Raw genomic sequence first — 129,833 nt, 5'->3', positions numbered from 1 at the left:
TAGAAACATGGCCTGTGAAGAAGGACTGAAGTAAGTGGGGTTGTTCGATCTGGAAAAGGCCAAAAAGATGCAAGTTAATAGACTTCAAATGTATGGAAGACTTCTGAAGAGATAAACGGAATAATCTGTTCTGCATTCTTTAGGGAAGTAAGTAACATAGTGCAACAAGGGAGCTATAAGTGAGACACTAAAGGACATTATTATAAGAGTAAAGATTGATGTTCAGTTGAGTAGACCCAGTAAGACCATGGGCTTTTTATCACTGGAAGGTAAAAATTATTTGCTCCAGGTCTGACAAAGATACCACTGACTCCGTATTGGATCAGAGGATGGGCTATATTTTAGCCTGTTTTCCTAAAATACAAACGTAAGAAACGGATCAATTTTAAAGCTTTACAACCTAGTAGGAACTCCTGATAAAACATTTCAGAATGTATTTCTAGACACATGGGAGAGGAGAATTTCCAGATAGTTGTAAGTAGGGGGAAGAAAACAGGTGATATCTCACAAGCTGAAATGTTTGTCCTTTATAACTTATTCATCTTTTTAATCTTTGTTATGCTACCTACTTAATATAATGAGGTTTATCTAGACCCACCTTAACATGCTAAACCTGAGTTAGATCCACATAAGATTAAATACTAGGTTTTTCAGACAATTGATTAACAGTTGTTTTTTTTTTTTTTTCTGAAAACACTTTAGTATTTTTGTAAAGCTTCCATTGACAAAATGGTCTAATTTACTATTCCTGGAGGTAGGCAGAAAAGGTCAAACAAGAGTTGAAGCGAGAAACATCCAGAAGTGGCTAAGTTTAAGAAAAAATATTGCAAAAGATTGCGAAGAAAAAGGAAAAAGGAAAAGTACAATAGTCCTTGGAATAAATAGTGCAGATACTATGCTTGGCTGAACTTTAAATGGAAAATTTTTGTAGGCACTAATCGATTTTGTACACAGTAAAGTATATATTCCCAACAGATGGATAAAATGTAACTCGTGTTATTTTTCTAGGGAAAAAACTTGAACCTTTGCCCTCAAGTTTACAGTGGGAAGTAATTCTGCACATCACTACTTGCAGCAAACAAACTGACTGACTCAAAAGATTTTTTTGAACCCAGAGAGATAATGTTTTAGAAAAAGCACTTTAAAGCTCCTTTCTCTTATGTATCTGTTTCCAGCTTCAACGGCCAGTGGATTTGGTTATTTTTGCCCCACTGGTGTTCTGAGGTCCTGACTGTCATTGAGAAACATTGCCTGGAAAGAACAAAGTGTGCTTCATATAGCTGGAAATTAGGGAGGGGTTTCATCTTCCTGATTATCGTGAATCTAGTTTCTAGGGAATAACTTCAAAACTGGAGGTTGTGCTTTGATGTTTCTGGGGATCATATGCTATGAACAAGTATCAGCTTTTGTGTTGATATGCTCAGTCTACATGCTTGTTCTTTGGATGGGTGATTTTCCAGCTGGCTCTGTTGGCATGTTTGTTTGTTTATTCTTAGTAGCAGACTGCAGTCACATGGTTGCCACAGACTATGATGTGATTTTTCACATATTCAGGTGTCCATTAGCAGTCCTTTGCTGGATGTTGTCTCTCCCTCCAGAGCTGGCGGAATCTGTGATGAAGAGGTCCTCAGCTCTTAGAGTGCTGTATCACCTACCTCAGCTTCATTTATCAAATGCCAGTGGGTTTTAAAGCATTTCAAGTTGACCTGGTTGATTTTGTATCAAAATGGGCGAGAAATGCTTACCTGAGCTCTTCTGCCAGCTTTGCTCTGAAAGCAGCAACCTCAGGCAGAGGAGCTGTGATAAATGGTGGGAAACTGTAACACACACAGCCTCTAGAGATCTCTCTGCAGATAATTTTTTACTAGAGCTGTAGCCTTGGTTGATTTCCAGAAATGCTAAGCTTCAAAACATGTGTTGAAACAGAAATAAGAAAACTTGTAATGAGACTGGAAACAATTAACGAAGAATCAGTCACGAATTAAACTCATTTAAGAAATGTCAGAAATACTGACACAGCAGAGAAGTATTTAAGGTCAGAAAAATGGTTGTGAACAGAAAGGATATTTCACACTCTTCAAAGAAAAAAACATGTTTTCCTGTTTTGCTGATTCCTCCTTGAACAGATTTTTACATTTTCAAGAAGAGTACTATCTTATCAAGTAGACAGCATATTTTGATATTTCAGATGCTTTATTTTATTGTCAAAATTGTATGATAGCTGCCTCTGTCTCCTGCAGTTGAACTCTGCCCTTATTAGAGTACTGTTATAACATTATAGAACCACACAGAATGGTTTGAACTGGAAATGAAATTCATATTTTACATAATGACAGTTAATAGTTTTCTGCATTGTAAATTTGCTTTCATATCTCTTTCAGTTCAGATTAAATGGATATTTCCAATTTACAAGTTCCATTATAAATTGGCAGATTAAATTCACGACTCTGTGTGAAATTCTGTGGTTTATATGCAAGAGTGTAATATAATTAACTGGTTGATATGAATTAATAATTTGCTACTTTCTCCTCTTCTTTTATGTGTATTCTTTCCTTCTAAAGAAGCTACAGAATTCCAGGACCTATAAGTAAGTATTTCTTAATTATATCATTCACAAGACTGCATGCATCTAAAAAATAAATGACCTGCAAACCTCCAAAGCCTGATCTCTTGAGTGCAGAGCTGCTGTACAGCATGACTTGTTTCTCTGATGTTGCGTGCTGTCAGTATATACAGAGCTAGGCAGATTTAGTAGAATTTAAAACTAACATTTTTGTGAAGGCTGTAGACCTTTTTTGCTACTGTACAGTTTATCAGTTATTAAATTTTTCTAATCTTAAAAATGTAGAAAAGTAAAATTTTGCAGTTTATTTTTAAGTCACTGTCATGACATATTTAGACACTGCATTTACAAAACCATCAGGAAATTTGAAAACAATCTCAGGCTGCATTCAGTTGGACTGTCTTCCTGTATTGTTTCTTATCTTTATATTTTCTTTAGAAATGTTGCCCTTTTTTTTTTTTTTTTTTTAATATTGGATATCAGGCACCCTCCTCCCCATCACTGCACACAAGGAGAATGACAGATATCCCTCCTGTTACTCAGTAGCTTAATCATTAAAGTGTTTGCCCAGGAAGGAGGAAAAATTAAATCAAAGGGCTTCCCAACCTCCTGCTTGCCAGGGAGCAAGGCTGTACTCCTTTCTTCTCTTCTCTCTTCTCCCTTTGAATTGGGGTTGCTGTGCAAAAATACAGTGCAAGCCTTCTGAAAGGGAAGATAAAGACAGGCATGGCATGGCTTCCTGCAGCCTGTGGAGCACCACTGCTGGTGCAGGGTGAAGAGGCAGTGGACACTGTTTGTCCTCTAAGGACTCTGCTTCCCTCTTGGTGTCTAACTGGTCAGAGCATGCAGGCCTGGCCACTGGATGGCCATAAGAAGTTCCAGGTGATGCTGGGTGGGTGTGCTGCATGTCTCGGGTCAGGAAAGACATACTCCTCCTCAGCTATGGTCAACACAGGAAGGTTTGGAGATGGATATGGAGTAAGCAGTGGGAAGAGCACCAGAGTTGAGTCAATTCATGGTTGGAGAGGTGTGAAGGTCACTGGAGGTGGTGGGGATGCAGCAAGAAGAAACCCATCAAAATGAGCTCAGGCTATAATCAGTAAGAACAAGAGAAGGAGAGGCTATACTTCAATCAGTCTGTTCAGGCAGTTTTATCAACAGGAACTCTATGAGAACTGATCACACAAACAAGCAGCTGATTAATTTGACCAGCTGTTGCTTTTAAATCTGATGGGCAGATGTTTTTAGAGGAAAACAGGGATAACATACCTATACAGCATAACCTTTTTTTTTTTTTTTTTCTCTGAGGAAAATCTTGCAGGGAATTTAAATGTTTGCAGCCTGCATGCATACAGTTGTACAGTAGCACATCACATTAGCAGTACCCCAGTTATAGCTGTACCATGTCCACATCTGGTGGTCATGGTGACCTCACCCTTCATTCAAGTTACAAATACAGCAACTTTTGGGATTAAGCCAACTGGGACAATTTCAGGAGTCCAATCTTTTGCTAAACAATTTGAAGTGTTTTCTTCCTAAATTATGTAAAAACTGCTAATGGTGGGACTGCTAAGAACAACTGGGATATATGAGGCTCTAATTGCAGAGTATGACTCAACAGGAGAGCATGGGGAGTCGGGGTGATAGCTGGAGGATAGACTGGATAGCAACAGGACACAAAGTTTATGCGTACAAGAGAACAAACATGAGGCTTTGGGGAGTTTCCAGTTATGGTCCAGGTTGAAATTCAGAAGACCTGTTTGAGTCATGCAACTCAGAGCCAGATTTTGACTCTCGGTGAAATAACCTTGGTGGCCTATATGGAAATATAGATGGATTCGTTATAGGTGCCCCCAGGGATGTGGGAGGTGTGTATGGTTCTGACATGTGCAGCCATGGAGCAGAAAGGGTGATGGTGCTGAGCTGTCTATGTCTGGGGAGTGCAGCTCAGGGTGGGGTGCCCAGAGAGCCTTTTGATCAGTGCATGGCACTTGGCAAACCTGAGGCTCACTCTTGCCAAGGGCTGGATTTGTGAAGAGATTCTGTAACGTGCAATCATTCCCTTAGGGTGTATGATTGAAGTTCATTGTAGTTACCTGTAAAGTTTGCTACATCCAAACACTGCCTCCTCCTCCATCCCACACACATGCACACACTACATTACAGATACATTAATATGCCTGCTTAAAACTTTGCTGTGTATCGGTGATTCTATTTGAAATGCAGTGAGTAACCAATTACAGCACATAACAGCAACGTTCATTTGCACAACTCTTTGATCCAAAGGTTAAAGCATTTAAAATCAAGAAAACTCAGTGCTCACTGACTGAGGCAATTGGATTCCTCTGGAACAGTACAAAACAAGGTTTAACAACAAACTGCTGAGCAGTACCACCATGTCAATGGGATACTTTCTTCTCAACTTCTGGCAAAGGAATAATCACCCCAAAGAAGTCATTGCATTATTCTTGGGGATGTGATTCCAAAGATTTAGATGCTATGTCTCTGCATTCACTGATGCTATTAATTGGCTTTGAGACACATCCCCTTTTTGTCATTTCTAAAGGTGAAGGCTGTTCTTTGTTTTGTTAATGATGACAGCATTGCCAAGAAAAAGCAAGGTCTAAAATATTTAACTTTAAGAACATGACAGATTAAATAACCTGTGGGGTCCTAATAATCATCAATCACAATGTAGGAGATGACAAGGTGAAATTTCTATAATGACATTTTGTCACTTGGAGTAGTCACTTAAACTGACAAAAGCTATACATTCTGCTCTGCAGCTTCTTTATTCTAATTGGGCCAATTTTACTATCATGCTATTATCCTGCACAGCAGAATTGGTGACAAACAAAGAAGCTTTTGTGATCTCACTTGAATATTTTTCCATGAGCTCAAGAAAATATCTTCTTTGCCAAAAAAGAATGAAAATTTTCACTGTATTTTGTGGCTGGCCAGAAGCCCAAGGCTCACGTCTGTCTGGAAAAAGTATAATATGTATTTTTAGTTCCTGCTTGCTTATCGTGGGATCTCACAGAAAGGGCCACAAGTCAGGGGAACTATAATCGCATTTGGTATTTTCCCTGTTATATGTTTAAATAGCTTTCCTTGGGATATGGTAGAGGAAAAAGAGGGCTAAACTTCTATTCCCTCACTCTTCCCAATTTTTCCAGTCTGCTTTAATTTAGCCTTATTTTTTACTACGCATCAGCACACAATAATTTGCTTTAAGCATATAACATGAAACTTGCTTGTGTTGGCACAGTCTTCAGTGTAGTTATTGGGAAACTTAATCAATTTTAGAAATGTTGGAACTTTGGAAGAAAATTTATCATTAATAGCTACATGTAAGGAAGTGGTTTTATAAGTTGTTAATGTAACATGACATCCTAAACCAACCCATTTCATTAAAACTAAAAGCATCTTATGTATTGCCATTCAGAAACTTTGGGCAAAAATATGTTTAGTAACACGTTTGTTAACATGGAATAAAATTACACCACAATTGTAAGTCAGACTACTGAAAACATTATGGTGGTGTCTCTTTGGCTGAAGAGTTACATCTATTTTCCCAGACTTTCACTCTTACCCTTTACCCCATCTAAGTATATTGCAATTCACAGAATCATAGAATCATAAAATAGTTTGAGATGGAAGGCAATTTTTAAGGTCATCTAGTCCAACCCTCCTGCAAGGAGTAGGGACATCTTCAACTAGATCAGGTTGCTTAGAGTGCCAACCAACCTAACCTTAAATGTTTCCAGGGATGGAGTATCTCCCACCTCTCTGGGTAACCTGTTCCAGTGTTTCACCACCCTCATTGTAAAAAATTTCTTCCTTATATCTAGTCTGAATCTACCTTCTTTTATTTTAAAACCATTACCTCTTGTCTTATTGCAACAGGCCCTACTGAAAAGTTTGGCCCCATCTTTCTTGTAAGCCCCATTTAAGTACTGAAAGTCCACAGTAAGGTCTCCCTGGAGCCTTCTCTTTTCCACGCTGAACAACCCCAACTCTCTCAGCCTTTCCTCATAGGAGAAGTGTTCCATCCCTCTGGTAATTTTTGTGGCCTTCCTCTGGATCTGCTCCAACAGGTCCATGTCTTTCCTGTGCTGATGACTCCAGAGCTGGATGCAGTATTCCAGGTGGGGTCTCATCAGAGCGGAGTTGAGGGGGACAATCACCTTCCTTGACCTGCTGGCCATTCTCCTTTTGATGCAGCCCCAGATACCATTGGCTTTATGGGCTGTGAGCACACATTGCCAGGTCATGTTGCGCTTCTCATCAACTAACACTCCCAAGTTCTTCTCCACAGGGCTGCTCTCAATCCACTCTTCACCCAGCCTGTATTTGTACTTGGAATTGCCTCAACCCATGTACAGGACCTTGATGAACCTCATGAGGTTCACATGGCCCACTTCTTGAGCTTGCCCGGGTCCCTCTGAACAGCATCTTGTCCCTCAGGTGTGTCAACTGCACCACTCAGCAGAGTGTTGTCCTCAAACTTGCTGAAGGTGCTCCTGACCCCACTGTCATTGATGAAGATATTAGTCAGTACTGGTCCCAGTACAGACCCCTGAGGGGCACCACTCATTACCGATCTCCATCTGGACATTGAACCAGATTACCAATTACCAGCTCCTGACTTCAGCAACAGTTGTTTTGTTACCTAAGAGCTGTTACATAACATTTCCAGGTACCCTGCTGTTAATGCTGCCTTTTTGAACTTCCAGGTCAAGGCTGCTTCCTTTTTGTTACATTAATGCCGCTTTCTACAGGAAGTATGTTAATTTCCAACCTCTGGCGCTCACCTAGCCCTAGCTGAACCGAGTGACCATCATACCTCCACCCCACCTGAGCCACCAAGGCTGCTCCTCAGGTTATGACTTCTACTGCACCATCAGTGCAGAGTTCCACTGCCCCATGGCCTTCTTCAAGCCCATCAGCTCTGCATTTCTTTCTGTGTCCAGACCAACAGCCACAGCTTTCATTCCTGTCCATGCCGTAAATTCTGTCAGCCCCAAATCCTGTTCCCGTCTTCCAGCCCATAACCCTGCTCTCTATTCTTTCTCATCAACCCTGTCTGTACCTCACTCCTATTTGTAACCCCCCTATATCTGCCTACTGTAGCCTTGCCTTTCTTCCAAGGCTACTTACCTCTCTCTGAGGTAGGTTGAAAGCCTCAGCAGGTTTAACTCTGCCTCTTAGGTTGGCATCCTTTCATTCTCTCTCAGGAGCAGAGAGGTGCCAGAGTTTCCTGAGCAGCTGTTTTTCCTCCCAACCTCATGCCTTGTCCTGGGCTTGTTACTGTAAAGCCACAATAAACTGCTGAAACTTGAAAGGAAGGATTCCATCCTTATGGGATAAGCTCTGGTCTCAGCTGAAAAAGCTTGTTATTTGTAATAAATTTTTGAGTTGGTAAATGCCACTTACTGCAAAAGAAGTGCATCAACAACATTGAGACTTTTAAATGGTAAATTAAAATCCCAATACATAGCTAAAAGTAGGGCACAAACAAATTTAAGCTCATTAGGGAGCTACAAGAAACTTTTATTTCTGAAGCTGGAATAATTTTCATAATCATAGATACACTATGGATCAGCAACGAAGGCTGATAATGAGGACATATACTTTGGTGGCACAAGGCTTCAAAATGCATGAATAAGAAACGAAATGTAATATGAAGGAGTCTGCATCTAGTAGCATACATCCCGGCAGAAAATTCTTCCAGGAGATGACATGACTTTAAAAAGGGTCTTAAACGGGTCTGACACAATGCAATATACTAATTATTTGGCAGTGCATAATATCTTTATTTAGAACAATAAAGTATATGTATATAATGTAAATTCCAAATTTGAACTAGTATAAAAAAGGATCTGGGAAAACATCTATCTTTAAGAGGACACATATATACATACACATCACATTTTATAAACTTTGTTGATTACCTTCAGTCAGAATGTAACTATGCAAGACTGTGCTGATATTTACATTGAAATAAATGAATTTGCCCATGATACAACCAGCAAACATCTGTGTCTCTATCACTAAAGAGTCTGAAGTTTCTGCGTTCCATCAATTTGATAACATAATAGCAACATGCCACCATTCCTGTAAATCTGTATTTAATAGACAGTTGAATTAGATTCCTGAATTGAAGAATGTTGGATAATTCTTAAATGTAAATCTAACTCAAAATACCTGTATTTTACATAGACAGATTTGCAATTGAATAGTTGTATTGTGTGTACTGAACAGTTTTAGCGTATTACAAAGAGAGAGCAACAGAGAAAACAGAGCTGGTGACGATCAGAATCTAAAAAAATGTGCAGGTTGTACACATACACCATAGTATAGCACATTTTATGAGCTTACATATAAAATGACCTTGTCAGGAAGTAAGTACCATTAATATATTCAAGTAAACACACACCTAAAGTAACACATCGAGTTACTCAGTATATCACAATCTGCTTTTTATTGTCACAAGGCCGCTACAATTGCATGCAAAGTTCAACTACTCCAAAGGAAACCTAAAAATGTTAGTTTCTCACAAAGCCACCGATATCTGGAAAACAAATTTTGTTGACTTTTGCATAAAAATTACAACACTCACTTTTCCCCAACTTTATTTTAAGAGAAAGGGTGTTTATTTTCTGTGTTAATGGACAAGGTCTGTCTACCCCAAAAGAAGACTGAAAAAGTGATCACTCTTCAGAAGTTGAATAGCTTACAACTGGATAAAGAAGCAATTAAAGGACTATTTTTGCTATTCCTACTTCCACTGAACAGTAACTTATTCTATTTCCATTGATTTAAAAAACATCTCCCAAGTCAGTAGTCTTTCAAAATTTCACCAAAGTAAGGGCCTCCTCAGCGGGTAGACAAATCGGACACAGAAATTTTCAAATAATTTCATGATCACATTTCCAAGTGCCACACCATCCACTGTATCCACAAATGTCTAGAAGTGTCCTGCTTTGCCAAATGATTGTGAACACCCAATGTTTTGTTCATATCTCTCAAAAGGGGGTGCAGAGATCGGGAAAACCATGAGCTCCAACAACAGTTCTGCTACTCCATGTGTCGTATGACTTTGATGCCTATGCAAAGAACTATGTTTGTGATGTGAAGTTGGAAGGCTTATACATGAATTTTCTTTCTGTTCCCATGTAGCCTTAAATTTGCCTTGCTGTATGGAAGAGATCAAAGTATCTGACATCCTTTGAAAGTGACTTAGCTACTATTTTAAGATGTTATTCTTGGAAGGTGAACATTTTGTAGCAGTCCATCTGGGTTTAAATTTACAACTGGTATTTTATATAGTATTGAACAGTAGACTAAGGAGCCTAAAGCATCATGCATTTTGAATATCAACATGTAATTTGAGGCATGCCATTGTGCAACATCATTGTGTATTTGATTTTCTGGAAAAAATGCATTTAGGAAAACTAACATTCTTATGAACAAAGAAAATTAATAAATATAGGATTTTTCTTTAAATGATTCTAAGAAAAATGCTGTAGAACTTCAAGCATAAGCTTGCTTTGAGGACGTATTGAATAGCAACATAAAGTATTTAAGGTTTCTGTAAAATGTGTAAGGATAATTGCTTCCATTTACTGTGGATATTTTTCTGCTCTGTCAAAACCAATACTCAGTTATTCTCTGCATTACCCACAAAGTGCAAATTTCCCATCAATTAAGTCATGCTGGCATTTCTTTCAGGGTAACTCTTAAATGAGTTTGAAACACAAAATCTGAGGGCCTTGCAAGTAATGAACTACACCATGTCAAATGAGACTGAGTTGCAGACGGGGAATTTTTTTGTTTGATTTTTGCAGAGCTAAAATTTGGAAAGCCCTTCCTTTTTTAGAAGTGATGAGCAACGTTGATTATTTCTTATTAAGTGGTGAGTGCTTCAGCATCTTCTGAATAAAAATGAAAGCCTAATTCTCACAGTAAGCTTTTTTTGGTCTGGTTTAAGTTCCTCAGATGACGCAAACCCCAAATCTCTGTTAATGTTAATGGAACTATGCTAACTTATACTAGATGAATAGGGCTTGAGGACCCTTTTCTGACATCCAGGAAGTGCAAAAAGGTCTCAGTATAAATAAAGAAATAAAAAAATAGTTCCACATGATCAAATCAATTCACAAGAAGTTCTGATGTCGGTCTCAGAAGCATCAAAATTCCACACAGAGTGGCACACATAATCTCCGTCATCAAACACAGTAAGGTTTTTAGATTTTTTCTTTTGGGTAAGCATGAAGGACAAATTAATTTTACCAATAACACATGCACACACACACACACACACGCACGCGCACACATGTATATATTATATGTATCATAATTTTTTTATGCATGATTCTTAGAAGATTAATCAGATTATTAAAATTTCAACAAAAATGCTTTAAAATTTAAGAGACTAAGTCTTTACTTTAAAGAGAACTCCAACTTTATGCAAAACATTAAAAGGGTGGTGTTGTTTTTTTTTTAAACTAGAACTCCTGCTGACCTGGTCAGTTAATGACAGATGACAGCGTGTTACCTGAAGTAAGCCACCTTTACCTTCTGAAATACATGCCCCTAATATAGATAAATAATTCATATCCATTATCTGGAAAAAGCCAAGATGAAAAGATGCACAACTACACTTGTAACTTTTATCATGGTATTTTTAGGATTTACTTGAAAACGCGTGTCTGTACATCAGTCCTGTACAGATTCCATAGATGCTACAACAGTAATAGATGCAGATGACAAGTGGGAAACAAAGCCTTTCTCTTTCGTTTCAAGAGAATTAACTTTAAGAGTGGAGAATTCCAGGATATTACTAATCACATAAAACACGATGCAAACATTAATTACAGCTGATGTAATAAAGGCTAAATACACTCAGGTTTTTTCAGATTTTCCACGCTATACATTTAAAGACAAGGTATCAATGGCATGCATCCATCTTCAGCATTTAAAATGCATTTCATGGGTTTGTCTTTATTCTGATGTTTGAACGCAATTCAGACTCTTTACTTTCCCTTTCCTTGGCATGGCTGGAAATTTCACCATATTCACATACCCAGCAGTTACTCTTAACGCTTTGAAAGTCCATGAGGTACAGTCACCTCCTGTTTACTTTGTCTCCATCCAGTATCTGCTTCTCCTGAACAGAGATCACCAATGCTGATGAATTCTTGATGCTTTCTGGGGTGGGCAACCAGCCACCTTGCACCTGACAGAGACCACATGTTGCTGTACACGTGACCTTTGCCAGGCATAAACACAGCTCCTTATAAGTAAAAGGCTAGAACACAGGTCCATAGCATGACTTTGCTTTCAAGTTTTATATACAATATTGAGGAGTATATTATCTGTATCCATTTCTGCGTTTTTTGTCAGTTCAGAGAACTCCATCTGAAGACACCAGGGTAGAGGACACAGAATTTAAATTAAGGATGCAAAGGTATTTATGACTTTCAATGATTATATATGGTTGGAGGCATTTGAAAGATGCTTTTTTTGAGGACATGTACTTTGTTTGCCAGAGTCAGTTGCAAGTAAAAATGCAATTAAAAATCCCCAAATGCCACACAAGGTAGATATTCATATAAGATACAGTCCTGCTAAGTGCACACTCTTCTTGTCGTTCAATTCAGTGTTGGTTTCACAGTAACAAACACAAATTGTCCTCATTTCTGTATTATGTCTATGGAGTCACGGGCAGCAACAACAGATGCAGACTCAGTCTGTCACTCCAGAAGGAATACGAATGTGCTTAAAACTGCTTCATTTATGAAGCGAACATGGAACTGTTACCTGCCTGAAGAGAAAAACAGAAATTATAATTTTGCTGATTCATTTTCCTCTCTGTAATTAGTAATTAAGAAGTAGAGCTTTTCCAAACATCTAACATAGACATTTTTTCTTATAATTTTGGAAATAGATATATTCCATGACACTTGCATAGACATTCCTTTATTCTGAAAGAAAAATTATTGTTATTATATGTACTTTCCTGGTCTAAGAACACACTTGCCTGCAAAAGCTCACTGATGTCATCTAAGGTGATGAAACAACTCTCATGGTCTTAAAGAACTGTTATGTTTGTGCATTTTGCTACGTGGCAATCTCTGGCAGCAAAATTTCCGTTGAAGTCATCAGATAAGCCAATACCAAACTGAGTTTACATCTTTGGAAAAATCAAATTACTTGTCGAATGCAATGATGATTTCCCTTCTCGGTGAGCAGATGTTAGAACAAAGCAGTTGAGGAGATGGGAAATCTCTCAAGTTGTAGCTAACTTGATCACAACAAACACTCTGGAATACACCTTAGAGTGACCACTACAAGATGAACTGCAAAACCTGGATTGCCTGTTATACTCTTTATGCTGTTCTTTCCACTCATGATATAAAATGAACCATTCAGCACTGCCTGAATCTTCCAGACCCTTGCCAGAGATGCTGTGGGTTAAGTACATGAAATGCTGGGGTTTCAACCCCAAGCCCCAAATTAAGGTTGACATATGGGTGATTCCCACAGATCTTCACAAAGGGAGGGTGAGTTTGCCTTTAGGCTTCCCTCCAGGGTGGTGCCGGCCTTGCAGGGAGAGCCATTGGGTAAATGAGCCCCAGGTGTCTGCACTGAGTAAACAAAGGCCAGGTGTCCCACTTGGGGATAAAAGCTGGGACCACTTGCAGGCAGGGGCAGTGTCTGTCTGTGAGGTGGATGCCCTTTGCAGAGTTTTGTGTTGGGGAAGGACGTCCTGTCTCCCTGGGACTGGGCTCCAGCCAGGTCTGGCTTTTGTAAATGTGGGCTGTGTAGAGATTCAGTATGTGGCTTCCTTGGTCTTATATATTTGGTTTGTTGACTCAGTTGTCTCCTGTCCCTTCTATAGGAGACTGCATTTCACCATTTATTCCACCCATTGTTGGTTGTGTAGTGTCATTGGGGTCAGTGGGATTGATGTTGATTATGTATAATCTGACTGACTTGTTTGTACCCCCAGTGCTCACCCGTGTACTGACCCTTTTGTATCAAGTACAACTTGGTTATTGGTTTATCTTTATGCTGGCTGTGTCCTTTATGCTAGGCTTAATCTAACAATTGGCAAAACAGTACGGCAGAACTCCTCCTGTAAGAAGCCCCTTGCCAGAGACATGCTCTGTTCTGCAGAGGACAGCAGAGACCAAAAAAGCTCACTCACCTTTGCTTCTCACTCTTACATACTAAAGCAAGAATGATGTTTCTGATAATGCAGCAGACATTGCAAAGTGTGCTGAGTAAGCAACAATTAATAGAAGTTCAGTTCTACTTGGCCTGTTCTCCTACACTCACCTGCTAGCTTAAGGATTGTGTTTTTTAGGTCATGCTGCTTTGAAATAGCTGTAGGACATCAGCTGAAAACTTCACTGTATCGGCTCTCACACCAAAAAGAAGTAGCAGTAGCTGTCCATTTTGGAACGCTGGTATATTTAACTTTGTAACATTCAGGTTAAAAGTCAAATGCCTAAATTAACGGTACAGGATTAATTACATAAGTTGCTATAGATCTCAGGTGCATATGAAGCCTACTAATAACAAGTGGGGTTTCTTTTCCCAAATTGGACACTGAATCAGTTTATAGTTCAGCAGACAAGTTATTAAGCCTATGGTAAGACTCTCAACTTACCAGTACATGAAACAGTAACAGTGTTGAGGGAGAAAAAGCAACAGCTACACTTGTAGATGTTCCTTTTCTTTTTGCTGCAACATACTGAAAAAAAAGGTACTTTATTACTACAATGCTGGTGTTTTAAGGACATAGAATGGAAGAGTTTATCAGTTAGTTACAATAAAAGGGAATCCAAATTATTAGATTTTATGTTTGCTATTAGGTCTTCCTAGTTATAGATGAATATTACAAATTTCTCAGGGAAGATGGATTAAAACCCATATGCCATATATTTAAGAATATGTCTGATGGAGAATGTGACTTGTTTAAATTTCCTGTTGAGGCCATTTCCTCATTTAACTGTTTCCTCTTTTCTCTCTTCTTGCTATAAAGCAATGTTTTATATTTCCTGTAGAGTTAAAAGGACGATGCATGTTCCATTTCACAAGTTTTAATATCTTTGAGGATGAAGTGCAGGATGAGTTATTTGTAGCAACTAATATACTTGGTGAATATATAATCTTCCATTCTATGTACTGTACATAAAGAACATTTGTTTTAAGAAGGTATTATTCTAGAAAGTTTAAACACTGAAAATTTCAGCTCCTGTGACAAAACTGCTAGATCAGAACCTCACCTGTTACTGCCAACAGTAAGCAGCACTAGGCATTTCACACAGTGTGTGAATCCTAGAGGATAAAATGTGACCTTCTGCCATCTGCGCCAGATCTTTCCCTTAATCCCTCATAGTTATAATTTGACCCAACACCCTGAAATATGAGGTTAAATAATACTCTCAAAATGCTTTAGCATGAACTATTGTAACTTAAAACTTCCCTACGTCCTTTTCTGAATTTCACAGACTTCTTTGCCCAAGTCATGTCCAAGCAACTTTGAATGTCTTCAACTGTTATTTCCAAGGTATATTTGATTGAGTTACACAGAATTTTTTATGCTTAAAAATCAGATAAAGCAGTGTTTACATATGAATAGGGCTGTGAATCATTTCAGGATGACCTTAGGAAGTTATTAGGGTTTGAATGAGTTCTTACTAACTTTCCATGAACATCAAAAAACCCCCAGAAAACATAGATGCTCATACCCTGGGGAATATAAAAAAAAGTGAAAGAACATTAGAAATGTTAATGTAAAAAATATTTAGAAGGATTTAGGAGCATAGTCAGGAAGACATTGTTTCTGATATATTTTGATATATTTATGTAATTATCAACCTAACTTTACACAATACAGCAAATACCAAAATTCACCTCTTTTTTGTTGCTTTCCCTACAGGTCTCTGCAATCCTTTCTCACAGTGTAAAGACAGATAAAGTAAAAGTAATGTCCCCTTAATAAAATTTTGTATGCAGAAATCTCTTTCATATCGGTTTTTATATTTAAACTAGAAGCTCCTTTAAAGGACACACTCTAAGCATATGTTTTGTTGCTACAGCAAGACCTTGTGTTTGGGGGTTTTTTGTGTTTGGCTTAGAGCTAGAGAGGAACCTTCAGGAAGTAGCTCTCAAAGATAAACTTACGTTTGTTATATATGTATATAAAGTGAAACAATATACCTTATCTCATTTTCTTCTTGACAGTCATGACACTGTGTAGTTTCATCACTTTCTGGTCTGGATTTAGGATGTGTTTTCTAGGAAAAAAATGCATTAAATAGAAATATCCTAAAGCTTTCTTTAACAATTCCTTAGACAATGGTTGTACGTTTCAGTTTGCTTCAGATTTTCAATATCAAAGTAATATTGCAAAATGTAGGCCGTATCTTGTCCTCTAACATACATCTGCTACTGGTATAATTTTACTATCAAAGCCTTTGTATTGTAGGCAGGGGCACAAGGGGCAAAAGCAAAAGAATCCTCTTCTCTAGATATAATAGAACTGAACAACTGGGGGATCTCATGTTTTAAACTTCCAATTAGACACCTATCATGCTTATAAAACAGGATTTGCAGTTTGGTGGTGGAATTAAAGAATTTGACAAGATAGATTTAAATTTGAATGTCACACAGTTCAGTAAGGATCAAGAGAGATATCTCTTGTTTTCAAATGTAGAATGATTCTGTTCTTCCTGGCTCCCATAGCTATGAAATGTAGTATCACTATGTAAACAATTAAATGTAATATTTCTTACCTTCCAGTATATGGCTCCCAAAATAAAGCCAATAAGAAGAGACAGCAGTGATGTCAGTGCTATGCTGATCCCTTGCAGGCTGGAACTGCTAATGAAGCCAAGTGCCTCTTCTGTAATTACAGATGTTCTCATTAGCGAAGACAGATTTATAGCAGAAAACTATCTTCAGGGCAACATTATTAGCATGAGCACTTTTATGCACCACCTACATAACAGCTTCTTAAATAGCAGAACAGATACTTCATGTACATGAGGTACACTACATACAAAATCTCACAGGAAATTTTTGACCACAAGGATGCTCCTCCCGTTTCTGAAACAGCTATGTTGAATAGTTCCAACACTAATTCTCTTGTTGTCATTTGTAGAGAATTTTCTCTTTCCCACACTTCAAAGTTTAGGGCTTATCAATTTTTAAAGGTCTTATTTTGTAAGACAAAGGAATTCTTTGGAAGAGAAATCATCTGTCACTTTGTGCACTTGTTTAAGTTCTGTAAGACACATCCCACTAACTTCAGATAGACACTTTGCCTTGTCAGTAGTGAATGACCAACATGAGACCTCTCGAGGGAGGTTAATTTAACAAAATAAGCCTGACTTCACTTCTAATGTCTGTCTGGAAGACTTCAGTAAGATCAAACCTTTGTACCTGGAAGTCTAGCTGTGTGATATTTTGTTGTAACCATTTTTTGATAACTTTTTACATTTTATATGGAAAAGCCCCAACCCTCGTCTTTTATGTACACAAGCAATTCCATTCCCTTCACAGGGAGCTGTATTCATGCTGAGACTGAAATGTGGCCTTCCAGTTATTTAATCAGAAGCAGGATGTGAAAATTCCTACTGAGTCACCCTGGGGTCCACCTCCTGAAATGCAAAGTGAGCCACAGGAGTCTGCTAGTTTAGACACCATTCACCCAGTTTTAGTTCCTTTCAAGATTTGGTGTCTGCAGCTCGGATGGTGGGTGTATTTTCAGATTACAGGAAAAAAAACAAATAACAAGCACTGGAAAAGTGTAGGTGATTAGATACAGAAATTAAAATGGACTGGTAGAAATTTGTGTGACTCATGCAAATAGCAAATGTATAAGTACGTATCATGTGATATACTGGGTCAAGCAATGTGCATTTAGTACATTATTAAACAGCCTCTGAGTAAACACTTTAGTTTGGAAAGGAGCATTCTCATAATTAACTATCAATTCATTTTCAACTCTGAGATTTTCTGGTTGACATTTTGCTAGTTTTTACACAAATGTTCTTTTTATCTCTGAAATTTAGCTGTGTTTTCTAGAGTCATGGTAGACAGAACTAAAAAATAAGAAAATAGAAAGTCTGTATCTGATAGATATATGTAGAATATGAGTATATCTCACACTATTTACAAACTGTAGGTTCTGACTATAGGGGCCTGAATTTTACTTTCATCCAGATTTGGCACAGTAAAAGGAAACATTGGTCAAGCAGAACTGATGCCTGTTTACTGTGAAAGAAATCTGTCTACAGAGGAGAAAGGAATGATAGGAGAGGTGAACATCAGCTGGAAAATAGAAGCTATTGATTAGTCTGCTTCTGTCTGCTCAGACATTAAAACTAAGAGCAGAAATTAACTGGAGGGCCATATCTCTTCTCAAGTCATTCATCCCAGGTTAGGCATAGAGGAGGTTTGCTTGCAGAACTGACCTTCAAGAAATCTGGACAAACTCAAGTGGGGTAGAGCAGCATGAAGATCTCTGTACTGGGTCTGGCTGAGCTGGAATTGGTTTTCCCCTACAGCAGCCCTCACGGTGCTGTGGTTTATGCTGGGAGCTGGCAGGGTGTTGGTAGCACCCTGGTGTTGTGGCTGCTGCTGAGCAGTGCTTACACAGCACCAAGGCTCTTGCCGACATTTCCCCCCCCCCAGTGGGACGGGGTGGGCAAGATCTTGGGAGGGGACACAGCCAGGACAGCTGACCCAAACTGACCAAAGGGATATTCCAGACCATATGACATCTGCTCAGTACAAAGCTGGGAGAAAGGAGGAAGGGGGTGAGGGGGTCACCCTTGGTCCTCCGAGGCAACCACTACGCGTATGGGAGCCCTGATCCTGAGAAGGCCCGACAGCGCCTCTTCATGGGAAGGAGAGAGTAAATCTGTTTTCTTTTTTGCTTCCACACACAGACCTTGCTTTGCTCACATTAAAACTGCTTTTGTTTTACCCGCAAGGGTTGGGTTTTTTTTCCTATCTTATTTTTTTTTCCCCTTTTTGCCCTGTTGAGAAAAAAAGGGGGTGAGGGGTGGGGTGGTGATAGAGTGACTTGGTGGGTACCTGGCATTTAGCCAAAGTCAAACCACCATAGTGTCAAAAACAATTCTTGTCATTACTTTATCTGAATTGTAGTCCTGGCACATTCTCAGAATAAAATTCCTATTGCTTCCATGCTCGAGTCAAGAAAAATGCAACACTGATTTGTCTAATACCATTAGCTATTCCTCCCAGTGAGAGACCACTGATTTATACAACTGAATTATGCAAAACCCACGGGTATGGCCCTATTTTCTCAATTCTGCCCTGCAGACTTTGGAAAAAATTGAAAAGTGAATTAAAAATCAAAGGAGAAGCTCTTCAGGTCATATAGAGCATAATTTATTTGATAACATGTTATGGTAGAGTGTATAACCTCAAAAATCCTCTGCCTACTCTTCAATGCTGGACAGCATGTCATGGGAAGCACATGGAGTTTTACATGATCTTCTAGAGAAATGCTCTGTATGCAGGGCAATCAGTGATAGTCTAGCACCATTATTTTTCAGAAACTTTAGAGAGTCTTAGACAACAGAAGAGCTCCCTTTACAATGAAGTATCTAAAAGTGGAAAAATCTGATTTCTGACAAGATATCTCCAATGCTGACATTTTCTTCAGTGTGTATGAAAAATTGAAAGGATTTCATAATTAGCTTTCCATGTGGGGACCTGCAGCCCAGGGACAGAGCCTAAATACAGTCAATTGTGACAGATTCCCCAGCCTACCTCTTAAAAATGACAACAGATTTTTTTTCATATCTTGATAGCGTATGAATTAATTTTAAAGTTAACTTAAAAATTACTTTAAAACTTAAAGTTTACTTAAACCATAACTACCTTAAAAAGCAAATAACAGATTATTTAATTTCACTTGCAAGTCCAGAAAAAGTCTCTCAAAAGATCTGGAGAGCATGAAATGCATCATGGCAGTTTTCTTCATGTGCCTTTTATTTATACTAACATCTAAAACTGAACAGGTTGTAGAATTTTCAGTCTGGAGAACCTCCTGGGGACTTGTGTTTTAATGAAGAAAAGGGAAATAAGGAAAGCAATCTGGTTGCCAATAGGTTTTTATTCCTTCCAGAGGGACCTTTTCCTATGTTAAAAACTTTAGAGTTCTACACAGAAAGTTAAAAAGCAATTGTAAAGGCAGAGTAGGAGAAGGAAGAGGAGGAACCAGGTGTATTGGTAACTTTGTGAACCCCTTGGGCAATGCCAGAGGAACTGCTAGCTTTGCAGTTAGTATATTATTCACTTAAAACAGACCCTATCAAGCAAGGTGCAAAAGGAAGCAGGCCAGCATCTCTCAGAGCTCTCACTCTGCACCTTGTGGACTATTCCGCAAGGGAATGAGCTCATGTGATATTGATTTATACATAGTCTTCATGGACTTTGAGATGTTAAGCTGTGAACAAAATATATTAACATGAAGAGCCACTCAGCTACACAATGAAGTTATTGAGCTGCTCTCCACCTTGAGCCATGTGTGTAGGTTTAGTAACCAGTTATGATTCAAAACACTGGCTTGATTTTTTTGCCGTATATGTCTCAAAGGAATTTTCAGTTTACTTCTGCTCAGCTCCAACACAATTACCACTAGATCTTATCTGTAAAAACGCAGAGCAGCTCTCACCTGTTCATTAGGGTTTTACATTAACTTTAAAGTTGGAACAAGGTAACAAAGGCACAGAGGCAACACCAATTGCATTAAGTCATCAGTGCACATTTTCAAATTGTTGTGCAATTACTGAATTAAACTACAGTATTCTTTTCTTAATTATAAAAGGACACCTTATTCCTAAAACCAGTTACAGAGATCTCTGTGTTTACATGTTCTATGAGCTGTTCAGTACTGAATAATAAAGCTAAATTACTGTTAGGAAATTATAGGCAAAACTGGAATAAAGCAACACTGAACTTTCCATGAAAATATAAATAATACCACGGCACTAAATTGAGTGAGAAGTGTTAGTAACAGCTAGTAAGTTCAAGCTTTAATCAGAGCAACATGAGATTCATCTGATGGGAAAAAAAAACATCACTATTTATTGTTTGGTTCAACCACTGAAAGAAAAGATCAGGACTCAAGACTTCTTATCCTGACACTTGTTCATTACATGGGGACCAGCTCATCTGAATTCTCTAGAGTATGCTTGGTATAACAATCCAGAGAAATATCAATGAGACTGGGACTTAAACAGTTATTTGGAATTTAAATTGGACTACAGTCGTGTAGCATAAAGAGAAGAAAACAAACCAACCTAAATAAATTGGCGGTGGTGGTGTTGTCTGAGATTTTTATGGGGGAAAAGTGGAGACGGAGCATGCCACAGATCTACATTCAATATTACAAGGATGAGAACGGGATAACTGTTACATTTTACACTTAGTTGGAGTTAAGACTTTTGGTGTAGATTTAGTCAAGATTCTACTCTATTAGTAGTTTAACATTATTGCTGCGTAATAACAATGAAGTCATGAAATATGACTCAACAAATGTAGCAACATTAAAAAATGTAATTTAGCTAATTTATATTACATACAATTTCTATGATAATTATTTCATAAATTATTTTATTAGATTATGAACTTCAGGTTTATATAATTAGAATTTGGACTTAAGAGCAGTTCATCTAACTACACAGACTTTACTAATAAATTCAAAATTTATTATTAATGTGGAGAGGTTCTTTTGCAAACAGTGAGTGCTTCTAAATGATCTAGAAAACATTAATTTTAAATAGCTCATCTTAAAACTGTTTAAAATTAGAGGGTCATTTAAAAAGAAACAAAACCCACATTACAGTGGTTTGTGTCTGGAGATGCTTTATTCAGGTTTCCTCTCTTCTCCAAATGTTTTGCTTTCTGAGGTTTAACTCTAGTGGTACTGTTCTGAGAACAGTACTGAAGCCAGCAGACAGGATCCCCTGTGCTGGGGCGTCTTCACATGGGAAGCAATAAGGTTTATTCATTGTTGTTCCTTCCAAGAACGTAGGGGTTAAGTAAAAAAGAAAGCTTACTCAGCAATAAAGCCAAGACAAAACTAAAATCAGTACTTAAGACCATTTTCAGGGAGTCAGAGAGAGATGCCAGTAAAGATGCCACAGATCTCTCCCTGCAAAAAACTCCAAACAAATAACTAAAGTGTAACCAGGCAGCATCCAATGTCCAAGTTAATGTAATTTAATCTGATTACGAGTTCAAACTGTCCCCAGCTCCAGACATGCAGTCCTCATGTCATTTCTACATCAGACTGTTAACTGATATCCAATTTTCCAATAAATTGCTTAAGAGAATGATAATCAGTTAAAACACACCTGTACAGCATATGGCCAGTCAAGCAATTTCTTTGACTTAGTGCATTATTTTAATTAGTCTTTTTTCCTACTTGATTATCAGTTCCAATTATAACAAAAGATTGATAAACCTGCTTCTGTACTCCCCTCCACAGTACAGACACAGGTGCCACACTCTGCTGCACTGCCTGGCATCCCTCATGTTACTATACTGGGTCAAGCTCCTTTCATCTGTACTGCTCCTGTAATATGTCTTTTGGCTCCTTGATCCACTCCCATTACTTGAGGCTACAGCTGAATATTCTTCCTCTAGCAGTGAAAGCAAAAATTATCACATGTTCAGACCTGAGAGACACAGGTATGTAGTTTTTAGCTCCCTCCTGGTGCCTCATAATTGGCCCTGGGCTCATCAGGTTATTTGCAGCCAGCTCTGTGACCTCTTGGAGAGGAATTTACAGCAGTGAGACTTCTCTGTTCCAGGGAAGCAGGCTGGCAGCCAGGAGTCAAAGATGGTTTTTGTTTCAACCTTATACTCAGAGGGTTTTGGGGAACAATGACTTAAGACCTTCTCTTAATTAGAAAGCAATCAGGAAGGGCTTCAAATATGACAGTAGCTGTGAGCCAGCTAAGGGGTAGCATGCATGGTGATAAAAACCCCGAGAATAACTAAGAGAAGCAGCATGAGAAGAAACTCAATCTTAGTATCTGTCCCACCATCAGGAACTACCATCATGCCCACCAGGCTACATCAGGCTGCCCCTTTGCCCATGTTTTCTTAAGCACAAGGAGTACCAGCCACACACTTCATCATTACACATTTAGATAGCACGGATGCTTGTGAAGTGAAAGGGGGAAATTATGAAAGAAATACACATTATCATTCTGTTGTGTTTGGGAAACAGGAAGAAGGGAAACAATAACATGGTTAAGCTTTAATCACCATTTCAGAAACCTCTAAGGAAAATCCCCTTCTTTTGTTCACATGGAAAGCTCCAAGGAGTATTCACCCTATTATACATGATGTCACATAAAAACCCCTGAAACTTCCCTGTTTCTCTTTACCTCAGATTCCTATACCCTTTCTGACCTCGTGATGGGCAATGTGGAGGCTCTTACAGCACCAGTTCCGGGATCTCTTATCTGTCAGTGACCAGTCATGTAATACACTAACCAAGACAGATGAGAAACACGGAGATGGCCATGTCAGAGAGACTAGAGCCTCCAGAAAGTGTAGTGACCTTTTCCTTGACCTGAACCAAAAGCACATTGCCTGTGGGAGCTGGTCCTACTGCTACTACAGCAAGGAAACATGAGAACTGCCTTCAGGTTTGGTGTCAAGCTTGGGATTGACAGTGCTCTCAAAATGCAATGTACAGGCAACCTCTGTCCACATGAGCACCCTAGGCCTGATTTAGGACAGCTATTCTGTTCACTGGGAGCAACTTCCTTTTCTGAGAGTTAAAATGAGGTGTCTGGGACAGCCAAGTTTTCTGAGGCCATATGACTAGCGAGACCTCACGACAGCCAAAACGAAGAGACCTGCCCTCTCCAAGTTGTAGAGGGCTGTCACATCATTTTAACTTGATAGCATTTCTAAATTTTGATTAGATAAGTTCATTGCATTACAGTATGACAGCTGAGAAACACATGGTACACCATCAGGCACAAGTAACTTCCCATTAATTTGCACAATTAATGACATTGTTTTCCTCTGAGCTCTCGTAACAACCAGCTACCAGAACAAAACTGAGACACATATATTAATTCAATCACTTGTACTTACTGTTACTGCTAGTGTTACTGCCAATGCTGTCATTCCTAAGGGAGCTGGCAGCAACAGGAGGAAACAAAAATGTTTTTGTGACAGCGACTCTGGAATCTAAATAGAAAACGAGTGTGTCAGCATTATGTAACTTAAAATACAGTTCCCTCTAGATAAGATAATGGGCTATAAGGCTACTCTGATGTGGCTCTAGGGCTGTTTTAAAAATCTGGCTACAGAGATGTCTATAAAGTGGATTAAGCCAAAAAAGGCAGTCTTATTAAGAGGCAGATGGGTCTACACACTGAGCTGCTGCTGAATAAATGTTTTGGAAAAGCAATTGCTTTAAACAAGTTCTTAGGTTATGGCACTGATCTACTTCTAGGTACTACTGGTATAACTGTACAACTGGATATGTTGCTCTAATTAAAAAACTAATAGCTGTCACTGGAAAGGGTAAACGAAAAGAGAATACAAAACCTCCATTTACTGAAAGGATGAGAATGAACTGCAGGAGCCTGACTTGAGCTGGTTAAAATTTTTAGATGAAGTAAACATGGCCCTTTTCAGGAGGGGTGGGATGAATATGGAAGCGACTTGATGCTGCTGTAATTTACAACTTGTCTTAGCTTCCTATCCTCTCAGTAGTGCAATCTTAGGCTCCTTTACTACCTTATAGAAATTAAATAGAACATTAATAGAAGATAAGAAGAACAACGTAAAAAGACAAACCAGGATATATTTGGGATGAGAAGAAACAGAGCAGAGTATTGTGAGGTTATTTGGATTATATTAAGGAATGACGTCACTAGGAATGATGGCACTAGTTTTACTGCCAGATAGAACTCAATTTAGAACAGAAATACAAGCTTTGGTGTTGGTAGTAATTTTAAACTGGCAGTAAAAAGGAGACATGGAGGTACAGCATCGGATCCTTAGCATCTCTGAAATCAAAGGAAAATCACCCATTTGTATCTACTTATATTCTGTTCCCTCAAACGACAGCAATCTTACCATTCTCTGGTGTTTCTACTGTTGAAGGCAGAATGCAGTCATTCTTGTCCAATGTATCTGCAAACTCCTTGTAGACTTCAATGGTACTATTAAAGTGCCTAAAAAAATCCTCAGGAATGAAGCGACCTTCTTCATAAAGGTGACCATTTTCTTTTACAAAATCCTAGGGTAAAAAATAGAATTCAGCTTGAAAGAAGGTCAAGAGAGATGCTCATTTCAGCACCTCAACAGATGATAAAATATTCAAAGACGACACAAAATAGTTTAAATTTTTAACCTGAAGAGGACTAAATTTGCTGTATGCAATCTTTATGAAACATACAAGCCCTCTGATCCAAGGATTTCAAATTAGCTTTGCAAATAGAAATAAATTATTAATCCAGTGTTGTAAAATTGCCAAGCAATGAAAGGCAGTCTCCATCCTACACCAAAAATGAAGACTTTTTTTTATTTTCCCATTTAAAAAATTACCTTGATTTCACATTACTTTACAATGTTCCACATGATCCTTTTAATCTGAACACAGGAACACAACACAATCATAGCTATTATCATAAGAGTACAGGGAAGAGAATACAATAGCTAGGATACAATACTGCACAGAAGCAGTCTGAGATCCCTGATAATGGACCTAAAAATAAGAGCAGGACTATAAACAAGGAAGCCAAATCAGTCTGAGGTCTAACAGACAAGTGTGTTATCAAGATTAAGGTCCATGTTAAGATCATTGACAGTTATCTTTTTTTTTTTTTTTTTCCTTTTTACCTGACTATGGCTTTCATAACAACTGTTTCTTATGCCAGCAGGTCAAATGTGACCTGGGGTTACTCTGTACTCCCAAGAAGGAGGACAGTGGTAAGAACATAGGTTAAATATGTACTAAGGAAAACTTCCTAGCTTTGACTCCAAGATGATTTTATGTTTAATGCTGAAAGGACTAGATTTAAGATCATTCTTCTCTGAGGAAATCAATATCAAGTTGTTTTTCTGAGTTACAGGATATTTACTTCTTCATTCTACAAAACAAAATTCCTCTTCCCTAACCACATCCCAGCTGAGTGCTTTGAATCATCAGGACAGGAACAGAAAAAAAAAACCACATTGAAGATTAGACAGAATTCAGTTTGAAATGGAAAGGTAGGAAATGTCTAAAGAATACTCTCAACAATATAATGCTGGTATATGAAAAGGTTACAAAGTTATGCCACTCTAAATAAGACTGAGTGTTTTAGTCCATTTGATTAATTCTGGATGTTAAAAAGGTGTAATTAGAACAGCTACAGACTTACTTGACAAAAATAAACGTATACGGAAGATTAAATCCTTGCTCTAAAGAACATGATGGATTTTGCCCATTTTGTTCAGTGGGACAAAAACCTTTGATTATAGAATTTATTTTTAATTACTGATAGACTGGTTGGAGCTGGGTAAGGGATTACAAAGTGGTTTTTTTTTTCCCCCCATCATTCTTGCACAACAGAATCAGACATCTCTTCTGTGAGATTCCTGAAATCCTTCCAGCTGCTGTTGGAATCCAGAAACACATGGAAATGGGCTGATATCCTGTAGTCTTTGCTATGTCTTTGTATATAAAAGTTCGTTAAACCATGGTGAAGTTTTCAAAGCATCACACACTGTGATATGTACTAAGAGTATATTAATAGCTTCAACCACATCATCTTTAAATTTACATTATGATCACTAGCAAAATGAATAAGCTGGATGCACAAGGAAGATTTCTGCCAGTTTCAAACAGACCAGAATTAATTATCTTTAAGATGATGGTTACATTTTTGACTACTTAAATAACTGTATACAAGTTGTTGTATATACTGTAATTCCTTGTAAGCCATTTTCCTTTGAAACAGGAGATAACAACTAGCCAACATTAGCACAGTGTACTCACTGCATTTCTAAACAAAGTAGGATTTCAGATGTACAGAAATAGAAATGAGAACAAATCTAATGAAGCTTTGGACATTTTTAAACTATTACTGAGTACTGTGCAACAGAAAGTTCAAATAAAAATATCTAGCATAAAAGTAGAAACTCTGTATAAGATTACCTTATTTTTATCAAAAGCTAGGCATGCCATAAGATCATTAATTATCCTTGTGAGATTATTGATGATTGAATAGTTGCTTAGAACATCAGACATATCTGAAATATCTGAAAATTTCTGGAGAAGATTATGTAGACTCCTTGAAAATTCAGGCACCATCAAATGCAACCAACAGTGATTAGGCTGTCAGGGGATAAAAAGAGAAACAGAGAGCTAGATTAAATATCAGACTTTTGCAAAAACGGGTTAAACAGTTCAATGCGCAAAAGTAGATTAGACTGTTTTTTCCAATTTAAATTATCCTGAAAGTCTAAATTAAAGTTTGTCTTCTTTAGTGTGGCCAACTTTCTCTGCAGTCCTTTTGGTAAAATTTCTATTCTCACTGACACTGACATATTTATGATTGTCTGTTAAATGCCATCCCTTCATTAAGTTCTCAATGAATGCTAAGCATCTGTCTGTTGAGAATTTGAGCCTTGGGACATACTACTATGAACACTAGTCTATGCTTTCATTAACGTATTTATTTTTTTTAAATAACTACTGCTTTATCATTTTTTTCCAGACTTTCTTTAAACAAATCTCAGTTTTCATTTTATTATTGTTACCCTACATGATCCAGTTAACCTCCAAAATTCTTGATTTAAATCTCTTCTGAGGGAGGTTTCCATAAACGTTTTGCATTAAATTCATGTGTGCTTTTATTCACCTTTAAACTAGTTAGCTTAGTTAACTCCTTCTCTTCAGCTTTTTCACTAAATGTCATTCCTCAGAACAGTATCTAGATCTAGAAGTCTTTCTTTTCCTGAGTTTTCACTGACAAAAGGGTGTACAGCCTGTCACGGTATCTGCTACATCTGTGTCACTGGAATACAGTTCAAATCCTTTCACTGACACCTATGCATTTAGTTTGCAGATAAGTTTGTATAACTGTTCATGTGACTGAAATCTGGCCATTCATCTTGCTGCCTTACAGGGAGTCATTAACTTCTTTTACTTAGATTTACATAGCAGTAGTTAAGCAAATAAAAAAGCCACCCAGCCCAGAAAATAACCTAACTCAATATGGTCAGCAAAAATCCATTAGTCACACTGCAGTGTGTACCTGGAAATCCCTTCCCAATAAATGCTGAACTTTTAATGGCAAATGTTATAGGAAACATTTGTTCCATAGTTCCATATGTGCAGCTAGTTTTTCAGTGGTTGAAAATGTCTCAGGATCATTAAAGTCTGCCAGATATGAAGATATTGGTCCAGCTCGGTCCAACCCCTCAGTACTTCAGTGTCACTAAACCAGTTACCAATTGATGCCCAGTGGATGGGCAGCATCCACTGAACCCATCCACTCTACCTTCTGTAATGCACAATAAGTGTTTGGTGATGTATCTGCTTCCAGACTTAATCTTCTTTTACTCTATTTCTGCAATAAACCTGCATACAGATTCTTTTATTAAAAAAAAAAGATTTATCCATTTATCAATATAATCACTTGGCAACAAATTACTTTCTTGGTGACACAGGTGTTCTGCCTTCATGTGTAAATGTTTTTGATGAGGAAAAACCAGAATGCATTCAAAGACTAACCAAACTATTAGGCTTCCAAGCTTAGAGAACCCAATGTAAATACATTGTTCAGCTCCACCTGACTTTTCACTTTTGTGTACCGTCTTCTCACACACTGACAACAAGTGCAAGTCAGTATTATCACTTTCTGTAATTACCTCAGCAATGATTTAAAAAAAAATGAAACAAAATGTGAAAGGGATGGTGTTTGGCTTGATTCTCTTTTTTCCTTCAAGCACAATAATGGGAGGGGAGAGGCAAAAGCAAATAAATCAGAGAAAGCTTAGTGAAATGTACTCCGATCAAGAAGCCTGTGTTGTGCCATGTCCCATTGCTCTCATGAGACAGACAATGCAATTTCCTCCGCTTTGGTGCAAGAACATGGACACAGAACTTCTGTGCTGCCCTGAACTGCAAAACTGGAAACCGTTTTCCTCCGAGGTTTTGCGGTTGTGCATTCTCCTTTGGCAGGGACTAGCAAAAGCTTGCTACTTCTCCTAGTGAGCATTTGGCGATTCCAGCAGGGAATCTATTTTGCTGCTCCCACGGTTTAGCATGTGCGTGGGAGTCTCCTCTGATTGAACCGTTCTGACCTACAAAGCTGTATTTCAGAAGAGCTTCAAGTTTTCTTTTCAGTAATAGCAAGCTGTGCTAGCACTTGCTATCTCAATACCTATCAAACACAGGGATGAAACTGCTGAAATTGAGAAATGTGACATTGTTTGCAAGGAGAAATGGAGGTTTAACTCCGCTTTTTGGTGTAAACTTTTAGGGCAATCTCAAACCTGACTTCCCTTGTACTTCCAGTTAGTCCTTATTTAGCTTTTTCTTTCTACATCTTTCTAAAAGTTAGAAGTTTGTCTCTTCTGAGTTCACCCCTGTTGCTGTCATTTTTGCCTTTTAAACTCCTGGTTAGACTACTCAGTTGAGTCTATGTGAGACTACATTTGAAGTCACTCAGATGCCTTGTTGCATAATGCAACAACCCTTCTGTTTAATGGATTGGGTCAGTCTGTTCCTGTTACATGCACTACACTGGCTTCCCATCTGCTTTGCATTCACCCTGACTTCTTACCTTTAGTCATCTGCATTTGAGACTTGCTACCTTGGGTACATTTCCCACTTTATGAACGCACTGAAGATTGAAATCTATTGAAAAAAATCGAAGAGCACCGTTTCAATCCTTTCAGTGCTGAACAAACGGCATTCAACTTACACAAAGCCATGGGTTTCCCAGCTTTCAGGGACCATGCAGAACCCAGAGCAAAACCTACTTATTCAGCCAGCCTTTGCAGTGGTATGCATAACACAATCTGAACCCCCCAGAGAGGAATCTGTCAAAGTGGGATGTGAATACTGCTGAATACATCCTCTTGCAAAGACATGTGACCAAGAGCTGAACCATCACCATGACTAAAAGTGGTGTATGAGCAAAGAGAATATGGAAATCCCAGCTCTGAACTTCTCTTCTTCCTATTTATTTCTTGGCTGCTTGTCATAAATGTAAACTGGGTCTAAGTTTCTGGATATGATGCAACAAGATGACATGGCATTTAAACTATAGAAAAGAAACTGTGTGCTGGCAGTCAAAATTGAACTATAGAGCAAGGTAAGAGTTAAGCAGTGAGAACAACCAGAACGTATGCCTCAAGCAGGCTCCCTGGCCTTCTTCATCCACAGTGCTAACCTTCCCAGGAGCATGACGAAGGGGACAACCCCGATCCAGCCCAGCTCTCACCCATCAGCTACCACACTCATCCAGAAAGCTGGGAGCCGTGCTTAGACTATGGCTGTCCTCCACAGACAAGAATCTCATCACATCAGGCACCAAAATAATCGAATTTCAAAAGCCACTGCAGCCAGGGAATGTTGGCAGCCAGTCTTACTTTCTTTTTTCTCTGGATATTGGCTATTTTCCGAAATGGAAATTTTTCCATTAGTTTAATTATATTATATTATATAGTACCTGACTCCCATAGCATTTGTTCTGCAGAGATTTTCTGTCTAAGGAATCAAGTTGAAACCAGGTTTTCTAAAGTACTCTAAGTTTTAGTAAACATGTTGAGCTTCCAACAAAACTCCTAAGAACACTGCCAGATCTGCCATAATACCTCATAACCTCACAGCTCAGGGCCCTTCTCTGTCCCACAGCCTCCTTTTCCTCCAGCCATCTTATCATTCAGGACTGAGAGAATGTTGCTTCTGGCATCGTTCCCAATAGGGAATCATTCTATCAATAGGCAATATTGCTAGATTTGTAATGATGTTGTAGGATAGAATGCATTTTTACATGTGTATCACACAAATTGGATTTTCATAATAAAAACTTTGTACAGACACAAACCCAACTTCTTACATCTACCAGATGATTTCCAACTACTGATGCAGGTGTACGGTTCTTAAGACAGGCACAATAGTGTTCAGTTTAAATGACAAACCAGTCCTTTTCTTACTTTTTGTCTTTCCTTAAAACAATACAGTATAGCATTCAGCATAATTTCTACTTCCACCTTGATTTCTTCTCTCCTTTTTCTTGCAGTGTATGCAACAACCATGCATCATTCTAATAATATTTTTTTTTAATTAAGGAAAAACATCAAAAATATTTAGTAGAATAAGCAATAAGATAGGATGAAAAAGTTTTTAATACATAATGTTACAGAATTTTAACAAAGGTAGATGATGCTTATTTGAAAGTCTCACTATGTATTAACTATAGGATTATATAGAAAGAATAATACAAAGAATGTTTGAATGAAATAATGTCCTCATTTTCTACCAGTTTGTTTAGTTAGTGACACTACCACTTGCTGAATTCAGGGTTCTCTTTACTGGCCACTCTGTATTTGTTGTGCTTTAATGGCATGTCCAGCGGCTGAAACAAGAAGGACATTCTACAGTGTATCTCAAAGTACAATTATAGAGAAACTATTTCTGTAAGCAAGCAACAATTTTCAGTTGACATGATGAAATAATACCATAGTCTGAATTTTTCCAGATAAAATGTTAAAAAATTTGATATGAAGAATCATTTTTCTAAGATTCTTGTAATTAAAAAGGGTTTAAGTGACTGCAGGAATCTCTCTACATTTCTTTTAAATGAATACTTGCAAAGTATATGAAAAGTGAAATAACCATTATTTAACTGTAATTTACTAAGCCATAGGACTAGGTACAAAATGCTACTGCCATTACTGGTTCCAGTGGCCTATTTTATTGGGATTAACTTGAAGTGGTTGTACATACCAGACTATCCATCTTCGGGACATATTTAAGCGTTATCATATAATCATTTGGGAGATTTCCAACCTACAATAAACAGATAATAAAAAAAGTTATTACTGACTAAACAAAGTAAGGCTTAATTTCCATCGCTGTACTCAACAAAATCTGTCAAATATTCAACACAAATTTTCAGCAACTTATCGGGTGCAGAATCTTACATACTTCAGTTTCCAGTGGAACTGCTACTGACTCTCGTTTGCTCACAAATGAAACATTCTTCCACGCCTCTGTAACATTCCCAGATCCAAAATGATCATGTTTAATGCTACCACTTCCCAGCAGAATTAAAATCAGTAATGTGGTAAGGAGACATGATATGAGGTTATTCATTACTACATAAACTCTACTGCATTTCATCTTTTAATGGCATGTCTTGAAGTGTTTATGTAATGATTTCTATCTAACCCCAACCACTGCAAACAGTAGAGGACCTAGTAGTCTCTAAGGCTCATTCCTTCAAATAATTTCCAACTTCAGCAAGCATCTGAATCTTCCTTGCCTTGCCCTTAGTTATGTACCAGGTCAGAAAAACACTTGAGCACATCTTTAATTTTGAAGCTGTGCCTCTTACTAACAATAAGCAATATAATTATATCACAGCAATGTCCTGGGGCAAAGAAGAGCTTCTGCACATGTAAGGTGAATGTGACTTTGCAGATGTGGGTGAGTATGGGGTGTGTTGAAGTAAGGACAAGAGGGGAAGAAGTGTTCTCACTGAATATACAATACAATCTGCCACAGATGGAATTCAACACTACTGTGAGATGTGGTTGATCATCTGGGGAATGTGCTGAGTGTAGAGATGAAGAGGGTGACACTGACTGGATCCACAATCTCTTGAAGTACTTTTTTCAAAAGGTTTACCAAAACTATGATACTTAGTGATACAGCAAACCTGTTTTCTTTTGTATCGGTGAAAGATTCAATTGATATTTCTCATCTTTGTTTGAAATCCATTCAGTCAAAAGACAATAAGCACATATATAATTTCTTTGGTGAACTAGAATCTGTACTTTATCTGTACTTTGTTCACCAAAGCATTTCTACTTCTTCGGGTGAAAGATCATTCTGTTATGGCTGCTTTTGATTCTGCTGCTATAGCAACCAGCACAGAGATTATTTTTTTTCCTGTGCAGTTTTTAGGTAGTATTTTGTTTGGCACAACAGAATGTTTGATTTGTTAATTAAAATTTAGTTCCAATTAAAAATTAAAGCAAAAATTTCAAAATATTGTGGTTCTAGAAATGATCAAGGACAATACTTACACACAGTCAATCACTAGTGAATTCCAAACAATTTTTTATTTACAACGTGGGCTGAGCCACAATCTTTCAGTTCAATGACACCTAGCTTTCTCCTACAGCTTTAAAAAACAAGTTTTATACAAATGATCCTGGTAAATTCCTTCTATAGATCAATTTTTTAAAATTTTTATACCTACACATTCCCAAAGTAGCAGTTGCAGAAGTCTCACTAAAATACTCTACATCAATTTCTACTTACCTGTCATTTTGGGGAGTTGATTCAAGATGCTATAAATACTGATAAATATGCAATACATTTGTTTTTTATTTAGATTATCTGATTTATTCTAAATCCTCATCCACAATTTTTTGTATATTTTTCCTTTCTCTAAAATCATTCTGACATCATGACACATTAATAGGTAATCCAGTTTCTTTTCCAGCTTCATCTGTGTGCCTAGAAGGTACGATTAGCAGCACTTCAAGCAGCAAACACAGTGAAGATGCTACTGTATGTGCAAAGTTTCCCATACTCACTCTAGAGGGATTCAATACTTAGCAATGTCAGCAAAAGCACCATTCTTTAAGAAAGGTCACTGGAAGATTAAATTTGTTCCAAATCAATGAACACTACAAGAATTGATATGCATTATGTATACAATCTACTTTACTGTCATCAGAGCCTGTCAAGCACTTTTCATGCACAGTTAAAAAAATCTAACTGCCCAAGAGCTCTTACAGCTTCTCAGACAAAGCCAGAGAATACAGCTCAGCCTCAGGTATTTTTCTCCTTGACAGACTGTGCATCAGAAAGGATATTTTTGAGTTTACTGCTAAAAATGAAGATCATTGGGGGGGAGGGTATCAAACACAAGCCTCAAGCCCTGCCTCAAGATGAAACAATTTCTTAAAGTTTGATTGATTAAACTCCACATGCCAGATGCTCTGCTGATGGTAAATGATGGAGCTCAGTCCAACTGAGGGAGTTATATTTGTGTCCCAGTTGGACCTCCCAACTCAGAGAAAATAGGGTAGAGCCCCTGATGTAAGAGTGAAGGATATGCTTATACTAAATCTGTGCATTTGGTACTCTTGGTTTCCTGAAATGAAACTTGAAATTTCACTGAAGACTAACCACCAAGACTATGATCCAAAACCAACCGCTTTATTTTCAACTGCTGAAATGATCCAGAAAGGAATGAAAGGACTCTGCATACCTACTCTGTGCAGGGTGCCTGACTGCTGTGGCTCCCAACAAGGGGCAGATGACAAGAGGGCTTTGACCTACCTGAGCAAAGAGGGACTGAAAGGGACTGTCCCTTGAAACTCCCTGCATCCTGGAGTGGCTTTTTTGGTTCCCACACTCAACTCCTTAAGTACAATGACAAATTTAGAGGCAACAAAACACCTGCTTCCATGACTTACCTTGGTTTAGACAAAAGTAACAGTTTTGATGATTATAGAGAATGTCACCTGATAATCTTGGAAAGTAGTTTATAGAACTAAAAGAACCCTGCATTAAATTAAAATGCCACAAAAAGTTTCTCTGATTTAATGGGTGTGTGGGGTTGTAGAAACCCTATCAGGGTGTGAGAAGAGATGAAGAACAGGGCATCTTGACTTACATATTTAAATCCATATAAACCCAACATTAAGTGCAATATTGCCATTTGTAACAAAATCCCAAACTAGGAAGTGTAAGATTCCTTTTAACATAGAGAGGTCTGAATATTCAATACATCACTGTTGAATTGCATAACCCAAATATACTTTTAAAATATGCTCATGGTCACATAGACAGGGAGATGAAAAAGGGATGTTGTAAAAGTGATTTGGGTTCCATAAGCTACTCTTTCATTGCAACAGCAGAACATGAGAGATGGCCTAACACAGTCAAGTGTTTTGAAATAAGGGCTACTGCTCCTGGAAATTCTCTTTATTGGGACTGTTTTAAAAAATTTAAGGCGACAAGTGTATATATATAGTTTTTTATATACACAGATCAAAGATAAAGTAAGTTAATAAAGTAAAAATTACCATTTACAGTTGTCAGTGATTTCTTTTATACTCTGGGGCATATGACGGGAAAATCATACTTTCCTTTTGGCTACCATTTCTACCTCCCATTTCTCTCTTCATCATTTCCCTTTTCCTACTCATTAATAACTCTGTATCTCCCTTCTTTGCATTTTGGGCTTTGATTTTCCTGCAGGAGCTTCCACTTTCTGTCCATCATCTCTGCAATATATCTCATCTGCTAATGAAGCAGTTAATAAAATCCTCATCATTTGGCTTAAGACAACATGCTAACAATTTCCCTTCACACTTCTTATAGTCATAGTGGCAGATTATTTGCAGGATAACAACACTGGATCATTTTTATAACCCCTTCACTCAGGAGAGTTAGAGCCATTTAAAAATAAATATCAAATGTTGCAGAGAGTGTAAAGTATACATTTACAGAAAAAATGCAATGTGGAGGCAAAGTGTTTGAAACAGCATGTCTTGAACAAGAAACCTGGTCAGTAATGCTGGCTATTGTTTGGGCTTCCAACACTGAAAAGAAAGAAATTGCATTAAAGAAGTAGATCACGGAGGAGGAGGTGAATATCAGATTTTGTTAATGGATGAAACCAAAATATATAGATTATACAAAGTACATTCTATAAAAACTTCATGGCCCAGTGAAAATTCTACCTATATGTCGGTTTGATGTTCATATCTAACAAACACATACAACATATTCCTATTCTAATGCAAAATCAGAGTCACAATTATAGCAACGCAGATTTCTGCTGACTTGCTGTGCTGAAAAGAACAATGGGGACAGGCTTTATTGACAGGTGCTGCAATTAAGAGTTTCATAATACAGAACATTTGTTCATGAAGTGTTTCCCTCCAGACATCTTCATTAAAAAAGAAGCAGAAGTTCAAGTAATGCAGAATAAGAACTCTGTAAATACTTTTGTTCTCTACAGGTATGAAATTATGTTCTTTTAAAGTTCTCACTACTAAAAGACAAACAAAAATTGATTGTTCAATTATGCTTTGCTTCTTAAAACCATTTTGCTTAGGACACATTCTTCATATGAGAAAATTATATTATAAAGAGTTGAATAAATTTAATCTTCCAGAAAATACAAGTCATTTTTGCATGAAGGGATACCCGTTTGGTTTGGTTTGGTTTTAGGTTGATTAATGCTCAGAAACCTTATTATTGAATCTGTTATTTCTTTCCAATTCCAGCTTGTGGTATGAGTCTAGTATGTTGCTAGTGAAAATCCAGATTAACACCACTCAAAACAAGTTACACCATACACCTGTCCTCAATTTATCACTCAACACAAAACTGATTAGGCAAATGACCCACATTTTCAGCCACCACTTAGTGTGCCTTATTTATTTTCCATTAGCTTAGGCTTAGTAGACATCCCTAGTCTATATTCATAGAAAGTATTGACTGAGGCATGCTCTTCTCATATTCCTAAAATACAATACAGTCGAACAGAATGCAGTCACAGGCATGCTCAGGGGGTTTCTACCAGTAATACAGGGGGTTTACAGAACTTGGAACAAAAAGCCCACAACCAAATAAATGAAGACTAGGTTGTATCAAGCTACAAGCAAAGGAGTTTGGCAGGCAATTGTGGCACTGTTTTGCAAGCTGTAGGTGAACTGCAGTAGAAGTCGGGAAGAACAGAGTAGGAAAAAGAAAGAACAGGGACATGGATTCATACTGCAAAGAATTTTAGCATGAGATAGGAAGAGTATGAGAATCTGCCAAGAGTTCATCAAGGAGCATTCTTCCGGCAGCCACGAAGAGCGTAACAGATACTATGGAAATAATGAGGAGAAGCTAGGACAAGAAGGCAAACTCAGCATGTGTTAAGACATCACAGGCAGCATTAACAGTTAGTGCCTTTGAAGGCAAAACCAAGAATCTTGCCATTGATATTGAAAAAAAGGAGGATCAGCTTGAAGGAAATAAGTAGAAGATACAGGGTCAGAGCAGCAAATTAACAGACAGAAGGGCAAAATTATAGAAATAGAAGCCAGAAGACTTTTCAGTAGACTGGATTTTTACCCACCAATAATCTGGAAGAAAAATGAATTTGTATGGACAGAGAGCTACAAAACCCATTTTTTTCTGTTATGACAGAAAAAACAATGGAGGTTTTAAAAGTCAACTTAAAAGGGTCTGTGAAGTGTCAAGAGCCAAAATGAACACCTTTGTTATAGACCTGAATGGCTGGTGAGAGATGGTCATATACCTTTACAGTGAGGAGAAAAGGCCCAGGAAAGACTAACATTTTGGGAGAGATGAAGACAATCTGCCTCAGTGGAGGATTCAGGCCATACTGAATCTAAGCTGATGTCTGAGCATTTATGATGTGATGGGAGGAAGCGAGGCCAATATCCTAAACTGGGACTTGTGTACTACTGCTGAAGAGGTAGTTTACTGCACACAGAGATGACTTTGGACAAAAGGGTTCAAAGAACATGACAGCCAAGAATAACGCCTTTAGAAACAACTATCATACCACTCTCAGCAAGTGTGATAGAGCTTGTGGATAATATCACAATAACTGTGGGCAATAACTGTATACATAACACTAGCTTCTGTCAAACTCTCGGTGCTACCATTTGTTCTCAGTATGAAAGGTGAGGACATTTATTAAAATCATATGTCCTACTGGAACAAAGTCTTTGGATCACTGGAGAAATAAGACTTTTAAAGGCCAATAGGATCGATAAAGAACCCAACCACCTATGGATGCTATGTCCAACTTTGAAGACGTAAGTAATCAGAATATAATTTCTTAATTCAATAAGGATATTTTGTTTCAAAAAGCAGAAGTGGTACAAAAACATTTACCGTAATTTACAAGAGTTGTAGGGTTTCCTGCACTATATTTTTAAGCAATATCATGTTGGAGTCCATATTATATGTACTAAGGATATATTTCACATAGCATTAAAAAATTGTAATCAGCATTCTCTGTGAATTTCTCCCTTCTTGTATTTACACTGTCAGATAATGTTATTTTGTTTTAAAAGTACGTTAACCTTTTTGTGTAGTTGTCATGATGTGGCATTTCAAAAGAGAATGACCAACTTGCAATATAGTCAGTTTAATTGAAGCCAAGAGTTCTTATACTAAATTTAAGATAGTAAACTTTCCATGTTATCCTTTGAATTCTCAAGTGGCTTTAGAGAAATTATTTCCACATGAAAATTCTATGCAAATATTAACACAGACAAAACAGGGATACAGACTTTCCTCAAAACATTCTTAGAGGCACAACTCAGAGAGAATACAGGTGTCTGGGCTTTGTATTTTCTGCATCTCTGTTATCTCTCCAACCCCAAATATCTTTGAGCTTGCTAGTTAACTTCACCCAAATTTTGCATTTGGTAGAGTCTGAAAGGTTATGGGTGTAAGTCAGGAAAAGGACTGTACAGCATCCTTACTGAGGCCGTAGGAGCTCAGCCCTACCCGACTCTGCTCAGGCTTGGCAGCAGCAGAAGCACAGTGCAACCTCAACAGCTGGCAGAGGTTTTCTTCCAGGACAAGCAGCACATTCACCAGAACTGCTGCCACACAAAGTCCTTCCTGCTCAGCCAGCAGCCCAAGCAAAAGGGTATATAAATCTGGCAAGCACTCGAAACATTGCTCAGGTAGACATCATGCCTAGGGGGCATGGGAGGGAGTAAGCAACCATGCTGCATGTGGAGAACTAAGAAGGGATGCAGAGAAGGGTGGCGGTATGGAAACAGTGATTGCAGGGATATGTGCAAGAACTGCAGTTGCTGGACTAGGCTGGAGGAAGATGTAGGAACACAATATGTAAAGTCACAGTCAAATTAAAAACGAGCCTAATTTTTATGATATTAGGTTTCTTTCATGGTATATCTCAAAAGCAAAATGTGATTGCTCAAGCTGCATGCAAATTTTTGTAACCTGTATTTATACATTCTTGAAGTTTAAATTGCACTAAAGGGCAAGTTAAAGCATTTGTTCTGAATATACTTAATTGACAAAATGTTATTGCTAGCCCTGTGCTAGACAATATCACCAACTCTCACAGGAGTTCTGTTATTATGTCATGCTTTCAACAGGTTTAAATCAAAGCTTAATACTCTTTCAAAAGATGAAATATTATCTTGAATAAACATGCCAATACTTCAGAATTCTGCCTAGAGGGACTGATGTGAAAAACTAAGCATTTGAGTAGGACTATAGAGCACCCCCAGAGATTTACACTATGTGCCAATGTATATAACAATGCCCAAAGAAAACAAGTTAAGAACACTGCACTGGCAGCAAACGTAAGGGACTCCAAATTAAGTGTTTGATAATATTAATGCTGGTATTGCAACCGTTTTTCCATAACAAAGCCATAATTTTCAGCTAAAGTCAGTATGTAGATGAATGTATGGCTGTTAAGTGTTCAGTATATATTATTTTTTAAAATCTTTGGTGTTAGATCCTATACTACTGTAAGTTAGCATAATCCCTGACTTCAGTGGAGTTAAATACCAATTGACTTCACACAAGGATATGCAGTTTTTCAGGTTAATGCAGTGTTCAATTAAGTAGCAGTTAAAATGTACTTAAATGGATTCAGTTCTTATATGAAGCCATGAGCCCTTCAGACTTGAACTTCGAGGTACAGCAAGTAGAGAAACACGTAATGAGTGTAGCCCACTCACATCTAAAGACTCTAAAGAGCTGTTCAATCATTATTGCCTTGATTGTTACAATGATGTCTAATACGATACTATTGTTATATATGGCACAAGTTTGCCATGTACCTAAGGTAAAGTCTTCTGGTTCAGTTGTGTTTGCCGCCAGTCTGCTCCATGCAGATCAGTAACAAAAAAGACAATAATCTTTCATCTGCATGAGAGACAATCTAATTCCAGACAATGTTTGAGGAAATCAAGACTTTTGACAATTTTTATAGAAGTTTGGAAGGAGGAAAACACATATGTACATACATTCCAGCTTGGTCAAGAATGTAATATCTTCAATGAACTCTGAAACTATTCTCCAGTCTCTGCAACAATGGTTTTGGTTTTGATCAAGTGACAGATGTTGATGGAATTATTTATTTATTTTTTTAATATTACCCTGATTCTAATATAGATTTGCTAACTTTGCTTAAAAATGTGACATTAGACACTGATTATTTTTTAACATAAAGAATAATATAAAACAAAAGCTACTTACCAATTTTGCAATGTCATTCACATCATCTGTCACTGGATTCCCGCAGGAGCTTTGGGCTTTGACAAAAGGATTAAGTAGGAGTAGTTGAAGACAAAAGCAAGTGATAATCCAAGTCTATTTAGTAAAAAAAAAGAAATAAGAAACCCCAAGTAAGCAATCTCCAATCATGAAGTAACAAGAGACTGTAGTAAAGTTTTTCATATATGGTCTAGATGCACCAATACTCTTCATCTTTCATGAGGACATATTCGTACCACTATAGTATAATCTTCATGGCAGGGATCCACAGAAATGCATTTAATTGATCTTTTCTGGAAGCAAGTATCTTTAGAGTAATAATAGAAAACCTGGTATTGAGCCATCAGGTTACTTGCACAGGATCCTGCTTAGGTGGGTTTCTGCCCTACCAAAGAAGAGAAAGAGACAAACTTTGCAATATTCTTCATCATCAACATAAAGCTAATTAAATACTTGTCATTTACCTGATTTGGTATTTGATAACCCTGTGCCTCTAATGTGATAATGGTTGATAAGGAACAAAATGATACCAGATCACAGCAAGATAAAAGGAAAGTTCATGATCACAGCCATTACATTTGGGTACTTAAACTGCAAGCTAAACCACAGCTGGACTCTGCCCAAATACATTTTCTCTAACTGACATGCCCTGGGCTCTCAGGAGCAGCAGCTTGGCTTTGGTACTACATTTTCCTCCTAAATCCTATAAGGAACAGCAATGCAATGTACTCACACAGGCTTGTGAGACTCAGCCAGAAAACCACCAGATAACTAGCTGCGATGCACCTGGGTGTCTCCTTGGCTACACTGCCTGAACTTCCTCGCCTTCTGTTGCTCCTTGTGCTTTGCTGGTTTCCCACAGAGCCCCGTGCCAAGTTTAAGCTGCAGATCTTTATCTCCAGAATGTTAAAGCATTTAAGTTATGGATAATCGAAAGTTGCCTCGGGTTGTGAAGCTTCTTGTGCCAGCTGACTAAAGCTGTCAGCAAGAGCCCATGATGGTGTACATTTACTGTGAGCATGGAATTTGCCTGTGCAGGCTCCTGAGCCTTCAAGAGGGCAGGACTGAAACCAGAATTTGCTTTTGCACAAACCAAGATACATCTCAGCCCTGTCTGTTCCCTGTGACAGGTAGAGAGCTCTTGTCTCCAGCCTTGCCTTCAAACACTATCCAACCTTTCAATTTATGACCAAAGCATATCAAACAACATAGACGAAACTCTCTAGGAGAGCAAAGAGACAAAATCACAGATTTAAAAGAGTGAGTGTCATTATAGTAACCTAGAGGGGCTAAGAAAGCATGATGATAAATGTTGCTTGGAAGCTACATAAACATGATGGAGCATTGCCAGGCACTTTACATAAAGCTGTTAAATCACAAGTAAATGTCTCTCTTATATACCTTAAATCTTGTATGCATCTTACTTCTCAAGTAAAACTGGTCATTTGCTTTCTTAGAATATGGCTTCCTGACTCATTTAGGTAAAACCAGTGTGGGCTGCTTCTGGAAAAGACAATCCAGCCTCCTCCCTCTATGTCTTGCACCGGCACCAGTGAGATGGTTTAGCCAGCTGTACCAGGCAGACAACTTCCATTTTTGTTTGCCTGTGTTATTTTTCAGGCAGACCAGCTTTCCGATCCAGGGAACTGAGACAGTAGAAATGCTCTGTTATAGATGGGACAAGCCAGGATTGACCTTTTGGTGAAGCCTGCATTTGGCGTTCCCTAAACTGTATCTTCAGACACCACAGGATCCTGATGACAGGTTGACTTACACACAAAGAAATCAAAAATATCCTACACAAAGTACATATTCAATATGCAGCATGTCTTTTGAAAATGCCTCTTGCTTCAACATAACTAGCATTTAGAAATAATCTTAGTTTAATATTTGTACAAATAATTATTGAGAATAATTACTTATGTGAAGAATTAAGAATAAGTACCTAATTTGAAGTTAGGTACTTAACTTTCTTACAAAACCTCTGTATATTATGCTATGCAAAGCTTTCTAGTTATACATATATGAACAACTGAATCTCTGGAAAGATGCAACAAAGATGCTGCTAGTCTCTGAAAGGACCTTTGAGAGCTCCTTGCAATGTTTAAGAGCTCAACGTTAAAAGCTAGCTTTAAGTGGTCAGAGAAACATCTCTTCTCACATAAGCTCCAAAATCACAGAGGAAACCGAAGTGGACCTCAGGTTAGCAAACCTCAGGTTAACTTCCCTGCTATGATTTTTGGAACTGTTATAAAAAAGACAAGAGATTAATGACAACCAGCTCCAAAATGGACTAACTATACTGCTTTTAAGAATTAAGAAAAAGTAGTTCTACCTTTAAACAGTACACTAGCAGTGACACTTGCTAGAGTTCAGGAGTGTATCCCTTATGTGTGCTTTGGAGATGAAGTTCATGCCAGAAATCGTCCATTTCTTTGTTGGGTTCCTCAATACTGAGTAGTATGTAAAAGGAAAATGAGATTTGTTCACTAACTTGTGTCACTGTCATAGGACAATGTTTAACCTAACAGTCTTAATAATCAAAAAAATAAAAAACTCTTCAATTGGAAATACTTTTTTGCCAGAGTGATTGAGTAATATTAATAAAAGCGGCATCACACTCCAGATAAAACCAGAAATCTGATGTATCTTGTCAATTTTCACACTTCTAGATCTAGAGACAACCCATACATGACCCTTACAATAACTACACATTTTATAATTATGCAAATAAATAAGACTACACTTTTTTTCTATGTAAATAATGTGATTTAAAAGCATAGTAATTATTATAGCTGCTATTAAAAACAAATGTTTTGTAAATTTTGAGATGATTTGAGGTTTTTCTTTTCTTTTTGTTCCCTGTGCCATCTAACAGGAACTGAAAATCTGCAAAATACTGCTAGTTTCAACATGCCTACTATCCAAAATCTTTTAATTATTTGCACTTACAAATATTTATATTACACATGCCTACAGGCACATTGTATGTAAGGACTGTATAGATCAAAGAGCTAAGCTATTTTTGTGTTATTTACTAATGACCAAACCTGCTGTTTGAGCAAAACTTGAATAGACTGAATTAAATCAAGGACAGAACAAAAGGGAAGCTTAAACAACAGCTTTACAAATAGATTCCAGTTTTACACTTTACTGAGCATAAATGAAAGTTACCTCTACAGTACTTATAACAGATTTCCATATATAATTAATTCTAAGCAAAAATGGGATTTTCAAAGCTGGCCACAGGATTTAGTCACACATCATCTACCAGAATTAAATTGAAGATATATGGTGGACAGGAGGCAGACCTGTATACCAAAGTGCCTCTTCCTATATTTGGCTCAAGAACTATTCAATTGTTTTTATTTTCTGAAATCTCTTAAATACTGAATATTTAAGTTGCTTTTGTGAAAGGGAAAAAAATTACTAGAAAGGATAATTCAAATTAAAGATTTCAAGTATACACTTTTGATCATTCTGCAAATGATTTTTATTTTTTATTATTGCATATAAGCCACAATCTAATTTCAGTTAATAGCATTTTAGAGACTTAGCTAGCCACCCAATGAGTTGAAAGCCATCCTTTGAGATCTAGAGTGTTGACAAAGGCTGCTGAATGAGTGCTTTAGCATCTTTTTCACAGTACGCTATCTAAGATACTCAATCATGCTTGTTAATGTTAAGCTAATTGCTTAAGTGGAAAGCAGCAAGGGGAATACCGCATTGCTAAATAAGCCAAACATTGGAAAGTCTGGACATTTCCAAATATCTAGTTTGTACTGAAAACAACCTGAATCATAATTAAAGAAAAATAATCCAATAAATAAATAAATAAATAAAGGCAAATAATAAAATGCAAGAAACCATTAAGCACAGGGAGAAGTAGTAACTACACAGATAAATGGGTTCTTCATCATAAAATTTCTTCCATTTAAATCATGTTAGCCATGGATTTTTTCAGCCCAGTTTCTGGAGCAAATCATCCAATTAAACACAACCAAACCATGGCTACAGTAGGGTTAGCTGACAATATGGAGAAATATTCACCCTGGGCCAGTCTTCCCAAATTTTTCACTTCTGTTAACGCTGGGGTAGAAGCACTTTTCAATACTGGCTCCTCAGGCAGTGTTGGCATGCTGCTTTACAGAGGCACAGCTTGTGAACTTCTGCCATAGACAACATCAGTTGGTCAGTCACAGATAGCTAACTTAATGTTCATACTTGTGTCTTAAAAAGCCTTTTGTAAGAAGATTCAGAGAAAATTAAAATAGAAAGATCTCTCTTGCCTATTTTTTTTAAACACAAAGCATCCAGAAGCTTAAAAGCATAACAATTATTTCATACATCTACTAATCTATTTAGTTATTTAGCTGTGACAGAGATAATTAAAGTCACAGAAGAATTGTCTTTAACCAATTAAGAAATTTACTGTCAGCATGGAAAAATCTTAAAGAAAAACACTTACACAGAATGTAATCCATTTTACCTTCACCCATGCAAATGGCAGCACTAACTTTAATACTCTAAATGGCTGTGTCTAAATACTGCTTAAATGCTAAATATTGCTCGAGCCCCAGAGGTGTGAGTTAGGTGTGGAAAAAAAAGTCACCTACCCATCACCCATGGCTACCTAGTTCTGTAAGCAGTGGAGTATTCTGGCAAGCACATTTGGAACTGGAAAGGTCCCTACAGCTCTCAGGTATTGAGATTACTTCAGTGTAGTTGGAAGAAACACTGTGTGATTCCTGAATAACACATAATTGAAGCATTAAGTTCAGTGTACACCTATCATTGTCCCTCAAAAGACTGGCGCTAGTCTAACCAAATATAATAGCCTATCAACTAGGGTGCTCACTAATGAGTGACAGACCTGGGTTAAATTTCCTCTAACCAAGGTAATTCCAACTCATAAATATCCGTATTCCTCTTATCTACCTCGTAATTACCACCAGAGGCACTTTCCCACCTATGATCGCTTCCTAGTCAGAAGGGGCAAAATGGGGGTACACTGGCATTCCTGACCTTTATTTTTCAGAACATTTATGCATTTTACACTGGCAAGCCATTACATAGAAAAAAAAGACATGTTCGCTGCACAGGCATCAGAACGTTTATGTGTATCCTCGTCTCACACATGCTCCTCCATCTGGGCACCCTAACTTCTGGGAAGCTCCCCAGTCAACATGTGAGTTTTCTTGAACAACCTTTTGGCAGTCTATTGAACAAAATGGAGGCTAACTACAGCTCAGTGCATCACCCTTCCGGGGTGAGACACCTGAAAGTCTCTGGATCACACCCTACATGCTTTGTTATGATTACAAAAAGCAGATGCATACTTTTCTAGTGACTGATACCATTCTTCATTTTTTTTTAACAATGATGCATAGTAGGGAGAATGATTATAAAAGTAAACAAAATTCATCAGGGAGTATTAGAGTGATTTATTTGGATTCTGATTTAAACACAGACTACAGAAGTGCTGGTCACTTCTTCAGAGTAAGTTTTGGAGTGCTTCAGACATGAAATGTTTGAACACATATTCAGTTATCTACAAAATGCAGAATAGTCTTCTACCCAGTTCTTCATATAATAGCTAAAATACATAATACAAGGGTACTTCATGGTGAAAAGGGGGAGGAAATTAATGAGTTACTGCTACAAACATAAGCAGGGAAAGGTGACATTGCCCTCTACACTGAGTTCAAAGGGCAACCCGCTTTCCCAGCTGTTTGATCTTTTTGTTACAGTTCTGTATTTGCCTTTCCATGATGTTTTCAGCCATAAATCCTCTTCCCCCTAACCTCTGCACACTCACTTGCTTTTTCAGACTTCTGAAATGTCAGACAACGGACAAGAACAGGATTTTTCAGCTAATTGTCCATTTGGTGGCAGAATACTAAAGTGGCTCTTGCTAGACTCCACGAGCCACATGTGCAAAGGAAAAGCCAATTGCTGTATCCAGATGCTTAGAGACCTTGTTCCCTTCTAAGGTATGCTGTTAATGAAATAACTGTATCCTGGTCAATGGATAAAAATAGTACCTAACCTGTTAAATGCTAAAATGCAGATCTACTTTTTCTTCACTACTTTTTCTTCAGCTGGAAGGAAAAACCATTCTCTAGTTCTGCCAAGTTATGCACATCTTTTTCCTGAGACGGACAAATTTAAGATACATGGTCTTACTGTGCTGAGAAAATGACTCACACTATTCTTTCCCACCATCCAGATCTTCGGAAAACTAGGAAGCTACATGGACTATATGCCAACTTCATTTCATGCAAACTCAGGCAATTGCTATCATCCTGTATCCCTTCCAGTTCTCCTTGACAGATGCAGAAGCAGCAGGCTGCTCTAGCCAATGTGCTACCATTGCACTTGGTAAGGTGCAAACAAACTCCTGCTGCATTTGGTTTATGTGTTTCAGCTGGAACCAAGACGAACATGATAAGCAAGAAGTGTAAATTGAGATAAAGTTTGCCTTGCAAATCAATGTAATCCAGGTATTTTGTAATTACATTCAGTAAACTACAAAACAGTGTTTTTAATATGTAAACTAGTGTGTTTATTTTCCATCCCTGTAAGGATACCAATGTAAAGTATTTGGCTGTTCTAAAAATGTTGGCTTTGCCTCTTTAAAAATGTTATGTGTTTCATAATAAATTTTGTCCACTTTTTATTCTCACTTGACAATCAGGTATTCAGGCAGTTTCCATGCATCCTAAATCTGTCCTGGATGACAGCAAGTTTGTTTAGTTCCCAAACACTGGGAACTGAAGTTACTAAGAGACAGGTAATTATATCCGGATGTTGCCTCTGGAGAGTGTTTAATGGCATCCAAATAAATATTTACTGATAATCATCCATCAGGTGGCATTCTAGTTCTGCAAAGAACCGGGAGTTTTGTGGACAAAAACTTTTCAATTGGAAGGTTAAAAAAAACCCAAAAAAAACATTCTTTGAAAGAAATCTTCTTGTTAAATCATAATCTAAGACTATGAGGACCTTCAGAGGTCCTGAATTTAGCACAGTCTATTTAGGACGTATGTACTGGCAAGAGATATTTCTTTCCCTCCTTGTAAAGTTCCATTACAATCATCCAGGATTGGTACTGAAATTTTACATTTTTCTATATCACTTTAGAGTGATAGAGACCAATATTTACTTGTTCTGTTAACAGAGACATTGAGATCCAAAATACCTACACAATCAAGAGTAGAAATAAGCAGAAGTTGACTCCACAAAACCTCCCACAGACTCTGAAGGGGAAGTTTTTTGTTTGGGGGGTGTGTGTGTGTGGGGGGGGGGGGTGTGTGTCCCTGGGAACTTGTGAAAGAGTTTTCCAGCATAAATCCAAAGGCATTTTTAAGTAATTGAAAGGGGAAGGCAAAGTAAGATACAAGATTATTTTGGCAGGGAGGACAATATTCTCACACTGTATGGAGGTAGATGATGTAACCTCCTCAGGGAATGACAAGACATTCTCTTAAGTGAAATACTTAATTAAAGATTGGTTTTAAAGATCTATTTCAGATGTCTTGTTTGCCAAGTTTGTGCAAAAAAAAAAAAAGCACTATCTTGAATATTCTTTTGAATTATAATAAGAATGCACACAGAGTCATTCTTTTAAATCTTAGACCTTCAAGCACTAATAAAGGAAATGCAATATGAGTTGTTACAGAAATTCTATACTGGATCTTTAATTCTTACCATCTGCTACAAAGTACATGGAATTTGGGTTAGGAGAACTATTACACTGACAAAATTTAAAAAAAAAAATCAAGAACAGCAAAAACATAAGCTGTTTTAATACTTGGCATACGATGAAACTCACGTACATAATCAAAATGTCTCTGTCCTGCCTAATACTTAATTTGTAGTCTGAAGTAAAACAGGTTAAGTGTATTCTTATTCTTTCATGCACAAAAACTTTTCTATAAAGTAAACTGTATTATAAACGTGAAGAGTTTTCAGTTCATGCTTGAGCCTGTAGAGAGAGAACATCCTGAAGAAAATATTCTTATACCAAATTAAAAGGCTTTTAGGTGTTTTATTTTAAATTTCCTTTTTTCTTTTTTTTTTTTTCAATCCTTTTATATTTTCTTGTGTAAGTCAAAGATAATTTTTGAAATATAAATCTCAGACTAGTCAACTTGATCTTAAACTGAAGACATGTCCTCAGAAAGACACTGTTATGTTTCTGAACTCTGAATTTCTTTAATAGCATCCCTGATAGGCCCTGTATCTTTATAGGGATATAAATTCAGCACTAATTTCTCTGAGCTACTCGATATGAAAGACCTCATTACAAAAGGATTAGTGCTGAACACAGACTAAAGCTGGATGCCAGTGCAGCTGAGATTGTGTTTCATTCCCCTACCTTAGTTGTATTACATCCTTACAGTTATGAGCTTAGATGTGATTAAACAACACTGTTTGGATATGCCGACACCAGTATAAGATTTGACAGTGCTGAAGGATGACAGTGTTTTGCACCAGTATTGTATTATCTATCATGAGACTATTCACTCCTGACGTTTTACAACTGCTGTGTACATTGGTGGTCTACAAAAGCACTCAGGATAATGTGAGAAACAGAGGTTGCATAAATTATATGGTTTGCATCATGATAAAGATCATGGTATTGAGCTCCAATAGTTATCCTCAGTCCCTCTGCCATTGTGAAGTTTTCAGGACCAACATCAGGCAAATGCAGTACTCTACAGTCCATCCAAAAAAAGCTCTGGCATCATCTGCTACTAAGGCAAATAATATTAGTAACCTGAATTCCAACATACAGGGAAAGGTCTACACAGTCCTCCTCAACAGGCAATCAAAAACCTGGTATTCCTGGACTTTACTTGCCCTATTCCACAGCAGGTACCGGTTTTCAAAGTCACTGTGCGCTTCAGGTAACACCTGGCACAGGTAGGCTCCAGATAACAGTCCTGTTATATCCCACTCCTTCGATGCTGCAGGCAGGTTACATTTGTAAAAAGGCTAGATAAAACCAAATAGAAAGAGTGGACAAGTGAAGCGGGAGTGGAGGGAATAATCACAGAATCATAGAATTGTTTAGGTTGGAAAAGACTCTTAAGTTCACCACTAAACCCTGGACCTAAATGCCACATCTACACATCTTTTAAATACCCCCAGGGATGGTGACTCAACCACTTCCCTGAGCAGGGTGTTCCAGTGCTCAACAACCCTTTCATTGAAAAAATTTTTCCTAACATCCAATTTAAACCTCCCCTGGCACAACTTGAGGCCATTTCCTCTTGTTTGTCACTTGCTACTTGGGAGAAGAGACGGACACACACCTCACTACAAGAGTGATAAGGTCTCCCCTGAGCCTGAACACAGTATTTGAGGTGAATCTCAGGAAACTGTTCCAGATCTTTACTTTTCTGATAGTTAAAACTGTACAGTACAGGAAGGCTTTAAGTGTACTGATAGCAGTTTATATCAATGTGTTCTCATGGCAACACTGCTTCTTTGCTTATGTAGTTATACTCCCGTCTTTCTGGTTTGCTCTCTTGATGTATTTATGCAGATCAATCCTACTATCCAAGTCTTCGTTATGCCTAACTAAAAAGCCCATCTGAGTTCCAGTGCTCCAAGACACAGAAGCAACATAGAAAAACCACAAATGGAAAATAAACAAAGCACTGCCTTTCTCTTACTTCTTTTCAGATTACAAATTGTATTTATTTACTCTCTATAGTATACCTTAGTTTCACAGGCTCCCCTCTCCAGGAAATGTAAATAGAGAATTACCCTACCTCTTACCGAGCATTGTTGCAGCTATTACAATGGATGCAGTATCCAGCCAGGTGGTTTTGCTTCTGAAGTGGAGCAAACAAAATCAACACTTTAAGTCATGCAACTTCTAAATGGGATCACTCCTCATTAGTCAGAGCAGTTTCTCCCATTGATAAATAACAGTTGACATGAAAGGTATTCCCAATTTACTCACACAAAACCTGGCTTCTCTGGATATATTCCAGATAGTAGCACCTGCATCAATTTTAAAAGGCTTGGAACAGGAAATTTCAGTGCACCAGAACTGAGTTTTCACTTTGATAGTCCAAAACCTCAGTTGATAACTTTTCAAATATTGACGTAACATGTATTTTCTTTTGTAAAACGTGGGGGAGGAAAGTGATTTTGACGGGATTAAAAAATCCCAAACAACCAAATATTCAGCCAAGCCTTTGGTCAAAGTTTTCAACATCAACTACAACATTGAAGAAGGTCATTCTGCTTTTCAGCTCCTTTACATCTTTTTGGGAAATACTTAAGGGATATTTTAGGTTTCCTTCCATCATCCATAGTGACACCTAAAATTTTTAACATAAGTAATAAAGGCTGTCACTCATTCTTTTGGAATTCAAAAGATACTTTTATAAGCACTATTGTAAATCTATGTGATTACCTTGGAGCATGTAAAAAGGATGTAAAGTAGTCTTCACACACTGCTCTACTGTAGGATGAAACAGTCTCTATTAATGATGTGCCTGTATACCATTCATGATTTAGAAATGTGGCCTTACAGATTTAACATAGTTTTACAAGCATCTTGCACACAAAACCCTATGCTAAGTCAAAAGAAGACCTTGTATGCACTGCAAATATTCAGAGAAAAATTTGACATAACAGTGACTAGTTTGTTAGAAACAGTTTGAGTTTTAAAACACATAACCCTTTCCACACCATATTCTGTTTTCAACAAAACACATGTTGTTAAGCAATGAAGTCGGCCTCTGGCCCCATAAATGGCCGCTGCAGATATTTTAACAATAATCTATAGTCAACTTTTACAAAAACTGCAGGATGTTTCTGGAAGGTAATTTTTCTGAGGAAAAGATTAAAAGCGCCTAGAGGCAAGTTGTTCAAAAATAGCATACTACAAAAACAACAAAAGTGAAAAATGAAACCTGCATCTCCTGGCTTTGGTGCCAGGTTTTCATCTTCCTTTATCAGGAGTTGCAGAAGAAACCCTGAGGACTTTGAGCATGTTGAACTTATTTGTCACAATAAAAAACCTATTATTCTCTGTTCATTTATATAGTGTTTCTTGATAGAGTAGTTAGCTAACCAGAAGGTCTGTTGTGATATTTCCCTGGGAAATGTGTAAGATTAAACGTTAACATTCAAAAGCTTGGAGCATATGACCACACATTTGTCAGTAATGAAATGAAGTTTCAATGAGCACATCAGAAGTAACATTGCTAGGCTGACATTCTCCCTAGACCTATTTAAAACTATTCATTTTTAAGATTTCAGTAGAACTTGATTTTGTACTTCATATCTCTCACTATACCTGACAAGCTGAGCTGTATGCATCAGTATTGAACCAAGAAATGTTTGTGAGAATCATGCTACCAGTTTCCAAATAACACAGAGTACAACAAAACTAGATTTAAATCATTTTCTGACTGGAAAAAAAAAAAAAAATCAGATCCTGATTTCAACTCAGTTTTCTCATATGTATTAATGAAAGCTATCCAGTAAATAATTTTACTTCCAAAAAATGCTCTAAGCTCTTAGACAGCATTGAATTTTCTATATAATTTGAATCAGATGCTTTCCTATACATACTCAAAACCAAAGTGAACAATTTAGCTTTAAGGTAATGATCTGTGAAAGAATAACACAATCTTACATTTACACTGTTATTAAAATATAAGTACAATAAGAATAAATCTATGTATTTTGTGAAAAGAATATTTATGCAAAGTGATACACCGATGGATGAGATTAATCTCAAATGCCTTGAAGTTAATGCTTGTGGGACTGCAGACAAATCAGGTAATTGACATATCAAATTAGAAACTAATTTTGAAAACATTTAAGTATGCTTACATTGTCTTACAAGCACTGGGCAGGCATTAAGTCATTTACCTAAGCAAGTTGGAATTACAAGTACATTATACCATGTTTTAAAGCAATTAAGTTGGGATATTAGTAGAAACAAATCAACAATATTTTTTAAAGTTTTTGATCTAAATTTAAAACATTTTCATGTGTCAAAAATACCTAAGTGATTATTATTATTCCATCTGAACATCTTTTTACCACAGAAAATAAACATAAATTCCTTTTTCAAGATTGTGCCTCTGTTAATTCTAAAAGTTATTTCTGAAATTATTTTCATGATATTACATTACTTATTTTTTTTAAGGAAAACAAATTGTCATTTTAGGCATTTGAGGCAATGTATGAGGTTGTTTCAGGACAATGTAAGCTGAAGATAGCAAAACTGGGATGGGACTGATCAAAATACTTTCTACAACATAAAATGCCAGTGACTGTATTACTGCATCAGAAACTCAAGAATATTTTTTTTTATTCCTGTGCACCCCTAAAAGGGGAGGACATCCTTTTAAGTACCTTTCCCTGACGATATTTAAGTACTAGATAAGAGTATCTTTCAGGGATGGTCCATGGATACTCCACCCTCTTTCAATGGCTAGAGCTATGCAACATGTCATCATTGCATAAAATTTTATTAGTTCTAACCATTCATACTCACATGCTAAAAGAAAGATCTTTCAGTATAAATGTCTCAGCTGTCATTACTTTTCACATGTAATTGGAGTTCAGCTACAATGTATTTCAAAGGGTTTTCCATTTCTCTAAACTAAAGGCTGAATTTTTACAGATGGTAATTTTGGCAGATGGTTGTATATGAGACTGAGTTTATAATTAGGCCAAATCTGACTTGTGCAATTAAGGCAATGAAGATTTGGAAAATAAGAAGGTGTCAGATCAGTACATGATCAGCCTGGTAGCCACAGAAAAATGAAGAAAACTGATCATTCACACTTACATAATATATTGCCTGTATGAAAATTTCTTCCTAATTACATGAATTAGAAGACAAGCAACCTTTCATGCTTAGAGTGTAAACTAAAGTAACCATGGCCTTCTACCTATTTAAGTCTATAATCCTTTTTTCTTCAGTCAAGGTTAATAAGATGGTCTGAAGCAATCTAACAACTCCCTGCTGCTGAGAGAGGGCTCTCAGCATCTCCCTCTCTGCAGCTTCCCTCGCTCTGACATTCACCTGACCCCTCTGCAAGTCAGTAAATTTAGACAGTGACTAGCCAATTCAGCTCAGAGACAGAAAACTAATCCCTGAGGAATGAGTGGAGGAGGAGAAGAGATATGCAATAGTGAGAAGACTAGAACTACCTCTTTCGGTGGAAGTGAACTCTTGGGCTCACTAACATTTATCAAGCAGCATTTCAAGCCATACTATATCTAGCGTCAAAAAGATTTCCAGACTGGTAATTGTGTTTGAAGGTAGCATTGTCTGCTTTAGCATCTTATGCCTTTCAGTTGTGCTTAAGTATTTATTTGCTCTTGTACCAAGAAAGGACCAGTAAAATCCAGTAATCATTCCCTTTACTACTTCTTGCATACCACTCAGTAGTTTCTTGCCCTCAGCTTTCAGCCCCCCTCATATGCTCATCATTTCCACGTAATGCTTTTGCCTATTTCAGGACCACTGAAATCTTCTGGTAGGTCAACCAGGACATTTTTCAAGATGGCTGACTATCAACATCAAAAAAGCATTACAGCTTTTATGTTTCTCTTCCTGCTCCTACTGCATCCCAATACGTTGGTTCATTTGTTCTGTCACAAGTACAATACAGGGATTTTTCATCCATTTTTCCTGACCAAGTATTGCTACAAGAACATTAAAAAAGAGCTTGTAAGTAGTTTATATGACTAATGAAACCTGCTGTATTAATGTGGTTACAATTAGTTCAAAACATTCCTTCCAAACTGCATCCCCCTTGCTCTTCAACTCCACAAACTCCAGTTGCCATCATGCCATCTGTTCTCCTATCTTCTCTAAACCTTTACAAAGTTCCTCAGAATCTCTTTTCATTTCAATTAACCTGAGTAATTTATGTAGCTTGCGCATGTTGTCATCAATCTGTGAACCCGCTTACCAGATTGAACTATATGAGGTTGCTGACAATTAGAGAACATTACCTCTTAGGTTTTTGCCATGTTAGAAATTAATGACTTATTTCTACTCTTTGTTTTCTGTCCCTAAATAATTTTTTCCTCAAACTGTTATGATAAGGGAGATAAAATATGGGGGTACTTAGGTTTGTTTTCTGCGAGTTTTTTTTTTTTTTATAAGACATTTCAGTACTTGCCACTTATTCAGACATTTTGAAACACAAAGAATTTGAGTACATTGAAAGCATTTCTTTTACAGAAGCTAGACTTTTCTATTCCTTTCAGTGAGCTCTATTAATACAGAGTTCCCACCTTCCTTCTACTGACTGATTTTAATAGAGCAAGACCTGCTGACAACAGAACAGAAAAATACAGGCAAGCTGTTACGAAAAATTCTTTTTTAAACTCTGGATGTACTCATTAACTCTAAAGACAAGAATTAAGCGTCAATGTATTAAGAGTTATTATGGATTTCAGAAAATGGAGGGAATATCACGGCCACCTATTTTTACCAAGCTACGAACACCATACCTTTACTGTAAAATCAACCTGAGTTATAATTTATATCCTGCCCTGAACTTTAGACCTGTCCACACATACTGTAATTCTAATATCCTGGTCGTTTGTGGGTGGGTTTAGGTTTTTTGTTTTGTTTTTTTGATTGGTTTTCACTGGGATTTGCATAGGCTAATGACTACAAACTGAATCAAAGTGTTTCTAGCACTTCAGTGTTTCCCAGAATTCCCCTATGTTTCCAGGAAGAATAGCCACATTCCCATGGTCTGTATCAACAAGAAAGTGCTCTCAGCTTAGAGAAAAGAGACACAGCAAATATCCCAACTAACTTCATTGTCTCTGAATTGTGACCGCAGGATTAATATGAATGTCATTCAAATGCTACCTCGAGGTTTTTTGCTTGAGTTATGCTAACTAGAGAGAATGGTAAATATCTAAACTTAAACCTGAAGCTCTACTTGCAGCTTGCCTTAAAAATTGCGGAAATCGTGGGGTAAACACGCCCAAAGAAGTTGAGACAGTCAGTTTGCAACTCGGTATGACTATGGAGATGCAGATACAAGTAGAAGAAAAATAATCTGAGAAAAAAGCTCACTACATCCGTACAATTTTGAAGAAATATAAATGCCTATTAAATCCATATGTCTATAAAATATAATTCTAAAGACAGGAGTAATATAGTACATAACTGATAAGAAATGTTAGGTATCCTCACAGCATTTGCAACAATGCAACAGAACACTACCATTTGAAAAAAACAGCTATTTTAGTTAATTTTTACTGATTTTCACAGGGGTTACTTACTAAAAATACAGTTGTAAATTGTGTGTGGTGTGTTTACATCCTATGGAGCTTTACATTTGGTCAAAAGTATTAATGTGAGTAAAGAAAGAACCACAGTTGTCCATAGCGAAACTGTTCTTATGATACATGTTCAGCAGAGTCCTTGTTACAGATGTGCTGATAGAAAAACTCATGCAAACATTCCCACAATATAGTAAGATTTCTTGGATGTTTTATACATCTAGGTCTCACAAGTCTCCTAGGATTGCTGCTCTTAAAGAGGACACATTAAGTTACCTGGCTTATCATGAAATTTCTTTGGCTTCTGTAATTAATCTCATAGAAAATATATCCCATCATTGAGAAGATTACTGTAAATCTCCTCAGAGTATATACTTTTCAATGTCTACACTCTGAAATTCCAGTAAGAGTAGTTAGGTATTTTCATAAGTGATGCAGTTTCTTAGCAAGTTTACTTAAGTGATACTTATCAACTTGTGCAGGAAAAAAATTCTTCCTATTTTCATAGGAATTGTGCCATTTAGTCTGAAATGAGTAATGGAGTGCATATGTTAAGAAGAAGAATCTAAAATAGTGAATGAAGCTGAAAATCACATCATAGTTTGACAATTAGCACTTTAAACAGGTACAAATTCAACAGTAACTGAAATAATGGACACAAAGCAAGAGGGACTCACTTCAGTAGAAATAAGCCAGTAGGCTAAAATCAAGTTAGCTTCACATATATCTCAGCCCATTTGTAAATGTCAACAACATTCTGTTACAGTGGGAACTAACCAAAAGTACTGTAGACAATCTGACCATTACTGGCAAATGTCTAGTTGATCACTAAAATCTGTGTGTGAGAAGAGATTTTTAAAATGTGCTGAGGAGAAAGACAGGAAATTCACTCCAGATGATTTAAAGAATGTTTCAGGCCAGAATTTTTTTAGGGTCAAATGAAATCAGATACTTCTAATATGGTTAGGTGACAAAGCTGAGATACAGGAGAAAGCAATAACAATTACTTGTAAAAGGATTTCCTTTGGTCTCAGTAAGTATTTGACTCTTTAAAAAAACAAAACAAAACAAAAACCAACAAGCAAGGATATTCTTAATATATTAAGAAAATTACTGATGTCAGAGGAAAAGGTATTGTTGCTTCTAGAAAAGCAGACCAGTATTTCAGAGGGCTCTTCATAACTGTATTAATAGCTTACAAGTATCATCATTTAAACAAACAACATATTTCAGTGGATTCATTCTAATTCTGAGATGCTTAGTTTTTACAGGCAAGGCAAAATACAGTAAAAACAGGTTATTGAGAAGATTAATATTTGAAGTGGGCCTCAAAAAGTTTGTGGGAAATAAAAGTGGCCACTGGACAGACTACTACAAAAATTGTAGAAAACATTCACCAGAGATGAAACTTAAACTATGTGGGGGGAAACGGGATGGTGAGAAACACCTTCAGTATTTTGGCTGTCAGAAATACTGAAGTTTTATTGTCAGAGGTGAGGATGATGACTCAAATGCACCCAAACCAGGAAAAGTTCACAAAAAAACGAGGGTAGCACTGCTAACTTTCTGTCTGAATGGGAAGAGGAGAAAGAAACTTGAAGAATGAACAATCATTTTTAAATGTGGGCTTGAGAAAAAACATCCAGAAATTTTAGTCACAGACATGGAGGGGAACAATATCTTCCCACACCTGTGGCAGAAGAAAGAAGGGGGATTATGAACACCACCCTGCTTGGGAACGGAGTCTAATTTTAAGAAACAGCAAGGTTTTCACTGGATTTAGTAGCCCAAAAAGAGGGCTTTCACTGCCCAGCTTCACACTATTAAAGGAACAAATACTGAAAAAAAAATTTGGAACAGACTATGATTATGGTCAGAATATTTAAAGGACATGAATTTAGAGAATGCATGGCAAATCTAGAGCACATTCTTTGCCAGGGACTATAATACAGAAGATCAAAGCAGCTTCAGTGACAGTATTTAAACTTATGGTTTATAAATAAGGTTGATATTTCCTTGAAAATAAAGAATGCAATACACATCACAAACATTTAAACTGCTGTCAAATACGGCAGTGATAGTTTTTGCTATTAGAATAGAAATGCAATCCACACGTTGCAGAACCACACTAATTTGAAAAAGACAGCAATTATGAATATTGGACATATATTTTTTTCCTCCTTTTTAAAATAACCACAAAAAAGCTCTGTTTATTCAGGAACATATTTTTTAATCCAAATGAAAGAGGGTGCCAAGCAGTGTTATACAAGCTTCCTAAATTCATTTGGCTGACTAATGTTCCTATTCCTGCATGCTTCAAAGTAGTAAAAGAAAAACAAATCTCCAGAAGAACTGACATTCAGATCTACATCAGTTTAAAACATAATGCATAATACTGTCTGTTTGCCATTTAATGCAAAAGACAAATTTTGTTGAGTTCACTTAATAACGAGCAAATGGAGGCTGGAAATTAGAGGGTTGGAACTTAGGACTTCTTTACAATAAACCATTAGCATGTTTAAATTTAAAGCTCCCTCAATTTCTAAGCATTTCTTTTCATTTAGTGAATTATTTTGCATATATGCAGCACATTATTAATTTTAAAGTATCATGTCTGCCTCCTCACTGCCTTACTCAGTCCATTACTTCAGTTAGACCACAGAAGTCAGCACCTTGATATCCTACTCCCATTTTAGATTCAATTATGAAATCTTCACAAACAGAGAGGAATATTTTGGGTCAATATGAAATGGAGGAAGAAACTGCCCTCTACACTTTAAAACCTCCACATTCGCAGGCACTGTTCAAAAATCACACTTTAAAATAATGAACCTTGTATATCAGTGCATTATTCCATGTTTTCAGTATGTGCTGTAGACATTGTTCATCCTTTTGTCCAGGAGCAGCTCTTACAAAAAGAGCTCTTACAAAAAGAGCTGCTGTATGATTTGCAGAGTTAATTTTCTGTTCTAAACGGAAATAGATTGCCAGGACATGCCCAACTTAGTTTTACAGTCTGACTGATACTGCCAGAATAACTTTTTTCAAACATAATTAGAGGTCATGGGTTACTAAACAGACTGAAGAATCCATTCAGTAATGATGCATGATACTGCAAACATAAATGGAAGATAGATATTGGTCTGCTGCTACCAAGCAAGCACAAGGTAGCAAGGAAAATTTTATATTTTTTCCTCATACTTCCAAATTAATAAAAGGTATATAAACCTATCACATATCATCACAGAACTCCATTTGAAAAAATGATAAAGCATTATTAAGTTCTTCCTCAAAAAATGAGGAATTTATCTGTCCCTGAATTCTGAGTTTCACACTAAAGAACAAAAATACACAAAGAAAAAGCTAGGGAATCATTTGACAACAACGGGTTAAGATTATCCTGTACAGGACTCAGATAAACCTTTATTCCGATGTTCTGTTGTGCTCTCCTCTGCCTTACTTCATTCATGATTAAGCATGTTGTGAATTCACATACAGATTATGTCTCTACTGTAAAGGAAATAACACACTGTTGGCATGTATTTCTGCACACATCAGGGCTGAAACTGGTCATTCCCAGGGCTCAGCTATGCCCACATTACATACAGGTTTTCAAATCTCTTGGGCAGAAGGCTTGCACACTACACTTAGGATCTTCACTGCACACAAGTTTATGTGCAAAGAGAGGCTGGCATCCAGAGAAAGAATACTGGGTATTTTTATTCTGTACAGCTTTTTTGCATGGTGTGTGTTCCTCTGTGTGATATGTGGACACGGGTTCAATGTGGTCAGATACTTGGATTCCCTCCTAACTTTCATTAGTTGCAAGGAAAAAAAATATAAATCGTGTTGTACATTTAGGAGAAAAGACACTGGAAAACTATCACTACAAGTGATCCTGCCTACATCAAGTAGAGAGATTCCAGCCAGAGCAAATGAAGAACGTAGGTCCTGTCATGCAACAGACTGCATATACCTAACGTATTCATAAAGATTTATTTGGGGTGCTTCTAAAAACTTCTTAAGGTACTTCTAAAGAAGAGATGGCAGAGCAAACTGGACTACACTTATCCTTGGCCTTAACTGTCAGTGAACAGATGTCTGTCAAACTGATGGCAGCAGAACAAACGAAAGCCATTTGAATAAGACACTGGATGAGGGTTTAGGCAGTCACGTGGGATGGCCATGCTTGGAAGCACCAAGCTACACACACAGATAGGACTGGCAGACTGATGTTTTCAGACTCTGATTTGCAGGCGCCTAAATCTTTCTAAAAGGAGGTTCAGAGGTTGGCATGATTCACAATCTGTGGATTTGGATTTGTGGCCTGAAATATAGTATACTCTACATGCTTTGTTCATGTGTCAGCCACCCTCAAGATTGAACAGATAAACATAGCGGCTCAGTTAATCTGGTTTTAAAGTATGATTTAACTCAGGGGAGTTTTGGCTCAGATTTGGAGCAACACTGAAGTTATACTTCAGATTCAAAGTCTGGACTTGATTTTTTTTTCTCTTCTTCCCTCTGGCATAATGCAAAATTTCTTATACAAAGCAGAACAGCTTCAACAAGACAGACTGGATGGTTAGACCCTTCCTGGAGACATAAGTTCCTACGTAAGAAAAGATGTGTCTCTCTCACTCCAGTGAGTATGTTCAGGTAAATTCTTTTAGGTTAGTCTTTCAGTCTGGATTGAATCAAGCCTGTTTGCAAACCCAGAGGTAATCTCTGTAGGTGATAGACTCATCCTCTTGTGACAGTCCAGCCTAAACCTGCAGGCTTTGCAGAACATCCATCTGAGCTGAGGTGCGCAACCCACCTCTGCCCGGGTGCCAAGGCTGCAGCACGCTCTTGTCTTTGACCTCCCAACTCTGGTGCCCAAAACCAGTGAGAAGGTTGAGGAGTGCCAATATACCCAGCCTGACTTCTAGAAACTCTTCACTGGAATGTTAAGGAATACCATGTGAATGGCAGTTATAAACAGGCGCCAAATGACAGATGAGAGAAGATATAGCTCTTGAGGTTTAGGCTAAATATGACCTCGAGGGTCATTCCTGAAGCTGATACTCTCCATCCAGTAGGTTTTGCAGCAAAAATGCTGAAAAATAAAAATAATCAAATGCTGTGGTTCCTGCATGCCTTCAAGTGCTCTTCAACAACAATGAAGGACTGGGGCTAGCAGGTGGGTCTATAGCAGACCTGCTTGAGAGAGCCTTCCAGAAGCCATGACCACTGTCAGTGAGCACAGTTGGCCCTGCAGGGGGGAGCCAGCACTTGCCCCCCGCACCCTCTGTCCCAACGGCCTGCAGCACCTGGTTTCACTTCTAGCATTTGTTCAAGAGGTGATGGAATAGCTGGAAGCTCAGGACTTACCCACGTTGCAGAACTGTGTGCTCCAAAGCATGACTGCAAAGCAGCAAGTACCACAGTGGCCTTCCTTCAGGCAACACCTGCAGTGACATCTTAGACCTCATAGTATTGTTGCCTTGCTCCTAACTTAAGTCTAGTCCAGGCAACAATGATAACGCAAAAGTATGTATAAAGCAGAAAAATCTTAATCAGATTTAAAATGGTTATCACATCTATCTACATAGTATAATTAAAACATTACTTAAACAGAAACAACAACCAACCATTCACCCAGTGGTTATTAAATAACAATAGGAAATTAGAGGATAATTTATTTCCTATGTTATTGTGATCCAAAGTATTCATTCATCTGAACTCCTAAAGTGGCTTTTATTTAGACATACAGTAGAAATAATATCTTCACTGGAGTATCTATTTTCATTGACCAGATATTATGCATGCTACCAGCTTTAATAAAATAAAATACTTAACACTATATTTGTTTTCTCTGTTTGCAACTCTATTTTCAATTTTCACTCTCATACTAATAATGTCTGATACTATTTACATTTGTCAATAACTAAAACCATCCAGCAAAATCTACATTTTACGTGCTCCTTGCAGTCAGTTATTTCAGCATCGGTAATATTTATGAATGTTGGTTTTGCAGGTTTACATATGACTCAGTACGCAATGCAAACATGGGCCAATCCACAAAAATAAAGAGCGCTACCCCTCTTCACTCACCTTACATTGGTCCATGTCTTTTTTCCACAAGTGCACAGGAAAACAAAACAAAACAAAACCCAAGCAGATTTGCAGGGTGTTTAAAAGGCTGACCAACCTCAGGTTTGGCACACCAAAGACCAGGGAGAGAACAAACGCTTTCGTTTTCATCTGTCAGCTCCCACACCACTCAAATGGAATTGCGTAGGGAGATTTTTCCTGCCTTGCTTCAAATAAATGGGTGTTGTGTTTACATACTGCATACTGAGCATTGCACACCCGAAGCCAAGGGCTGCATCTTGCCAACTCTTAACTTTCGTACAATATGGCGATTACATGAGCCAGCATACCATTAAGTCACATAACAAAACTTGGAGAATGGTACTGTCAGCTTGCAGAACTGTACCTGAACAACTGACATGCGGTGCACAAAAGGAGAAACTAGATTTCAGTGCGATGGCAGAACTGGGTCAGAAGCAGACGGGGTTAGCAGCCTCAGTCTAAACTACCAAGCCAAGTGCTGCATAGTTCAAACTTACAGGCACACAATACAAGCAGGCAAAGAAAAAAAAAAAAGATCACTAAACACGCCTATGAAATGCTCCCCCACCCTAGAGTCTTTCAGGTCATCTGCTGTTTATTCTCCATATGACACTTTATTCCAGGATGTTCTTTCCAGCTGCAGTACTTGCAAACTGGCTTCCCCTAAGTCAAAACCAGGGGAAAAAAGAAAGAGACCTTAGTCCATTCCTCATTGTGAACAGCACATCTTTCCGGCTCCAGCAAGTTCTCTTTTTCTATCTGATAAGCAGCAGATCTACACCTATTGTGAGCTCCAAATGTCTTCCAGTTCATTCTTTTGCAGAATGAGCAAGAAAGATTGCAGATCAGAGCTCACTATTTCCCTTAAAATAATGACTCTGCAAGCTCGCACCAAGATACCGGACATGTGTTGCTGATTTAGCATGTTGATATGAGACTGGAGCGGGGCAATCTGTGTACTAATTCTTTTTCCAGGTACCATTCCATAATAATTTTTACAGAGGCTCCCACTTCAGTGACACAAACATACTATGGATAGGACAACCTCAGAAGGTCATTTAACTACCAGCAGTAACGTGCACATTCAGAGGTAAAGAGCCCAGCTGAGATCTAAAACACTTCTAATACTGAGATTTCTAAGAGGTTGTGCATCTAACCCACTGCTGAAGATTAAGTGCCTGAACCAAGTATGTGGGATACCTTAACATCAGCAGCCTTCTGAGCTAGCCCCATGGGTGACCCCTCCATGCAGCATATTTCTTAGTAACTTCTTGTAGCATATTTCTTAGCAACTTAATCCTATTTAGATTGTCTTCAAATCAAACAAAGAACAAGCAAATCAGAAATCTGCTCCGTTTTTGCAAGATTGTATCACACTAGCAGCACTCATCTTGTTTTATTAAAAATGTAAAAGGCTGTCCAGACATCAGTGATATTTTATCTGCTGTAATATTAGCATGCAAAATGACATAAACTCACTTCTGATAATAGTTTTAATTACTGAGCCTTTTTATATATATATATATAATTATATAAGCCTGCAGATCTTCTCAATACAGTCAGTCCTTCAAGAAGATTAATTAATGGAAATAGTCCCATTGAAAAAGGATTCGTATGACTGGATCCTAAATATTTAATCACATTTTTAAAGACATTATAATTTTTAAAAAAATACTCAGGAGGTGCTGGTATGTTTAAAACAGGAGGTTATATATTTATCAAACAGTATAGTTTCAGAAACCACCCCTCCAGGACTGGCACTGTTGGGGAACATGCTTTTGCAGTTCCTGTGGTTTCCCAGGTCAAGACAGATTTAAACAAACTGACCTACCTGCTCACTTCTAGTCTAACATTCAGCAAAACTCCGCTCTTTCAGCACTCTTGTTGCACTGACGTATGACTCAGCTACTCCTTCAGCTGCACTAGTTATATATTATGTCTGTGTAACATTTCTTCAAACATCAAAATCCCTGATTTATCTGAAGCAATATCCAGGTACTAAGGACTCAGTGATGTAATGGTTCTCCCTTTCTGTACTATGTCTGTCACAGAATATTACATGAAATGTTAACTTCTTTCCTGGCTTCCCAATCCTGTTCTTTTCACTATGCCAGTTACCGGTCTGGACAATGGCAGAAGTAGTCACAGGAGAGCATAAAGACTGTAATTTACTTTAATGTGCTGAGTGCCCCAATGTACTTATGTCCTCTTTCTTGTATCCGCTTCACTTGCTCTCTCTCTTTGCACATAGGTCTTCACGGTTTTAGTGGAAAGTCTTTCTCAAAGTATCTCCTGCTCTGATGCCCTCAGAATGATTAATGGTTTGGTATCACATTTGCTTGCTAATCTTTAAAATGAAGGAAACAATCCTTTGGAGAGCTAGGAGTCTGTCACTGCCTCCAAAAAGGCAGGAAGCATAACTGCTTGAAGGCTGACAGATGCTTCACCACCATGACAAGAAGCTGTTCCACAGGCTACAGCTCATGAGCCCCTGAGTCAAGCCATATGGTCCTGAATGCCAAGATTGCTTGTCTTTCACAGTTTATCAGGAGAGAGGGATTATTCCTGCTTTGCTCTGAATTTGCAAAAGTACTCTGTTGATTTTAGAAGTTTAGAGTTTGTATGAAAGAAAACACTTGACTGCTTGCACTCATAAATCCTCATTTGTTTGCTGAACAGTTCTTTCTTCTCTGAAGAAACAGTCCTACTTGTATGCTTCTGTGCTAGGATAATATCTTGTGACTTTACTGGTGTCCACTCCGATATTAAATGAATGCATATAACTAAGCACACATAAATACACCTCATACACTTTAAGAGACCCTTCCCAACCAATAATCTTCAGCATATTTGACCAAACTTGTATACAGGGTCTGAAACAACATCTCTGAGGTGCAAGGCATCTTCAATAATCTAAAGGGAATAACAGCAATGGATATACGCTATTAGAATTCAGAACTGATCATTTAAGATAACACTTCACTGTACCTCAGCATCACAAAAATTAAGTCTCCCAAGTTGTAACTCCTTAAGCATGGATATATTCTCCAGTGCTTTGGACAGCTGAGATTGAAATATTTCAAAAGGCCACTATTTCTACTTCCTGTCATCTCTTGAAAAAACTATTTAACTGGCCAAAAGACTTCCGTAAGGCCTTTCCCTTTTATTCAAAATATATTTTACGTCTTTTCCAATGACTATATGCTGAAGTGTCGTCAGACTATTGGTGCGTGGATGACCCAGCAACCGCCAAGAAATAGTCGAAGGCAAAAAGTATCTTGCTTCTAACCAAGAAGCGGAGGGGAAGGCAAAAGCCCCCAGCGCAGGACCAGCGGTGTGCGTGTCCACGCTTTGTTCTCCCCCCGAGCTCAGCCTCGGCACCGAGTCCCCCGGCTCTCACTGAGGTCAGCCAGGATGCAGCACCTTGCAAAGTCAAGCCTTAAACTTTTTCTCTTTAGCGTTTCCCGGAGCTGCTTCTTGTTACAAGAAGGTTTTTCCACTCCTGTCTGTCCCCATCTTTCCTTTTAAGAAAATGCCTAGCACAGCCACCGTAATCTGTACACAACTTGGAGAAATAACGGCAGGGCCCCCCACCGCGGCACAGAGCGGCTCTTCTGGCGGGGGAGGGCGGGAAGGGGCGCAATGCCGGGGTCTACCCCCAGCACGCTGGAGACGCTTGAATGGAGCCACCGAGCACAGCAACCACGGCACCGCTGCCTCCGATTATTTTATGTTTCGGCCCTCAGCTCGTCAGTGCAACGCTGGCAACTGATTTATTAAACCGATTTTTCCAAGCGCCGTCGGAGATCTCCCACGGCTCAGCCGCCGATCCGGCCGCTTGCTGCAACTTTTCCACGGGCTGCGGGCGCTGAGGGTGAGACCGGGCAGTAGGTTGGGTTTCTCTTCTCCCCCCACCCTTCTCCCCCAGATCGCTCATCCAACGGCAGCCGTCCCCATCCCCGGCGCCCCTCATCTCTCGGGCCGGCCGGGAGCCGCCGCCCCCGCGGACACCCCCACGGACGCGGGAGCGCATTCCCCGCCCGCCGGCTGCCCCGACCCGCGTACCCCGCTACGCCCCAGCCGCCCCCCCGCCCCCCCGGCGCGGTCCGCAGCGGAGCTTCTCCGCCGGCCGGGGCGCCGCGGCCCAGCCCTGCCCGGCACAGGTAGGTCGGGCCGCCCCTCACCCCCGCCCCGCGGCCGCACTCACTTGTGCCTTCTTCATAAGGAACGGCAGCGCTGCAGTCCGGCCCAGCCGGCAGCGTGCAAACTCCCTTCAGCGGAACTGTAGCTCCAGCATACTGCAGCAGCGGATAGTCCACGCATTGGGGTTGCCCACGGCCAGCCCCGCGCTGCCTCCGCCTGCCCCGCCGCCGCTCTGCGCGCCCCGCTGCGCCCCGCTGCCCACGGCGTGAGCGCCCGCGCTGACTGGAGCCACGGCCGGCGCCCGGCCAGGTCTTTTATATCTCCGATCTGCCTCCGGCAGCGGCGGCGGCGGCAGCGGCAGCCCAGGCAAGACACGCCTTTCCCCTCCCCTCCCCGCCGCCCGCCCTCCCGGGGACCGGCAGCCCCGGCAGCCCCCGCGGGGAGGGGGAGACCCGGGTAAACCGAGGGCAGGTTGGAGGCGGGAGCGAGCCGAGCCTGCCCCGGCCCGGCGCGACAGGCGGGGGCGCGGGGGGGCGCGGGTCGGGGTCCCCGGGGGTGGGAGGGATTCCTCCGCCCGGTGCCCGGGGCTGGGCAGTGGCGGGGAGAGGCCGGTCCGGCCGACCGGGACGGGGGTCTCCGGCCGCCTCCGCGGAGGGCTCCGGCAGCTGGCGGGAAGCCCCCACCGCCCGAGGTCCGTGAGGCTGCCGGCGCCGAGCCAAGCCCTGGGTCGGGTCCCCCCACTCACGCCGGTGACAAGGGGAGGGGGACGGGGGGGTCCCTCCCGGGGGGCTGACAGAGCGCCCAGCAAGTGCGCGGTATTTTCAGCGCAGCACCTAGCTGCGGCGGCGGCGCGCACAGCCGAGAGGCAACTCCGGATTCGCGATTTCCTTTCAGTGCTGCCTTTCCATAATCGGCGAGTACAAGTTGGGCACTGGAATCAGCGTTTCGAGTGGAGCTTGAAAACTCCTTTACCTGCTCCAGCCACAGAAAAGTTGTTCAGCAGTGCCTCCTAATGCCTGCGTAAAGGTGATCCTGCAGGTCGTTTAACATGCTGCTACGTTTTGCATCCTCTGCAGATCATGTATTAGTGTTGAGCGTGGAAAAACGTCACTTGTTTTTTACTGCGTGGAGTCCCGCTGGCAAATCCATCCCAGCAGCAGCAACAGAATTTGAGTCCTCCCCGGAGAAGAGAGCTGTGAGGCTAACACAGACTAAATCTTGAGTATGCATTAAATGGAAAGAAGAGCAGTTTATGGAACTAGCATTTCCTGAGACAGCAATCTTTGGTGAAAATTCAAAAGCACGTTAACATGAAATGAAGAAAGAATAATCTGCCTAAGTCAATGGTCATTTCCTAAGGGAGATCAGATATGCTCAGAGTACACGGTAAAATATTTCATTAGAAAAGTTTGTCCAGTTTTAACCTAGAATTAATGGTAAGTTTTCAAAAGACTAGGTTTCTGCTAAAGTAAGGATGGGCTGATTTTGAACCCATCCTCAACTCCACTATATATTTGTGTTTTGGTGTAGGGCAGGTAAACATCTAATCTCTGCGCCTCTGCATCCAGTTCAGAAAAATGGGTTGGTAGTTTTCTCTTACATCATGACACTGCTGATGAATTCATTACGGTTTTTTGCATTTGTTGATTGTTGCTGTGCTGAATTATCTTGGAGTTCTTGTGTTACCCTCTGAGCTTTGTCCGACTGTTTTATATGCAGTTAGTAATAGTCTCTTCCTCTAAAAGGTTATGATTCAAGCAACAGACAAGCAGTGAAAGGGACAAAGCCTGTAACAAAAAAAATCAAGGATCGTGCTCACTGAAAGAATAGTTTGTATATCACCTAGTGGTGATCAACCAAAGCTGCTTCCACAGTCTACGTGTTTAGCAAATAGGGCCAGGAAATTAAAATGTTATGGCTTATTTCCTTCTTAGAACAGATGACAGCTTTAGTCTCCTGGGGAGAAGCCTTGCAAAGTGTGAAAGCAGTCTGTCATAGCAGTTACCTACCTTATGGAAAACACTCGAGGTCTTTCTCCACCTTGAGCTCTGTCACAGGCCACTGTTAGTCATGACAGGAAAGCTTTAGCGGATGCCCTGCATCCAGTTACCTTACTGATAGTTGTACGGAGATGCTAAGATTCTCTGGGCCTCATTAAATTTCTTTACCATCCTGGCATCATGTACCTTTTCTTTCCATCCCTGATCTGAATCCTTGAACCTGCCTTGTGTTTAACCAAGCTCAGCTATAGTGGAGTAATGCCCTTTTCATCTCTCCCTTTATGCTGGCAATTTGCAAGCATATTGCTGCTGACATTGACTTCAGTATGGTTTGGGAAGTCTTTTCTATGAAATTCAGAGTTTCACAGTTTAAACTCATTCATAACTTATGTCCATAATCATAAGAAAGCATGTTTTTATTAGTCTTTCCATTTTCAACATAGTACCAACTTTTGACTTTCTAACTGAACCTTCTTATGCTTAACAGTTACCAAACTGACTGTTGGTTTCTTTTAAGCACCATGCATCCTCTGTGCTTTATACAAATGACAGGGAGAAGTTTTGAGGTTACTCAATATTACTAATCAGTAAGTAAGTGAATGACTCAAGACATAGGTCCATGGGAGCATTTACACCACTATGGAGCCACTTTTATTTCACTGAGCACCATAAGAGCACATGATTCAGCTGCATATTTTTCACTCACATAATCTGGTTCTAAAGATTAATTTGCAAAAAGCAGTTTCCATATAACTGATTCTCCATACAGACTGGGATTTTAAGGGATAGTGATGTTATTCCACAGTAAAAACACTAACTGACTAACTGGACCATTTGGCAGACTGATTGGCAGACCAGCTGGGGGTATATGTAATATTCTGGATGAATAGTGGGATCTCCAAATAAAAAAAAAATTAAAAAATTTAAAAAAAGAATTGACATTTGTTTATTGAAATAACAATATGAGTAGCTCAGTACCTCATTACGATGCTTCTTTAAAAAAACTGTGCACTCCATAAGCCGTCTAGATACAGGAAAAAGAAACAGCAAGCAGTGTAGCATAGGAGTGGAGCCAGACTTCAGACTATTGGAAATCTGTTCAAGAAGTGCCAGTAAAGGAGGCTAGAGTTGCACAGTTGTGTGTGAGACAGAAGGAGCTATGGAGGCAAGCAGATCAGCAAAGCTAGCGTGGTCTTTGTTTTGTCTGGAAGGAAAGTGGGCTTTGTTCATCTGACTACCATCTTGGTCTTAAATACTGATGAAGAGAAGAAATGACAGATTTTTACTGAAAGTCTAAAACTGCTTCTGTCTATTAGTGTCTTGATTTACTTTGCAGTTAAATGACAGATTTATTTCCATTAGGATTTTACAGCAGGATAGTTAGCATGCAGAAGATACTCTGTTTCTCTAAGAACGTTTTTTGTTAAGGAAGAGGAGCTCAAAATAGGAAGTTTCACTGATGTTGTTAGAAGTCAGAGCCTGTAAAAATATAGTTGTAGCTGCTAAAAAGTAAATGTCCATTTCTTGACTTGCATGAAAGCCTCTTTCTACTGTTCTTTCAACACACTACAGTTTTAAAGCAGTATAAAATGAGCAGCTGAAGATCTCACTGGCATGAGGGATTTCTCAGCTAGAAAAAACTGGTACATTGAGAACATAACTTGGGAAAAACTGATGCTGCTAAACTTCTGTGATCCTCTGCAATCCCCCTTTGGCTTCTGATGACCCTCTGGATGTTAGCAGACGTAATATAAATGTGAGGCTCCTTGAAAGTCTTGTAAAATTTTGCAGCCACTAAGGTTCCAAGAAGATCAGAGGACAACGGCAATTCAAATATTTTTTTTGGTCTTTCATATGTGTTCTGAGAGGGGTCTGATTCATCTGGGATTGCACTCAAAAACACTACGTCTCCTTTTGAGGAATTACTTATATATGTGATCTTGAAAGTTACTCAGTTGTCCAGATCAGGGAGACCTGCTGGAGTGCACTGTTTACTCTGATGGCAGGCCTCTGTTTCCTTCTATGGTGAGGGAGGTTTCAGGGATGAATGGTGCCCATCCAACTCTAGTCTTGGCATCCAGTCAGAAAGAGGCTGGAGTATATATTGGGATGGACAAATTGGCTGTTTTCCAAGCCTCAAGTTTGCTGTAACCATAGTACACTGTACCATGGTAGTTGCTACTGGTACTTCAACAGTGTTCATCATGGCTCAGTTTACCAGAGTCCAAACAACACCTTTGTACTGTTTCTGAAATGTAGGCTGGAATACCCAGCCTACAAGGACAATTTACTCATATATGTAGAGGTTTCTGTACTGGGTTTGCTTGGAGGACTGGAGAGCAGTGCTCAATTATCTGTTCAGCAGATGAAGTTAATAGTCCTAACTCTGAAGAATACTCTTTTCCTGAAGCCCACCAGCCATCTATGGTGGAGTGTCCCCTGACATATTGGATGAAAAAAGAGCAGTCATTTCTCCTACAGATACTGATTTCTTCAAGATGCTGTAACTGATATGACTTCTAGAGATGAAATTCTATCCCAACATTTATACTAGGAGATATTTCAGTATCCACAGGCTTCCATTCACAAAGGAATACGGAGATTTGTCATTACTTCTTAAACAGGAAGGCACTGGCATGACTCCTCAAAAGTACTGGAGCTCATGCTTCCAAGGAGCACATTCACAGACAGTGTAAAACACACTGCCTACAGCATTACAAGGAATTATAGTTACTGTATCGAATAATCATTATTTCCCCAACATTCATGTGATGTTTAACTTTCCTCACATTTTGCCTTGTTTCCCACTTTGGGCAAAAAAAGAAGACAATTATACACTACAGTCACCAAGCCAGGCAGTGTTAGAGGTAGGCAGACTCAAGCTGATACATCACCTTGGACATCTACAGTGCAACTAGATGTTTATTTACAAGACAACCACTGCTTATTATGTCTAAAATTCAGTTATTTGCCTATCATGAGATCAGATTGTGTAGCCTAATGCATTAATTATAGTTACACAAGCTCAAAAAAACCTCCATGTTATTTTGCCTGTACAATTCCATTTCTGAAGAAAATAACATAATTTATTATTTTTACCATACTTAAGTAGCTCCTTATTATATTCATATTTTCATTCCAGTAATTTAGAGGTGATAAATGTATGAGACAAATATTTCTGTTCCCAGATTTGTTACCTACATCTCTCAATTTCCATTAGTCTATTTCATCCTATTCACAGTAATTACAACCTAAGGAGTTTCATGATAAAATGGGTTCATTTGAAAACAAAATGCTGTCTAAGTGGGATTGGATAAATATTCACTGTTTACAGGGAGAACTGAGATTATTCCTGTTCAATGAAAGATTGTGATTTTTTTTTTTTTTACAGTGCCTTTAGTCTGAAGAAAGGGAGAGGTACAATGAATTCAGAGCCATATTATGTCATCACTTCTCCCTCTGATGAAGTCTGATTGCATAAGAAGTGTAGGAAGGACTAAAACGTAGGTGAGAGTAAAAGGACTTCCTAGGCTGAGCCCCCTGCCATCAAAAGAAGCTGTATCAATCAGTCCTTTAAAAGGTTTATCCATTGCCAGCATAAAATGAGTTTCTTGCCCTTGCTCTTCTATGGAAATGTTTATAGATTTTGTCTCACCTCATGATTAGAAAACTACTTTTAATTTGAAACTTAATATATTCATTGTTAATTTATACACATTTGTTCTCCAGGTGAAGTTATCCTTTACCATAAATAGCTCTTTCCTTTCTCTACTGCTTTTTGATTCTCCTGCCCGGCCTACTGGCAATGTATACATCTGAAGCATTAACTCGAGTAGTGGCATGCAATGGTCTCTGGAGCTTAAATTTTAGCATTCAGTTTGGCACAGTTTTGGTCCAGCCAACTGGTGTTCTCCAGGCCTGAGCTCAGCCAGAGAAAGAGTACAAGCCAGGACCAGTTTCCAGCAGGCAGTTCCCCCCTGTTCTGGGGAAGGAAAAATTTTGCTGTGTGGATGCAAATCATCCCCTACCACTTACCCTGGGGTCAGAGTTGCCTCTTTTAATGTGCACACTAAAAATAGTATTTGTAAATTGAATTGGGAAAAAAAAAACCAAAACCAAAACAAAAACCAAAAACAAAAACCAAAAACCAAACAGTTTGGTAGAGCAGGTGTTCAGGAAATGCCCAACCACAGCACCTGTGCAGTAAAAGTCAGCCCTAATCCTGGAATTTCCTCCCTTTTGAGGTTTTGAAATGCAATCAAAACATTCAGTTAACATGAAAAAAAGGGAGAATGCAGAAATGACCTCATGCTGAATTATTCTGTCATTGTCCAGAAGGTCCTCTGCTGTTGGAGCTCACTGAGGGAGTGAGATCTCACTTTGCTATCAAGAGGTCATGGTGCACTGAGAAACTGTCTACTTTTGTTATCCCTATGTTTTACTGCAGAGAAACACTCAGTTAAAGCTTTTAAACTGATGAAGAAGGGAGGATGGGGGGACCAGGCAGAGAGTCCAGAACTTTTGCAGGAGACTATGGATATGCTTTAGATATCCCTTTAAAGACAGAGAGAGGAAAGGCAGAAAGATAATGATTTTTCTCCATGTAAAAGGACTTGGTGTGACTAGGGTGTTTTTTGGTGCAGCTGTAGAGAGAGACCCTGTTCAGAACTGGAGGCCCAGTTAGTATGAGAGGAAATGTTTTAAGTAAGTTTTGTGCAATAGTTTAAATCCTCCAGACTGACTGTTCAGTTTACTATGTGTTTACTTGCATAAGAAAATATAGAATTAAACTATTTTGCTTTGATTGTCATTTTCATTAAGATGGAAGTGCTAATCCACACACAAGCCCTGAGCTCTGGCAGGACAGATAAGCAAGAAATGTGAAAACGAGATTTACCACCACCACCCAGTTTTGGAAGTAATCCAAATGGGAGAGCTGTGAGTCTGAGTCATTCTTCAGATGGGTTTCATGAGTTAACACTACATTGCTCTTCTATGGACATGAAAAAAGTGCCACATGTATGGTGAAAGGATGATGTATTTTCCTGTTCTTTATTCTTAAAATTTTGTAAACAGTAGCAATTTTCATTTAACATATTCAATCTATTAAGTCATTCACTAATTTTAAAGAGTAGTTATAAAAAGTAAATGTAGTTTAGTCTGCTTTCATTTATGAGGTAATATGAATTGGAAGTACTGTTTTGAGAAGGACAGAAGGACAGTACTGTTTTGAGGACAGTTGTCATGTGACAACCCCTTCCCCAGAGTTTCCAGCTATGAAGGACTGTACTTATAACTTTAATTTCCTTTCTTTTTGTCTTTATCATGCATTACTGTCTAACAGTCATCATCCTCAGCTATTCCAGAAGGATGATTTGCCATATATTCTCCCTTAGTCCTAGATGTAGTGAATGATTATTTAAGAAAGCATTAGGAAACCAAGTGAGAGAGAGAATGGGAGAGTAATGCAGATATCCATTTTGTTATCCATTTAATTTTAGTCTTATTTAAATTTCATTAAGTTATTCCTTAATTATTGTATTGCTATCAATTTCACAAGCTAACTATGCATCTTGTTAAATGTAAGTACTTTTCTATTTTAAACAAACTGCCTTTCAGTATCATTGTTACCTTGTGTTCTTTAGTTATTGTAGAATTTACAAAAGAGCACTTAGTATATTTTTGGTGTTTCATTATTTGTTACATGTCTAACACTGCTTATCTTTTCTCTAGACTAATAATTTAACCTTTTTAGTGCCTTTTTATAGGAAAATCATACCATGACTTAGATAAATTCCTTTCTCTATCTTTTATCATAGCTTATCCTGTTAAAAAGAGACTGAAAGAACGTGTGTTTGTTCTGACGGACAGGAGCCAAGCTTACGTAGTGATGCAGACATCACACTTCAGGCTGGTACTGGAAACAATGTGGTTAAATTTGACAGGAACCAGCTGCTAAAAATTGCCATCAGCAAATTCTGCTGCCCCTAATGGCTGCCTTTCCCCAGGAGCTTTGGCCCTCTGCTCAAATGGCCCTTCTTCCTCCTCTCTTAGACTGAGCCCTAGCCATCCCCACTTCCTTGTACGTTCATTTGTCTGTACAGGAGAAGCAGCAGTGTATCCTTGCCAACTTCTTGCCTTCTGGCCCTGGCCCTGAAATTGGTTGCTGTTCCCTTGGGAGCACCTGATCCTGGAGCTCTATAGCTGTACGCTGCAGCTAGTGACAAATAGACAGCTTTGAGCTGCCTGCTTCATCTTCTCTAAAGCATTTATTTTCACAACACATTAATTTCCTTTGTAAAAATGAGATATTAAATCCAATTCTAAACAGCAGAAATCACAAATGTGGAAAACAGTTGTTTTCTTTAGTGTTTGAAATAACACTATTTCAGTGAAAAGAAGCTTTGTAAATGAAATAAAACAAGATCATCTGTGCTTTTTAATATTTCAGAGACACTTGTAGCTGTGGAAAAGTAGATATGGTAGTTGGTCCACCATCCACTCTGCAGCAATAGAGAAGTATCAAGGCACAAGGCAGTCCTAAGTTCTCATCTTTAATAATGGATGAAGAATTCTATTTACCCTGGCTTAAGAAAAGTAAAGAAGACTTATTTTGGAGAGTGGAGAGTCTGTTTTGTGGAAAAGAATAAAAAGTGCTTGGTTTGCTTGGTCTGGTAAGTTAAAGACTAGGACATACTTTTCTCTGGAGGTCAAGGAAATAAAGAGGTAAAACAGGAACAATAAGGTAGTAATATTCACACAAGGATGTGTAGATACAAACTGGCCAATAGCCAGTTTAACCTGGAAACAAGCAAATCACACAGGACTGATATTCTGGATTGGCCTTCCAAAAGGAGCAGGGGGAAGAAATTATACCTACATGGAGTTTACTCAGTGTATGAAGAGGGTGATATGTTGTGCTTGTAGGAGAGAATAGCAGGTGGCAAGAGCTGGAGACTAAGGCTGTCTCTTGCTGTCCTGTCAGTAGGGAGGATAGTAATCCCAACTGTCTGGTAAATGTTAGTGCATGAAATTCTTTAATCTCTGGTTTTCCCAGCAAATGAATATCCAGGCATGTCCCTGTAGATGCGTATGTGATGCCTCTTTGCAATGGTGAGAAATATATTCCTTTCAAGCATTGTCACTGATCTCCTTTTTGATCTTCTGTTACTTCTTTCAGCAGTAGAACTTCCTTGCATGATTTTTATGTAGGATGTAGAGGGTGATACAAAGGACGAAGAGAGTTTTCCCTAGCCTACACAAGGTAGTGGCACATGTCTTCATTACTGTAAGGATCAGTAGGTGGTGCAGGATCTTCGTAAGTCATGTTACCGTGCTGAATCAGGAAAAGGACCTCATTATGTAGTAAAGGTAAGCTACAAATGGAATATATTATGTTGGAAGGAGTTGGGAATATCTTAAACTTGTCTTTTTACAAGACAATAGTTCTGGCAAGAAGTGATCTTTCAAAACATGTATGAATGTGTCCATATATTTATAATAAGAGACTGATCCTTTGTTGGTGCTGTGATATAAGCAGTCTAAAACCTTTCTCTCTGTGCTTTCCTTCTGTCTAGGGGAGATATGACGTGTCAGGCTTTGGATGTTTCAAACACATTCAGATATCCTCAAGCAGGCCTGCCTATTTCGATGCTCTGACTGCTTGGAAGGGTACTAGAAACAGAAGAACTAAAAACAGGCTTGGATCTGATCCTATCTCTAACCCAGGGGTGAAATGTTATGGGATAGATTTAGTAAAGGGTCTCACCTGTGTTCATTTTGTAAAATCTATGCTAACTTTTGGCCAAAGCATGGGATTAAAAAAGACTGCACTCAGTTTTAAGAAATCTGTTTTCACAATTACCAGTTTTCCTGGGGTAAGTGGAGTAGTGCAAAGAGGCTGCAAAACTAAATGGGTTAAGGCAAAATATATTAATCCTACTGAAAAATTCCTTTAGCCAACGGAAGTTCTTAATTCAAGCAGTTTAGGCTCCATATTGGATTTTCTTTTATTGTAAACTAATGAAAAATGCCTTTCTATTCTTGGTCTTTCCCATTTGCTTTTAAGAGAAATTTACATGTACAGCGATATATTCTATATTCTATTCACTGTATGTGTGTCCATGTATTTATTTCTAACGGCTATTTCTGTGGGTGCCACAATAATGAATTAGGTTTTTTGCTAGCTATTCCAACAATTTAATTTTACTCAGTGGAAATAGTCTTGATTTATATACATAGTCACATGATCAGAATTTGACCTTCTGTTTAGTTTTTTCTTATGCTGTATGTACAATAACAATATAATGAACTTGTGCCATTTCAATGGCTGTGCTGACATTAACAAATGGTCCTGGAACACAGCAAAGATTCCTCAGCACGATAAGATACTATAAATTTAGCTACTAGAGCACTGCAAGTGATGATGCCGAGGTTTGATTTTTAAACAGAATAGCTGCGTTAATCCAATCTCCATTGAATGCACAAAGGAAGAATTCATGGTAATTAGGAAGAGACAAATGGCATCATTCACTTCTGGAATTCTGGGCCCACATAAGCATCCAGTAACCACTTTAGGTCTTTAGGTTTCTTACTTGGCAGGAAAGGAATTATATACAAGGGGAACTTGCGTACTGGAAGGAGGCTCCACTCTGTCTCCAGACATACAGAACATCTACAGGCTGAGTGGAAACAGGTTTATCATAATTATACAGGGAGCTGGAAACAGCCTGGTTGCCTAATATGTTCCATTTTCATTTTACATTTTTCTTTTATCTGTGTTAAATGCTCCAATACTCCTCTAAGGCTGCTACAAATCAACAATTTAGCCTACAAAAATATGTTTTCCTTTGTCTCATGAAACTCTCTTTGAGTGTCTAAATTAGAAACTGAAAGAAATGCAGTTTCTTTTCTAAGCCTTGTATTCCCCAGGAAAACTTCAGCAATCTGCTAAAATACTAGCTGAAAGTAAACAACCTGAGAGTGAATCTGTGCCGCTCTGTACAGGTACATGCAGAACTTCAAATTCCCTCAAGCTTTTGGAGCCATGACAGTAGAAGTGGAAGGTGAAGGAGAAAGATGGGTATGTTGTCTTTGTTTTCTAGACTCGGCAAAGCACAAGCTTTTAATGATGGGAAAGAAAAGGAAACAGGATGGACTTGGCTTTCTGGAATAGTGGTGGCGGTGGTGCCTCATTTTCTGCTGTGGAATAGAAGCCAGCCTGAGCTGCTAACTATTCAAATGAGACTGGCAGCTCAAGCTCAGGTCTGCTTGTATGCTGAAGAAATGTGTTTAGGGGTTTTCCCTGGACGTTGTCTGTTAATTTACAAATCAGAAAATTCTCCACCCTCTCTCCCTTTTTGAAAAAAAGATAGGAAATTCTATACAGAAACTGTGACCATAAGACCATATTGAATGAATGTTCCAGAATTTAATAAATGGCACATACACTGGGTCTGTTGAAATCATACTTACATGTCTTTGATGAATTAATTGTACTGAATGTCTAATTATGTGTCCATCTACTATTTCTCCTTTCATTTAATGTGTGGGACAGAAGCATTAAGAGATAAAATGTCCTGACTAACCAATGCACAGGTAACATTAATTTGACATTTCCTCATATTCTCAGTCCTTGATTTTGCCTCCTAGAAATATTTTAGTAAAAGCAAGATATCATTGGTTTTAATATTTCATAGTCTGGAAAATGCATGCCAGAACAGCTGCAATCTCTGCATATGGTTTAAAAAAATAACTCAAGCTTTGTAATTCTGGATGTTCCTCATATAGTGACACTTTATATTATTAGTGTTTCTTGAGAGAGTAGAGAAAATAAAGATGCTTTGCCCAGAACATAGTTTCCCTCCCCATGTGTGTAATTATATTTAATCCAGTCTCCGGATTCTCTAAAAAAAGTTAGAGTATGTTAATTGTCACACAGATTTATTAGTGATTTTGAACAGAGTGAAAACAGAGGAGAAAAGGAAAATAAGCACTTTAGAACAGAAATCCCCAGAAAGCAAAGCTAAACACCATCATTTTACAAATTTTGAAACAAGCAGCATTTTTACCACATTGGGTGTCAAAGAGCAGAATATGATAACGTAAATGCACCAAAAGGAATTAATTGCCTTGTGTGTCAAATACAGTTTGAAATGCCTTCTGAGTATGGAAAGAATGGTCTTTTGCAAAACGTCATTAAATCAATGCATTCTGAGTCTTGTTTGTATGTTGATGTCCATATTTTTGTTTTTGAATCCTATACTTTGATCCTGGTGTAGAAATTATTTGAATTTCTAAAATGCACAATAATAAAAACTGACATTTTAAAGAATTCCATTGAGGGCTTATATTCAGGTAGCCTAAATTCCAGTATGCAGCCTCATGCTTATCTCAGAGTGCTTATCTACGAGGAAAGACTCGTTATATGTAGAGTATAGACCAGCTTAATGTTTGGCCTCGCTTGCTGTTAAATATGGAATTAGGAACATCTCAGACAGACAGGAATGGAGTATGGCTATTTGTCCCTATTCTTTCTAACTTTTATACGTTGGGAGTAATCTTTATATATAAACTATTCTGTTACTATTCAGCTTCTGTTGAGTCATCACATGAGTGTTTGTTTTGTTAGATCCTTGAATTGTGATTATAAGTCAGTTCTGGTATAGAAGTAAGTTAAAAACTTACTACAACCTAGCTATTATGTACATGCACTGAAATGGGAAAGAAAATGTAAAAGAAAACATGTTTCTTTTCACTTAAGCCTATAATGCCAAGATCATGCCTGTTCAGAAATTCACTCAGAAAAATAATCACCCGAACATACCAGTTGTCCATATTTAGAAAATAAAGTGTTCTCACATGAATATGCTTTTTAAACTCTGCAGTGATTACAGCATGGGAGTGGAGAAGAAAAGGCAGATTCAGGATCTGCAAATCTCTTCTTGTGAAGTACTGGGAAAATAATTCAAAGTGGTAAAATGATTAAAAGTGATAAAATTACTTTAGCAGCAAAGTTTTATAATAAGGAGTTAGTAATTTTGTTCATACATGTTTCAAGATGCTTTTATTCATGCGGAATTTCAAATTAAATAGTACTTACTGAAATTACTTAAAATGATATTCAGTTAAGGACTACAAAGAAGCCTAAGTATTTGATGCTGTTCCCACTGAACATTTATTTCCCTGACTTCTATGGAAGCAGGATTAGGCTGATAATATTGATTTTGTTTGCTCTAGTGATCAGCATAGTTGATTTGATTGGCCTTTGGATCAGGTCTTAAGCAGCTTTCAGATCTGCACGGAGAGCTCTGGAATACCACTCTGCTCTTTTTTCATCATCATGGGCAAGGATGAGCAAAAAGACAATTCAGGAGTGAATTATAAGTTTTTTTAAAAAATTGTCAAACCTCCTCTCTGATATCTCAGAAGAAACACTTTATACACTTTATGATGAAAACAGTGTAATTAGTGGCATATTCTAAAGTCAGCTTTAGGAAACTTTAGTCAGCTTTAGATTTAGTCCTTGGGAACTCCATGCTGCTGACTTGCTGCTTCTGTTCAGGGGACTCCAACAGGGCTACTAAAGTCTTCTGAGAGAACTACTGTGTCAGAGGCATGTGTGATTCTTTTCTAATGACTGTTAAGTCAGGACCCTTACTGGAATTAATGGAATGGCATCCTCCAGCAATAGTGTCCTCTGTGCCTCAGTAGAGAGCTCCTGCATGCACAGCCTGGCTTTCTATTGCAAAGCTAATGAAACAGGATACCTGTCCTCACAAGAACTGCTCTTTAACTGCCTGCTTTCATTGTCTTGATTTATGGTCCTTATGAGTTCCTCCTCTGGCAGAGACACAAACAGGGAAATCTGCATGTCCTCTTTCAGGATATCTTTCTTTAAAAATATTGTAATCTTTTTCTCCTGGAATTTTACAAAACAGCAGCCAGGACCTCAGTCAGTGAAAATTGGCCTCTTGTATTGACTATGTTAGAGCTCTGCTAATTTATATTCACTGATTATCTGAACTATGTTTTCTAATTTTCAGAAATGCAGAGGGTTTTTCACAGACCAAAAAGTCTGTGCTTGACCTTTAAAATTACTTACACACAAGGGAGATGAGAAATGCCTCCGTTCTTAATCCCTTACTGCTTTAAAATTTAAACAAGTGCTTTAAAAATAGTTTAGGCCAATGTTAAGCACTTTGATGGTACTAACAACATTCTCACTTTTTTTTCATTTTTTCTGAGACCTCCTCCAATTTCATTTTAGCCAAGGTTAGACCCATAAGTGCTAAGCTAACTGCACTGGGCGATAGAGGAGTCATATACTGAGAAAGACATTTTTGTGTTTGTCTTATTACTGTCTAAATAAAGCTGTGAGTGAAAAAAAAATCAGGACAGTGACCTGGAAAAAGATTCACAGATAAATTGTAGATTTGTCTAATTGTTGTACTCAACCTGAGAAACAAAACTGCTCTACAACCGTCCTTTTTTTCTCTCCCCTAGCTTTCATTCCATCAAGTCTTCCAGTTACAATCATTTTATCACAGAGCTGACCTTTACCTCCTGCCTGTCTTTGTGATACATGTCTGAAAATTTTTATTGCCCATTAACACAAATTTAGTTGCCTGACTTAGAGATTGGGGGCTTTCACTTCGTTACCTTGTTCAGCATTGAAATGTCCTCCTGGTTTCAAAGTCAATCCTGCTTGGCCAGGATCAGTTGTACCCCAGATTAATTCTTCCTGTACCTTGTTTCCACAGCACAGGCACCTATCTTCAGGGTGACTTCTGCGGTCCAAAAAGCACAGAATTATAGTAAGTTAAGGAGAACAGGCAACACCCTTCCAGTTGTTTTAGGGCTAGCACGGAGCTAACAGGAGCAGAAGTATCATGGCTTGCTACAGTGGTGTGATTCTCCAAACATTGTCCTCCTTAGAGAGGACCAAGTGGCTTTTCTTGTTCTGGTAACAGGCAGCCATAGCCCTGCTGCTTGCAGGGGTGATCCTGCACTTGTCTGATCACTCACTGCTACCCTGTCCCTTCTGTGCTGGAGGAGAGGCCTGGAAAGCCAGGTGATTCCTGGCCGTAAGCCCTCTCCCCTCCTCCTCTCCTGCAGATGACTGCATTGCAGCCGCACCAGCGCTTTTAGCAGGGTTTTGCCTCCACCATCCAGAAGGGCATTGTCCATTTCTTACATGAAGGAAATTTTGCTGATCTGAAGATGAAGGTAGAATTTGATTTTGCTTGCACAGCTAAAGTTTTGAGCTAGTATTTTACCAACAGAAATTTTATTTTATGTACAATCAGATGAAAAGACCATTGACAGTCCTGTATTGGATGTAGGCATGATGCACCTGAATGTGTTGATTCAGTGCAGTAGTGTAGTTTTGAAACTAACTCAGTCATCTCCACTTAATGCACGATGACTTGGTTTCTAGAGCAGCTTTTGTGCATGTGTACTGGTTTCCATCTGTGTGAAAATAAACCAGACACTTTTCTCACAGATGTGCTCTAACCCCTAGTGGGTGTTCAAACTACTGACCAGTCCTTGGAGCATCTATGAATCATGTGCATGATGGAGATGTTTAGTTCAAGGCATCAGACCAGATCTAGTCTGAAGGAGAAATCTTGAAACATATTTAATGTGGATGTAGGTACATCAGCAGCTTCAGTCTGCCAATCTGCTTTTGTTTCCTGAATTACATGTTAATGTAGATGTAACTTTAGCCTGAAAGGAGATTTATGGGCTCTTAAGACTTTCCATGGAACTAGCCCAGAGCTAAAAGGAGGAAAGTCTCAATAGTCTGTGGTGGATGACTTTCCATGGAACTAGCCCAGAGCTAGAAGCAGGAAAGTCTAAATAGTCTGTGGTAGATGATGTCTATGGGAACACCTAGAGGCTTATATTTTAGAAAGTTGTTTGGTGGGAATGCGTGCTTCATGCCACCCTTTCCTGGGAAGCAAAAAGCATTCCACAAAACAGATGCATTTTTAGACACCCTTCATTGCACAACTGGAGCTCTTACTTTGATCAGTTCTTGAACTTGCCAGTGGCTATAAAAAGCATATACTTTATGTGCCACTTGAATCTTGTTTATCGTTTGAGCTCAACATGATGAAAGTGAAGAAAACCATGTCACAGAATATAAAAGACAATAAGTTCTAAGACAATAGTTTTATTCACTGAATAATTAAGCTCTGCTGCACAGTTCTTGAATAGCTCTGGTGTTTCACTCCAGAAGAGTTATACAAATGATGCCATTTTTCTATCCTTATCTAGAAAGTAGTTATAGTTAATGTTATATAAATGTGTTAAACATAAGCAGAACAAACAAATAGAATTTTTCACTTACATTATTTCTGTTATAATGTAATTATTTTATAAAATTCTGATTGTATAGCCCATATAAGAGAGGGGGAAAACAAATGGAAACACAGATGGGGAAAGAATAAACTTACTCTTAACTGTTTAACTTTTTTTTTCCTTGTTTGTTTTGATTTTCTGTTGTATCCAGTGAATGAATTCCAGATGTTTCCACAGTCTTTTCACTTATTTCTCATACTATGCTAAGTACTTAATTAGGCAATGTTTGCTGTGCTTGAAAGTTTTTCTCCTTTTGGATCTGTTTTATATAATTCATATGACTATATAAATACACATATTGCATGTTAAATATTATATATGTTTTATGGTATAGGTTATATATATTTAATATATATATAATCTATAACATATAATGTTTTATATAATTTTCATCATTACATCATTACAGTCTACACACAGATGAGAAGAGAACCACATACTGTAATGTCATGTATCACATGGCATAAAATTTCAACTGGTGACATGACTATAGCACAGAAAATTGTGTTTCCTCTGAATGGATCTTTTTGATTACAACTTAATAGTGATTTGAAAATCAGAGAATTATGAGCCTTTTGTAATTTATTTCAATACAAAAATCATACCTTGTCCCTAGAACAGTCAGTCATTTTGGGAAAAGAGATATTGCTCTTGCATGTTCTTCACAGTGTTGTGATTAGCAACCTCTGTTTTTTATAAACTGAACGAGAGAACATGAATGCTGTCTGTGAACACATCACTTACTGGAAGCAAGAAACATGTATTCCAGTGCATTACTGCTTTCTCTATTTAAACCTTAACTGTGTGGATTTATCCAAAGTAATGTAATTTTTGAGTTTATGAAGAAGCTGATGAATTTACCAGTAACGTTCTCCATCATGTGACCACTCAGTGCAAGTGTGAACCTCAATATGAACTCCTTATGGATAAGGCTTCATTTTTAGGTCATGGTGAATGACCTAAATTTTTGAATGCTTTCCCTTTCTTTTGAAGGGAAGCACTCTTTGATGTTGGTGACATGCATACATTAGTAAGAGTGGTTCCAGTATCAACCAGAACTGGATACGCAGTCATGAGAGCACATTAAGAAGACAGGTGAAACTGCTGGAGCCTTACCTGTTGCACGTTTTCATTCTCAATAGAGTTCTAGCTCACAGATAAGATGACTCTTTTAATTTTTTAATTATCACTAGACTAATAAAAAGACTGCAGAGAGATTGCATTATAGAAAAAGAACTATATAGCTTTACTTCTAAATTCTGATTAGAATGAATAGCTTAATACCTTAACGCTCTTTTACAAAGAATTGTTTTTTACATTAACTCAGATTTGATAGATTTTGTAAAGTCTTTGTGTTTTTAAAAAAGCATCTAAGCAAGATAATTACTCATAATTAGCATAGAGAAAAAGGAGAAATAGCTACAAACTTGCGACATAAATTTTGACCTAGGTTTTTGACAAGGCACTGGTTCCTGAATTTTTAAACATTATTAAAGAGCTTAGAAATGGCCAGGAGTAAGAGTGCTGTGTTTGCCTGTTGCTGACAAGAGCAGAAGCCTTTCTTTTCCTAAACAAGTATATGCAATATTGCTGTTTACTGTACTGCATATTTTATATTTGAGTGAGACCTGTAAGGCAATGACTTTACAGAATATGTGAAAATTTTGCACTTTGAAACATTTTAATTAGCTAGTTTCATATGTGTGAAGGAGGTATTAAAGATTTCAGAAAATAACTTTCTTAAAAGAAATGTGATAAAAAGACTTGTATGTGTCCATGAAATGAGACACATATCACTGAATCATAGTCATGGATATGACTCTCAGTCTACAAAAAAAGTCCCGTAATTAATAGTACTGCAGGTACAAAGAAAATAAAGACTGCTGGATTTTGAGGAGTCATTCCTGTATTGGGCTGGAGTAACTTTGGATACTGCTGTGTAACTCTGTTGTGTGGCCTTCCTGTAGAAGTCATATATGTGTATAGAAATGTCTGCCTTCTGCTGTGATGTGACACTACATGCGTTCTTCAAAATGTGAGTCCAAATCACATAATTGCCCCTACCACAGAGTACTCAAGCTATGCTGCTGTCATTCCTGGGGGCTCCAGCTTCAGCCAGCAAAAGGCTCATCAGTCAGTTTAATAATTTCTGTGACAAATATATCCTTCTAGGTACTCAATGGCCCAGGCTACTTTGAGCAGATAACTGTACAAGAGAACTCGAGACAGATTATTTAGTTTACTGTGCCTTAGGGGTGTCAAGTCTAACTGGATTCTCTCTCTGCACAAAATGGCAGAAAAATATCATATGCTTAATATGGCCCAGGCCTGCAGTTTCAACACAGCTCCTAAGTATTTGCCCATCCCAGCTCTTATTTTGCACAGCCAATTTTCTGTAGGATTGGGAGTTATGGGATTCATACTCTGATGGTCCTCTGTTGGCCTTCATTTAGCACCACGTTGCTTTGTCTTTTACCACCTCCACTAAATCCTTTCTGTTCTCATCCAGTTCTCTTTACCTGCTACTTCTCAGTGTCCTAACAATAGCACTTGATTTACTCCATGCACTTCTTCTATTCCTTTATGCTGATTCTTTCTGATGTGCCTTTTGTCATGTTCCACCTCTTGTATGATTCACTTCTGCTTCAGTTGCTCCTATTGAAGCAAAAGCCATTCCTCCTCTCTTTGTGTCTCAGACTAACTGTGTGTTTGATAAGGTTTCTTTCAGTAAGTACTTGCTTCCTACTTTACTTTCCCCTTTCTGTACCTTTCCAGGAGATCAAACCTACAAATTCCTGACTTATATTTTATAACATCTGTTCCACTGCCATTATTTTGTTGCTTTTACTCCTTCTCTTCCTTGCTCTTTTTAGAGTAGTACTGCAGTGTTCTCTGATCACTTGCATACAAATGATTGTCCATTTTTATATTCTCAATGGCTTCCTCTATCTGTTAGTCTTCTCTTAAGCAGCAGCCCCCTAATAATGCCCTCTATCTCCAAGTTAAAAATGTGAGCCTGAGTGTATTGCAGTATCTTACTGGAGAGTCTGGGGAAAAAAACTTCTTTCAGATGAAAGTAGCTATAGTAGTCTCATGATGAGTAGTCTCTTCTGATAGTTACTGAGCATTGAGCATAGAAACATCCACTATAATCCTTGAACTCATTTCTGTGGGGTACTGGTCTATTAGCATTTTTGTTTTCTCTTGTGCAGCACTTTACATTTATCTTCACTGAATCTTATAATCAATTTTAACATCCAGTCAATATGTCTCATGCTTTCCTTCTACACTTCATAGATTATGCTTATATTTACTATCCTTGAATAATGTAATAATCACAGAAAACACTGTCACCTTGCTGTTTTCTAAAATTTTGAGCATCACAGTCCCAGCGTTCATACATGTAGGCCTTCTTCCAGGGATCAGATTAATCCTGCAAGGTGTTTCCTATCTTTATCCTGTCGGTAATTCACGAGTAAACATTCTCTCTTATTCTAAGTCCCCACAAGGGCTATAGATGAAGCACCTCACTGGATGCTTTTTAGAAATCCAGGTAGACTGCAGCAGCTGTGTGGTTTAATCCCAACCAACAAGTAAGCACCACACAGCCACTCGCTCACTGCCCCCAGCAGGCTAAGGGGGAAGAGAATTGGAACGGTAAAAGTGAGAAAACTCATGGGTTAAGATAAGAACAGTTTAATAATTGAAATAATAATAATAGTAATAATAATAATATTGTAATGAAAAGGAAATTAACAAAGAGGGAAATATAAAACCCAAGAAAGACAAGTGATGAAAATGAAGACAATTGCTCACCACCAACCAACCAATGCCCAGCCAGTCCCCAGCCAGTGGCCCCTCAGACAACCTTCCCCCTAGTTTAATTGGTGAGGATATCATCATATGGTACGGACTATCCCTTTGGTCAGCTGGGGTCAGCTGTCCTGGCTGTGTCCCCTCCCAACTTCTTGTGCACTCCCAGCCTACTAACTGGTAGGACAGTGTGAGAAACAGAAAAGGCCTTGACTACGTGAGCTTGGCTCAGCAATAGCTAAAACATCCCTGAATTATCCAGCACGAATCTAAAACAGGCCCATGCTAGCTACCATAAAGAAAATGAATTCCACCTCAGCCATAACCAGCACAACCTCTATGTCCCATATGAACAAGTCTGTTGCCTCCCTCAAAGAATGCCAGGAGGCTTGTAAGGCAAAGCCTCCCTGCCCAATAATGCCTTGAGCTCTTCTACAGTATACCGTATTTGTTCATGTATCTGTTGTTCTGTTCTTTGCTGTAATTACCACCAATTTGTTCAGAGGATAAGTTTACTAGTCCCTAACTCACTGGGTCTGTCCTGGAATCCATTTAAGACTGGCATCACATCTGATCCATTCCAGTCCACAGGCACTCTTTAATTCAAAGGTTGCACATAACAGTTACTAGCTAAACTACTTTATCCTTGAGTGTCTTGGTGGTATGAATGATAACATCTGGTCCTGGCTGTTATAATTCATTTTATTTATTTCTTCCATAGCCTATTCTACTAACAAATTTGAGTCAATACCTGTAATGAATTCCTAGAAAAGAGGGTTTCTGGCTTGAGAGTTTTTTTCATGTGCATCCACAGTGAACACAAAAATGGAAAATTAATTTTATTTTTTATGGCCCTGCCTTCCCTGAGTGCTCCTCTGTATATCTGTTGGCTCTTTGGACTCCCTGACAGACTTCCTGTGCCTGATATCTTTGAAAAAATATTTGTTGTTGTTTTTTTCACACTTTCTTCAAGTGGTCGTCTTGTTTGCCTTACTGTGTTTTTTAACCTGCCAAAGTTTCATCCTCTCTAGTTTCCATATTTGAACACCACTTCAACGTTTTTAAACTTGCCTTCTTGCATTTACTAATCTTTCTTGCACTGTTGTTTAGCCATGCTAGCTTCCTTTTGCTTTTCTCAAATCTTTCTTGACAGGTAGTATGCACATCCTTTTTACCTTCCATATAGTCTTTAAATTGTGCTCATGCTGCTGGCAAATTTAACTCTTTCAGTTAACTTTTTATCATCTTTTAGCTATCCTTTTTAGCATATTTTTAACAGGCTTCATTATTCTTAGGTAATTCTTTTTGGAGTTGACCACAATCATAATTACTTTTTGTTGTTATTGTTGTTTTTGCTGCTGTTGCCAATATTTTAGAGCATATTGTGGTCACTTTCACATAGTTGTTCTTTGTCAGTAAATCATGATAAGGCAACTGAGCTGAATTGAAATAGAACGTATCTCCAGAAGATAAAAACACACAAAATGATTCTGTGTACAGCAGTCTACTGTATCAGTGTCTATCTGTTTAAGAGTGTGAGTGAAGCATACAGGCAAATATTTTAAAAATGCTTTAGTATATCTGGTTAGACTCTGTTGCAGAAGCATACTGCCTATGTCTTGGCACAGTCATGTGCTAATAAATGTCAGAAGCATAGAATAAAACAGGATGCTTGGATCCTAGAGATTCACCTAACCTGGAGGAATCTTCATGAGACTCTTTAAAACACAGTTATAGCCCTTTTATGTCACTTTATTCAGTCTGACTAATTTTAATATAATTATAACATATGTTCAAAATACATAAAACAGAGTGTACAATTTTTTAATGGATTGCTTCTCTCAACCTTTACCCTCTCTATAAACCTTCTCTTATCTCTCATCATTGACTTGCTGATAAAACCTGCTGAAGTTACTCTAGGAAGCACTATGATATCCACCAAAAAAACTATTTTCACTCGTCTCTAATTAAGCAGAGAACTGCTGTTTCAGTAGTGCTGGCCACCTCTGACTATTTTTATTAATATGGGATGTGATTCACTGGTGACTGAATATATGTTACAGAGTACATCAGCTTGTTTTGCTTGATATAATTTACAGAATTAATAACCTTAGTTATTTTTATTTAAAAGGTAAACTGCACAGCTTCATCTTTTTCCCAAGTATGTTCCAACTTCATAATACAGCAAAATGAATCCATGTAGGTATGTTAATATTTTCCTAGTACTATTGCTCTAAAAATTTCCTTTTTCAGCTAATCAAAATATGACTGCACATTTTTAACAAGTCTTCTTCTGTCCAGCTGGAGCCCTTGCTTAGATAACACTGTACAGACCCAGAAAGGGACAAAAAATAGAGTGTTTAGTCTAAGTTAAACTGTTCTAGACATTTCATTCAGAGGACTTTAAGCAGGAACATAGGGCTGCAGCATAACTTTTAAGCTCCTCTGTACCAGCATTGCCATGATCCCACTACTCATCCTCTCCAGTTCCGTATTGCACACCCCTCACATCAGCACTTGTGGTCATCTTACTGCAAAGAGTCAGTTCAAAAAGCCACATTAGGAAAAGACATTTCCCTTTTTTTTAAAAAAAATAAAGAGAAAAGGAGTTAATTGTCTGCTGGGTTGGCTCTCAGATCACCATGGAGTCAGAAAAGAATGGGAACTGGTGGTAAGGGCAGAGGAGGAAACAGCAAAAGTAGAAGTTTCTGAAGCTATATCCAACATATATAGACTTTGACTTCACTGATAGCTAGATGTTTGTAACAATGGGCATTAGTAAAACCTTTCAGATTTCTTACTGCCATTTTCCAAAGCACTGTCTGTCCATCCTTAGTGGCAGTCACTACAAAGGTAGAGAACCTGAAACAAACAAACAAACAAAAAGCTGTGATAAACAGGAAAAATATTTGCTTTAGTGACTGTGGTAGAAAATTGTATTTTGAAGAGTGCGGAAAGCTTTTTTTTTTTTCAAAAAGAGGAGAGGATTAAGCAAGATTTTTCAGAAGTGTTTTGCCTTCAGTTATAGTTTTTCCTACCTGCTTAATAAAACTGGAATTTTCCCCAATTTCCACATTCTCTCACAACCTTGCTAGAACTGATATATTCACTGACACACCACATTTATTTTCCCTGTACCTGCAGTTGGCAGAAGACATTTTTAAATAAATCAGGGTGAAGGGATTGGCACTACAGTGGTTTACACTGTGTATTATATTTTTAGGAAAGAAAAAATAAAAACACTTTCTTTCAATGAAAGGGCAAGCTATGAGAAAACCACCAGAAGTTGTGCAATTCAGATGATTATGAAATCTTCACATTTTTGCTCAGGATGTGATATATCCAGCTGCCAAGTCTGGAACTCATATCTGTTTGTGTCACAGTAGGCTAAGTCCCTATATACCACAGAGACTACTCCATAGAAAATGGAACTGAAGCAGGATTGTATAGTCTACAAATGCTGTTAGTTAAGATGGGAAGCTCAGCAAGTAAATATAAAATCTCTCTTATTTCCCATAATGTACTATCTTTGTAATTGTGTGTGACGGTTCTCTGAGTTTTACTTCAATTTATTGCCTATGGAATCTGTCCCTTCTCTCTTTTAGAGAAAAAAAAAAAAAAAAAAAAAAGTTAACTTTTTTATGTTCCCAGTTTCAGTGGCTGGACCACAATGGATCAGAGCCTACTGCAGCAGCAGCTACTTAGCAGCAACAGAACAGCATGTGAGAGAAGAGTTAACCAAAATGTCCTTCTTCCCACTATTTCCTCATGAGAGCCAACACTTAAGGAGTAACAGTGCATGTTTCCACTGCTCTTAGTGATGATTCTTTTGTCTTTCTTGATGAGTGGGGCTTCAGCTAAAGAACAGTCTAGTGACTGAATAAAAGGACATAAGCCGGTTGCGTTCAAAGCGCTGTTGGCTGTACAGTGTCCCTGGTTGAAGTATGGAGCCATTAAATAATAAACCTATGTACAAGCTCATTAACTGCTGATTTGTACCATGTGCATCTGGATGACTGCTCTTTGATTTTGGCTGCTCTCACTCCCAAATGTTTTGGATTGGATCTTGGTGTTCAGTGAAAAAAGAATATAGTTCTTTGGCCAACTGTTATCTTCCTTCCTTCTCTTTTTCTGTATAATGAAACAGTCTGATTGGGCCCTTTGTTTTTAGGATTTGAAATTCACATAAGAGACCAGTTTGCTGTCCAGATGTCTATGAGAAACATTTGAAACATTTTAGTTTGATTAGCTTGATTGCTTACCCCAAATATATTGTAATGTTCTACAACTTTAGTTTGTGGTATGGTGCCAGAAACAAAAACTTCTGTTTTCAGCTAAACTACCTTCCAGGTACTTCTTTAATAACTGTAATGCAAGGAGTCTGAAGATGTTATATGAAGGAAGCTAATTGGGAGATGTATTCAAAAACTTCAAATCTCTTAACATGGTTAGATTTAGTTTAATTTTGTAAGTGGGGAAAGAGGAACAATATTTTACAAAACACACAAAGGAATTCTAAATTCTAACAAACATTAAGTTTTCTTAAATATCAAACAGTTGATAAAAGGACTTTTGTTTTGTTTTGTTTTGTTTTTTCCTTTAACATGAGGTATTAGACAGTGATCACTGACAGATTTCTCTCATGGTGTTAATAGCAGTAACCTCACGAGGAATTTCTTTGTCTAATTTTTCTGAGAAGAAAGAACTCTTTCAGCATCCTGCAATTCCCTGGCCTGGCCAATCATCCTGCAGTATGGAGAAGGCTGTCCCACAGCAACCCCACCTGAGGAAACAGCTTGAGATGAAGGGGGCTGCAGTGCTAATGTTTGAGACAGACCTGAGAGGTAGGAACCTGGTAGATTAGAAGTGTGACTCCTGATATTGCGGGGAGTGAAGTGGGTGCAAGAGGAGAGCTTGGTTCTTGTGAGAAGCATTTTTACAGCCAGTTAGTTATATCTTGCTAGTGAGCTGGGCTTGGTTTATAGTTTGATGACATCATAGCTAGATATCCATCTCTATCTGTGATGTTTATCATCATGAGAGAGAGAGAACTGCAAATTTAATTAACAATGGAACCATGAACATAGCTACTGAGATGAGGCATTGCAGGCTGGTCATTGTGGAGTTTTTTTCTCATTAAGCTTAAAAGTTTGTTCTTAAATTTCAGTTTTGGATTTCCTAATGTTACTGTAGAATTACAGTGACATTAGTTTATTTTACATAACCATGTTTAAGATATTGATAATCATATATTTTATTATTTTGTATAACTCGAGGAAATACAGAGTCCTGAAAACTGGTGTTGGAGAGATTTGTAAGTAAAATTAGACTGTAAAAACAGCACACTTATCCCATGCATCTGACCTCTGCATACTAGGAACTGTTTAGTTTAATGTCAAAGCCATTTTTTACATGTTTTTATAGCTGTTGCTTGTGCAAATTAAGTATCTGAGTTGTAAATACAGTGATGGAATTTTGAAGGTAAAATCATATAACATATTAATATTTTGTCATTTCCTCTGTCCTTCACATATTGTTTTCCTATGATTGCAAGCACTTTTGCACAGGGGCTTTGGGTTGTATTGCACTCCAGGCTGCAGTGCTGTGTGAGGACAGCCAAGACAGCTCTAAAGAATACCAGCAACAATCTGGCATGGCACTCAGAGTGGTTAAATCTCGGACATACAAAGTACAGTGGTTTGCACTGGATCTGTGCACTAGACTGTGGCTAGGTACGTTCTGATTCTTGTTTACAGCTAGCTCATGTGTCACATCAATACACCACCATCTGTGTTGTATGTAAGGATATTTTTCTGTGTTTGTTCTGGACACTTGGACAGCTCATTGAGATCTAACTGGGTCCTAAGGGGATAAACACATATACACATTTCATATTTATCTTGTGCATCCTGACAAAAAAAAAAAAAATCATATTCCACTGTGAAATTCTGAGATTATTTAAATTTATATACTTCACGGAAAACACTGTGATTTTAGATGCAAATTTTATTGTTCGAATCTCTAGGTCTAGTCTTAAGCCTGTTGAATATATTTCAGTGGGTATATTTCTACTAACTTCAGATCGTGTTTGTGCCAGTTCTTTGACATACACATGAGAAAGCCCACAGTATGACATTTCAGAATGAGTATGCAAGGTTGGCACATTTACAAGAACATTTATTATTTGTAAACTGAACAGATACAACACAAAAAATTAGAAGCATAATGCCAGTTCCACATTTTTTTTAAGAACAGAATCATACATTTAAGACTGAAGATCCACATTTATAAATAGATTTAGACAGGAATATAATAGGTCTTTCAGGTATGTGCAGATGTCTGAGGTGAATTTTAACAGCTTCAGTTAATAACTTTCTTTTGGGGAGAGTAGACTCAGATTCCTGATGTTGTCAGTGTAGGGGATTACTTCAGTTCCTTCCTCCTAAGACAGGAATGACAAAAATATTATATATAACTTCCAGATATCAGAGGAGGAGGAAGTTACACCTATTAGTAGTGTGAAGAATAATATAATAAACCTTGGATTTTCCTCCCTGGAAATGACTTCAGGGACAGAAAATTTTAAAAGTGCTTATGACTCTGTGGATCTTTCCTTTGGCCGTCTGAGAGATTAAAACAATGTTTAGTTCTACCTCTGTTACCATGCTGCTCACATACATAGAGCCATGCATTTTGTAGCGAAACTAGTGGAAACCTTTAAGATTCATACTAGTATTTATTGTGTAGCCACCAGAGCTGTGTTGCTAGAACTAAACCACTTCATTATGGGATTTTATTTAATTCTGGCCAAGAGTATAGCAAAGCAAGTTGTGCAACATTCTGGTTTTATGGTTTCTGTATAACCATATTAAACAGATTTTTAATAAGAACTTCACAATACAGTCATTTATTTATAACAAACAGAGAATTTATACATCTGTTTTGTTAGTGACTTTTAGAAATTCTGATTATTGGAAAACTGCAAGATTAAACCTAAAGTTTCTAATTCTAAACATTACCAGGATTAAGTTGAATGAGACTCAGGCTATGCCAGCTCCACTGCAGGCTTTCAGAAAGATGTCTTTTACCAATGCATATGTTTCTGCCCATTCATTCAAAACATGTTCTCTTTTATTTTTTTAATAAATTCTCTAACTTGAAGGCAGGACCATTCCTATCTCTTTCCTACCCTTGATTTCTCTTCTCAGACCCACTTTTCTGTTGACAACTCTATTTCCTCCTTTCTGTCTTTCTTCTCATCTACATATATTTTCCTTACAACTGTCTTCTGCTTAATGTCTTTCTCTCTAGACTCCACACTACCCCTCCTCAACCCTTCTTCATGTCATCAGATGATCTTCCTAGTCACCACCACATCTTGCCTTGTCCCCACTGCTTTGAGAGTTGTCTGTCATTTAATACTTCCAGCCTCCCAAACCTTCCCATCTCTCTGTACCACACTCCCCCAACTGTAGCTGTAGATCTGTCCCAGTGCCAGACTTCCAAAAGTCCATAGGTTCTGCTTCCGCTTTTCCCATTTTTACTCTAGAGGTTCACAAAAATGTGAGTACTGGCCTAAGTACTCTCCCAGTAGGCACATAACTAGCATTACCTGCTGGTTAAATATTTGGATATTTATAAACTATGTGTGCTTACATTTCCCTTGTCTCCTGAATGAGGTTCCTGGGTACCAGTCCTTTAGAATTTGCTACAGTGTTGATGGGACTGAGTAGCTGGTTGCTGTGCTCACCTGAGATAATCTATCAGAGTGTCCCTCTGCACTTCACTCCTGTAGAGTCCAGGTCATTGTGCATTCCCAGACCACACCTCCTGTAGTTAGCCCTGCACACAATGGAACCTCCTCATCTTCTTGCCCAAGGGCAGAGTAATCCAAATTCTTGTCCAGGATGTGGGACACCTGGATTCAATTCACACCTCTTCCTATGGCTCAGTCTGTGGAGTCCTACGGGATTAAGGCTCTCCTTACTGCTGACTCCATTGGCTAATGCTAGCCTTGAGCCCACAGTTTGATTTCATGCATAAACAGCGTGCATGATGGGACAATTTGGACTCATATGTGAGCCGGAAGTCTGTGCTAACATGTCAGAGTAGAGGTACTCTCTCAGTCTCTCCTGTTGCATCTGTTCTGTTTTGTAGGAAACAGTTATATTTTACAAGGGCAGAGAGGGAAGAAATGAGTGAGTGAAAGAGAGAATGTCTTCCAAACTTGTGAGTCTGCCAGCTGGAATGGCAGCATACCAAAAAGAACATAATACATATGCAACACAATATAAATGACTAAGTGATATGACTGTCACAAGGGGAGAGTGCCCTCCTTTGCAGGCAGAATTCAGATTATGGCAAGCAACAGTGCTGCTGCAGAACCCTTCTTACAGGTATTAGGCAATGCTGTCTAGTGACGTTTTAAAATATTTTAATTGTGATTTTCTAAAGCATGATCATCTGTTATTGTTTGTATAAATGTCAGAATAATGGTGCCAGAGACCACAAATCTGTGGTGTTTATTGCCATCTAAAAATGTGTATAAAAGTAAGAAAAACACATCACAGCCTTAAAATCTTCTAATTCAGTCTTTTCATTTGATCCCACAAGTTTGTAATAGGAAAAGAAAAAGCCAGTCACAATGGCCATGGTCTTCATCTGCCCCATTAAGAATTACAATTTATAACACTATTCACTTCCTTAGTCATAGTGTTCCCCACTGTTCCAGTTCTTTTGAGAGTCTGCTCTAAAATGTAATGGTTCTTTTTTTCTTTATACTCTGCTAAAATTCTCTTACTACATCCTCATATCAACTTAAATTTTGCTTCTGTTCTTAGTGCCTTATCCTCCACTAATATAAATCATCATAGCTACTCTGTTATCAAATAAACTGCAGTGATTTATACTAGCTGAAGTCTTGTTTCTAAGCATTTGGACATAAATAATAACTGTGAATAATAGTAATTTTCTCTAACCTTATCTTAATAAAGGGAAAAAAGAAAAAAAAAAAAAAAAAAAGCTCCATTAATTTCTTCTTATAAATCTTCCTCCTTTAAGCACTTCAAAAATTTGTAGTTCTCTGAACACTTTCCAGTTTGTCCATGTTTTTATTTTTCTGACATACATTTTTTTCCACATGTAGTGTCACCATAGTAATGGAGAAAGTAACTGTCACTTCCCTGTAGTGTGACTTGATTCTCCTCTGTGTGAAACATAAATTGTGCTAGCATTTTTGCTGCCAAATCTCTCACATTTAATTTGTTGAACATGGTGTCTTTTAGACATACAGCACATCTCAACAAGTATCTTGTTTCTGTATTTTCTTCTCCAAAATTTATTGTAGTTATATGCATTTGGATCAGATTCTGATAGTTCTAATAAAGCTGGAACAATTAGCATTTTATTTCAGCAAGATTGATAGTAACACAAGATGATCTTCAATGTTAGAAAGTCTAACAGTCTGTTTCTTGATATACTCTGTCCATGTTATACCCTTTGTCAGATCTTTATAGTAATCTATTATGATCAAATGTGTTGGAATTCCTAAGTAAGTATAATTTATGATTTTTGTATTTTAGCTTTTACATATTGCTGATATTCCAGTAAATGGTATTTGTAGAGAGCTCAAGAATGAGAAGGATGTAATATACAAAAACTAGAGAATACAGATAAATTAATAAGTGTATGATTATATATTTTTATATGTTGTCTTTATGTGTACATGACAAAACAATGATATGACTGCCCTTTAACCACTTTCTTGAAGTCTTAAGGAAATCGTTGATGGATTCATTAAAGAGCATTTGGGTGTTACAATGAGTTAAATGAATTGAAAGGAATTCATTTTTTTAAAGTGGAAATGTAGAAAACAGAAAGACATCTATAATCAAATGTTGCATTTCTGGAAGAGCAGAAGGTGTCTTAAGGTATGGCTGAATAACTTTCATGACACTAGACTAGCAGAGAAGAGTAAAACCTTTGATAATGAGAAGCAGCAGCTTAAATTTTATTCCATAGAGAATTCAGAGTAGGCATAGGAGGGTCAGAATGGTAGAAAAAAAATAATATCTGTTTAGACTGAGCAAGAGGGGTGTCAGAAAATTCAAAAGGAAAGCATGCTTGTTTGAGTAAACAATTCTGGAGACGAAGATTTGGACAAATCTCAGTGCATTCAAGAAGAAATAAAAACTGTCTTCTTTAAGGTAATTGGAGTCACTGTGCAGTAAAAGAACAAGACTTTTTTAATAGAGAACAGTGGTTTCAGCCTGACTAATAAATTTTGTCAAAAATTTTAACAATAGCTAAGGTGACAAATTCCATGCTCAAAAGTAATGAAATTATAGATGTAAGTGTTCCTGTGAAATTTAATTCACCCTTCTCTCTCCTTATGACTTCACATTATGACATAATATTCATTTGTAGAACAGTGTGCCTTTTTTTTTTTTTCATCTGATGCTTGTCAGCTAGAGGTAAGGATTTCTGGAATTTTGCCAAGGCAGAAAGAAATCCTTTACTGAGGGAATGAAAAACTAAAGTAGTATTAGCGTTCCTAAAATTTCCTGGAATAGTGTAAGAAATTGTAATTTGTGCCACAAAAGTAATTGAAGGACAAAAAGATACTGAAGAGTGTGGGTGATTGGCAGTGTCAGGCCCGCTGCTTGAGTGGGTGTCACAAGAAGACAGAATGAAAAGGTGTAACTGGGTGTCTTGTCATCACTGATTTTGGTTACTGGTAATATGTAACAAAAGCACAGGACTTGATGTAAGCAAAAAAGAGCTTTAAAATTAACAGATTAGCAGAAGTGGGAGATAAACTATGAGCAGCAAGGGAACTTTGGGAAAGAGTGTAAAGAAAAGTCTACAGAGATGAGAAAAAGCCAAACCACATGTTTATCATCACAGCCAATGATGACAAAGAGTTTTAGCATGAATACTGCATCCACACAAAGATCCTGAGTGCTTCTTCCCCCTTTCTTGCCACCCTTTTCTAATCCTGGTCTTCTGTCTGCTTTTGGACACTACAGCCACAGGTTTCTATCAATGAAAGCTGATAATAGAAAACTGTCTAGCATGCCTCCTACTCAAATCTCTCGAGATGTAAGAGTAAAAATACCAATAGCGTGTTAAATTGGAAGGCATTCAAGAGTATGTGATATAATCAACAAAGTGTAAATGATGGCCATGCTGGGTTTATGTGTGTGGTGAGGTTTTTGGTAGTGAGGGAAGGGGCTACAGTGGTGTCCCCCTGTGAGAAGCTTCTTGAAGCTCCCCCAGCTCCAAGTCAGACCTGCTTCTGTGACAAGACTGAGCCAGTTAGCAATGATGACAGCACCTGTGTGATATGTATTTAAGAGAAGGGGAACTTGGAAGGAGGAGTTGGAGTTATGAGGAAGAGTTGCAAGGAGAACATCTATGAGAACACCCAGGTCAGTGGAAGAAAGGAGGAGAAGGTGGGTGGAAGGTGCACCGGTGCACCCCCCCTGCAGCCCATGGTGAGACAGCAGAACCACCCCTCCTGCCACCCATGGAGGTCCACGGTGGAGGGAGCCAGGCCACTGCAGGTGACTGCGTGAAGAAGGCCAGGACTCCGTGGGAGGAAGAAGCTCCCGCTGCTGTTGTTTGGCACTGGAAGAACTGCAACACGTGGGCTGACCCACGCCGGAGCAGCTCAGGGAGAGCTGTAGCCCATGGGAAGAACTCATGGCAGAGAAAGGTTGTGGAGGACCATGTCTTTTGAGAGGGAAACCACACGGGAGCAGAAGAATGCAAAAAGTTCCCCCTCCCACTGAGGATAAAGAAACAGGAGGACTGACCACACCCCTCATTCCCTGCCCCCTGTGCCACTACAGGGGAGGAGGTAGAGAAATTGGGAGCAAAGCTGGGCCTGGGAAGAAGGGAGTGTGGGGGGGGAAGGTGTTTTTAAGATGTGGCAATGCCTCTCACTGTCCTATTCTGTCTATTAATGGTTGTTGTTGTTGTTGTTGTTAGTGTCTGAATTAAATTTATGGGGTTTTTTTCTTCCCTTGTCTGTCTTTTGCCTCTGACACATACTGGGTGAATCATCCTTCTCTGTCCTTATCTTTCTTCCTTTCTTCCTGAGACTTTTGCTTTGTTTTCTCATTTCCAACACTGGCGGGGAAGGGAGGAGTGAGCAGCTGTGTGGTGTTCTCTTGCTCTCTGAGCTCAAACCACAATAATGGCAAAGCACAAGGATAAATTGCTAGGACAATTGCTGCACAACCTCAGAAGGTGACCCAGCTTCTTGACAGGGAGGCACTGGTTGCTAGTCACCATTTGCTAGTCATCCCTGGTGACAGATGAAGAGGCCCAGGAGCAGACAAGCACAACCTAGAGCATGAATATATGACTCCTTAGATTATGATACTGGGAAAGGCTTTGGTTTCCTCAATCAAGAGTGGAATTCTAAGAAAAGGAGCAGAGACAGAGGTCATGCCATGAAGAAGAACGCCACTGAACACAGGTTAGTTAAACTTGTGAAGATGGTTTTAAGATTAGTGGTTTCCAATAACACCACATCAATCAATATTAACTAGGAAAATGTGTAAACAGGACTAAGAACTAGGAGAGCTGTGGATACTCATAATAAGGTAATAAGAGACACAAATAGGAGAACAGTATGAGAATCTGAAATATCCTCAGTGTTCAAGCAGCACAGACACTATACAAGAGGGTTTGGTGGTTCTGATACATTAGTATTTTTGTTATTTCACTGATTAAGGAAAAAAAACACCCAAACCAATTGGAATGTATCACATGACTAAAATAACATAAATATCAGTACAGATTGTTTAAGTACTCTTTATAAGGAAACAGAAGGGAAGTATGTCACTATTGATCCATTTTCTCTGAGTAGAATATAGATTCATAGAACAGTTTGGGTTGGAACAGACTTTTAAATGTCAACTAGTTTAACCCCGCTGCAATGAGCTGAAACATCTTCAACTGGATCAGGTTGCTCAGAGCCCTGTATAACCTCACCTTGTATAACCTCATCCTGTATAACCTCATCCTGTATAACCTCACCAGGGACGGGGTATCTCCCACCTCTCTGGGAAACCTGTTCCACTGTTTCACCACCCTCATTATAAAAAAATTTCTTCCTTATATCTAGTCTGAATCTACTCTCTTTTGTTTTAAAACCATTACCCCTTGTCCTATTGCAACAGGCCCTACTAAAACGTCTGCCACCATCTTTCTTGTAAGCCCAAGTATTGAAAGGCTACAATAAGGTCTCCCTAGAGCCTTCTCTTCTCCAGGCTGAACAACCCCAACTCTCTGAGTCTTTCCTCATAGGAGAGGTGTTTCATCCATGTGACAATTTCTGTGGCCCTCCTCTGGATCTGCTCCAACAGGTCCATGTCTTTCCTGTGCTGACGACTCCAGAGCTGGATGCAGTATTCCAGGTGGGGTCTCATCAGAGCGGAGATGAGGGGGAGAATCAGCTTCCTTGACCTGCTGGCCATTCTCCTTTTGATGCAGCCCCAGTTACGGTTGGCTTTCTGGGCTGCGAACGCATATTACTGCTCATGTCCAGCTTTTCATCCACAAGCATCCCCAAGTCTCTCTCCATATGGCTGCTCTCAATCCCTTCGTTCCCCAGACTATTGATACCAGGGGTTGTCCCAAACCTGATGCAGGGCCTTGCACTTGCCTTTGTTGAACCTCACGAGGTTCACACAGGCCCACTTCTAGAGCTTGTATATATTGAGAAATATATTGTTGAAAATCACCAGATATTGATCATTTGAGAGAAAAACAAGCATACTTATGCTCATATCTTCTATTACACATCCACAAATTGAGGGTTTTTTGTGCCTGTGTGGAGCAAACCTAAGACTCAGTGTTAATGTATAACTTGAAGAAGTTTACTGTGGAACAGGCACTTCCTGGAAAATCAGCCTGTGCCACTATTAGGAAACTAAACAGTCCCAGGAGCACTCCAGGACACAGGGACCCATTCACTTCTTCTGTGGAATCAGAAAGGTCCTTGTCACGGTTTTGGTCCAGAATGTGGCTGGAAGTGCTCTAATACCCATTGGAGTGGCAGCCATTTGGTGGTGCAAATCACCCCTGTTCTGAATCCTGTAACAGACTGCTGCGGAGTGGGAAAACCTCCAGTGCGTGGCCAGGACTATGGGCAAACATTTCCTAGTGAGGAAAGGGAGGTAAAGGAGAAGGTTGCATGCTTCAGTCAGCCGCTTGCTTTTGTGAGAAGAGGGAGAGACAGACACACACAAGAACCATGCAGGGGAACAACTGGGGTCACAATCAGTGGTGTGCAGAATAGTAAACAGCAGTTCTTCCAAGGTTGCTGTTTTGGAGAACACACAGTGTGGTTACATCAGTGCTATTGGAAACTGCCACTGGACCTAGGTGGCCATTGACAGGTTGAGTTGTAAACAACTGTCCAAGTACACTTTGATGCCATACCTCGTGTATGGTTGGTGTGGCCCATTGGTGACAGGCAGTGGTTGGGGATGGGGCATGTTTGGTTACCAGGAGGAAGAGACAGGCAGTGCCTGTGCCCCAGTCCCTCTTGGGCTGGGTCTGAATTTCCCCTTTATAGCCAGCAGCAAGAAGGGAGTGGTGGTGAGAGGCAGAAGGGAGTGAGGTGTACCAGAAGTTTTCTCCCTCTGCCAGGATGCCGCTGCTTTTCACCTCCTGGTTGCCAGACCTGTTCAATGACTCACTCAGTGGGTGTCCCTGAAGCAAAGCTTACATGTCATCAGATTTTTGAGCTTCTAATATGTTTTTGCCCCAGTACAAGAGTAATTACTGCAATGCACTTACCAAAATTTGTTTTGCAAGAGTCCCATATATCTGCACTGTCCTACTTAACCTGAACCCATTCGTGAGGAGAACAGAGTAAGGGCAGGGCCCCATCTGGGCCTCTGGTCACCCAGTCTGCAGGAGGAGAGGAAGGCCCATCCTTGGTGTCCTCAAGCCTTTCTCATGTCATGTCCACTGGTTTTATTGCGGAGTAGATGGGAGAGGACAAATTAGGATTTTAGAATGTCACTAGAAGGGACAGTGTGTTGTTGTGGGCTGGCAAGGGGTGCTGCAGACGCAGCTGTCTGGAGTTTATGTCTTTGGTTTTCTAAAAGAGCAGTGAAGTTCCCTATTTCATCTGCACTTCCACTATAAAGAGAGTATAGCCCTTACTTAATCCCAGAGACAAACTGATAGTGCACAAGAATTAAAGAGCAGCAAGTCAGGAAGCAGGAAGATTTGTTAATTGTTAAAAATACCTAAACAATGGGACTGTTTACTAGCAAAGTTAAAGTTTATGCAATTGACAACTCCCCAAAACATGTTAGAAGAATATTTGTCAAGAATCTTTTTAAGGACGTTTGGTTTGGCATTTGGACAGTGGTCTGATTTAAGTGATACTTCTGGGATCCTTGCTCTTGTTTCTTTGGTATCTGTTGTCTTATTCTAAACACAATGTATGCAAGAAAAAACATCATTTTGGTCTCTATTTTAGCATTATTTTATTTACACAGCACCAAAAAATGCTAGCAAGGAGCAGCTAAGAACAATGATTCCCTCCAGGATGACCAAGTCCACATGTGAAAGAAACATGAAAAGAGGCAAAAGGTAATAGTTTAGTATAAATAATTTATAATATTATCATAATTATAACAATAATAATTTAGTAGTGAACTGCATAGTAAAATAAAGGGTAGAAAACTTATTTGAGATGCATTTACTATTTGCTATCAATATAATCAGAAGAAAATATTATGAAACAAAGCTCTCAGTTTTATTTGCATAACCAAAGCTGGCTGTCATTTCCAGGCTTATTAAATGAGAAAAAGCTTTAGAGTATGTATTACCAACACCCTTTTTAAACAAGTTCTTGCAGAACCTTTGATAAAGAAGTCAATAAGCCTGCATAAGCCTCTGGACATCTACAGTTAGCTAAACTGAAGAAGATTAAATAACTAATGAGGGACAAAACATTGCAAGTATTTTTATGTGTTTGAAAATTAACTCTGTGTTTATTTAGCATATACTTTTGATGCTAGACTATTACTATTATCATATATCTAACACTTACCCAAGAAGAAAATATTAAAACACAACAGTATTTATTAGCCTCTGTATGTAGTATCTGGAGTAAGGAGCACATAAACTAAAAGATGTTTTTATTTGAAAAAACATTTTTTCAACTTCTTTGGCTTTAATAACTGAAGAAGGAGAAGAGTTGTAGTATAAGTTTCATGGAAGTATATGAATAGGCACAGTAAAAGCTTCATCTCCCTTGTTTAATACAACTCTTTACCCTGACCTGCAGCAACCTTGTATGCATTTTTAACTAATTGTTTCTTATTTGAGGAGATAAAGCCCATCATTAAAATCAGGAATACAGTTTTGCAGATCAGACAAAGGTGATGTAGAGCAAGATCAGGGCCTCATTCATGTATTGAGTAAAGACAGAGCTACCTTTCATCTAGGAAGTTCAATCATGAACACTGTAAACCTCAGGTCTACAGACTACAAGGTTCTCCCTTACATAATTTTTTTAAAAATATGCCTCTGTGGGACACGAGGGCATTTCTCAGTCTATAGCTAGTAGCTAGCATATAGTAAACCATATTAAATTTTCTTTATAACAATGAGAAATGTGTTAAAACAAGAAATGTCAGAGGTCTTGTATTTATGTAGCTTATGAACACTGTAGAAAAAGATATGTTTATATTCTAAGAAAGAACTGGATTTAAATTAAAAATATTTTCTGGATGCAAGTCTGAACAGTGTTCAAAAAGATGTACTCTAAATAAGACCCTCAACTATAAATATTAATGCACTAATGTGCTGTCTACTATTCCACTAAGGAATATTATGAAGGAAAGTAGATGGTTCTTCTGCTAAGAGCAGACTAAATCAGGACACTCCGAATACAAACACTAAGAGAGACATCAGGACAGAAGGACCTTGAAACTCCAATACATGTGGCTCTCATGTCACACCAGGCACTGAGTGAGCAATGGCCTGGGGTGCCATTCCCTTCAACTTCCACAGTATGACTGGACTACTCTCCCAAAGCAGGGACTGAATACCTGACCCTTTTGTGACTGGATTAAGTTAGGGATATTTAAGGTAAGGTTTCCCCACAAATTCTTTTGGTTTGCTGGACAGCTAGCCCAGGGAAATTAACCTCTGAAATTAGGTATCAGGGTTAGGTATTTAAAAGTCAGCAATGTAAATATCTCCATTGTAAGATGCTGTAAAAAGAAAACACAAGCAGGCCTGTAATATTGTGTGTGTGTGTGTGTGTATATTTGTGAATGTGTATACATAAAGTATAATTCTCATATATTTAGTTTAAAATGTGTTGAATGAGTTTCTATTTACAATGATTACTGAGTAAACAGCAGAGGCATTGTCCTTAAGCAAGGAATTTCTTAAATAAAAAGTCCTGGTCTATGCTTTAAAGCTAAATCCAACCCAGATTTGGTACAAGGTTGAGTCTAGCAAATAATCTGCTCTCCTATCCAAGGTGACAGAGTCAAGAGGCAAGAAGTGTTGCCCATCTTGAAATATATTTTTCTTGAAAAACCATTCCTGCTGATCAACACCTGTTCTCCCTGCTTTGCTTCATACAGAATCACTTTCTCTATTTAAGCAATTTGATATAAGACAATGGCAGATGTTCAGTGAATTACATTTTCTGTCTATTGATAATTTGATTTTATAAAGGAAACAGGAAATATATTATTTTGTTTAAAAGAAAAGCAGTGGTTCAGTCCCCCCCCCCCCCCATCTTTTTATTCAGATACCACAGATTAGAAATCTTCCCTCATAGAAAAAAATCTAAAAATATCTGATGTATGTTTTCACTGATTTTTTTTTGTCTCTCCTTTTATATTAGGACAGTCGAATGCGTATATTTAAAGGTTTTTAAAAAATGCACAGAGAAGAAAATGTTAAGATTAATAAAGTGATTTATTAAAGTTTTTGTCTTAGAATCAAATGAATTGCAGTAGGAATCTGGAAAGCATCTCCTTATTGTTTTTATAAAACAAGATTTTCCGTTCACTTTAATGGTTTCCTCTTCCTAAATACTTAGCCTTGTATTTCAATGCTTTTAGATGGAGAGAACAAATGACCTAGTCAATTTTGAAATACATTAGTGAATGCCAGACTCTCATCACTGCAGAAAATTGTATTTCTGTAGAGCTACAATGGAAATCTAAGTACGTTGTCAAGTTTATATCTGAGATCATCTCATACCTACAGAGTCTCTAGAATGGCCTGAATTCATGAACGAAGCATAATTAAGTGTAGATTTAAAAAGTAAATAGGTTACAGAAATCACTATACTAGTAAATGCAGAACAGTGTCAAGCTGTGACTTTTAGAAGATTGTCAACATGATCTTTTAAAAAAATCTACCTGTGCTAATAAATAACACATTATAAAAAGGTAATTAATTTGTTTTATAGCAAGTAAGTATAATACTGAAAATTCTGCTATGGTGGAAGTATGTTAAATTAAACATAGAGACTTCTCTGTAGAATTAGCTACATAAAGTCTACAGTATGTCTCAACTTTCTGTGATTACTGGATTTTTCATGCAGCAGATCAAAAATATTTTTACAAAAAAATAGAAAGAAAATATCTTTGGTCTTTGAAGAGTATGATTTGCATAGTTGACTTACCTATTTTAACTTAATCAAAAGTGTTTGTCTTTGAGCACATAACAATTTAAGCAGTAAAGGGTCTGCCATCAGTCTTCCTTGTAAAAATAATGAGTTAAACACACAGATCCACCTTCTGGGCAATAACATACTCTCTGTGAGGTGGAAGGCTGTGCTGGTTTTCCCTGTGTTAGAGTTAATTTTTTTCATGGTAGCTAGCATGGGCCTGTTTTAGATTTGTGCTGGAAACAGTGTTGACAATACAGGGATGTTTTAGCTATTGCTAAGCAGTGCTCACACAGCGTCAAGGCCTTTTCTTCTCCTCACACCGCCCTGCCAGTGAGTAGGGTGGGGGTGCACAAGAAGTTGGGAGGGGACACAGCCAGGACAGCTGACCCCAGCTGACCAAAGGGATAGTCCGTACCATATGATGATATCCTCACCAATTAAACTAGGGGGAAGGTTGTCTGAGGGGCCACTGGCTGGGGACTGGCTGGGCATCAGTTTGTTGGTGGTGAGCAATTGTTTTCATTTTTATCACTTGTCTTTCTTGGGTTTTTTTTATCTCTTTTTGTTATTTTCCTTTCCATTACAATTTGTTACTATTATTATTTTCTTTCAATTATTAAACTGTTCTTATCTTAACCCATGAGTTTTCTCATTTTTACCCTTCCAGTTCTCTTCCAACTGTCCTGCTGGGGGAGAGTGAGTGAGCAGCTGTGTGGTGCATATTTGCTATCTGGGTTTAAACCACGACAGAGGCTTAATGGGAAGATATTAATTACTTTGCAGGATGTCTAATTTCATTTTTGTTATTCAGGATGTACTTCTTTTTCACCTTTGACTGAATATTAAGTGTGTTGGAAAGCCTAATAACCTTGTAGATGAAAAGCTTAATAACTCTGGAGAGAAGGTGCCACGTGTGATAATACAAGTAGCTCGAACTTATTAATGTTCCACATCTTCGTCTAATCCTTCATCCTTATCAGAGAGTCAAAGTGCCTGCCCACATCTACCTGCTCATCTTTTCTTGTGAAACCATGGTAGTGTTACTTAAAGAAGGTTGAAGTTCTGCTATTTTTCAGCTGTTGAATGGAAAACTGGGCAAAGGTAAACAACTCACTTTCATACAGCCTATTGATGCTACTTGTGTATTGTTCCCCAAATGTCTATCTATCCTTCCGTCTCCTTCCAGTTTAGTCTTTGTGGAACCCTTTTTTTGCTGTAAGGACATGTAAAGAATATTTTCCTAGCCACTTTGATCATATTCTACTTCCTCTCTGTACATGTTATAGCTTTCTTCTCCCCATCATACTGATACATGTTTGTAGAAGAAATATGATGTAGAAGGTGGCCCAGATGCTAATCAAAGCTCTGCATGGATGTCCCTCACTTTGTCAGTCATGTCTCATTTAGTACTAAAAAGATGGTTCTTCACTCATCAGTTTACGCTGCCAGCCTCCATTGCACAGTTGCTCAATTTTTTAAGAAGTGCATCTATTTTTCTTGGCCAGTCACACACACACACATGAATTGCTTCTCCAAAATTTCTGAATATCTAACTAATTTTTCCTCTTCTCAGTTCTCCTCCAAGGTATCTTTTGCCATATGAGAAAAAGGCTATACAAACATTCTGGAATGAGTTGCCAGCATGACTTTTAGGGAAAAAAAAAATCTATATCTAAATGTAAAGACTATATAAATAAAGCAGTAATAAGTTGAAGAAGAAATTCTGTTTACATCATAGTTGTGCCGCATAATGGAGTACCATATTCAGTCTTGTTATACATTTTAAAATATTTTAAAATACTGTAAAAATTAGAGAAAGTAGAGCAGTAAAACACACACAAAAAATTTAGTATCAGAAAACTGCCCTACGCTGAGAAGCTCAGTCTGTTCATGTCATTAAAAATCAGATCAAGCAATGACTTGATAAGACTTGCCTCACACAGGAAACACTGCTTCATGCTATGCCTATTACTGAAGCTTGAAGTGATATATTTTCTAAGTAAGAATAAGGCTCATACTTTCATAATATAGTGCAATGTACTATTAAAAGTTCTTGTAGCACTTTAGAGTTTTTATTACAAAAACTGAATGCCTTTATTGGTTATACTCTGGCTAAATGCCAGTTATGATAACTATAATGGAGTGACTAGATTAAGTTCTGCAGTCTCTATTATATGGGAGGTAGGACTCATTGATCTAATAATATTGTATCATTTACTCACCTTCTGAAACTAAAGTAACTATTTCTGTAGGAATTGTGTAATCATCTCAAGTATTTATTGTTGATCACTGCAATTTTCTTTGTGTCCCAATCATTCCCATATGACAAAACAGTCAAGGTACTTTCTTAGAAGACAGACATTAATTCATCTGCAATGCTTGTGTTTTTCTACATTAGCTCTCTTCTCTGCCGTGAAAAGTGTATTTGATAGTTTAATTCTAAGAATATTGTTGGGCTTTTTTTTTTTTTTTTTCCCAAGTGAAGCTGTGTTCTAATTTACAACAGGGCCTTTCCACAGAAACAGTCTGCATATTCTCACTCTGTGGAAACATGAGAGAGTGTATCCTTTGGAGAGAGAGGAATAGCCTCCTAGTATTTAATGTGCCTCAAGGTAAGAACATTGCATACAGGTAGTTTCTGGAGAGAAACTGATGTGGCAAAGATTCAAACACTGGAGTACTTTGGAATAACTTGTTTGTCTGCTTATGGTTTTGATTTTCTAATTTCAGGAATGTTTTCTAATGCATGTGTTCACAAGTAATATGAGGGTTACTACACAATGAATTTGAAGTATGTAGTAGTATGAAGTCAGTAGTTTGAAAAATATTTTTGATAAAATGAGAGATAAAATGAGAATTAGTTCATTTTCATGAGTCTGTATCAACTAACCTAAGACTACAATTTTTTAGTAAAACAGAAAAGAAAAAGAAAGCAACTTGCTCATTATTCCCATGTAAACCTCATAAAATCAATGCAAAAGTAGGTATGAGGGTAAGATTTGTTCTTCAACCTCCTGTTGCTCCTACAGTGCTCCTGGTAAATAGAAGCAGCTTCATTTCTATTTATGCATTTAAAATTTGTGCTGATATCTTGCAGTGTTTCACTGCAGTACAACTAATAATCAGCTCTTCACCTTGAAATCAGAGATGTGTGAATTTCCTTGATTTTTTTTTTTTTTTTTTTTTTTTAAATACATCCTGTTTGGTCATCTGGAGTACTCAATTCTATATACTTCATCTATCTGCCTAATGAACTCCTTTTGATTTGTGGTTTTTCGAGCTGAAGTATCTTACATCCTTCTGTTAGTGCTAAGCAATTTCCTTCAGGCTTTTTTCCCTTTTAACAGACAAGTACTACAGATTCAGGATGTTAAGTGAATCTTTATTTTCAAAGGGTAGTTGGTATTTGCTCACAACTGTGCTTTTAGGTAGCATTAAGGTCTTCAGTGAAGTAGCTTATATCATTCACTTCACTGTTTTCATTAATTAACATCCAGGAGATATTCTTTCCAGTCTTGTCTGTTGTAGAATTTTTATCTCTAAAATTTGACTTCTAACGTAGATTCACTTGCACAGAAGACTTATAGCTTATGGTTTTTAGGCATTTAAGTAGATAACATAATTTAGAAAATATTATTTTCTAAAACTAATTTTAAAATATCACACTGATCGGAATTGTCAGCATAATGCAATAATGTTGTTATCTCTAATGCTAGTGGAATTTAAATAGTGTTAAGAAGGAGTTCAGCAAAGATCTAAATTGGAAGAGCATATTTCTGTGACCTTGCTTCAGATTATCTTTTGGTGTAATAATGGCCTTTCAAATGTAAAAAAGTGCTTGGGGAAATTCTACAAATGTTGCAAGAGTTGAGAGCTCATGAGTTTATTTGGTTTAATGGACCTAGTTTGTAAAGAGATAGGGGAAAAAGTTTACTAGTTTGATGATTCAAGGGAGGCAGCAATATAAGGAATATCTCATAGGCCACAGGTTTTGTCAAGGCTCCACTGAACAGATGTTTTGCTTTAATAATCTATGTAAGAAATTACTGTGTAAGAAATATCTATATTATTGATTCTTTTTAAACAATGCGGTATTTGATAAAGTGTTTTGTTTTCATCTGAATTGCTACTTATATGTAAGGAATGAAATTGAATTGTGATTTTAGCAATTGTTTCAGATCAGCAGGAGGGCTTGTTAAAAGCCATGGACAATATTTCTCTGTGATCTGAAAGGGACTATTTTAGAAGTAGTATTGAAAATTATTTCCAGTAATGTAGTGTAAAACTTCACTTGCCAAAATAAATATTGTCTTATTTTTCTTTACCTTTTAATTTACTTTTTTGCATTTTGTTAACAATTCTGTTTTCAGATGTAAGCTTTTTTAGTGTTAGTTGTTTAAATGTCTAAAGGGATATAAGCTTCTTTTATTATGTCAGTTTTCAAGTGGCTCATAAGCAAATTGTCTAATACTTACTGTTGGCATTTTTGTGTAAGCAGCACTTTTTCTGATACAGCAATGCAAAAGATAATTGTCCAGGGGATTACAATGGCTGAAGAGATAAGGTGTCCTCTTTAAGAGCTCCACTTGTGAATCTCAACTGCCAAACCCATCTCCCATGATTAAGATGAGTCACTAAGACAACTTCTGACAATATTTGTTTTCTTGGCAGTAGAGAAGAAATGGCTGGATTGGAGATACTTGAGGAAAGACTTGAAGAGAAATGCTGTATTTGGGGACATTTTGTCACTTTAAAGGAGGTGTGCTAGTGCTGGCCTGGATGTGAAGTCAAAAAGGGAGTTGAAAACTTTTCCAAAAAGACTGAGCTGCTGAAGTCTAATGAGATGGTTGTGGGAAAGGCATTGATACCATGGTATGGTGCATCTTCCTGTCCCATCCAGGAAAACAACTAGCTTTCAGCCCAGTCAGTCTTCAAGGGAACAGCAAATAGTTCCTCTTATCAATCTTCAACAACTCATTCATTTCTTGGAGGGTCAGGAAAATCACTATCAACTGTCAAAACTTTTGGGGTGTCCTGGAGAGAAAATTAGCTCTCCAGGGTATAAATACAAAAGGCTGTTTCAACCAAGTTAAGAGTGCAGACTGGCAAAGTAATGAACAGTTGCCTATGACTATGGATAACAAGGTAATACATTTTGTAGCATGGGGAATTTTCACCCCACATCTTCATGATATTTTAGCTTTATTAGTATTTTAAATTCAAAATTTATTTAACTGTTTTCCTTTTTCATTTTGATCAAAGGACATTAAAATATTTCTCTTAGCCAATAGTCTTGTGTCTGCATTCCCATGCATATTAGAAGCACTGGGATTACATTCCCATCCAGCATGCCTCTTCTGTGTTCTTACTTACCTTAGAATCCACATGTTGCAATGCATTTTGCAAAGTGATTTGAATGTATTCTTCAAAGTTCTGCCTTTTAATTATTTTCTGCTGTACCAGTAATAAATCTTATCCCATCAACTCCAACAGGTATCCCATCCTCAGCCCTGGTATGAGAGTACCTGTTGCTGACAACTGCAGCCATCAGCCGGTATAAATGTGAGTTTACACACCTGTGAAGCAAATACAAACAAAAATGTTAAGAGGTAGTGAATATCTTCTGAAAATGTAATAAAGAAGATATTACACCTATATGAGCATTATCTTTAATTGGCTTTTTAAAATGTATTTATGTAGACAAATGGAAAGTATAAAATTCTTGCATAACTTTAAAAGACTGGTTGTTTTTTGGTTGTTTGGTTGTTTTTGTTTTTTTTTTTTTTAAGTACAGTGTGACATGCTAAAGGTAACTTGGAAGGAAATTCTTCCTACTTCAGTATCAAGAACTTCATCAAACATTTTCTTGATTATTGTGTCAATTATACCAGTTTACATGTTAACTAGATCTTGCTCACCAGAGAAAGGGTGTATTGTACCCATTTTGACCTGATAAGGAGAATTGGATGGCACCTAAGTCACCTAAGCATAGGAAGGGAAAACAGAAATGTGATAGGAAATCTACATGTGGAGAACTCATATGTGTGTTAAATAGTGTTTTTCATTTCAAAACTGGCCTCATGTAAGGAAGAATCACTAAAAGAATCACTCAAGTGTTTTGGGGCGCAAGAGAGAAAAAAACTATTTTAAAACAGCAGTTTATTCTGGATAAGAAAAAAAATAAGTCACATCAACCAGAAAATAAATTTTTCAGCATTTTTAATTTGCCAGATTTTCTCTCCTCATTTTTCCTTCCTAGTTCAATATGAACACACCCTTGAATTTCACTTTATTTTTCTATGATATCTGTTCTACCAGCGGTAATGATTTTTCCTCTTGTTTAATGTCTGCCTGCTCAATTTTAAGGTAAGATAGCCAAAGTTAGTTTATGTTTCTTTCTAAGCTTTTTTTTCACTTATTTTTCTCTGTAGTTGTTGGCAATACTACTGTTCTTAGATTCACACATATGTTTAGTTATTTTTTCTTTACTAAAGAAATAAGTATACCAACTTTATAGAAAACGTAGCGACTCTTTCAGTAATTTATTTCCAGTATCTAAAATTACCTGTCTAACTGCCTGACTCTCTTTTGCTTTTCCTAGAAATTTGCAGCTTTTCATCAAGGAACTGAACTCTTCCAAATCACCCAAATTTAAGATGAGTATTTCAGAATTCAAATGTCTGCCCATGACTGTCTTAAGTAATCACTCTATACACAAAATGAATGTTGTTTTGACTGGGGTCTATTTGTGTTCTCTTTCCCTCTTCAGTGTTGGGTAGTGGGCCACTGTCTCCAGATGGCAGACCCTGCCTGTGTAATCCTCTTGATTTTGGAGAGGGTTGCCAGTTTTTAAGATCAAGCTAGAGGGGAAGATAACTAAGAAACAGCTATCAGTTTTAGAAGTTGATTAAAACAGTGTGAAGTAGTCTTTCTCTGGCCAAGGTGTGTTTAAGAGAAAGAAGGGGAAAGTACAAGAAGCAGAAAACTGGATACACAAGTGAAACGGGATCAGATTGGGAATCATGAGCTACAGGGGCAGAGATCAAAAACAGCCTAGGGGAATCCAATCTGAGATCAAAGAAGTGTTTCAAACTGCTGAGGAAACTGAGAAAGGGAAAGTATGTAGGTGTTTTATCTAAATCTGTATGCTTACCCTAATGTGGAAGGTGTAGAGATTTGGTATCCTTAAAGAGCCTGTAAGATTGTTTGCTGTAGCTATCATTTGCCCTGAAGAAGTGAATTATCCCTCTTGGATTTTCTTTTTCTTTTTCTTTTTTTTTCAATGGATAGTCTATTCCAGTCTAACAATTGCAGTGCTCTGAGATTGTGTGGTCTTTGTTCTGTGAAAAGTAATGGTGAAGACTGCGTTTCACTATATTCCTTGGTGGAAGATGGAAACAAGGAGTGAGCAGATCCAGCACTGTGGGAGGGACTTTAGTGTGGCAGGACCTAAACAGAGCAGTCCAGTGAATATCCTTTTGATAAATCAGTATAAAAGCTCATTTGTCTCTATGTGCATGGTAGTCCTTAGCACACGGGTCCCAATCTAGGTGGCTGCTCCTTGAGTGTTATTGCTATACTTTTTCTGGAGATTAAAAAATTCAAAAAATTTAAAAATCCCAAACCACCAAACCTGGAAATTTTGCAGGAAAACTTTAATTTCTCTGACAGATTACCGAAGCAATAGCCCAGAAAGCTCCAAGGGTGATGCAATGCTTTAATTTCCTCTTTTCAAGGAGAACTGAATGAGATTGTTCATTCAGAATGTCCTCTACCTTGTTTGAAAACACATACTTTAAAAAAATCAGATATAGTTTGTAACAATTCTTTCCACGTGCAGGAGAGATTTACTAGCCCCCAGAAATTTCAACACTCATTTTAGCAGCTGGTAGATAATGAAAGAGTAAGAAACTTGTCAGAACAGGGGACATGAGGATGAAATTCCCTAAATTTGTTTTAACCTGTGGAATCACCTTTTGCTTGATAGCAATCTCTCTGTGATTTAGAGAGGCATTATAGTTTATAATAGTCTGAGCCTCTCTCCAGCAGCATGAACTCCTAAGTTCTATGCAGGTTGTAAAACTGACTTGCTGTTAAATCCTATTTAAGCCATTTCTATGTATGTTTCCAGATATCAAGTTCTATATTACTGTATTATTGTAAAACACAGATAATGTGTGTTTGCAAAATAACCTGAAACTGCAGAGGATAATGTATATAATCTCTGTGATTTATGTTACATGTCAGCTAGCAGATCCAGCTTAAATAAATGTTTCACAAATGTTTTGTAAGTTTTGGAACATATAATCAGAAAAAAAATAAGACCTCCTTTTTCCACTGAAATAGCAGCATAACTTTCTGATGAAGAGATTACAAGACATTTCTGCCTTGAAAAAAATATCTAAAACCAACATAATTATGCTGTATTCTGTCTACAGATAATTCAAATAGCCTTTTGTAAGTGATTTCATTGAGAAGTATTTATGTGAATAGACAAAAATCATACATCCAATAATTCATTTATACGAGTCTGATTACATTAAAGAACTTGTATGCCACAGTTTAATATTTTGTATGCAACTACTAACACTCTGCAGCATTTCATTTTGGTGTAACATAACACCATTGCACTTTTAAGTGAACTCTTAAGAAGGCCACACCATGATGCTTTAAAAATGTTTTGTTAACTGCTAAGTTTGTCACCATACAGATAAGCTTGTACATTTTTATAAAAGTTTTTTCTTCCTTTTTGTTTTATTTATGAACTTGTAATAATATGAAAATTTATTATAAGAATTGTAACTCCTTTCTGTTATGACTTCTTTCTGTTCCTTTATATCCCACGTGACATTGCAACTGTGTGGATCAAGGTTGTTTATTAGAAATTCCAAACCAATAGAAATGTATATCCTTGATAATGAAGTTTATTATATCAACATTAAAAAAACCAAAAAAACAAAAAAACAAACAGTGCTGGAACTATTTCCAGAAAGGTGCTTTTAACTACAGCCAGAAATTTACCCAGTATCCAAAAATTACAGCTACATGTCTGAAAGAATGCAAAAACCTTTGGAAGAATATTTGAAAGAGTTTATTATTACTATTATTATTATCAAATTATTAAATTATCATCATTAAATATGTTAAGTGCTTTGATAAATCACTTCTCAAAATTATATTGAATAGACAATGGCATGATGTTTCAAAGATATTCCAGGAGAAATGAACTGCTTCACACACTTATAGCAACCTTCTAGACTAAGATCAGAAGTGAAATAAAGAACAGAGGTTTCCATTGTTTAATTCTGTTAAGATACTTATCTTCTAGCAATTGTTTCAGATCTCTCATCATATTCTGTAGAAAGTTCTGTAGAAGTATGTAATTCTCATATTTAAAGCATTACTGGATGCACCTATACATGAATTTGACTATCTTGATATATCGCAGGCAACTCAAATGATTGTTGAACAGGATGATATCTGAATTATTGATTGTCTAAATTACCCAAAAGTTTGTCATTACCACTACTTATTCAGGAGAATGTATTAGTGCAGAAGTACCCTGCAAATCTAGGCCTTCTTAAATACCTTTACCACATCCTACAAAATACAAAAAAGAGTAATCAGTAGAAATCAACTCTTCAGTGATTAATTCCTTTCATTTGACGCTGTTATTGAAAAATCCTTGTGATGTGTGAATGGGTGGCTCTTCAGAATTCCATTAATGTTTTACAAAGGAGAGACTATCAGTATGATAATCCGTATCTCTTCCTTTTATAGATTGCATAAAATATACTGAGGAACACTGCTGATTACTGAGTTTTCAGTTTGATGTCTGTGGAAATAGGTCATGTGCTAGTAGAGGGAACCTGCATAGTTGTCTGGACATCTAAATTTGAGTCAGCAAAAAAATTGCTGAGAAATTATATGTAGAGTTGAGCATTAAATATCTTTTTAATGTTAATTTTTATTACTAGTTTTAGATGACAATGTTAAGTTTGTATTATATACATGTATTTAAAATTATAGATTTACCCTTTGATACCATAATGATTCTCTTGCTGTGAAAACATTTTTCATAGAGTGCTGTCACCATTATTATTTTCTTCAGATAACTATTGAAAACACGTAAGCCCAAAATATAGTATCAGTTTACATATATAATGTGTTTTCATTAATTAGCTATCAACTGAAATGGAGAACAGGAAGAAGATACAGGATTCACCAAGGGCAAATTGTGCTTGACAAATCTAATCACCTTCTATTACAAAGCAACCTGCTTGGTTGATGTTGAGTGAGCAGTGGATGGTGTCTACCTGGATTTCCCCAAGGCTTTTGATATGCTTCCCCACAGCCTCCTCCTAGACAAACTGAGGCATTACAGTGTAGACAAGTGATCTGTATGGTGAGTGGGAAACTCACCTGGAGACTGGTGGGAAATAGCTCTTTTTCAAACTGGCAACCTGTCACAAGTGGGGGTCCCCCGGGGATAGATATTGGGCCCAACGCTGTTTAGTATCTTCATAGTGATCTGGATGATGGGATCAAGTGTACCCTGATGAATTTTGCTGATGATACCAAACTGAATGGGGAAGTGGACACTTTGGAAGAGAGCCACCCTGCAGGAAAGCCTAGGTAGGCTGAAAGAGTGGGCTGACAAGAATCTTATGAATTTTAACAAAGACAAGTGTAAGGTCTTGCACTTGGGAAAACATAACCCAGGAGTGCAGCACAGACTGGGATCTACCTGGCTGGAGAGCAGCTCTGTGGAAAGGGACCTGGGGGTCCTGATGGACAACGAGCTCAATATAAGTGAACAGTGTGCTGTAGCATCAAGGAAAGCCCACAGTCTGCAGGACTGTATCAACAAGGACATCACCAGCAGAGATAAAGAAGTCATCATTCCACTCTACTCAGTGCTCGTCAGGCCACACCTGGAATACTGTGCTCAGTTTTGGTCCCCATTGTACAAAAAAGATGTGGACAGAATGGAGAGGGTCCAGAGAAAGGCCACAAAGATGATCAAAGGACTGGGAAGCCTGCCATGTGAGGAAAGGCTGAGAGAACTGGGTTTGTTCAGCCTTGAGAAGGCATAGGAGAGACCTTATCACCATGTTCCAGTATTTAATCGTTGGCTACAAAGGATATGGAGACTCCCTTTTTACAAAGAGCCACATGGAAGAGGTGAGTGGTAATAGGTACAAGTTACTCCTGGGGAGATTCCAATTGAACACAAGAGGAAAATTGTTCACAGTGAGAACAATCACCCACTGGAATAATCACCTCACAGAAGTGGTGGATTCCCCAACATTGGACACTTAAGATTTGGCTGGACAGGGTGCTGTGCCATCTCTCTAGACTGTGCTTTAGCCAAGAAAGTTTGGACCAGATGATCCTTGGTATCCTGGTATTCTATGATTCTGTAATTCTAAGATTCTGTGATATCTTTCTTCTTTAATCAATTGTTGTCACTTTCCTCTCTTTTAACATTTTCTGCTGTATACTTGTTTGTTGCTTATTCCTTCTGTGTTGTACTTTTCTTGTATTTTATTCAAGTGTCTTCGCTTCCACGGTTCAGCTTCTCATCTGTGAGTTCTCCTCCTATTCCTAAAATGTCTTCTAAAATCCTACTTGCTCTTTATTACAGTGAGAAATCAGAAAACATCAGATCAAGCTAGCTAGTCCAAATTTAATTTATCTTCCCTTCCTCCTCTATGAATATATATTAGATGATATAGTCTTTAATTAGCTGTTTAGCTTTTTTCCATATTTTCCATCTTCCTTCAGTGCGTAGGATGACTGATATCTCTAAAAGCGGCCACCCAGTGTTTTATTCAGTATGTGCTTCATTACAGTAAATGGGACTACTTCTAGGCTCACTTCTAGAAAAGAACTCAAGGTTCTAAAACTTGATTTATGTACGTGTCTAAGCCTCACATCCTAGAAATCTCCCTCAGGTGTTAAAAAAATCCTGGAGCACCAAAAACCTACCTCAGGGATGTCTCTATAAAGCACAGTGGTTTTCAGGGCTCCTGAAGGAACTAATCTTTTGCTTTTATTCTGTAGGGCATATTTATTACAGCTGCTTTAAGAGACACAAGCTCACCCTGCTCCTGTTCCAAAGAAAGTAAAACCAGGAGACTGTGTAACTAAATGTGCCATCAAACCCAATCAACCATGCTGCAAGGTAGAGCTTGTTACCCAAGTTCTTTGTCTTTTCACAAGGTCACATGGCTCATGTATAGCTCAAGGCAGTTCATGTTGTGTTTGCATTTGCTGACATAGCTTTTTTTTTGCAACATAGCTTTTGAATGTCAGCACTATATTGTGCAAGTATAAACTTTGAGAGCTAACTCTGCTCTAGGGGTCTGGCAATTCAGATTAGCCTGGTTTGCTCTCCAAGTGCTTAGTTTCTTCTGATTTGAAAGTGTAACTGTCTTTCTCCCTCCTGATTGGAGAGGCAAATGTGATCCCTTCCATCATTAATTATCCTATGATCCTTTGTCTTCTATTAGTACTACCTCCAGAGAAGGAGAAAGATTTGGAGCACACACCTCAAGTTTTCTGAAGCCTTCTCCTTGCTGAGCGTACTGTTTTTATAGACATCAGTCTAAACCACCTAATTTTCCCTGTGCATTGTTTGAGGATACTGAATGCAAATTTTCTTGCCTCACAGAAGTTGCAAGTGATACATCACACACAAGTAAATAGAAATTTGCAGAGAAACATGTATCCTCCTAAAACTCTCTTCTAACAATATTCAAATAAACTATGTTGCTTGTCTGTCCAGCAATTTCTTAGAGAACATATATTTTTCTTATATTTCTATCCAGTAACTTTATGGAACTCATTAATGTACCGTAGAAGAAATACAATAATAATTTTTGACCCAGCAGAAGAAACCCACAATTTTCAATGAAAATAGGTCTAAAATGCTTTGCACATTTAATTAATGAAAATATTTTAGTCTATCATGCCTTCATATTGTTTGTGAAAAACAGTGGTCAGATGCATTTTGAAATCCAAATTCTAAAATGGTATCTAGGAAAAATGTTCTTTTTATTGACTGAAGGAAAATATGGAGAGTAAGATACTTCACGGGAACATATTATCCTCATCTTTTGTTGGAGAACACTGGAGTCTCATTTCATGAGCCACTGTAAAGGTGCCTTTTAAAGAATCTTAGAAGAAAAAGCATAGAAATCCTCTCAGAAAGTTTCTGCAAGATGAACTTTCAGAAGGCAAAAAGGTCAAACATCTTAAATAACATGGACCCACCCTCTGTTTTCACAGGACATGTTCTCATTCAGGAAGTCTGGTGCTAATTACTTTGAATCAAAGAGCTGGACAAGCATATCCTTCCAGTTTGGAAGATATGCATCTGGTGAGGTTAAGAAGGGATTCTTCTAATGCTCAGGTAACTGCTACATGGGAAAATATTACCACTCATTTTTCTGTTTAGCAAAAGTTATTACTCATGTGTGAGTCACAAATAAATGAGGAATAAATGGATGAGGCAGAATGATCTTTTAACTCTTCATCTTCTTTTTCCACATATTTGTCTTCAAAAATTTTCTGGGGTGCTGGATTCTGTGGCATAGGAAGAAAAAAAGAACAAAAGAAGGAAACAAATTGCTTTTGTTAGGTATATTTGCTGGTGATTTGAATGAAATTGTGTTACTCTGCCAAATCAAAAAAATATGGTCAGGATCTTGCAGCTAGTCTTTAGGAATTCCACTTTAAGAGGCTGAAGGATGAGTCCCATATTATTCTCAGGTTGTCTCTGTGTTGTTATTTTTTGTTGATAAGTCTTCAAATGAACAAAAAACATCTGATATTATCAAATGGTTCAAGTTTTTCCTATAAGACCTTTCCCACATAGTCACAGAGTTAAAAATTGCATAATTTCACATAGAGGGCAACTGATCACCACACAGCTGTTCACTCACCCCTCCCCAACCAGTGCTGTGAAGAAGAAAAGGTAGAAAAAGGCTCAGAAATGTAAACAAAGCAGGGAGGGGTGATTCACCCATTACAGTTACAGGCAGAAGACAGACTGCTTAGGGGAAGAGAAAAAAATCACTTCCAACACTAACAAAACCAACATTTAACAGACAGAGTGGGACAGTGAGAAACAGTACCACACATTAAAAACACCGTTCCCCCACCCCTCCCTTCTTTCCAGGTTCAGCTCTGCTCTGATCCCTCTACCTCCTCCCCACTACTGATGCAGGGGCAGGGATGAGGGGTGCAATCCGTTTGATGCTTCTTCCTCCTTGCAGGGGAGGGGTGGGCCTCCGCACATTCTTCTCCTGCTCCATGTGCTTCCCTTCTCATGGGAAACAAGCCTCCACAGACTCTCTCTGCCATGAGTTCTTTCCATGGGATGCAGCCATGCTGCTCTGGTGTGGGTCACCCCATGTGTTGCAGTCCTCCCAGCTTCAAACTACTCTGTGGGAGCTTCTTCTCCCCTCAGAGTCCCTGCCTCCTTTAAGTGCAGCTTAAAGTGTAGGGTCCTGCACAGCCACAGGTCTGACTCTGCTCCACCATGGTCCTCCATGAGTGGCAGGGGCAGGTGGCCCTGCTGTCTCACCACAGGATACAGGGGAGTCACTGTTCTGGCACACCTCCCCCCTTTCCTCCTCCTGTCTTCCACTGACCTCAGTGTTTGTATAAGTGTCCTTCTTGTAACTCCTCCTCATAATTACCTCCCAGCTCAGGTATCCCTTCTTAAATAGGTTATCGCAGAGGTGCAGCCATCATTGCTAATTGGCTTGGCCTTGGCCAGAAGAGGGTCTGACATGGATGTGGAGGAGCTTTCAAGAAGCTTTTCACAGGGGAACACCACTGTAGCCCTCTCCCCTGCTACCAAAAACTCTGCCACACAAACACAGCACAGACGCGTAAGGATCATCGAGTCCTACTCCCTGGTTATAGAATCATTGAATGATTTGGGTTGGAAGGGACCTTAAAGATCACCTAGTTCCAACCCCCTGCCATGGGCAGGGACACCTTCCACTAGATCAGGTTGCTCAAAGCCCCGTCCAACCTGGCCTTGGACACTGCCAGGGAGGGAACATCCACAGGTCCTCTAGGCAACCTGTGCCAGTGTCTCACCACCCTCACAGGAAAGAATTTCTTCCTAATATCTAATCTAAATCTACCCAGTTTAAAACCATTACCCCTCGTCATATGCCTAGACTCCCTGATAAAGTCTCTCCCCATCTTTCTTGTAGGCCCCCTTTAAATACTGGAAGGCCACTATAAGGTCTCCAAAGAGCCTTCTCCAGCCTGACCAACCCCAACACTTCCAGCCTTGCCTCATAGGAGAGGTGCTCCAGCCCTCCTCTGGAATTTCTTGAGCAGGTCCACGTCTTTCTTATGCTGGGGCCCCTAGAGCTTAATGCAGTACTTCAGTTGGGCTCTCACAAGAGCAGAGCAGAGGAGGAGAATCACCTCCCTCAACCTCCTAGCCACAATTCTCTTGATGTGGCCCAGGATATGGTTGGCTTTCTGGACTGTGAGCACACATTGCTCGCTCAAAGCTGATTTTCCATCCACTAATACCCTCAAGTCTTTCTCCACAGGGCTGCTCTCAATCCACTCATGTCCCAGCCTGCATTTGTGCTTGGGATTGCCTCAACCCAGGTGCAGGACCTTGTACTTGGCCTTGTTGAACTTCATGAGGTCTGCAAGGGGCAACCTCTCAAGCCTGTCAAGGTCCCTCTGGATGGCCCATCCCTTCCCTCCAGCGTGTCAACCACAAACTTGCTGAGGGTGCACTCAATCTCACTGTCCATGTCACCAGCAAAGACATTAAACAGCGCCAGTCCCAATACTGACCCCTGAGGAACACCACTAGCTATTTATCTCCACTCGGACACTGGGACATTGACCACAACTCTTTGAGCGTGACCAGCCAGCCAGTTCCTTATCCACTGAGTGGCCCATCCATCAGATCCATGTATCTCCAATTTAGAGACAAGGATGTCATGTAGCACACTGTCAAAGACTTTTCTCGAGTCCAGGTAGATGACATCAGTTGCTCTTCCCTTATCCACCAGCGCTGTAACGTAGAAGGCCACCAAGGTCACTGGGCATGATTTGTCCTTACTGAAGCCCTGTTGGCTGTCACTAATCACCTCCTTATTTTCCATGTGCCCTAGCATAGGCACATTGAGGGTCCACTTCATGATCTTGCCAGGCACAGAGGGAAGACTGACTGGCCTGTAGTTTGCTGGGTCTTCCTTTGTGGTCATAACCACAGCCACAGACAATTATACATGTACCTGCTCTGGCATGGGCTTAATGATGGCCACAGATGCTTCGGGGTGTCCTGCTCCCACATGGACTCATCCAGAGGTCACAGTCCTTTCAACTTGTTCACAATGGAGTTCCAGCCTGTCCAGTACAGAAGCAGCAGCAATGCCCTGGCCATCTGCCAGCCCAGGCCCATGGTCGTTGCTGTTATCAGAATGCTTTCAGGCACAACAGAGTAAGATGATAAGCAGTACAGCACTAAAGCAAGTAGCAGAAGCAAAAAGTAGTCACTAATGAGTACAAGACTCTTAATTTGCAGTAAGGCAAGCAAACCCCATGGCAAGCACAGGAGCTTGACAATTAACAGATAAACAACGACAGCTTTCAAAAGTGGCTGAGTATCACTTAAATACAATGTGTCTGCAGAAAAAGAGCACAATCCCTTTTGTGTATCCACAGTGGACTGAAGAAAAAATGATTGGATTAAAGAGGTCTGGTTCAATTTTAGGGAAAAATTTTTATCACTAAAGAGATTGAAATGTTGGAGGAGCATAAAATCTGCATTCTCAAAACTCTGTAAGGAATGGTTAGACAAAGACAAGTTAGAGGTGACAGAAAATGGGCTTTGGCCTCTTCAGAGCCCTTTCTATTCTTACTGTAAATTTTGCAGATAGGTACATATATGATGTTGTTAGTGTGACATGGTTCTAGATTTCAAACCACCAGGAAAAAAAACCATGGGTTTTTTTTAAAAAAAAGCAGTCTTCAAGAAGTGAAATAACGATGAATCAAGCCAACTTCAGAGTCAATAAATTTAATGTAAATTATCATTAATTTGATGTGTAATATTATTGTGGTCTTTATTATGTTTTAATTAAGGGGTGTTGTTGTTTTTAATGTTATTTTAGTGTTTAGTCATATAGAGGTCTGAAAGTTTCTATTTGAACAAAGCCCTTTTTTTTTCTTCCTGTATGTCTATCTGTTTTCAAGCCAAATCCCCTGTTTTTTATTACATATTTGTCAGTCTCAGAGAAGGTATTTGGGAGTTTTGCAAGCTTCAGCTAAAGGAGCAGAAGCACAGGAAACTTTTAGAGATACTTTTGTTTCTGACACTTTTGTTTAAATAGGCTGTAAGCAAAACAATAATGAAAGGCTTGGGTTTATAGACTCATCTCTGCTTTGAACATCTGAAGCTTCACAGAACAGATAGAAAAATGCCTAGAAGGATGAGAAGATTAGTTTGGTGAGAGTCAGAAGATGAAGAAACCACTTCAATTTGTGAAGATCAGTGTAAAATCTAACACTGAATTCTTGGAACTTTGGCTACATCAGCTCTCTGCGATAGTCAAAGCAATGTGGATGGAATTAGTCAATGCGGTTAAATGTAATTCCTAGGCTGTTTTACTGTAGGCACTGACCTGTCGTAATTTTGGGCAGCAGTGATTCAGTGGAATGGAAATGTAGTTTTAATAACTGACCTTTCCCTGTATTTTTTTATCTAAACTGAGGGTAAACTTGGCATAGATGATTTTCTGAATCAAACAATTTCACTGAACTGAATAAAAATCTCTTCCTCTTTCTGCTAACTAAATCTGAGACAGCAGATGTTTTAATTTCTTACATACAGCCTTTTGTTCATCTTCTGAATGTTCCCAACTCCATAGTACGTTCATTTTTCTTTTGAAAAGGCAAAATGGAGATAAAATTAGGTTTTTTGCAAAACAAACTGAAGAAATTTATCACATGTCTATTGGTATCATGTTCATACAACACTTTCTGTGATCTACATTAAATCACTATAAACTGGCACTGAGACCGTGGGAGAAGAAAATAAAAAATGAGAGTATGTTAATGATTTTTTGTTTGATCTTGAAAGATTTTATAGTTACATGATTCCTATCATCACTTTCTTAATGAAGGGTAAATGACAGTATCAGCATTGCTATTGTGATATTTTTAGGGGGTTCATATTTTTAAAAAAGCTGTCAAAGAGATTATTCTAACAGATTTTTCTACAGTTGCCAGTATATTCTTTATCTGTTGTATGTTGATTCTGAATACAGGTTAGTTACTGATGTTCTTAGCTATTTAGCTATTCTATTTCCATCACTACTGACAACTAAGAGAAAATATTTACCGGACAATATCTCACTGGCTTCCACTGTCTCCCTGGACCATTTGGAGAAATAAATATTACCCCCAAAAAATTTGGTTTATTACAGCTCTGTTTCATTTAATTGTTGGCACACCTCGCCAAGACAGTGTGGGCAGAGTCATTCTGGTTTTAGCTAATTAACAGTAAAAATCTTTAGAAGTGAAATTATCCTTCTTTTATTGCTAGAAAGGCAGAAAGGTTGAAAAAACCCCAAAGTTATTAAATACTTAGCAAAATATTAGTTTAAAGCTTGTACCTGGTACTTTTAAAAATTTATTCCATAATATCCATTGTAATTATTTGGAGAATAATATGTATGCAAGGTAAATAAATTAATCCATAAATTTGGCTTATGATGAAATATTACTAAGCAGGTGTTACTGCAAAGTTTGTCATGTCTGTCAGGGAGGTGTCAAACCCAGTAGCCCAACAGAATTAAGGCTGCCACAGGTCCATGCCCCAAGGTCCCACAAGTTAGCAAAGCTGAGTGTGTATTCCCAGTAGGCACACACATAAACACACATGTACAACACCACAAATACACACAGCCAGCCACACACATAACACAGACAGACATGATCAGAACACACACAAACAGGACCAATGGCCTCATCCATCTCCTCTCTCTGGCTGAGCAGGATGGAGGTCTGCTGGTGGGAATGTATGTACAAGGTGGGTCCACCTAGCAGCTGGATTCAGACAGTCAATTTGCCCAGTAGTGGCCCCTCAGTCCCAGTCCCCCCAGCTGCTGGCATGTGGACATTCTTATGCACTTGAGTGTGCAGCCCCACTCCAGTTGCTGATACAGATACACACACACAAGCATGCACAACCTCCAGCTGATCTTGCCCTCAGAGCCTCCCAGACCCTATGGTCCGTCTGACAGCAGGGAGCTCTCTGGTCCCTTCTGTGGCCATGTCCTCCTGTGGCCTCACCCTTGGAGACGCACACATCTGCCTTGCTCCAAGGATACTTCACCTACTAGCTGGCAAGTCCATCTTGATCCCTGTTAGTGCCCACACATCCACCTTGCACACTCACACTCGCTCCAGGTGCTGCACCATGGGCACATGGGCCTCTGACCCCTGGTCCTACTACAGAGGCTGGTGTTTGCTTTCACTCAGGTCTCTACAGATGCTGTTACCTGGAAGATGCTGAAAAATGCTTCAGAGTTGCTTCTTTTGACTCATTTTGATGGGTTTCACATCTGGACACTGGGACTGAGAGTCTCCTGGGACAGCCCTGGGATGGTCCCAGACAGGGTGTCCATTCGTCTGCTGTTTGAGGTCCTCTTCCTGCTATCATATCTCTGTGCTCCTCTATGCTTGTGTACATGGGCCTTTGATGGGCTGAGCTTCCCTGTGATGGGCCTGTGAGTGGCCAGGTCTGGGTAGGATTTGAGCTCCCCTACCTACCATTCTTCCTCTGTGCTTCTTGGTGTCTGTGGAAAACAGTATTTTATCACATAACCTAACAGTTTTATCGCTGTTTTCCCATTAGTGGATATAACTATTAGCAGAGAAGTACAACAGCGTTCAACTGTCTTTAATATTCGGTGACACAGAGTGGTTTTGTCAAGAACAGAACTGGGAAAACTGGATTTTCCCATCTCAGATGTAGGGATTTAGGGAAGTAGATTGTTGGACCTGGCTGAAAAAAGTAACTACGTGGTACATAAACTAGGCAAATGCTTGCCAACACATGTAAGAAACTGATGACAAAATGCTGAAAGGCATTGAACTTCAACAGTAGTGTGTTGAAAGCTATGGGAGAAGGCTGTCAAGATCACGGATACTCCCATTACTGAGTCCCCAGAAGGTGATTCCCTATTATGTAATATATGATTGCATGGTATGATTTTAAATGTGATATTCTAAGTGTAAATAAAATCTAGATGTAGAGGAAGTAAACGGAAAAGGGTATGAAAACTCCTTAGTGAAAAAAAGTAAGGTAACCTAACTGAGTAACCATGTGTCGTGGTTTGAGCTCAGAGCACAACTGAGCACCATGCAGCTGCTCACTCACCCTCCCCTACCTGGGAGATGTGGAAGACAATTAGAGGGTTGAAGGGAGATTCACAGGTTGAGATAAAAACAGTTTAATAGCTGAAATATAATAAAGCAATAACAATAAAATACAAACAGATAATACACAATATGACTGCTCACCACCCACTAATTGATGCCCACCCTGTTCCTGACTAGCAATCCTGAAATACCAAGATCCTTCAATCACAATCCCGGAAGCGAGAGAGAATCCCTTCCCTTCCAGATGCCTCTCCTTTATATACTGAGCATGACGTTGCATGATATGGAATATCCCATTGGCCAATTTGGGTCCAGTGTTCTGGCCATGCTCTCTCCAAGCTTCTTGTACTCCTGCACATGGGCAGGACATGGGGAGTTGGAGAATTCTTGATGTCTTAGCAACAACTGTAAGCATCAGTGTATTATCAATCAACATTCTTCTCATACTGAATTCCATAATGAATCCAAAACACAGCACTATTCTAGCTACTAAGAAAAATTAACTGTGCCTCAGCTAAAACCAAGACACCATGCGAATTTGTTTGAAATATTAATTTTAATCCATTCACTTTAATATTTCATTATCTTAATATTTTTATAGGCTCTTAGTATTTTTAAAATACTAAGCATTAGTCTACTAGAATGAGTCCAGCAAATTAATCAGACAAATCTTTGTGTTGATAAGTGGCTCATTTTGACTTAGATGAGCCATTTATTCACAAAAATGAGTGTTATTAATTTTAGTGAAGCAAATCTGGCATATTTCAGAACAGATTAACATATCATTATGTTATCAGGATTACATGTAATAGAGCTTCCCCTGCCTATTTCTCTACTTTTGAATGGATTACACACTGAGAAAAACTAATCTAAGTGATACTTGCTATGCTAGTTCAAATACTTTAGCTGGTTTTGATTTGTTTAATTCATTGACACTTTGGAGGTAAGAGTAAGAAAATTTTTTTTAATCACTGAGCCACAGAACCGACCTCATCTTAACCTTAAATTCAGGTACAAAACCTAGAGTAGTGGATGCTGGAGTGTTTAGGTAATACTATATGACTTTTATCTTATATGAGGGAGTGAAGTCCTTGCTGCTACATATTCTGTGTAAGAGTATGAACCATATGTGGGTATAAGCCCTGCCCAGAATATGACAGTATGGTTAAAATCCTGAACCTCATGTTTTATTTAAAAGAATGTCAGCCTATATAGCACGATGTTATATCAGAATGGCTTCTGAACCAGGATCTTTTTTCCAGCCCCCATGGTTCAGTTGGGTGCGATACTGGGCTGCTCAGAGGGAGACAACAGTTTAATGCAAAGCTCTGGTGCCGGTGTCATAGAACAGAGTTTTCATTGCGAATAAATGCAACAGTTACATGAGGTGATACTGCTAGGATGGTGTCAGCTGGAAGTCAGCATTTTCCCAAGGGAATAAGCATGGCTAGTTGCACAGTGCATCTCTTGGACATTAAGTGAGATTGATATGCTCTGAATGTGACAGGTTAGAAAAGTGAGGAATGTTCAAGGAAACAACTGTCTACTGGACATGGAGTCTGTAAGGTAGGACACCAGATACAGTGGATTTCAGCCCAACACATCACCAGAGAGATTATTTTATTTGTAAAAATAAAATAACATATTTGTGTTTATTTGACACCTCATGGATCTGTACTTGTGTCTTCCAATATTAATGCTCTTGAATTCTCCTGTTTCAGTAAAGTTGGTTTTATTTATCCACAGATGTAATGCTTTTAAGAGAGGATTCAGGGCTTTCTTAGTGATTCAGAAAAGGTGTCTATGTTTCCCCAGATTTCCGGATAGGGTTTTAGCCACTGGTTCTGTTAATTTTAGTCCAACCCTAGATATTTAAACCCAGCCTTTGTTACCATTGTCAGTGCCTGGCAAGAAAAGCACAGTTATACACTTGTGAAAATTAATGGGCAAATTAATATTAAAACTCCAAAGGCAATTATTACATGTCCTGAAGGAGTATGACAAGAAAAATAACAAGTCCAGTGATGCCATGTTGTATTAATAGTCTTACATTTTTTTCATGATGCTTCAGAAATTAGATGTGTTGGCACTTCACCTTCAGCTAATCATACTCTGTAAAAAATCCATCTGGTTATCCAACCATACTGCTGAGTGATAATTCATGAGAGCTTCACTCATGAACAATTTATTATTTTACCTGCAGCAGTATTGCAAAGTAACAAGTTATTTTAAAAAGAGCCTTGATCTTAAGACTGTGTTAGCCCCTATTATTATCTTGTCATCTATAAACAGAAACTGGCTGCTCTGTGTATGGCCATAGCTCTTGAGCTAGCATTGACTCAACGTCAGACATATCTATGGTTTGGTTTGTATTTAGAAGAGTTGATTGTTCAGAAATTATAAAATTGGGTTTTATATAAAACATTTATATCAGCTAGACATATGAGGATATTGGAGGTTTTCCTCTAGGAAACAGATAATGATCAGATGAACACACTGATGTTTTACAAAATCTGCTGATCTGTTCATGAACCTTATGATGCACCTGAAGACCTTGACAAAAGCAAACAGAATAATTCTTCATTCTTGACCTTGGATGAAATCTCAGCTAATAGTCTCTCCCAAAAGAGGTAACAAGCATAGATTCCAGTTTTCCTCTTCAGTGTGTATTCCTCATTGTTAGGGGAGCTGTTAGGAGGCAGAGGAAATTATATTACCAGTAAACTGCTTGTATGTAGTCCTGTGCCTGGGGATTGGACACTGCAATGAGGGACTGCAGTCATTATCTATGTGAGCTAGAGGCATGGAAGGGTGTGGCTTGTGTAAAACTTAGACCAAGACTGAGATTGTGATAATGAGTTATGGAAACAGATGCAGAAAAAGGAAACAGAAGGTGACTGAGAATAGAAGTCTACCATTGCTTACTAAAATTCATGAAATGGGGAATTGAAGACAATTTAGGCTTCCTTAATTCTGTTTGGTGATCTTATTATATGAGTTACCCAGTAAGCTATTATGATCTGTGTTTGGTTAGTGAACTGCCATATTTTGAAAGCAGCTCTTTTTGTTCCTGTTTTCTGTCCTTTTGCTATTTTGAAATTGGACTGTTGCACCAAACTGGTATAGGCAGTCAGGGACTGAAACTGATAATGAATGAAGAAGTCAATTTAGTCAGCTATCGAACTGTGGGAAGCAGGCAGCATCCCATCTTCTAAGGTCTGCACTGGTTGCTTGTTTTCTTCCAGAAGCTGTTTACGATGTTATAAATCATGTAAGCCTACAAAATATTGTATTATCCAGTGTCATATTACCACAGCTGCTACTAGCAGAGAACTTAATACTGATTTCCTTGCACTCTCCCCTCCCTTTCTCCTTCACTTTTCCCTTCTCCCTGTATACATACATGCAATCATATGTGTTCTCTATAAATGCTCTAGGACTGTAAACATTAGCTCTAGCACCCCCTGAGTCTGAAACTGCCTGAGTACAATAATCTTCATTTCAGGTTGCACACGATATTCTAAGAGGTCAGAAAAGAGGTGTTGGAAACTTTACATCCCATGAAGATGAGAGGATGGAAAGGAGTGTCTGTATATTTCCTGTTTGCTGTGTTTCCAATTAAGTTAATGTTGATGTTATTTTATGTATTGTTAGGCTATAGTTAGTCTACTTAGAGCTTTGGATAAGTACATATTATTATTTATATTAAGTAAATATATCTTCAATTCTGGTTATAATGGCAATGTATAATGCCATTCATCCTTAAGTATTTACCTTGAGCTCTAGACCCAGTGGAATGAATTCTAATAGTTGAGAATAAATAATGTTAAATGTAAGTTTCATAGCTTGTACTACATTATAATTAGGAGTCATGCACTACTTTTGGAGAAAAACTAGAGTATTTTTTAATTTGAATTTTCCTGTTTGAATTTATTTGGCACAAGAACTAAGTGGATATCATTACACATGAAAAAAATGGCATATGCAATGATAATATTTCACTTTAACAGAGAATATTTTCACAAACCATTATATATTTAATAGTAGAATACATTATATTTGAAAACCAGATAGTTGTTATGATAATTATAACATGACATATATCCAAAAGGAGGATCAAGGTACTAGACAGAATTTTCATTCTCATTCCTTTTACTCATTAACATTCCTTTAGTGTTGGGATTCTCGAGGGCTTTCTGCGAGAGAATGGACATGTGAGCAATCCTGCATGAGAACAAGACTGATAAGAGCCTCAGTCTGAGCAAGAATCCGATAAGGATGTGACCCTGAATGAGGGGGGAGAAACTCGAGGAGACAAACAACCCCTGGAAGGGGTTGGGATGGAAGAGGAAGTTCCACAAGGCAGGAAGCCTGGCAAGGCTGATGTGGCACCTTTTATCCAATCATAAGAAGGTTTAAAGCGTGGGCTAAGATAACTGTCCAATCCTGAGGACTTGTACTGCATGTTACTCACGTGTGCGGGAGAACATTATAAAAGGGCTTTCTTAGTTGTAACAAACGGGCATTGCTTGATCACATTGGTCGTGTGCGTGCTCAGCTCTCCTGCACTTTAGAGTTATTTGATGGTATATATTATCATTTTATATTTTGTAACAATATTACATTAAATGAGCAATGAAAATTACAAATACAAAAATTTAGTGTTGTTTCTTACAGGTTAACTTATTTCCTATGTCAAAAGTTTTGTAGAATAGAGATGGCAATTACTACAGTGGAATACCTCTCACTTAACATTAGCGCTTAAAAATTAGTGACCTACTCTAAGTAAGACATCTAGGCTTCCTCTACAGTTAATGGAAAGAGATAAGTAATTTCAGCACA

The 129,833-nt window shown here is 38.3% G+C and overlaps 1 protein-coding gene across 3 annotated transcripts; it reads right to left on the bottom strand.

The window, feature by feature from the left end:
• Nucleotides 1–8,236: 8,236 nt before the first annotated feature.
• On the bottom strand, nt 8,237–66,041 carry KITLG (KIT ligand). Of its 3 annotated transcripts, none has more exons than XM_074902767.1 (10): nt 65,761–66,041; nt 40,119–40,232; nt 31,602–31,664; nt 26,796–26,975; nt 24,731–24,893; nt 23,738–23,833; nt 16,375–16,484; nt 15,800–15,876; nt 14,244–14,327; nt 8,237–12,392 (listed from the first exon to the last, which is right to left on the bottom strand). In XM_074902767.1, the coding sequence occupies exons 1-9, from the start codon at nt 65,773–65,775 to the stop codon at nt 14,288–14,290; spliced, it is 858 nt and encodes a 285-aa protein (XP_074758868.1). In that variant the 5' UTR covers nt 65,776–66,041; the 3' UTR covers nt 8,237–12,392; nt 14,244–14,287. The 3 variants fall into 3 exon arrangements, with proteins under 3 accessions (XP_074758868.1, XP_074758869.1, XP_074758871.1); XM_074902768.1 differs by lacking the exon at nt 65,761–66,041 and adding an exon at nt 61,533–61,620; XM_074902770.1 differs by lacking the exon at nt 23,738–23,833.
• Between the last annotated feature and the right edge of the window lie 63,792 nt (nt 66,042–129,833).

Source organism: Athene noctua, chromosome 3, assembly GCF_965140245.1.
Source record: "Athene noctua chromosome 3, bAthNoc1.hap1.1, whole genome shotgun sequence".
NCBI classification, from domain to species: Eukaryota; Metazoa; Chordata; class Aves; order Strigiformes; family Strigidae; genus Athene; species Athene noctua.
This window is presented reverse-complemented; position numbering and strand designations above follow the sequence as displayed.

Coding starts and splice junctions, on each gene's coding strand:
- KITLG (XM_074902767.1), bottom strand. Junction 26,976..31,601: donor TCCCGAAGATGGATAGTCTG/GTATGTACAACC, acceptor ATCCCCTGACAG/CCTAATCACTGTTGGTTGCA. Junction 15,877..16,374: donor TGGGAGCCATATACTGGAAG/GTAAGAAATATT, acceptor TTTTTTTCCTAG/AAAACACATCCTAAATCCAG.